This window comes from Mustela nigripes, chromosome 1, assembly GCF_022355385.1.
Source record: "Mustela nigripes isolate SB6536 chromosome 1, MUSNIG.SB6536, whole genome shotgun sequence".
In the NCBI taxonomy this organism is placed as follows: Eukaryota; Metazoa; Chordata; class Mammalia; order Carnivora; family Mustelidae; genus Mustela; species Mustela nigripes.
Window position 1 is genome coordinate 162,486,497 of NC_081557.1, and position 117,226 is coordinate 162,603,722.

Consider the following 117,226-nt stretch of genomic DNA (forward strand, 5'->3'; position numbering starts at 1 on the left):
TCAATTGAGAGGACCATGTGGTTCTTCTCTCTTCTCATATTAATTTGTTCTATCACACTGATTGATTTGCAAATGTTGAACCATCCTTGTAGCCCAGGAATGAATCCCACCTGGTCATGGTGGATAATTTTTTTAATGTGCTGTTGGATCCTATTTGCTAGGATCTTGTTGAGAATCTTAGCATCCATATTCATCAGTGATATTGGTCTGAAATTCTTCTTTTTGGTAGGGTCTTTGCCTGGTTTGGGGATCAGGGTAATGCTGGCTTCATAGAAAGAGTCTGGAAGTTTTTCCTTCTGCTTCAATTTTTTGAAACAGCTTCAGAAGAATAGGTGTTCTTTCTTCTTTGAAAGTTTGGCAGAATTCCCGAGGGAATCCTTCAGGTTCTGGGCTCTTGTTTTTTGTTTTTTGTTTGTTTTTTTTTTTTTTTTAAGATTTTATTTATTCATTTGACAGAGAGAGATCACAAGTAAGCAGAGAGGCAGGTAGAGAGAGAGGAAGGGAAGCAGGCTCCCTGCTGAGCAAAGAGCCCGATGCGGGACTCGATCCCAGGACCCTGAGATCATGACCTGAGCCGAAGGCAGAGGCTTTAACCCACTGAGCCACCCAGGCGCCCCTGGGCTCTTGTTTTTTGGGAGGTTTTTGATCACTGCTTCAATCTCGTTATTAGATATAGGTCTATTCAGGTTGTCAATTTCTTCCTGGTTCAATTTTGGGAGTTTATAGTTTTCCAGGAATGCATCTATTTCATTGAGGTTGCTTAGCTTATTGGCATATAGCTATTGATAATAACTTAGTCTCTTCAATAAATGGTGCTGGGAAAACTGGACAGCTATATATAGAAGAATGAAACTCTACCATTCTCTTACACCATACACAAAGATAAACTCAAAATGGATAAAATACTTCAACATGAGACAGGAATCCATCAGAATCCTAGAGGAGAACATAGGCAGTAATCTCTTTGATATCAGCCACAGCAGCTTCTTTCAAGATATGTCTCCAAAGGCAAAGGAAACAAAAGTGAAAATAAACTTTTGGGACTTCATCAAAATTAAAAGCTTCTGCACAGCAAAGGAAACAGTCAAGAAAACAAAGAGGCAACCCACGGAATGGGAGAAGATATTTGCAAATGACAGTACAGACAATAGGTTGATATTCAGGATCTATAAAGAACTCCTCTAACTCAACACACACAAAACAGATAGACATATCAAAAAATGGGCAGAAGATATGAACAGACACTTCTCCAATGAAGACATACAAATGGCTATCAGACACATGAAAAAATGTTCATCATCACTAGCCCTCACGGAGATTCAAATTAAAACCACGTTGAGATATCACATTACACCAGTTAGAATGGCCAAAATTATCAAGACAGAAAACAACATGTGTTGGAGGGGATGTGGAGAAAGGGGAACGCTCTTATACTGTTGGTGGGAATGCAAGTTGGTACAGCTACTTTGGAGAACAGTGTAGAGATTCCTCTAGAAATTAAATATAGAGCTTCCCTATGACCATGCAATTGCACTTCTGGGTATTTACCACAAAGATACAGATGTAGTGAAAAAAGGGCCATCTGTACTTCAATGTTTATAGCAGCAATGGCCATAGTCGCCAAACTGTGGAAAGAACCAAGATGCCCTTCAACAGACGAATGGATAAGGAAGATGTTGTCCATATACACTATGGAGTATTATGCCTCCATCAGAAAGGACGAATACCCAACTTTTGTAGCAACATGGACAGGACAGAGATTATGCTGAGTGAAATAAGTCAAACAGAGAGAGTCAATTGTCATATGGTTTCACTTATTTGTGGAGCATAACAAATAGCATGGAGGACAAGGGGAGTTAGAGAGGAAAAGGGAGTTGGGGGAAATTGTAAGGGGAGGTGAACCATGAGAGACTATGGACTCTGAAAAACAATCTGAGGGGTTTGAAGTGGCGGGAGGTGGGAGGTTGGGGGAACCAGGTGGTGGGTATTAGAGAGGGCATGAATTGCATGGAGCACTGGGTGTGGTGCAAAAACAATGAATACTGTTATGCTGAAAATTTAAAAAAAAAAGAGAGAGAAATAATGTTTCTTCTTTTTAGAATAGCTTTCCCCCTTTGTTTTAAGAACATATTCACTGACAAACCATGAGAGACTCTGAATTCTGGGAACCAGACTGAGGGTTACAGAGGGGAGGGATTGGGGGAGGAGTAATCAGGTGGTGGATATTAAGGAGGGCATGTGTAATGATGAGCACTGGGTGTTATATGCAACTGATGAATTGTTGAATACTACATCAAAACTAATGATTGAACATAACAACAAAAAAAAAATAAAAAATAAAGTCAAATTTCAGAGACACTTAAAAAAAAAGAACATATTCATTAAGAATACTGGAAAATACAAAAATGCAAAGAAGAAAACCCCTATTTGTCATTGTTCCACCATGCAATGATAGGTATTATCCATATTTGAGTACGTTTCCTCTGTGCTTTTTTATGCTTCTGTTTTGAGCTTCTGTTTGTATACAATTATTTTTTTATTCTGCTCTTTTTAGTTAATAATAGTAATACCACTTATCAATGTCAACACATATCTTTACAAATAATTTTAAAGGATCATACAATTTTCCGTTAAATGTGGATCTTTAAATTATTTATCTAGTCCCAGGTCATTAGGTATTTAGGTTGATGTAAGTTTTAGATTTTGTAAAATATATTACTGTGAACATCTTTGTGCCCAGAACAAACTCTTAATTTTGAATTTTACTTATAAAGGCTTTCTTCTCAGAAGGGAAATCACATTTAAAGACCTTAAAAAGAAAAGGACACTGCAATCAGATGCCATCAGAAATTTATAAGAATGCTGTTCAATGGCATTATTTTGCCAGTTATTGTTCTTTTTAAAAAAATATTGTATTCACTTATTTGAGAGAGAGAGAGCATGAGTGGTGTGGGGAGGGACAGAGGAGAAGCAACAGTGACCAGCATTATATATATGACTTCCTGTAAAACACGGCACCATGACCATATACATTTATTTTCTCTTCTCTTCTTCTCTTCTACTCAAAGCTTCATTAAAGAAGTTCAGTCTCTTAAGCATCTTATTCTTTCAGCTCAGGTCATGATCTCAGGGTTGTGAGATTGAACTTCAAGTGGGGCTCTGCCCTCAGTGAGGAGTCTGCTTGGGATTCTCTCTCTCTTCTTCTTCCTCTGCCCCTCCCGCCTCTAAAGAAATATGAAATAAGAACCACAGGAAGCAGTGACTCCGGGAGCTGGCCGAATAAAGGGAAAATATGCAGACTCTTTGCTGGGGGTTGAGGTTGTCAGATATATACAACTTCTTGGCAGGAGATAAGAGAATTATTTTCTTGAATAACTGAAGAGGAGGAGAATAGACCACCAAATAATAACATTTTGGGCTCCTAACACCAGGGCTGACATGTTGTCTGAAAAATTCAGACAGAAACTTAGAGAAAGGGTAGAAAATGTAAAAAGGAACTTAAGAGTCACATAATACACAGAAAAGAAATTGAATATATGTGTAATTGGAATTTACTTTTAACATGTGTGTAATGAGAGATACTAGGAATTTTCAAAATCCAACAAGAGACATCAAGCCACAGAGCCAGGAAGCAATAGACCGTAAGCAGGATAAATCCAAAGAAAATCATGTCTTGGCACATCATAGCAAAACTACTGAAAATCAAAGGCAACGAGGGAAATCTTTAAAATATTCTGGGGATGGGGGGAATCAATGTCAAAGGAACAACAACAAGGCTAACAGCTGGCTTTTAAACAGAAGTCCTAAAGACCAATAGCTATTAGAATGGTAACTTTAGGGGCGTCTGGGTGACTCAGTCACTTAGGCTCTGCCTTCAGCTCAGGTCACAGTCCTGGGGTCCTGGGATTGATTCCCACATCGGGCTTCCTGCTCAGTGGGGAGTCTGCTTCCCTCTCTCCCTCTGCCTCCCCCCCCCCCCCACTCATGCTCGCCCTCTCAAATAAATAAAGTTAAAAAAAAAAGTATAACTTTAAAGTCCTTTTTAGGAGTACCTCCATGAATCAGTCTTTACATCTTTTTCTTTTTTGTTTCAAAGTAACTTTTAAAAATTGAGATATAATTCTTATATCATAAAATTCTCCTTTTCAAAGTATACAGTTGAGTGGTTTTTAGTGTATTTGCAAAGTTGAACAACCATCTCCAGCATTTGATTTTTGTCATGCAAAAAGAAACCCTCAGTCACTCTGTATTCTCTTTTTGCCCTCATCCCTGGAAACCACTAATTCAATTTCTGTTTCTATGGATTTGCCTATTTTGGACATTTCATATAAATGGAGTCATACAATATGTAGCCTCTTCTGTTTGGTTTCTTTCACTTAACATAATGTTTTTGAGATTTCCCCATGTTGTAGCATGTATTAGTCTGCCATTCCTTTTTATGACTGAATACTGTTGTTACATGGATATAACACATTTTAAAAAATTCATTCATCAGTTGATTGACATTTGTGTGCTTTCCATTTTTGGGAAAATAAATGTATGGATTTACTTCTGGACTCTCAATTCTATTCCATTGATTTATATGCCTGCCTATAAACCAGTACCACAGAGTTGTGTATTTTTTGTGACAGCAGTTATTTATTTATTTGATTCTTGTCAGAACCTTCAAGAATACAAAGTTTATGTTTTCTGTTGTATCTTGAGAATCTAGAATAGTGTGTTGTGGGGTATGATAGGTAGCAATAAAGCAGGCTAATTCTATTGCATTTCTGCAGTAAAAATTATTATTGGAGATACAATTTACCATATCCATTACCTAACAAATACCTGGATATTGTAGATATGCTTTATGTGGTTCATAGCTGAAATGTGCATTTGTGTAATCTCATTGTGCTTTGTTACTCTGTACATATATACACGTAAAAACATATGCAAATATGTACATTGCTAATATTAATTGTTGAAAATTCTAGTAGAATTAAAATATGTGCCAGCAAAAATTAAAGCACTTGAATCAGGGTCAAAGTACCACCTCAAAGTAGGTCAGGCAATTTTCACAATACCTACAGCAAGGTAACTTATAAATTGTAGGCAGAGTTTATTATACAGTGCATTAGAAAAAATGATAAGCATACATAAAATATTATTTTTAAAGATTTATTTATTTTACAGAGAGAGAGTGGGAGAGAGTGAGCGGGCAAGCAGCAGGAGGGAAAGGGGAAGAGGAAGAGAAGCAGACGCTTCTCTGAGCCCAGAGCCAGTAATGACCCTAAGATCATGACCCAAACTGAAACCAAGAGCAGAGGCTCAACCAACTGAGCCCCCCAGGTGTCTCCATAAAATATTATTTAATAAATACTTTACATAGGATGAGGCTATTTTTCTTGAAACAATCTTAAACTTAGAGAAATTATAAGTACAGTACAAAAATTATTTTTTCTTCGACTGAGAGAAAATTGCCTATCTGATGTCCATCACCCCCTAATTCTTTAGAGTGTATTTCCTACAATGAAGATATTCTCCTCTGTAATTATACTACCATAAAAATCAGAAAATTAAAAAAGAAAATCACCATTGACACATTACTACCATCTGATCAGCAGACCCCATTTTAGGTTTTACCAGATGTTCAAACAACGTCCTTTAGAGTAAACGAATCCATTTCAGAATCATGAGGTTTTTTTTTTAATATTTTTTTTATTTATTTGACAGAGAGAGATCACAAGTAGGCAGAGAAGCAGGCAGAGAGAGAGGAGGAAGTACACTCCCTGCTGAACAGAGAGCCTGCTGCGGGGCGCGATCCCAGGATACCGGGACCATGACCCGAGCTGAAGGCAGATGGTTAACCCACTGAGCCACTGTGCCCCTCATGAGTTGTTTTTAATTTGTCATGTCTCTTTAGTTTCCTTTGTCCAAAATCAGTTTCTTAGTTCTTTTATTTTCCAGACTTTAACTTTTGATCATATTAAGGCATTTGTCTATATAATGTTCCTCAATTTTGGTTTGTCTGATGTCTTTTCACGATCAGATGCAAGTTATGCATCTTTAGAAGAGACATACATTGTCATTGAATCCTATCATGTGGAACACTATTTTGATTTGTTCCCTTGATGATAATGTTTGCTTTGATTACTTGATTAAGGAGGCAGCTGCTGGGCTTGTCAACTCTGAAGATACTTTTCCTCCTTTATAATTAACAAAATTTGTGGGAAAATATTTAAAATTGTGTAAAGATTCTATTCCTCACCAAACTGACAATTTATTCATTTATCATTTTATAGCAATAAATGATTTATGAATCATTATCTCTTACTATATTTAATGAGCTATAATTTATTACTTTACTATCATTATTTTGGTTCCTGTTAGTAGAGACTGATATTTAGAAGCCAGAATCTGGCACTAGGTATGATATTTGCTTTTGGGATGATGGTCTCAACCTCATTCAGTGGATAGAGCTAGGGAATGGGATGTGTCTTTATTTATATACAAATATATACTTACAATTAAGTGTATATTTATATCTATATCCATATTTCTATATGTTGAACATATTTCCATATGTTGAAAACCATAGCACACACCAATTCCTCCAATTTCATTCACTCCCACGGGGATTTTTTTTAGTGTTCCTCCTTTCCATGTTTGCGACTAACTTCTCTGACAGAGAGTGGACTAGCTTTGATTATTCTTAACATATTTATTTGTTGGATTCAGCATACACAACTAATCCTTATTGTTCTTCTTGACCTCCTGTGAATGCATTTTCTTTTTTTCATACTGAGTTCCAACACCCCACATCAGTCTTCTCCTTCACTGGTATGATTTCCTCACCCAACTCAGGCTGGGACACTCCACATCTGCCCCCTTTCCCTGTGGGCCTCCTCACAGCAGCTAAGCTTTGACTACCCATATTGGCCCACCCCTCTGGAGGGAAACCCACCTGATCCTCCATTAGGCTAAGGTGCCCTCCTGTGCAGTTACCATCCCCAATGTACTCAAGGGTTGACTTTCCTTGCCAGCCTATCCCTCTTCTGGGCATGTCCTTCTCACCTCGCTCTGGTCATGACACTCCAGGTGGGACCATCACAGAGAAGTCATTATCATCATGTGGGGCTCTGACACCCTACCCCTGACCATCTTCCTTGGAGCGACAGCACTTGAGCAAGATGAGAAGGGTCCCCAAAGAAAAGGTGCCTAGCCTGAGTGGGATGTATACAGTGTCAGGCTCTGGTACTTGACATCAAGCTGTCCCTCACGTGGACTCCTTCCACTTCCTGTTTAGGCTCAGACACTCTGTTCTGAGCTGCACTGGCTGCCATGCCTGAAGAAGGAGAAGACTCCTTCTTCACCTCTTTAAACTCTGACACCCTGTGTCAATTGGTTCCTCTCACCTTCCCATGGAAACTTTTCTCATACCTCCTGGTACTAAATACTGAGAGTATCTTGAAAAAAGAACTAATTAGAAGGGCTTGCTCCTTCAGATATCAATACTTATTATAAAGTTATATTAATTAGGGCAGTACAATATAGAACCAAGGGATAGTCAAGAAGACCAATATCACTTAATAGCATCAAGACACAAATACACTCACATATGGACCTTTGTGAGTCCATATGAAGATGGCAAACGGAGCAGAGGGAAAAAAGTTGACTTAAAAAAATGAAGCTTTTGGGGCGCCTGGGTGGCTCAGTGTGTTAAAGCCTCTGCCTTTGGCTCAGGTCATGATCCCAGGGTTCTGGGATTGAGCCCCGCATCGGGCTCTCTGCTCAGCGGGGAGCCTGCTTCCTCTTCTCTCTCTCTGCCTGCCTCTATGCCTACTTGTGATCTCTGCCTGCCAAATAAATAAATAAATAAATAATGAAGCTTTTGTGTCCTGTTTAAGAAATTGCTGTTTTCCACAGTGTCATGGAGATATATTCCAACGTTATCATCTAGAATCTGTATTATTTTTCCTTTCACATCTATATCTATAATCCCCAGAAACTGAATTTTTCTGGACTATCCAGGAAAAAGTAAGTAAGTAAGTAAGTAAGTAAGTAAATAAATAAATAAATAAATGTGGGCTCAACACAGAAGTCCCAAGGAAGTTAGACTTCTTGCATGGTGGTTTGGTACCAATGGAGAGTATTCCAAGAGGAATTAAAGTTGAAGCTGCAGTTGTCTTATGGTCTGACCTCAGAAACTCTAGTATTCACTTGATCCAAGAGTGTTCATCTGTGAGGAAGAATGAGGTTGCGATGATGCAAATCTTGAAGTGGAACCCTTGTTGCTTCAGAATGGAATAGAAAGGATTAGTCTCTTGGCCAGCAGATTGAAATTATAAGCCATTCATGTGAGATTTTGGAAGTAAGATTTCAGGAAAAGGTGCTTCTGGCTCTGTTTCCTAAGGAAGGTAGACACTGCCATGATGTTATTAGAGAGCAAGTTTAGTAATAGGGCAGCAGAGCCTTTGCTAACCAATCTCCCCAGACCCATCTCTGGGAAATGAGACTCTTGAGAAACTACTAGATTCTCAGTGGACCTTAACAGCAGACAGTGATAAAGTTGTAGTCACTTTCACTGACACAAATTAAAATTAAGGTATTTTGAAAAGCTAAAAAAAAAAGATAAGTAAATGTATGTACGTTCATATGTGGATATTTCATTCATTTATTTATTCTACAGATATCTATTGAATGCCATAGCAAAGACTGGCTAGACGCTGATCAAACTCATTTTATCCTATTTTAAGGCTACAATGACTACATTTTCTAATATCACTTGGAATATGATGTGGCCAGAGACTGACTTCTGGCCCGTGGAAGGGCTGGAGTGAAGTATGCCACTCTCAGGGTTGGCCTGTTGAATCTCATGCACAGGAATGTTCATGTGTCAGCCTATCCTCAAGAGATGATTCCAAGAATCTATGAGGTGGGTGGAGATAAAAGACAGGTCTGGAATATGTGATAACTAAGAGGGCAGGACTTCTCTTCTTCCCTAGATGATCTATAGCTGACTCTGACATAAAAGAGATACAAACTTTTTCCTTAAGCCTCTGAGTTTTGGGATTGTTATAACAGTTAACCTTCCTGATTAATAGTAATGCAATGCCTATTCTGTACCAGCCCTCATTCTGGACACAGTAGCAAACTAGCAAAAGAGATAAGGTTTCTGCTTTTACAGGACATGTTATAGAAGAGAAGGCAGACAATAAATAATAATCCTTTACATTCATATGGTACAGTTTACAAAGTATTTCATAGCACCAATTCATTTGATCTTCATAATATTTTACAGATGAAGAAACAAAGCTCAAAGATTTTCCATGCCTCACACAAGACAAAGTTAGCAACTAGATAGATGGAGTTCAGGTTTTTGACTCCAAGCCTATTGTTTATGCCATGTTTCTTCAATATAAGGGTACAACAGAACAAAGAAAGAGCTTTTGTCAGAAAAATCCATTATTAAATTTTATTTTAAAAATGACATATTATGTGGAAGTGTGAGAATCTTTATGGCTGTACTGGTTGTAAGAGCACAATGTGGAAAACAAAGTAAATGTCTGTCAGCGGGAGAATGCATATATTGTGGTATATTCAGAGAATAGAATACTCTATCATAGGGAACATAAACAACTGGGAGCAGTAAATTGTCCACAAAGATGAATCTCACAATCATAATGGAGAATGAAGGTAAGATGAAGACTAAAAATGGTATAATGCCACTATAAAATTTGAAGATACTCATGGGAACAATAAATACCAACTTTAGGATAATGCCTCCCCTGCAGGAGAGAGGGAGGCCATATGGGAGGGATACACTGAACACTTGAACTGTATTGGCCATTTCCATCTGAAGATGGGTGGTAGGTACAATGTTGTTCTGGATTATCTTCTATTTGCCCCTGTGTATCCATGTTCCACCCTTCCCAATCCAGCCCTGAAAGGCTGATTTACAGGGTCCACTGTAGATCAATGGGCTCTTTATCTTTTTTAGCCTTTAGAGGATTGGAAGGAGGGATGAGAATGAGGTCTAAGACTGACTTCAATGGAGCTTTGGGTTAGCTAGATCTCTTAGGCAAAGCTCTCAACTCCTGGTAGAGGCCATCTCCTCTGAACTTACTCTATGTTTTGGTATTTTCCCAGTTCCCCCACTCCTTCAAGCCTATGAATAGAAATGTTGCCCCATTGTTCTCTCTGTTTATTGCACTATTTTTGTTGTTTTTCCAAGACACTAACTAGCCTTGGTACATAGTATTTTTAGGAAATCCTTCACTCTTCTCAAATTATCCAGCTTGAGAGTATCATAGGCTTCTTGCTAGGTTCTAAATGATAACCTAGGTATTCTCTCTTTCTGTTTTTAAGCACACACACACACACACACACACAAAATCCTTTTTCTTTTTTGTATATATGAAATAATTTGTGTTTACAAAAAACTTAAGGAAAAACATTTGTTGAGCACTTATATGATAAGCATTGTGATAGGGTTAAGGATTGGGAATAGAGAGAAAAACAAGATATAAACCTTCATGTCACAAGAAAGTCGCAGCAGGAGAGACAGGTGAAAAATTATAGGCAATGAAGTATAATGGTTAAAAGCAAGGGATTTATAGTCAGACTTTCAGACTTGAGCTCAAGTCCAGGCTAAGCCACCTACTGGCTATGTGATCTTGGGCTAGAACCTTCCTCACAGGGTCATTGTGAACATTAAAAGTGAACCCATTAGCATCTATACTTACTATATGCTAAGCATAGATACATGCTGTGATCTATTTGTGCTTAGCATAAATTAAGTCTCCAATAAATACTACTTAAAATTATTGTTAATTGGAACAATAGTACTTTGTGTCTGGTTTAGAGGTAACACAGAGAAGGTATTGATTAGCTGGAGCTGAGGTCACTGAAGTTTAATGGGTGAAGTAATGTCTGAGCTGGATCTTGAAGAAACAGTAATTTCACCAAGAGATCAAGTAGGGAAAGGCAGTTGAGGCAGAGGAAACAGCATGTGTACGAACATGGAAAAATGAAATAGCATTGTGTGTTTAGGGAAACATGAGTGGTTTGTTATTGCTCGAGGATTGAGGCCAAGGCATGAAGAACAATGAGAGATGAGGCCAATGAGTTAAGCAAGGGCTTAATACACAAAAAGAACCTGGTTTGGGCTTGATCCTGCAGGTCATGTGCATCTAGAAAGAACTTTCAAAACTTTCTTTTATATTGAAATATTTTCAAACCTAGAGAAAAGTTACAAAAATTGTAAAAAGAATGCTGGTATACCCAAGGTCCCTACTTGTTAACAGTCTGCTACAAATGTCTTACCATTTGCTATTTCTCAGATATGAACATATAAATGTATGAATTATATATTCAATATATAATATATATGAATTACATATTTGTGTTATTCCGAAGCAATATTGTAACCATGATATAACTGTCAGAATCAGGGAATTCTTTTTTTTTTTTTTTAAAGATTTTATTTATTTATTTGTCATAGAGAGAGAAGCGAGAGCAAGCACAGGCAGACAGAGTGGCAGGCAGAGGCAGAGGGAGAAGCAGGCTCCCCGCCAAGCAAGGAGCCCAATGTGGGACTCGATCCCAGGACGCTGGGATCATGACCTGAGCCGAAGGCAGCCGCTTAACAAACTGAGCCACCCAGGCATCCCAGAATCAGGGAATTCTTAAGGATACAATACCATCTTTATATTTTCTTTATGGCAGAAACTTTTTTTTTTTTCATCCAAAATACAATCCAGTTGTCATATCTCTTTAGTCTCTTTTGATATGGAAGAGTTCCTCAAATCTTTCTGTCTTTGGGATGTTGACATTTTGAAGAGTACAGATCATTTATATTGTATATTGTTTCCTGTTTGGGTTTGAGTGATGTTTCCTCATGATTAGAATCAATTATGCATTGATTAAGAGTAATGCTTAAGAGCATTACTGTCAAGAATACCACAGAAAATAGATTATATTCTCAGTGTTTCATATCAGAAGGTGCACAGTCAATTTGTCTCATTACTGATGATTTTAACTTTGATAACACAGTTAAGAAAATATCTGCAAGGTTTCTCACTGTGAAGTTATTATTTTGCCTTTTTATTATTTTAAAGATTTATTTATTTGAGAGAGAGAGAGAAAGGGAGAGAGAGAGTGCACATGTGTGCACACATTCATGAGTGGGAGGAGAGCCAAAAGGAGAGGAGAGGGAGAGAGAGAATGTCAAGCAGACTCCCCATTGCAGGGCTCCATCTCATGATCCTAAGATCATGACCTGAGCTGAAATCAAGAGTAAGGAACTCAACTGACTGAGCCACCCAGGTGCCCTTATTTTCCCCTGTTAAATGATAAATATTTTGTAGGGATTTACACTGAGACTATGAAAATATTCTGTGCCTTAAGAACATTTTACCCAGTGAAAGTGTCGGTTTTTTTTTTTTTTTTTTTTTTTTTTAGCATCTGTTGATGATTCTGGCCTGAATAAATTACTGCTATAATGATTACCAAATAATGATTTTCTAACTCTGTTATTCTTTCCATTATTTATTTTTTTCTAGTTTTATTTTATTTAGTTAATTTAAATTTAAATAAATTTTATTTATTTATTGAGAAAGTGAGCAAGAGAGAGAGAGAACATGAGCAGGGTAACGGGCAGAGGAAAGGGGAGAAGCACTCTCCTGATGAGCAGAGAGCCTGATGCGGAATGCAACCCAGTGTGGGACCATGACCCTAGCCAAAAGCAGATGCTTAACTGACTGAGCCACCTAGGTAATCCTTTATTTTATTTATCTGAAGTGTAGTTGACACAAAATATTACATTAGTTTCATGTGCAAAACATAGTGATTTGACAACCCTATACAGTATGTGATGCTTAGCACAAGTGTAGCTACCGTCTGTCACCATACAGTGTTATTTCAATACCTTTGAGTATATACACTATGTTGTACCTTTCATCGTCATGACTTATTCATTCTATAACTGGAAGCCTGTACTTCCCATTCCCGTTCATCCATTTTGCCCACCCTCCCCTCTGGCAACCACAGTTTGTTCTCTTTATTCTTGCTTTTTGTTTCTTCATTTGTTTTGTTTTTAGATTCCACATGTAAGTGATCATACAGTATCAGTCTTTCTCTTATTTAACTTACCATAATATTTCCAAGACCATTTATGTTGTTACAAATGGCACAATCTCATTCTTTTTCATGGCTGAGTAATATTCCTTTTAAGATTCCTGTACCATCTCTTCTTTATCCATTCATCTACCAATGGACACTTGGGTTGCTTCTGTATTTTGTCTATTGTTAAGTAATGCTGAAATAAATATAGGGGTGGATATATCTTTTTGAATTACTGTTTTTGTTTTCTTTGTGTAAATACCCAGTAGGGGAATTCCTGGTATTTGCGGTATTTTTATTTTTAACTTTTGGAGGAAGCGCCACACAGTTTTCCACAGTGGCTGTGCCAATCTGCACTCCCATCACCAGTGTATGAGGGTTCTTCTTCTCCATATCTACGCCAAGACCTGTTACTTCTTGTCTTTTTTATTTCAGCCATTCTGACAGGTGTTAGGAGATATCTCATTGTGTGTGTTTTTTTTTTTTTTTTTTAAGATTTGGGGCGAGAGCGAGCACAGGCAGAGTGGCAGGCAGAGGCAGAGGAAGAAGCAGGCTCCCTGCCAAGCAAGGAGCTTGATGTGGGACTCGATCCCAGGACACTGGGATCGTGACCTGAGCCGAAGGCAGATGCTTAACCAACTGAGCCACCCAGGTGTCCCCTCATTGTGGTTTTGATTTGCATTCCCTTCATTAGTGATGTTGAGCTTCTTTTCATATGTCTGTTGGCCATCTGTATGTCTTTTTGGAAAAATGTCTTTTCAGATTCTCTGCCTATTTTTAAGTTTTTAAAGAAAATTTCATTTTATTTTATTTTTTAAAGATTTTATTTATTTATTAGATAGAGATCACAAGTAGGCAGAGAGAGGGGGGTGGGAAGCAGGCTCCCAGCCAAGCAGAGAGCCTGATGCAGGGCTCAATCCCAGGACCCTGTGTACATGACCTGAGCTGAAGGCAAAGGCTTAACCTACTGGGCCACCCAGGCACCCCTAAAGAAAATTTTAAAAAAGATTTTACTTATTTATTTGAGAGAGAACATAAGAGAGAGAGAGAGAGAGAGAGAGAGAGAGAGAAAGCGAGCACATGAGGATGAGCAGGCAGAGAGGGAGAAGCAGGCTCTCCGCTGAGCAGGGACCCCAACACAGGGCTCAATCTCAGGACCCTGAGATCACAACCTGAGCCAAAGGCAGCCGCTCATCCAACTGAGCCATTCAGTGCCCCCTGCCCATTTTTTTTAGTTGGATTTCTTTTTTTTGGTGTTGAGTTGTATAAGTTCTTTATATTTTAGATATTTACGCCTTATCAGGTGTATCGCTTGCCAATATCTTCTCTCATTCAGTAAGCTGCCTTTCTGTTTTGTTGATAATTCCTTTGGTGTGCAGAAGCTTTTTATATTGGCTTAGTCCTAATAGTTAATTTTTGCTTTTGTTTCCCTTGCCTGAGAGATATATCTATAAATATTTTGTAAAGGCTCATGTCCAAGAGATTGCTGCCTATGTTTTCTTTTATATTCAGGTCTCAGATTTTCGTCTTCAGTCCATATTGTGTTTATTTTTGTGTATGGTGTCAGAAAGTGGTCCAGGTTTATTCCTTTGCATGTGACTGTCCAGTTTCCCCAACACCACTTGTTGGAGAGATTGTTTTATCCCCATTGTATATTCTTACCTCCTTTGTCATAGATTAATTAACCATAATGGTATGGATTTATTTCTGGACTTTCTATCCTGTTCCCAATGATCTATTTTTGTGCCAGTACCATATGTCAATTTGATTACTATAGCTTAGTAATGTACCTTGAATTCTGGGATTGCGATATCTCCAGTTCTTTCTCAAGATTGCATTGACTATTCAAGGTCTTTTGTGGTTCTAGACAAATTTTAAGATTATTTTAGTTATGTGGAAAATGCTACTGGTATTTTGATAGGAATTGCCTTGAATCCATAGATTTCTTTGGGTAGTATGAACATTTCAATGATGTTAATTTTTCCAATTCATGAACACAGAATATAAAAATATCTTTCCATTTGTTTGTGTTGTCTTCAATTTCTTTCACCAATGTCTTACATTTTTCAGAGTATAGGTCTTTCACCTTCTTGGTTAAGTTTATTCCTAGGTATCTTTTTCTTTTTGGTGCAATTGTTAGATTGTTTTCTTAATTTCTCTTTCTGCTGGTTTGTTATTAGTGTATAGAAATGCTGCAGATTTCTGTAATTAATTTTGTATCTTACAATTTTATTGAATTAATCAGTACTAATAGTTTTTTGGTGGTCTTTGGGGTCTCCTGTATACGTAACATGTCATCTGAAAATAATGAAAGTTTTACTTCTTCCTTACCAATTTAGATGTCTTTTATGTCTTTTTATTGTCTGGTTGCTATAGCTAGGACTTCTAGTACTATGTCAAATAAAAGTGGTAAGCATGGACATCCTTGCTTTGTCCCTGATCTTAGAATAAAGCTCTCAATTTTCTTCCAATTGTATTGTAAATCTATTGTAAAGAATCTATTGTAAAGAAGGGCTTACTTTTGTCCCCCATTTGCTAGTTTATTTATGTATATTTATCAGTATGGGCTCATGGAATACTATTTTTCTTCAGTGTGTTATCATCTGATACTATGATTATTTATTCTAGTGCTCAAATTGTATTCAGTTTGGCCAGTGGGAGATGCTTCAAACTGTCTACTGTGTCCTTTCTACAGTCTCCGTAATTTTTGTGCTCTATCTCATGTGCTGGTAAAATGAGACTTTCCAGACTTGTACTTTCCATGCTCTGGTCCTGGAATGAGCCAGCTCTCCAAAGAGATCTGATTCCTTTTAGTGGAGATCAGTATTTAGAAACAAAGATCTGAAAATTAAGTGCTCATTGGCTATGGGTCCCCTTAGTGGTCAGAATCTCATATACATAAATACACACACATCCATATTACCTATCCATTAATCAAACCTTGAGTTCACATCAATATTTCTAATTCCAATACAACACCACATGATTCATCCTAGCCTTCATTGTTTTCCTACTTGTAACTCCCTCCTCAGACAGTGATAAACTTGGCTCTCATTATCCTTAATTTAGTTACTTACTTGCTATTTTACCTTTTATGTTCCAAGCCTCTTATCTCCTTGACTGTGCCTTACCTTTGGCCTTCATGGTCCATAGATGATCTTAGTACTGTTTCCTTGCCACAAACTCTGCAGGTTCTGGCCACCTTTTGACCCTGGCTCCAACTCGCCAAGTCCCAGATTAGTGAAGGATTTTAAGCAGGGAAAGGCATGATCAGATTTATCTCTGAGAACAATCAGCTTGATGGCAGGGTAGATTTGATGCATTAAAGGCAGTTAAGAAATCACTGTAATAGTCTGAGCAAAGGCTTAAAATGGCCTAAATTAAAGCTGCAGCCATAAGAATAGAGAGCACACATTAAAAAAAAATATATTTAGAGGATAAAATCTACAGGACTGATCAATTCATTTAATGGGGGGATAAGCAAGAGAAGGGGCCCAATTTTTAACTTGTGAGGCAAGTGGGTAGAGGATGTCACCAAGCAAGACAGGGGAGTAAGGAGAAAAAGCGGATGTAAAGGGCAAAAGTGGGTAAATAGAAGATAATTGTTTCTTTTTGGCCATGCTGGATTTGAGATGTCCATGGACATTAGAAATATAGTAGCTAGTTGGACGGATGGCTTTGGGCATGTGCTTAGACATGATCTCAAAAGTGTTCTCTGCCCGGAAGTCCCAGGAAACAAGTGCCTTCAAGGCCAAAGGACTCTTTATCATTTATCAGTGCCAAATTCTGAGATTCTCAAGTCCACTCTTTGTCCTCAAAGTGGGTTGGCTGAACTTTGCACACAGGAATTAAAACAAAAACAGGATGTCCAATGGGGACTTTGAGTTAAAATCTCAGAAGGAAGAGAGGAATAAAACTGGGACTCTGACATAATTTTGTAAAGATCTTCCATTTTGTCACTTTTTTATGCTTAAACAAGAGGGGTCTACATGATTATAAGAATAGTCAGAAGGATGGTCTTAGGAAGTTTATCTCACTGAACAGCTGGTTTTGTGGAAGGTGAGGAGGACCATGGAAGGAGAAGTTAATGGCAAGGCTAACTAATTATCACTTATGGGGTTCCTAAGCACTTCACAAAATCTACTCACTGCAATTATCATAAAACTCAATGGGTAGTTACACTGGCCGGTATTTTTCAGATATGGAAAATAAGGTTAAAAAGTTTCTCACGGAAACAGGACTAAGGAGGGAGAGTTGGAGGTAGAGGTTTCAACCCAGGTCTGCCTATCTTAATGCAACCTTCTGTGTTCTTAATTGTCCCACAGCATCGTTTCCTGAAGGTATGAGGATACAGCATCCTCCAGAACAAAGAGCCGGCAAAAGCAGAGACTTTTCAGGCTCTTCCTGGTTGAGAAGAACCCTGAGGGCCTTTTGGACTAGAATTATCAATAATTCCTGTTCCTCTATTTGATTAGCTTAATCTGAACACAACCCATCAGGGGACAACAAATTGGAATTCCTCCAGATTTGATGGAGAAAGATTGCAAGAGATCTAAACATACTACAAGATAGAAGGGGATGCTGTAAAACTCACAACCCATAAGACATGATGGTCTCAAAAACAGAAAGAGCTTTCATGTAGAAAAGGAATAGAATTTAGTGTTTCTCCTAAATCTAAGATTAATCCATGGCATAATATTATGTGAAAATGTAGAATAAAAATTTTTATCAATAACAGCAAATATGTAATCACTGAATATGCATGTGGATAAGGACCGAAGGTGATGTAGGAAAGACGTGTCAGGTAGACACTTAACCGACTGTGCCACACTGGCACCTCTTATATACACTTTTTAAAGGAAAACTTGACAAATCATATTATAAAAAATAAATAGTGACAACCCTTTGATGTAGTAGTTCCACTTTTAAGAATATATCTTTCAGGCACCTGGGTAGCTCACTCAGTTAAGCATTCCACTCTTGGTCTCAGCTTGGGCCATGGTCTGGGGTTGTGAGTTTGAGCCCCATGTTGGGCTCCATGCTAGGTGTAGAGCCTACTCAAAAAAAACCCCAAAAAACAAAAAACCAAAAAAACATATATCCTAAGTAAATAAGGATGTACACAAAGTTCTAGCTAAAAGGGTATTCACTGAGGGGCGCCTGGGTAGCTCAGTGGGTTAAGGCCTCTGCCTTCAGCTCAGGTCATGATCCCAGGGTCCTGGGATCGAGCCCCGTGTCGGGCTCTCTACTTGGCAGGGAGTCTGCTTCCTCCTTTCTCTGCCTACCTGTGATCTCTGTCAAATAAATAAATAAAATCTTAAAAAAAAAAATAAGAGAATATTTTACTGAAGCCTTGCTTATAATATGTAACAATTACAAATAACTTACATGCTTATTACTAGTGAACGTGGTTCAGTAAACTATCCATATAATAGAATATCATGCAGATGTTAAAATTATGTGGTAAATTTTATTTATTAAGTCAATAATTTAATGGTTTAATGATAATTAAATCAATAACAAAACATACTGTATTTAATGACAATAAAGGAGTTCAAAATGTAATAACTGAGGAAAGCAATTAACTAAAGATTCTGCATGGTTTTAAATTTTAAATTTTTTTAACAAAAAAATATTTTTGTTAAAAAATATATATACCTATACACATATGTAGCATATATATATATATATATATATATATGCATCTATACACACATATATTTAGTGGTTGATATCTTTTTGCTCAGGGCTTACTTTTTAAAGTGTTTTGGGGGGCACCGGTGGCTCAGTCCATTAAGTGCCTGTCTGCCTTCCGCTCAGGTTGTGATCCCAGGGTCCTGGGTTGAGTCCTGAATCCAGTTCCCTGCTCAGCAGAGAGCCTGCTTCTCTCCCTCTCCCTCTGCGCGCACCTCCCCACTCTCTCCTCTCAAATAAATAAAATCTTTTTAAAAAGGTGTTTGATTTTATTATTATTTGTACTGCTTACACATCAAAACTTATTAAAAATAAAAGTGACATGTTTTTCTCCTCTATTAAATGTGTTAAATTAAAAAATACAGATTAGATAACACGAAGGTCACAATACTTAGTTGATGATCAACAAGTATTAGTCCCTCTCCGTTCCCTAGTGACAGATATTCAAGCACAAGTTCGAAAATGGCAGATCTGGGATGTAGTTGAAGAGATCTGGGCAACAAGTTGCGTCACAAGAGCACTAAACCTCCTTTCAACCCCGATGATTCAAGATTAATACAATTCTTCCCTACTCACCTTTTAAATAACCGACTGGGATAACACCAAATTGTTTTATTGAATATCTAGTAGTTGCGGTGTTACTATTACTAGCATTGTACATTGTGAATGGGGGTGTGTACATGAAGAAAATCAGGCACGAGGGAGGGTTGATGCAAATCTCGGCCCATCTCCTGACAGCTCTCTGGCTCCCCTTTTTGTGAAAGACTGAATGGTGGTCCTTAGGCCTCAGAGCAGAGCAGTATCCGTGAGAAACGGAACTTTAAAAAATGAATTACTTTCCTTTTCCAAGAAGCTGCCGGGTGACCAACGCAGAGGAGCGGGGCGCCCTTTCCAACCTCTTGCGAGTGTGGGGGACATTCAAGACCCCGCGATCCAGTAAGGCAGGACCAGAGCGCTGTCTCTCTAGATACACGCGGCGCAAGACACGAGGGCCCCTTCCCGCCGGCAGCACCTGGCCTTCCCTGACCAGGGCCAGGGGTTCGCTCTCGCCCGGGACAAGCGTGAGACCACGCGGAGCCCGCGGAGGTCTCCGCCACGATCCCTCGCAGCCCCCACGTGCGCGCCTGGCGCCGGGAGGCGGGGGCCGCCGGCGGGGGCGGGGCGAACGCCGCGGGGCGGGGCGCCAGTTGCGCGCGCGGGGCAGGGGCGGGGCGCGCAGCGTGGTCTGGGCCGGCCCGGCGCTCCTCCTGCTTCCGCGCCCAGGCCCCGCGGGCCGAGCTCCTCCCCTGGCTCGGCCTCTGTCCCCTCCTCTGCCCTCTCTCCTCCTCCTCCTCCTCTTCCTCGGTGAGGCGCTCCTCGAGCAGCCAGGCAGCATGGCGGCCGTGGAGACGCGCGTGTGCGAGACGGACGGCTGCAGCAGCGAGGCCAAGCTCCAGTGTCCCACCTGCATCAAGCTGGGCATCCAGGGCTCGTACTTCTGCTCCCAGGTAGACGCCTGCTCCCCCGCGACGCCGCTGCGGCCGGCGGACTTCCTCCGCTCTCCGTCTGCCCTCGCGGCGGGTCGGGACGCGCTCCTCCTCTTTCACCCCCCGGGCGCGCCGGCCGCGCTCCCTCCTCCCCCAGCCACTGTCGCCGCCGCCCCCTCCCTCCTCCGGGGATCTTGGGCCCCTCGGACGCGGGCGCGGTCTGCCAGCGGCCATGTGGGCTGGGGGCGGAAGCGGACTTGTCCCGGGCAGCCCGGCGGTTCTAGGGCGCCGCGTTGAGGGGCGGCTTCCCGCAGCGCATCCTCTGTCCTTGCTGGGACTGTCAGGTGTGCGGGCTACCCGAGACAGATGGGGACGCCCCGGGGAGGGGGCAGCCTCAGCCGTGCGTATCCCCACAGCCGCAGCTCCCGGCAGCACTCTGGTCGTGGTCGTGGGGCGTCGCGGGGCCGGGTAGTCGGTCACTCTGGTCCCGGCGGGATTGGGGGTCGGAAGAGACCCGTTGGGGTTTTGAGGAGTGGGTTGCCTGGGGTCGCAGAAAAGGAGGAACGCTAGCTCCAGCCCCGCCTCTCTCCTTGTGTTTGACTACCGCGCTTTGACACTTCAGCAACTTTGGGCTTGGGGATAGATAGGGGTCTGTAATTCCTTCGTTTGTTTTGGCATCCAAATTTATTAATTTAGAAAACCGTAAGTTAGCGCTATGAGTCACGGTTCTCATTTACAGAATTTGCCACTGAGTGAAAAAGTCAGTTCCATTAAGGGTTATGCTTTAAGGCATGGTGTATTTTAATAAGTTTTGTGCAGTGGAGCAAACCCAGCACTGAATGGGGTCCTGACTGAAACGTGTGCTAGTGTTTATGTTTACTGAAAAGCACTCGTGTTCCGGTTGCATTTAGACACTCAGAGTCGGTAGGGCCACAGTGGTATGGCTCTTAGTTCCAGTCCAGGTCTGTTGAAGAGAGAGATGCGTGAAAGTTCATGTATTAAATTAGCAGCGTTCTGTGGGGAGAAGAGCATGAACAAAGAGTCTGAAGGCCTGGTCAGGGCTCTGCCTTTGCCAAGTACTGTGCAATCTTGAACTAGCTAAGTTACCTAACCTTTCTGAGCGCCACTCCTACCACTGTGCAGAGGGGAAGATGATACTCTTACTTACATATTTCTCAAGGTTGTTCTGGAGCTCAAATTATCCAGTGAATGTGAAATGCTGGTAAGACGTGAAGCATTATTTTCTTCTTTTAAAGGCTGTTTGAACACTGCCATATGAAAAATATAAATGATTTGGAATGAAAACAAGTAAGAATAGTATATACAAGTAATATGAATATTTTAAATATAAAGTATGTAAATATAAAGACATGTAAAATACAAGCAAAACCTTCAGGCCACACGACTTGTACATAAACTATTCTAAGAGATCCTGGCTATGTTGTATAGGTCTTGTTTTTAGATAGGATATGATCCTTGACCTTGTTAGTATCATTTGGAAAAAGTTGCACATGAGAAGTGTTGCTCTTTCTAAAAATAGCATTGGGACTACTCAGCATGCTAAACGTGGTATGAGTCTTTTTGTTTCTTTGAAATAATTTTCAAATTTTTAATTTGTTGAAGGCTATGTGGGACCTGGATTTAAAACAAAAAACCCAATAATTTGCTTTTGGAAATTGTGTACCATGAGTAGTACTTTACCTTCAGTTTAAAGTTAGGTTGCATTTTGTAATGCTGAATGAGTTAATACGTACAGACACTTACATGTTGAGATTTTGACTGTGAAACCATACTCATCAGGCATAGGTGATACTCTCTTAGGCATGGTATTATTCAGTAGAAAGAACATTGTCTCCTTAGGATTTGTGGAAAAATGCCAACATATTCGTGAAAACATGACATAAGCCTTCTCCTGTTCTGATCATCTTCAGTGGTCTGTCTTCTGTCTGCCTGCTTCTCTGATCCCCAGCCTGGCTGTCTGGCCAGCTTATGTGGGAACAATCTGAGAACAAAACTATAAGAGGCAATAACAGAGGTAAGCCTTTCCCAGTTACTTACTCACAACACCTTGATTTCCTATAGGTATTTTAGACAATCAGTAGTTATCTCATTTATTTTCTTATTTATCTGTTTTTTAATCACAAGGTGAGGTTTGTGAACAAGCTATCTTGTTCACTGCCCCCTGGTTTCTCAGTACAATCCTATGCATGCAGTAGGTGGGCATAGAATGTTTGCGTCAATGATAAATGCATCACAAGGCTGAATAAAGAGGTATATGCTACATTTGGATCATGACTCCATCATTTACTAGCTGCATGATTTTAGGCAAATAACTTGACTTTCTGTTTGATATTACATCCAGTGGGCCCATGGATAGTACAGGATTTTGGTGTAAATTCTAAGTGTATGTAAAACACTTCACTTCACACATTAGTAAATTTAATCAATGTTAGGTCTTCTTGTTTAAACATTTTTAAAAAACATTTATTTATTAGAGTACACACTTGCAGGGGGAGGGGTGTTGGGGGACAGGGAGAGAATCTCAAGCAGACTCCTCCCTCCTCAACTGAGGGGGGAACCCATCGCCCAGCCCAGTCTCAGGACACTGAAATCATCACCAGAGCCAAAATCAAGAGTTGGATGCCCAACCGACTGAGCCACCCAGGCACCTGTCAATGTTAAGGTCTTTGTAGTATTATGCTGTGTTTCATGCTTAAGGTACAAAAATATTTTTATCTAAGATGCTTAATTTATTTTTTGAGGTTTTTTTTTTTTTTTTTTTTTTTTTTTTTTGGTAATCTCTGCATCTAATGTGGGGCTCGAACTCACAACCCTGAGATCAGGAGTCGCATGCTTTTCTGACTTAGCCAGCTAGGGGCCCCTAAGATGTTTAATTTTAAGAAGAGCTTTGGCTCTTTATATGAATAAAATCCCTTTTACTTGAAAATTGAGCTTTTCTGATGTTTGATGGCATTTCCTTATAGAAGTGTTCATTCTTATTTAATAGTAGTTTACTAATTTTAATAGTAGTGTAATAGTTTATGCCTAGTTCCTAGGAGTCTGTAAAAATATTTTGAGGGTGGAGGCTGTGCTTTACATATTTTCATTTTCTCTACCTTGTACACTGAAGGCATTCAGGTTTTTTTTTTTAGGCGTTCAGTTTCTTAACGAAAAGAGGTCATTGGGCCTGACAAGGAAAGCAAAGAGCATTCAAGCCCTTAGTAAATAGCTCAGGGCAGATGCTACCTTGTCTGTAGTTCAAGGATCAGCTGAGGACCTGAGTGATTTGTAACCATTTATAAGATGTAAGAACTTTAAAGAGTAGAGTATGAGTGGAAGGAGACTGGGTTTATAGTCTGACCTGGAGTTAAATCTTTACTACCATGTCCTTGGCCAAGTTCTCTCTTAAATTTGTAGTAGAGGGCTAATGGTGTATTGATGGGAAGGTGAATAAGAGAGCATGCAAAATACTTGGCACAGTGTTCAGTGAGTGGTTTTATTATGCATGTAGTTTCATGTCTAATACTATTACACCTAGTCATAAGGAAGGTTTTTTGTTTTTTTTTGTTTTTTTAAGATTTTTAAAAATTTATTTGCCAGAGAGGGGGAGAGAGCATGCATGAGAGCGCACAAGCAGGGGGAGCAGCAGGCAGAGTGAGAAGCAGTCTCCCCTCAGAGCAAGGAGCCAGATGTAAGACTCAATCTCAGGACCCTGGGATTGTGACCTTAGCTGAAGGCAGATACTTAATCGACTGAGCCACCCAGATGTCCCAATTAGAAGGAAGGCTTAAAAATGTGTAAGGAGAAGTATCATTTGTTTATGAAAATTTTATTTTTGTTTTTTTAACTACAAAAACAATTTTTGTTTCTCCATAATAGCTTTTGAAAAATAAAATTATAAAAGATAGTATATTAGTAACACCCAAGGAAATCAAACAACTAGAAAAAATGTAATAAAAGCAATGAAATAAAATATAATGAAATGTAATAAAATGAAATGTAATAAATGAAATGTAATAAAAGCAATGAAAGATCTCTACACTAAAAACATACATATCATTGCTGAGAGAAATTAAAAGCTAGGAATGGAGGTACATATAGGTATACATATAGAGGTATATGCGCACACACACACACACAAACATATATGTACACCTATTTCATTTTTTTTAAAGATTTTTTATTTATTCATTTGACAGAGATCACAAGTAGGCAGAGAGGCAGGCAGAGAGAGAGAGGAGGAAGCAGGCTCCCTCCCGAAGGCAGAGGCTTTAACCCACTGAGCCACCCAGGCGCCCTTATACACCTGTTTTATTGTGCTTGCTTTATTGGGCTTTACGCATACTGTGGTTTTTACAGATTGGAGGTTTGGGACAATCCTGTTTCAAGCAAGTCTCTTAGCCCCATTTTTCTTTCTTTCTTTTCCATTTTTCTAATTGTTTCTGTCACATTTTAGTAATTCTCCCAGTATTTAGAACTTTTTCTTTTCTTTTTTTTTTTTTTAAGTATTTTAGTTTGAGAATAGTTGACACACAATGTTACCTTAGTTTTAGGTGTACAACATAGTGATTCAGTATGTCTCTACCTCCTGCTGTGCTCACCACAAGTGTACTACTGTTTGTCACTATACAACACTATTATAATATCATTGACTATATGTCCTATGCTGTGCTTTCTATTCCTGTGACTTGTTCTGAAACTGGAAGCCTCTGTCTCCCACTCCCCTTCACTCATTTTGCCTCCCCCCCCCCCCCGACTCCTGCTTCCATCGGCTTATGAACATTTTGAACACATTCTTGGAGTAGATTCTTTCAAAGGAACAGTAGCAAGGTAAGGTGATTTGGGTCTCCAGGAGGAAAGTGCGTAGCTGGGCATCTTGGGAGTTGGATTTGGAAACTGAGGAAGGGATTGCCCTTCCAACATGTAGCAACTTTGAAATGTCACTGTACCCTCTGAAACTCTTGTCCTTCCATAACAAAGTTCCTTCCTAATAATGCAGCATGTTTCTGGAACTCCTCTTCATCACTGATGGAGATACTACCATATTATACTTTGTATTTATAAAGATTATCTTTAAATTCCTCACATTATCTCATACCATCCCTAGGTACTGCTGTAAGTTAGGTGGTTGGGTACAACTGTCATAGCTTCTTATAAAGCTCATTGATTTTACAAAAGACCAATGTTGGTTTGAGGACATTGTGGTGGTCAGTGGAGATATCCTTTTATTGACATGCTTATATTATAAACAGTTATGCTGGGGTTTTGGCACGAGTTATGTTTATATTCCAGTAGAACTTTTAAAAAGCAAGTATCATTTGATTGGTAGGTAATCGAAAATTGAAGAAGTCTTTATTTAACTCAGTTTTTTTTTTTTTTTTTAAAGAGATTGAAGGGCTGGTAGAAGTAGGTGTGATCTTATATTGTTCATACAGTTTGTAGATAGAAATTTTAGTCATTTTTTGGGGGGTGAATCTTTTTCATACAAAATTTTTATTTTCTTATTTTTGTTTTTTTTTTAAGTTTTATTTATTTGTCAGAGAGGGAGAGAGAGAGAGAGAGCAAGCACAAGCAGGGGGAGTGGCAGGGAGAGGGAGAAGCAGGCTTCTTGCTTAGCAAGGAGGACTCTGGGATCATGACCTGAGCAGAAAGCAGATGCTTAACCATGCCACCCTGGCATCCCAACATACAAAATTTTTAGTTATTAGTAAATTTGGTAGGAGTTGATGTAATAGACACATATGCACATAGCTAAGCACATACTTAGCTCTAGATGTTAGAAGAGAGAAGCAATAGCATGGTAACTCCTGTACTAATAAGGAATTGTCCCCGGTATTGATAGCAAACCCATTTAGTAGATGTACTATAGTTAGGCATACTCCATAGAGCAACCATTATAAATCTCTGCATAGTAAAGTTTTAATGTAATGGAGTATAAATACAATTATTATCCTTCCTAGTTGATTGTGAACCTCTCCGGATCTCCTGTTTTAACATGAGGCATTTGCTTATTCATGCTTGGGCAGGTAGTACTCCTAGCTCAACAGTTATGTGTTTTTATTTCGATTTCTTTGATTGGTATCAGTCTTGTGTCTGACTTTGAATAAAGAGCAATTCAGCATATTCTGTAAGCTAGGTCTTTTTCGCTATGTGTTTGGCAGCTGTAGTTGAACCTGGTAGAAGGACCCTGTGATACTTCCCTTAAATTATACATCGCACACAAGTTCTCTTCTTGTAGCACTGTTCACAGTGGCTAAGTCGTGGAAACAACCAGAATGTCCATGGATGGGTGAATGGATAAATAATTTGTGGTATATACACACAGTAGAATACAACATAGCCTTAAAAAGAAGGAAATTCTGCAGTATGCCACATTGTGCTACCTAAAATAAGCCAGTTTCAGAAAGACACTGGATGATTGCACTTACATGAGGTATCTAAAACACTTGAGTTCATGGAATCGAAGAATGTAATGGTGGCTGCCAGGGACTGGGAGGAGGGAGAAATGGGGAGCGCTCATCAGTGGGCTCAGAGTTTGAGTCACACAAGATGAATAGGCTCTAGACATCTGCTATTCAGCATTGTACCTACAACAAGGAAAACTATATTGACACTTAAATTTGTTAAGAGGGTAGATTTCATGTTAAAGTGTTCTTACATTAAAAAAAGGTTCTGTTTTATTGCAAGGTTCTTTAGGGACTTCTAATGATACAACCGCTGTGCCATGTCTGATGGAAAGCATTCCTAAAATCCTGTCAGCTGGGGTCTGCTCATGTGGCATTATTTGGGTCAGGCTCAGACTTCTAGTGGTTAGGGTATAAAAGATAAATGAAATTGTGATGTTAGGACTTTCCTTATGGTCATAAAGTAAGAGGAAACAGACTTCTTCATATTATGAACCTGTATTTAATGATTCTACCTTGATAAAAGGTCAAAAGAGCAAACTTAGTGTCAGATTCTGAAGGCTACTTTATCTTTTTTGTCAAGCTGTGAGCTTAAATCATTGAGTAAAATAGGTAACTGTAGGTGCCATTACATAGAGCATGGCTTTTGTTTTTTTCCTCAAATGGGGCATGGCTTCTTGGGTTGGGGATTTATTTTATTCCTTATTATTTTCCTAATTGGCACTACTGATAGGTTTGACTATTTGAATACTGATAGCTTTGCATTGTTCACTACTAAATAAATGCAGAGAAATTTAAGTGCAGTTATTATGTGAATAATTTAGTATTGTTTTTGAATTGAGGTTTTATGTACCTTAAAGTCAGTTAGTTATTAATTTCTTTTACTCAGTTATTATTAGATTTTGAGTAGAATAAAAAACTAATAGTGAATCATTAATAGAATCTAAAACAAAAATGATACAATAAATGCTTCACACAAGAGGAACTACTTATCCCGAATTTTGTGTTTATCATTCATTTGCTTTTCCACATGTTTGATTCCTTAGATAATGCATTGTTTACTTTCGATGTTTTTGAAACGTTTATAAATGAAATCTCTGCTAGTATTGTTATGCAACTTGTTATCTTTAACATGGTTTTGAGATTCATTCATGTGTATAGCTCTAGTTCATTCATTTTTCATTGCTCTGTGGTATTCCAGTGAATCTATATATCATAGTTCATTCATTTCTTTGTTAATGGAAATTTGGGTTGTTCCAGGTTTTTGTTCTTGTATAGTGCTGCTTTAAATATTCTTTTTTATTTTTTTTAAAAGATTTTATTTATTTATTTGAGAGAGAGACAGTGAGAGAGAGCATGAAAGGGGCGAAGGTCAGAGGGAGTTCCCCATGGACCAGGGAGCCCGATGCGGAACTCGATCCCAGGACCCTGGGATCATGACCTGAGCTGAAGGCAGTCGCTTAACCAACTGAGCCACCCAGGTGCCCCTGCTTTAAATATTCTTAAGCCTAACTCCTGGTGCCTGTGTGCAAGAGTTTCTCCTGGGTATACACCCATCAGAAACATTCTTTAGTAATAGGATATATATGTGGTCAGCTTTGTTTTGGTGGTGCCAAATTGTTTTCCAACATGATTATACTTATACTTCTGTCATCAAAAGCTTTGTATTGTTCCATATCCTAGCTAAGACTTTAAATTAACAGACATTTTGATTTTTATCAAAGTGGTCTTTTATGTTATTTATGAATAACAACATCTGTTGGGCTATTTATATATTTGTAAACCTGTGAAAATCTAAGTGTCCTTGAGGGACTTAAGGTTACTTGTACAGACAGGAAGTACTTTAAAAAAAGATAAGTGATTGAATCAGGATGTTGTGCACCTGAAACTAATATTATATGTGAAGTTTGCTTTATTTAAGAAAAAAAATAAATCACGAGGTGGTGCTAAGGGAAAGAGACCAGGAGTTATTTTTCCCCTTACTTATTTTACAACTTTATTAAGTTTCCCTAGCTTTTTATTGTGAAGAATTTCAAACATACAGAAAAGTTTAAAGAAGAATATTAATAACTAATTGCAGTATATTCATCACCTAAATTAACATTTTGTCCTGTTTGCTTTATTTGTGTCTGCTTGTATGTGTATTGCATTTGTGTATTTGTTGAAACGTTTGAAAGTCACAGACAACATGACACCACACCTGTTAATTATTCAGCATGCCTCTTTTAATGACAAGGACATTCTTCTTTCTTGTTTACAATGCCATGATTACATTTAAGAAAATGGACAGGAATTCCCTAACATCATCTAATAGTCAATCCTATTCAGATTTCCCAGTTATCCCCTAGGCATCTTTAATAGTTGCATTTTTTGCTTTTTATTATATTTTGAAATTAAGATCTTATAGGAGCTCACAAGTAGCATTTGCTTGTCATGTCTGTCAGTCTCTTGATTTAGAAGAGTCCTCTCATCTTTATTTCATGATGCTGACTTTTTAAAAGAGATTAGTCAGTTGTCTTGTAGCACGTCACATATTCTTGATTATCTCATTATTTCCTCAACATCACATATTCTTGATTAACTCCTTATTTCCTTGTAGTGTCTTTAAGTTGTTCTTTTATCCACTGTATTTTCCTTCAGCCAAATATTAGGTCCAAAGGCCTAACTAGAATTTGTTGAGATTCACTTGAGAAGACTCCTAGGTGATCCTGCATGCCTTGTATTTTATCACATTAGGAGACACAGAATGCCTGGCTGTTCCACTCCAAAATTTGACATTTGGTTAGAGAGGTTGCTGCCAGATTACCACTGTAAACATGTATTTTTCACTTTGCAGTGACTGTGTAATCTGTAGGGTGATACTCTGGCATGATGAGACTATGCTTTTCTTCATGATCTTTCTCCAAGTGGTTTTAGTATCCATGATGGTCGTTGCCTGATAATTATTTCAGTAAGGGTTTGCACATAGTGATTCCCCTTCCAACCCCGTTCTGTCATTTACTGTCTGATTTTTTTTCCCCCTCTAAGGAGGTTCTTCCTCATCAACTGGTTAATAAAAACTGTGTTCTCCCTAAAAATGGTAAGATTCCTACTTAGAAGACATGTAATGGTAATATATTGGTCACTTCCAGGGATCACAAATGTTTGTTGTAGTTTCCCCATTTTTCAGTATAGGGTCCTTTGGATTTTTCCCCCCTCCATTCCCCTGCCCCGAGAGAGAGAAAGAGAGGCTTGCGAGTGCAGGGGGTAGGGGCAGAGGGAGAGGGAGAGAGAATCCCAACCAGACTCCATGCTCAGCTGGAAGTGGAGCTCAATCTCATGACCCTGAGATCACATCCCTAGGCAAAATCAAGAGTCAGGTACTTAACTGACTGAGCCACCCAGGTGCCCCTGCCTTCATTAAACATTAAAATAAGTTGCAATCCTTATTCTTTTGGATGTTCAAATTGTCTCATTTTGTCAGTGATAACCATTTTCAGAGTGGTTTCTATATCCTTTTGACCCTCCTGCATTAGTCTCTGATTGCTTCCTGGCCTTCTGGTGCAAGACAAATCAGATTTACCTTGTAATTTCCCTATCCCAGATCTGGAATCAGTCCTATCTCTAAGGAGCTGTTGTTTCTTTCTTTCTTTTTTTTTTTTTTAAAGATTTTATTTATTTATTTGACAGACAGAGATCTTGACAAGTAGGCAGAGAAGCAGTCAGAGAGAGAGGAAGGGAAGCAGGCCCCCTGCTGAGCAGAGAGCCCGATGAGGGACTCAATCCCAGGACCCTGAGATCATGACCTGAGCCGAAGGCAGCGGCTTGACCCACTGAGCCACCCAGGCACCTGGAGCTGTTGTTTCTGATAGGAAAGTCTGTAGAACTCTAGATGTTGGTGCTAAGTATATTTTATGCCCCTGGAGTGCCCTTGCCTGTAGGAGAAGGAGTAGTAACATCTTCAAGGAACTTTGCTGATGGCTCTATGAGGAACTCAGATAAAACCACTGTAGGGCAGTTTTTTCAAAGCAGCATACTAAATTGGTGAAAAATGGTATAGGTAAGGACAGGAAGGCCTCCTGAAGGAGGTGAGTTAAGAACTCGATTTTGATAAATTACAAAAATAACTAAAAGTGGAAGGGTAAATCAGAAAGTGCTCATTAGAGCATAGGAGAGGATATTCCAGGGGAAGGATAGCTTACAGAAGTAGAGAAGCCAGCTGAAACAGCGTGTTACAGTAAATAGAGTAGCTTTACTGTAGTGGAGGGTCTGAGTCCAGAGATATATAAGTAAATAAAGTCATTGATAGTAGGTATAGAGACTTTGCTGTTACATTAAGTATACTTTTTGAAAGTGTCAGTATCTCCTTTTGCTTTTCATTATAAAAAGCAGTACATAATCTTTTCATAAATATAATAGAAGTGTATGAAATGAAAGTCCATCATGATCAGAAAGAATCTAAGAGAATGTTTATAATTTGGTTCATTATCTTTCCAAACTTTTGTGTAGGTATTGCATAGAGGTTAAGAGCATGAATAGTGTCTCAAGAGGGTATGTATTTAGAACTTGGCTTTGTGGGGTGCTTGGGTGGCCCACTTGGTTAAGCAGCCAACTCTGAATTTTGGCTCAGGTTGTGATCCCAGGATCCTGGGATGGAGTCCCACATTGGGCTTTGTGCTCAATGGGGTGTCTACTTGAGGATTCTCTTTCTCTCCCTCTTTTGCTGTCCACACCTCCCCCCTACCCCTGGCCCGTGTGCTTGTGCAGGTGCACATGCTCTCTGTCTCTAAAATAAATAAATCTTCAGGGGCACCTAGGGGACTCAGACAGTTATGTGTTTGCCTTCTGTTCAGGTCATGAGCTGGGAATCCTGGGATTGAGCCCCACTTTGGGCTCCCTGGAGTCTGCTCACTTTCCCTCTGCTCTCCACCCCCTCTCCAATTTGTGCTTGCTCTCTCTCAAATAAATAAAAAACTTAAAAAGAAAAAAAAAAAAACCCTGCAAACCAAAACAAAGAAACCCTGGTTTTGTGTTTTTTAGACATGCTAAGTAACTTGTCTATGTCTCAGTTTTCTCATCTGTAAAATGGGATTGGTAATAGCATTGACCTCTTATAGTTGTTGTAGGATTAACAGCATTAATATATAGTAACTGCCTAAGTCAGAGTTTGGCATATAGTATGCACTCAAATGTTAGCTGTTTTTATTTTTTCAAAACAAAAATTGGATCATTGCTCTTACATATATCTATACAGTTTTATAGCTTAACTTTTTAAAAAAGTGTGTCTTTTTTATTGTGGTAAAAAAAGACTTTAGGACCTTAACCGTTTTTAAGTGTACAGTTTCAGTATTAAGTGTATTTACATTGTTGTGGAAGAGATCTCCTGAAATTTTTCCTTTTGCACAATTGAAACCCATTAAACAAGAATTCTCTTTTAGTCCCTTTTCCCAGCCTGATAACCACCATTCTGCTTTCTGTATCTATGAATTTGACTATTTTAGATACCTTATACTAGTGGAATCATATAGTATTTGTCTTTTTGTGACTGGCTTCTTTCCTTTTCTTTCCTAAGGTTTTATTTATTTATTTGACAGAGAGAGAGAGAGAGAGAGAGAGAGAGACCACGCACGCTCACAAGCAGGGGTGGGGAGTGGAACAGGGAGAAGCAGGCTCCCAGCTGAGCAGAGGCCCAACTCTGGCTTGATTCCAGGACCCAGGGATCATGATCGGAGCTGAAGTCTCCACTGATTAACTGCAGGTACCCCTGCAACTGGCTTATTTCACTTACCATAATGTCCTCAAGGTTCATCCATGGTATAGCATGTGACAGGATTTCCTTCCAATTTAAGGCTGCAGAGTATTCCATTGTATGTAGGTACCACATTTTGTTTATCTGTTCATCCTTTGATGGGCATTTGCGTTGCTCTCACCTCTTGGCTTTTGTGAACAATGCTGCTTAGGAACATGGTGCAGTTGTCTCTTTGGCCCTGCTTTCTGTTCTTTTGGCTATATATCCTGAAGATGGATTGCTGGATCATTAACTAGTTCTATTTTAATTTTTTGAGGAACCATCATACTGTTTTCCACAGTATCTGTGTTATTCCACTATGGTTTTACACAGTAGTTTATGGTCCCACCAACAGTGCGCAAGGATTCCAGCTTCTCTAGATCCCTGCCAATGCTTGTTTTTTAATTTTTATTTTATTTTTTTATTTTTTTAAAAGATTTTATTTATTTATTTGTCAGAGAGAGAGCGAGAGCGAGCACAGGCAGACAGAGTGGAAGGCAGAGTCAGAGGGAGAGGGAGAAGCAGGCTCCCTGCGGAGCAAGGAGCCTGATGTGGGACTCGATCCCAGGACGCTGGGATCATGACCTGAGCCGAAGGCAGCTGCTTAACCAACTGAGCCACCCAGGCGTCCCTAATTTTTATTTTTTTAAAAATAGCTATCCTTGTGGATATGAGGTGATCTCATATTGGGTTTTGATTTATATTTTTCTGATGACTAGTGGTATTTAGTATCTTTCAGCTGCTTGTGGCCTTTTATTTAATCATTCTTGGTGAAATGTCTATTGACATTTCTTAATCCAGTTATTTGATTTTTTTCTAGTTGTGTTGTAGGTTTCTTTGTATATTCTGAGTATTAACCGACTAATACATTCTGGATATTAACCATAATATTATCAGGTACATGACTTGTAGATCTCTTCTTCCATTCCATAGGTTACCTCTTCACTGTCAGTTGTGTCCTTTGATGAGCGAAAGTTTTAGTGTTTGGGGTGCCTGGGTGGTTAAGTGTCTGCCTGTGGCTTGCGTCATGATCCCAGGGTGTTGGGCTCAAGCCCCATGTTGGGCTCCCTGCTCAGTGAGGAGGCTGCTTCTCCCTCTCCCTCTGCCCCTCCTGCTCATGCTCTCTCTCTCTCTCTCTCTCTCATATAAATAAAAATCTTAAAAGTCTTTTTTTTTTTTTTAAGATTTTATTTATTTATTTGACAGACGGAGATCACAAGCAGGCAGAGAAGCAGGCAGAGAGAGAGGAGGAAGCAGGCTCCCTGCTGAGCAGAGAGCCCGAGAATCGGGGCTTAATCCCAGGACTCTGGGATCACGACCTGAGCTGAGGCAGAGGCTTAACCCACTGAGCCACCCAGGCGTCCCAAAAATCTTAAAAGTCTTAATGGTTTGATGTAGTCCCACTTTATTTTTGCTTTTGTTACCTGTTCTTTTTAGTCTCACATTCAAGAAATCATTTTATCTAATGTCATGAAATTTTCCCCCTGTGTCTTATGGTTTTGGGCCTTACATTTAGGTCTTTTAACTCATTTTGAATTTATTTTTGTATATAGTCTAAGATAAATGTCTAACTTCAGTCTTTTGCCTGTGGATATCTAGTTTTCCTAACACCATTTATTGAAGGCACTGTCCTTATTGAGTGGTCTTGGCACTCTACTAAGGTCATTTGTCTATGTATATAAGGGTTTATTTCTGGACTTACCTCTATTCCAGTAGTATGTGTATGTATCTTTATGGCAGTACCATACTCTTTTGCTTAGTGTGGCTTTGTAGTATGAGATCACGTAGTTTGAGATCAGGAAGTCTCAGTCTTCTAAGTGTGTTCATTTTAAAAGTAATTGTTTTGGCTATTTGGGGGCCTTTTAGATTACATGTGGGTTTTAGGATGATTTGTTGAATTTCTGCAAAATAAGTCTTTGGGATTTTGAGAGCAATTGTGTTGAATCTGTATGTTGCTTTGGGTAGTACTAACATTTTAACAATATTAAGTCTTTCACATGGCACTGCTTTCCACTTGGAGGTGATTTTAATTTCCTTTGGCAGTGTTTTGTAGTTTTGGGGGAATAAGTTTCTCACCTTCCTCACTTAGAAACATTGGTTTCTAAATGTTCTTTTTGATGACTTTTTTTTTTTTTTAAATTTTATTTATTCCTTTGACAGAGACAGATCAGAAGTAGGCAGAGAGGCAGGCAGAGAGAGGAGGAAGCAGGCTCCCCGCCGAGCAGAGAGCCCGATGCGGGACTCAATCCCAGGACCCTGAGATCATGACCTGAGCTGAAGGCAGAGGCCCCAACCCACTGAGCCACCCAGGAGCCCCTAAATGTTCTTTTTGATGCTATTATAAATGAAATTGTTTTCTTAATTTCCTTTTCAGATTGCTCATTGTTAGTGTATAGAAACACAGTTGTTGCATGTTGATTTTGTATCCTTCAGCTGTACTGCTTTTGTTTATTCTAACGGTTTTTCACTTAGGATCTTTAAGACATTTTCTACATATAAGATCATGGCATTTGTGAACTAAGATAAATTTGCTTTTCCTTCCTAGTTGGATGCCTTTTATTATTCTTGCTTAATTGCTCTGGCTAAGAATTCCAATACTATGTTGAATAGAAATTGTCAGAGTGGGCATCCTTGTATTGTTCCTGGTCTTAGAGGAAAAGTTTTCACTCTTTCACCATTGAGTGATGTTAGCTTTCCAGCTTTTATTATGTTGAGATAGTTTCTTCTGTTCTTAACAAGTGTTTTAATCTTGAAAGAGTGTAGAGTCTTGTCAGATGTTTCTCCTGCATCAATTGAGATGACCGTGATTTTTGTCCTTCATTCTGTTCACGTAGTGGTGATTTTTAAATGCTGTTTAAATTTTTTTGTATGTTGAACTATCCTTGACTTCCAGGAACCCATGTCATCATGGTGTATAATTTTTTAAATGTGTTGTTGAATGTGGTTTGCTACTATTTTGTTGAGGATTTTGCATTAGCATTTATCAGGGATGTTGGTCTGTAGTTTTGTTGTGGTGTCTTTTATCTGGCTTTGGTGTCAGGGTAGCACTGGCTTCATAGAATGATGCAGTGGGAATTTACCCTCTTTTTTTTTTTTTTTTTTGGTTAATTGAGTCCTCTCTTTTTTTCTTAGTTAATTTAGCTAAGGGTTCATCAGTTTTGTTGATGTTTAAAAAAAAATTAAACTCTTAGTTGGGTTGATTTCCCCTCACTGCTCGCCATTGGCCTCCCACTGTCATTGTTTTCCTGTATTATTAATCTCTTAATCTTGTACTCTTTATCATTTCCTTTCCTTCTGCTAGCTTTAGGTTTAGTTTATTCTTTTAGTTCCCTGAGGTGTAAAGTTAGTGTTGTTAATTTGAGATTTTTCTTCCTTTTTAATTTTTTATTATTTTTAAATTTATTTAATGTTCTTTAAATATTTTTTCATTTTTGAAGGCGGGGGCAGAGGGAGAGGGAGAGCGAGAATCTCAAGCAGACTCTGCACCGAGCACAGAGTGCAATGCAGGGCTCCATCTCCTGACCTGAGATCATGACCATAGCCGAAACTAAGAGTCTATAGCTTTAACGACTGAGCCACCCAGATCCCCCCTTTCTTCCTTTTTAATACATGAATTTATAGCTATAAACTTCCCTTTAACTGCATTCCATAAGCTTTTTTTAAAAAAGAGTTACCTCTTTCTTTCTTCCTTTCTTTCCCTTTCTTTCTTAACGTCTTATTTATTTACTTTACTTGACAGAGAGCACAAGCAGGGGGAGCAGCAGGAAGAGGGAGAGGGAGAAGCAGGCTCCCTGTGGAGCAAGGGGCCTAATGTGGGACTTGATCCCACGACCCTGGGATTATGACCTGAGCTGAAGGCAGATGCTCAATTGACTGAGCCACCCAAGCACCCTACTTCTTTATTTTAAAGAGAGAGCACAAGTGGGAAGGGCAGGGGGCGAGAGGAGAGAATCTGAAGTAGACTCTGAGCTGACCGTGAAGCCCAGCATGAGGCTGGATCTCACTATCCTAAGATCATGATCTGAGCTGAATCCAAGAGGTGGTCCAGGTAGGGAAACCAGTAGGAAGCTGTTTTGATAGTTTGTCAAATTAGTAGAGCCTAAAATAGGATGGGAGATATTGGAATTAACTAGATAAGAAGAATAAAATAGGAAATGACTTGTTCTAGCAGTGAAATGAAAACACAGATATCTTACCCCTATTGATACTTTTTTGCTGTCCAGTGATTCACAATCCTGGAAATAAGTAAGAATCACCAACATAGGGGCATCTGGGTGGCTCAGTCATTAGGTGTCTGCCTTCTGCCCGGGTCGTGGTCCCGGGGTCGTTGGATCGAGCCCCGCATCGGGCTCCCTGCTCGGTGGGGAGCCTGCTTCTTCCTCTCCCACTCCCACTATGACCCTCTCTGTCAAATAAATAAATAAAATCTTAAAAAAAAAAAAGAATCACCAACATAACCTGTCCTCAGAGATTCTGATTAAATTTGAGGTAGGAAACAGCATGAATATTTTTAAAGAAAATCTTTACAGATGATTCTAATATATAGCTAGGACGAGAACCACACTATCTCCTATCAGCTCCTAAACCTGGTAGACCTTTTCCTTGGTGCTAAAGAAAAATACCTTCTCTCGGGGTGAGAACTCAAGGTTTACAACTAGTTATAATAGGTAATCTATAGACAGTGCTTTGGTGCTGTTCAGCAGGTAGACAGTAAAGCAGTGGGACAAAGTGCTCTCACATAAGGACCAAATAAGCACATGTGACCTCTTAGGTTTGGGGGTGGGTTGGGGTGTGGTATGGGCACTATATGGAGAGGGTAGCATTTGAAATAGACCTGAAGGGGTAGATAAAGCTTCTGAGAACTGAGATGTAAAGGGGAGTATCAGCAGCAGATAGACCAGGTTGTGGCAAGGAAAAGAAAGTGTGTTTGGGGAACTCTGAGTCTAATTTAGTTGGGTCATTGGTACATTTTGCAGAGAAGAGGAGAGAAAGATTGCCCAGTTAAGCATTCACAAGTCTGAATGGGTAGTTAGTCACTTGTGGTTTCGGGCGGTCCTAGTCTGGTAATGAATGGGAGAAGAAAATTAGTGGGATTGTGGGTTAGGGAAAGAACGTTAGGAGATGTAGGGATATTCTTGATACCCTCTGTGATTTTGAAGGCTATGACCAGGTTGTTTCATGGCCTCAGCAAGTAAGAGGAAGTAAGAGGAAGGTAGGTGTCCTTATATAGGTGAGAGGTGTTTTTTTTTTTTTTTAAAGATTTTATTTATTTATTTATTTGACAGACAGAGATCACAAGTAGGCAGAGAGGCAAGCAGAGAGTGAGAGAGAGGAGGAAGCAGGCTCCCCGCAGAGCAGAGAGCCCGATGTGGGGCTCGATCCTAGGACCCTGGGATCATGACCTGAGCCGAAGGCAGAGGCTTTAACCCACTGAGCCACCCAGGCGCCCCTGAGAGGTGTTTTTTATGGATACTTTAGTTCCTTCATTTACTTGAACCCTTGTATATGTTGAAATACGAGTCTTTAGCTACTTAAGCTGTTCCGTGAGATAGCTCCCCCGTTTATTTAATGAGAATAATCCTATTAGTCCTCTTACTAAAAAGTTGGAATTTGATGTAAATTTCATGAACCAAATGTAAAGCACTCTGAGGAATGTAGAAACCTAGTTGGATAGCTACTTTTCTTTTTTTTTTTTTTTTAATATTTTATTTATTTATTTGACAGACAGAGATCACAAGTAGGCAGAGAGGCAGGCAGAGAGAGAAGTGGAAGCAGGCTCCCTGCTGAGCAGAGAGCCCGATGTGGGGCTCGATCCCAGGACACTGGGATCATGACCTGAGCCGAAAGCAGAGGCTTTAACCCACTGAGCCACCCAGGCGCCCCGGATAGCTACTTTTCAAGAAATGTGTGAAATTTCAAAATGTTAGTCAATGATGGCTATATTGAAAATACAGTTGGGAGAAAAATTAAGTGGGGGTAGAGTTGATCCCCAGTGCGTTGTAAGCTTCTTTTTAATACCAGGTAGTCTGGGGCACCTGGGTATCTTAGTCGGTTAAGCATCTGCCTTTGGCTCGGGTCAGGATCTCAGGGTCCTGGGATTGAGCTCAGCACCCTCTCAAATGAATAAATAAAATCGTAAAAAAAAAAAAAAAAAAAAAGAATAGCAAGTTGTCTGAAATATGTAAAGTGCGTTGTGTTTTTTCAGCGGGTATGTTCATAATCTTGTTGAAAGTGTCTTTGCTAAAGTAGAATCAAGCATGATTATTTTTAAATCTTGGTAATTATGACATAGCTTATTACTTCTCAGAATAGATATGAAAAAATAATTTTCTTTGAAAACTTAAGAGGTATTTAAATGCTGGTCTTTATATATTATCTTGGGTGTATTCTGCCCGTCACGAAGTGAGGATGAATTAGAAGGGTTTTGAAATGTGGTTCCTTTAAAAATTTTTTACTGCTTTTAGTTTGTCCCAAGTTTACCTGAGAAGCGAAACAACAGTAGCTCTCACAATGGAATAAATTAAGTGAATTGTAGAGGTAGTTATTGCTAAAGGGTTTGGAAGTGTCAGTTTCCACTGAGGGACAGATGGTATTTAAAATCAGTTATTATTATATTCTGTACTGTTGAAGAAAGGTGAGGTTTGAATGGAGGATAGGAGGGCATCTGATTATTTAAGCTTAATTGCTTTGAAAGCTACCTATAGAGTTGGGCACAAGTGGGAATGGTACCAGCTCCCTGCTCCTGTCTTAGAGCCACTCTTTTTTCTGTTTTAAATACTGAAGACTGCTCTAGATTTCTTTCTAACAAGAGTTCCTTGATCAAGAGGGGTAAAAAGAAAAACCTTTGGAACTTAACTTTGAACACTCCAGATGGCAAGTATTTGCAATTGGAAGCAAAAAGTCATTTAAAAAGTCTTTGTGTATTTAAAATTCAGGAAGATTTGATGATTGGGTTCTGGATGTGGTCCTGTTGTAAATAACATGGCCTTCTGAGTATAATATTGGAACAATCAAATAATGATAAGTGTGTAGACATACCCCTGTAAGGGGGTAAGTCACTGAATACAACAGGTGTTAGGATGGAAGTAAGATCAATGTGAAAGAAAGGGGCAGTCAGTCTAATTGTTTTAGTTCTTGATGCCAGTCTGTCAGGCCTACTTCATCAGAGGAGTGATGTCCCCCAGGGAAGAGACTAAACAAGGTGGGCTGTGTGTTTTGCCCCATGGGATATTCACTCGTGGGGTGGAGAGTAACTTGTTCAGTCACACTATTAGCAGAAAGTATAAATACATTGCCCTAATTGTGTATTAATTGGTATAATGTTTTAACTCAGGAAAAGAAAGCAACTAGTCTTTTAGATGGATTCTTCATGGAGCTAGAAAATGGCATTCAATTTAAAATACTGACGGTAGGAGATGAGCCTTAGTATATATGCACTTTGCATTATAGGGAATCTGATTTTGGTTCTTGGAAGGACGTGCTTTGAGTCACATATTCTGTAATCCTTATACCGTGTAATTTCTTTCAAAATTTTGTTCCAGTTTTACTGAGAAGTAATTGACTTAACTTTGTATAAGTTTAAGGCATATCAAGTTAAATGATTTGATATATGTAGATATTGCAACATGATTACCACAGTAAATTTAGTTAATATCCATTACCTCACTAGTTACAAATATTTATATCCTTGTGATGAGAACTTTTGGATTTTTGTTCCTAGCAACTTTCAGATACACAATACAGTATCATCATGTTATACATTACATCCTCAGAACTTACTTATCTTTATTTCAATGTTTTAAACAGATTATTTTTGTCATTTAATTCCATATCTCTAAGTAACATGATTATATTGCTATGTCCTGATGATTTGGCTTAGGCTTTCTCTCTAGGTTTCCTGGAGATGCAAGAAGAGTATTTAGTTGTTTTACCCCTTGCTTGCCATATGCTTATCTTCTGATTTATAAGTGATTTTGACAACAGTCATGTAGCCTGTTTCCCCTGTAAGTAGACGGGTGATCTTGGGCAAGTCCTTTATCATCTGTATGTTTCAGTTTTCTCACCTGTAAAAGGAGTATATAAGTAGTACCTACCTCATAGGGTTGTTAAGAGTTAGCATGTGTAAAGTAATTAGAATAGTGACACATAGTAGGCATTACATGTGTTACCCATTATTACTATATTGTGATTACTTTTTCTTTCCTATGCAGATCCTTTACTTAGCTCTTTGTGTACTTATTTTTAATTTACCCCAACCCTTTCTTTGGGTTTGTAAATCTCTTTGTAGTATATTTAAACAATTTGGTATTTTGTCAGTTTTCATGTTTCTGTAAGAAGTCTCTTTTGTGTCTTCTGATCTTTTCAACTTGGATTAGTAGGTCTCTATCTCTGTTGTATAGTTTTTTGCAGGGGAGGGGGTTGGTGGGTATTTATTTCATATCATTCTGGGATTTGCTTTTACTTTCTCTTATGTAGTATTCCCTGTTTCCTGCATTTTGCTAAAATATTTGCAGGAGATTTCTTGAAAAACAGTATTTTGAGAAAATAGTTTGTTTTCTAAGGTTATAAAACATTTGTATCTAATTTAAAACCACATCTAGGTGACAACTTTTTAATGCCCCCCTTTAGTTAGAAGTAATTTTGATATTATTTTATAGTTATAGAAATCAGTAATGGTGAAAGCTGTTGAATAGCAATTTTACATGGAATACCATAGTTTGGACCCAAAATAGTTATTTTCAAATGCAGTAGACTGTCACTCAGGAATGCTTTTTATATGTTGAACACTCACTTAATAGTAATTGATTTTTGACAACTCTTTCTATTGACCAAAGTTTTATAGATATCCTTCTATTTGACCAAAGTTTTATAGTAGAAACAGCCAGGTCTTAAAGCTACAAAACCACAATATGACAATATAGTTGCTAGTTATAGTATTTCTGGAACTTAACAGAACAGGTCTCCTTCTTGAAAGGACATTTTCCTGAACTTTCTAATGTTACTATGTTACAAAACAGGTCTGTATCTTCTTGAAAGGACATTTTCCTGAACTTTCTAATGTTACTGTGTTCTTTTGTTTTCCGTGAGTCTAGTAGGTCTTCTAGAGTAAGCCGACAGTTTTTTCGTTTTTTGTTGTCTTCATTTGAAAATGAAGAAGAAAGCACTTATAGCCTAACAGGAGGGTTTAAGAAACCATATTGTATAACATGCTGGCTGTGTTTGCTCATTTTTATTATTTAGAAGTAGCGTTTTACCAACATGAAGGATTAATAATCTAGTGGAGTGACTTACTGGCATTTAGTAACTTTTCACTGGTACAACTTAGAAGTTCTTGAGTTCATTCTGTTCATGTGAAGTTCTTTCTGGGAGCTTCTGGTCCATCAGGATGATTAACTTCTATTCAGTGTTGTTTGGATGCTGAGTATTTTTCTGTGTGTATGTTTTAATTCCATGAAAATCTCTGAGATATTTTATTACCATATCCTTTGTTGTTGTTGTTGTTAAAATAAAGGTAATACAATGTAGAGAATTTGAAGTGAGGTCTGCCTTCCCCCAAGTTTGTCTCAATCCTTTGGAGTAATCACTGTTAACAACAGGTTGCTCTGTATTCCAAGAAGTTCTCAAGGTACGTAATCCATTTCTTAATGAACATCTTTTCAACAGAATTCAATAAGAAACACTCTGTTTTCCTGTCTGTACTTGATAACATGGTATAACATGATAACTTGACATTAGAAACTATAGTTTCTAATAAAGAAATAATTTTGCTAAGAGAATTAGCATACTTATAATAATATAAGCTCTGTGGATAAAAACATCTAACATTGTAAAATGTTTATAAAATGGTAATATGATTCTGCTTGGGACCAGTCTCATATTTTTTCCTTTGATTTTGCCCTTTTGCCAATTCTTAGTATATACTGAGAAATTCTTCATATTCATATTTATATTTTTAAAAATCTTAAGCTAAAATATTTTATTTAGCCTTTTCTCTGAAATCTGTCCCCTTTACCTTGATCTCATCTGCTTCTTTCTCTTTCTCTTCTATGCTGCTAGATTGTTTTTGTTTCTCTTCACATTTACTGATTTACTATACAGAATACAACTCAGGGACAGCCAAATGGAAAATATGCACGGGGCACGGTGTTGCAGTGGGGGCAGTGGTGCAGACCGATATCTTACCCCTTTTATCTCTTTTACCAATTTGTCGCTTTCTCCTTGCCCTGCCCTGTGAGCCCTATAGCTGTGAAGAGAGTGGACTTTGGAACCAGAAAACCCTATATTTATAGTCCAGCTTTACCACTCAATAGCTGTTTGAACTGGCTCAAATTATTTTGACTTTAGTTTGTAGGAAAGGTTTAAATAACTTCTCCATCTGTAAAATGGGGGTATTAATATCCAGTTCCTAGGATTCATGTGACCTGTGAATGAGATGATGAGATGATGCATCCAAGATGCCCGACACAAGTAAGGCTGTCAACACATGGTGGTTCCCATTAATCAGTGTCGGACGGAGGCTCCACAGGCTTTTATTCTTAATGGAAGGTGATGTTCTGCCAACCCACCTTGATGGGAACCTTCCTCTAAGATATTTGCCGACTGGTCCTTTTTATTCATTAAGAAGATGGCAGAAGTATTTATATTTTTGAGACAGATTATCTGTAGGCCAGTTTTGATAAGGGTTGGCAGTAATAGTGAAGTGGCAGGTAGACAGGAACAGGAAGAAAGGGCAGTAAGGAAAACCTGAATTAAAATACCCAGCAATACACAGTGAGAGATATAAAATGCCTACAACTTTGCAAAACAAATATTACCAAGTTGTATTGCATAGTATAAAAAAGAATAACCCACCATAGTCAACTAGTTTGTTTCAGGGAGGTAGAAATCATGAAATAATAGGAAAAGCTATTAAAATAATAATACATTAAGCCATTATATCAAATAAAAAAAATTTCCTTTTGTAGATGCTAAAGATGCATTTGGTGATATTCACCATCAGTCCCTAATTAATTTTAGAATAGAAATAGGAAAAATTATTTCCTTAACATAAGAAAAAGTGTAAGATACCTCCAATTCTATTCTTTTTCAAAATTGAGCAGTTCTAGTTTGTTTGCCTTTTTATATAAATTTTAGAATCATACTTTATTATATCTAAAAAAAAAATCCCAGTTGAGATTGCTTAAAACTTACAAATGAATTTGGGGAGAATTGACATCTTTCTGACGTTTAGTTTTCCACTCCAGGCACACAAGATGTCTCTGTATTTATTTAGATCTTCTTTGATTTATCATGGTTTCGTAGTTTTCAGCATATAGTTGCTATACATGTTTTGTTACCTTTATGCTCTTTATTTAGTTTGGGGAGGAGTAATTGTAAATGGTATTGCTTTTGTGTCATGTTCCAATTATATATTGCCAGTATATAGAAAAACCGTTGACTTTTGTGTGTTGACCTTGTATTTGTGACTCTGCTAACCTGATATTTTAGTTCTGGGAGTTTTTTCCTTTGTATTTTTATATAGATACTTATGTCATCTTTGAATGGGGACAGTTTTCTTTCTTTGCTTTTTCTGTCTCTATGGCTTTTTTTTTTTCTTGCCTTTTTGAATTGCAAGACTTCCAGTGTAATGTTGAATTAGGAATGTTGAGAGTGGACATCCTTGTCTGGTTCCTGATCTTAGGGAGAAAGCATTTTGTCTTTCACAATTAAATATGGCATCTGTAGATTTCTGGTAGATGATTTTTTTTTTTTTAAAGATTTTTCATTTATTTGGAAGAGAGAGCAGAAAGAGTGAGAACATGAGTGGGAGGAGTGGAGAGGCAGAGGGAGAGGGAGAAGCAGGCTCCCCACAGGGAGCCCGATGTGGGGCTGGATCCCAAGCCCTGGGATCATGACCTGAGCCGAAGGCAGACGCTTTACTGGCTGAGCCACCCAGTGCTCCTTTATCTTGATCTTTATCAAGTTGAAATGCTCTCCTAATTTACTGGGAGTTTTTATTATGAATGGATGTTTACTTTTTCTTCCAACTGTATTGTGGATTTTTTTCTTTCACTTTCATCACTTTTGCTTCATGTACTTTAAAGCTCTGTTGTTAGACATGTATGATTTAGACTGTGATATATCATCTTAGTTGACCTGTTTTTTTTTTTTTTTTTAAATCATTATGTAATTTCCCTCTTTGCTGTCAGTAATTCGTTATGGTCACATTTGTCCCTGAGGCTCTGTTCGTTAAAAATAAATCTTTTCCATGTCCAATGGGATAATTTCTTTTGATCCTTTAGTTCACTGACTCTTTCCTCTGTCATCTCCATCATGCTCTTGAATCCACCCAGTTAGTGTTTTATTTTGGCTGCTGTATTTTTCACTTCTGAAATTTACGTGCGGTTTTTCTTTATGTCTATTTTTCATTGCAAAGATTTTCTCTTTTTCCACTGGTATTAAGAATCCCTCATTGGTTTTTGGAGCATTTTAATTTAGTAATACCTGCTTCTAGGTCTTTGTCAGTTAATGGCAATGTTCATGTCATTTTGGTATTGGTGTCTGTTGACTTACTTCCCTTGTGAGTTGAAATTTTTACGGTTCTTTATATGTCAAATAATTTTAGATTGTATCCTGGAGATTTTGAATATTGAGATTTTGAGACTTGTTTAAATCCTGTGGAGAATGTTGCTATTTTTGTTTTAGCAGGCTCCTGATGTGGGTTACATTCTGGCTGCGAGTTCTAACCTTTCTGACCCAGTGCTCGGTGTGAGACTTGGATGATAGACTTGTGATTAGTTCTGTTCTCACAAGCATCAGTGTATTGTATTATGAACAACTCTATGGGCTCCCTTTCTGGAACTTCTTCACAGTATTTTCTGGTTTCTTGGGAATTCTCTTTGCTTGTTCTCTGGCCAGAAATCTTTGGTTTAGTTACCTGCTTTGCTGCACAGTTTATGACTGTGTTTGTGTCTGGGGCCAAATGGCAGGAAGGCAGAGAGCAGAAAGTGGGGTTTGGCCCACCCTCTGTGGACTACAGCTTCACTGATTAGAGAAGGAAAATGCCTCTTCCTCAGAATTTTGGCTCCTACAGGCTTATGGGTGGCTACCTCCGGTGTGAGAGGATAAAGAGAGAGGAGAAGGTGGTATCTGTGCTCTTTGAGCATTGTTAATTCCCTGTTCTGGTCTTTGAGCCGGAATTAGAGCATTTTCTCTGTGAGCACTGTGTATTTGTGCCAGGTGGTCACTTCTCTGGTGCCGCTGAAGATACGCAGGGTCAGCTGGGATGCTGAACTCATCACCAGCTCAGTGGACCTTCAAATTTTGGTCTTCCCTAATTTGCCTGCTACTGTTTGCTTTTCAGAGTTCTTTTTTTTTTTTTTTTTTTTTTTTTAAAGATTTTATTTATTAATCTGACAGAGAGAAATCACAAGTAGACGGAGAGGCAGCCAGAGAGAGAGAGAGGGAAGCAGGCTCTCTGCTGAGCAGAGAGCCCGATGCGGGACTCGATCCCAGGACCCTGAGATCATGACCTGAGCCGAAGGCAGTGGCCTAACCCACTGAGCCACCCAGGCGCCCTGCTTTTCAGAGTTCTTAAATAACTGTCCCATGCATTCTGTTCAGGTTTTATGGTTGGACTAAATCTTCTGACTTTTGCCTCCTTTGCACTGTGGCTACTGGTGTCACTGATGAATGTTTTATTTTTTATATGTATTTTTAAAAAAGACTTGACTTTTTAAGGGTTGCCATTATGTCTGTGTAGCTTAGAATTCTGCCAGAGATTTGTCCCTGGTTGTACTCAGATGCCATGAGCCAGGAGGCTTGGTTCTCTCGGATGGTATGTGTGGTGGGAGCAGTTTCAAACTTCGGGTTACATGTCCTCTTTAACAGTGCAGCTTCTCTGGGCAGTCATGATGCTAGAAAGATATAGAGCTCACAGTAATGACTAGTTGCTTCATTGGCCATCAGTTTTCATAAGCCGAGACTTTGGGCCAGTATTGACACATGTTAAAGATAGATATTTAAGTGCTTCATTTTTCAAGTTTAAAATTTAAATTGCTTCAAAAATTAACAAAATTGATGATAATTAGAATTGAGCACTGCACAGTTGTTTTCCCTACATAATAGTTGAGGAAACCAGAACTTGAGAGATACTAAGTGTTGTACAGCATAAGTGACCAAGCTAGGATACAAGTCTGTCTGACTTCAGAGTCCATGATTTTTAGCCACTAGCCACTTTTGAAAAGGAGTGTTTTAGGAAATCTTGTGGGTTTTGAGTTGTCCCTACTTATAAACCCTTTAGGAATTAATGAAGTATCCTTAGTACTAAGTAGTTAATGTTAAAGTATTTTTTTTGTTTTGGTTTTTAGTATTAAAAAATTAGGTGAATATGCTAAATTTTTGGTAACATTTTTAAATGCTTCTTTAAAGAAATGATGTCTTCCCCCTCCCTTTCTTGTTTAAATTAGTATGTATCCCCTGCCCCCCATTTAAATTGGTATGTAAACTTCTGTATTCTCTAAATGAATCAGTTGGGAGAGAGATTTTTTTAACTTAAGGAAATGTGTGTCAGCTTCTGTGAGCATAAAAAAAGATCCTGGGTGATACAGAAGTGTTTTGTTCACATAACCTATTTAGAAAAGTTTTATAAATAGGTTATATCAGAGTGCCAACTATGTAAAGGCAGATTTTTTTTTTTTTAACGTAAGCTCTACACCCACCTTGGGGCTTGAAGTCATGACCCGAGATCAAGAGTTGCATGCTCTGCTGACTGAGCTAGATAGGTACCCACTAAAGGCAGATCTCATTTTGCAGTTTTGATATGCATGAATTTAGTTAGCATAGTTTAGTTAAGTGAAACCAGTCTCCCAGCAACATGAAGTAATTAAATGAAGTACATACTTTACAGAGAACTCTTTAGTCCCAGGATCATTGTGTAAGTCACAGGTGGGCACCTTGATCAGTGACCAATCCCTCCTTTCTTTCAGAACCTATCAGTGACTGGCCATTGTGCAACTCTCACTTGTTTCTCTTCCAGACAGCCAAGTCCGTGGTTGTGTTGCTTTGTTTGCCAGTGATGACTTCTGTGATATTTTACAAAAATGGATAATCGAAAGAGGGAATTTGCCAACAAAGATAGAAAGTACAGCAAAGAAATGGTAAATGATCACGCCGGAAGTGAAATCTAAATCCAGAAAGGGGTTTGTAGAAGAAATAGCTGACCACGGGAATGTTGGCATTGCTCACTGTTTTAGAAACTCTAGACGTGCAGCCAGAGCAACTCTGTGGGGCCAACTTGTTGGAATAAATGAGGAAAATGGTTGTGATGAAAAGAATAGCTGTGTTGCAGGGGAAATAATACCAACAAAACTTTAATGGAACTCTCAGAGCCATTGACCGTACAAATGATAAAATTTGGAAGCTGTTCCAAACCTAGAAAGGAGTAGGACAGTTTGCCAATCATAAAAAAGATGTTCACTCCATTTCATGAGTTATACAATGGGAAGAAAGCAAACATTCAAACTGGTCTTGGTAAGTTTTTAAATAAAGAAAGAAAATGCTCTGATTGTCAGTGGTACGGTGTACTAATAAACAAACATGAGTTTTATTTTCTCTCCCAATACTCTGTGTATTTATAACTGACAGATGTCGTAACAAAAAATTTTAAAGGTCCTGGAACAATTCTAATTTCCCATTGATTATGAAGATTACTTTGTACACTTATGGCCTGCATGGTCATTTTTATGGTTCTGCACTATTGTGCAAAGTAAGGACTGACTGCCTGTGTTAAAAATTGGTTGTTGGGGCACCTGGGTGGGTTGGTCGGTTAAGTGTCCAGCTCTTGGTTTCGGTTCAGGTCATGATCTTGGGGACCTAGGATGGAGCCCTCCCCCCTTTCTCTGGAAGCCAATTGGATTTTCTCTTATCACACTATTACAAAATTTCATATTGCATTCCTTGGGCAAGTTGAGTTTTATCTTTTGGGGGTCTTTTCAGTCTGGAAACTCCTGTCTTTCAGTTATGGGAAACTTTGAATTTATTTCTTTGATCTCCCCTCTCCCTTTTCTTTCTGAAACTTTTGTTACTCAGGTATTAAACTTGTTGGTTTTTTTAATATATATATATATATATATATATTTTTTTTTAAAGATTTAATTAATTTATTTATTTGACAGTGAAAGCAAGAGAGCACAAGCAGGCAGAGCAGCAGAGGGACAGGGAGCCCGATGCGGGGCTCGATCCCAGGACCCTGGGATCATGACTGGCATTTGAAGGCAGATGCCTAATGACTAAGCCACCCAGGCGCCCCCCCCTCTTTTAATAAGTAATCTTTTCACCCATTGTGGGGCTCGAACTTATAACCCTGAGATCAAGATTCCTATGCTCCACTGACTGAGTCAGCCAGGTGCCCCAGACATCATTGGTTTCAAATCCTTTTTTCAAAAACACCATCTGTTTTCAACTTTTTGTTGTTTTGCTTTACTTTGGGGGAGATTAACTTTGAGATAATCATTTCTACTGTCACAGGTTTTTAAGAACTTGTGGTCTCTTCCATAATTACTGAAAAGATGGAATCCTAGGCTAATGGAGCTGAAGAGTATCTGAAAGTCATCTTTTGATAACCCTGCTCCGTTCAGAAGTCTCTTCTCTATTCTTGACATATTTTCTTTTCATTTTTTGATGGTCTCCTGCCTTTTTTATATCCTGATTTTAATGATAGCAGGAAAAGGGTTAGCCAGGTTGAGGATGCAAACTGTGCTGTGCTTACCTAACAAGTGAAGTACCTTCGGGTTTTGGAAAGGAGGGTGTATGTGACAGAGCAAAAATCTGACCTTGATTTTTCTCAGGGAAGACTGTTTTTGCAGTGCTGCAGTCTTGGCTGTATCAGTACCTAGGAGATGTGTAAGCCACTTCAGCCGTACATCGTTCTCATTGACAGACATTCAGTTGATTTATTCTAAGCTGTTCTACTGAAAATGAATTCAGAATTGTATCCAGCGCACTTAGTATGCAGATGGTTTGCCTAGTATTAAGTGGACACTGGAGTCAAGGCCTGGAACTGAAGAACAGCACTGGTACACTAGGCATGCAGCCCTGGTGGCATTTTGCCTCTGGACCTGGCTGACTCTTAGACTGGAGTTCCAGGACGCACCCTGAATGCCTCTCTCCACTCCTTTCTTCCCCATTCCTGAACTTTTCCTTGTTGACAACCTTACTGCCATGAATATCTCTGCTATCAGGTAGTCTGGGCGAAGGAAAAACAAGTGAAACTCCAATCTGTCTCATCACCTTTGCCAGTCTTACCCATAATGATGAGTAGTTTGGAAAGGGGAAGAAGAGTAGGGTTCGAAATGGCTGACTGAAGTTTCTTAATAAGTCATGTGCCTTTGTTGATCCCATTTAAAAATCACTGTGCGTAATTGGGAGTTGACCTCATGAATAAGTACACGTAAGCAGAAAAAGCTTCAAGAAAACTGTAATTAGTCCTTCATCCCCAGTGCCCTAATTGGAGTCATTCTTTAGGTGTATGCCCTGGTGTCTTATTATTTACTGCCTTAGTTTCCTGTGGCTGCTGTAACAAACTGCCACTGATAGGAGTGCCTGAAACAACAGCAATGTATTCTTTCACAGTTGGAGAGGTAGGAAGTCCAAAGTCAGTTTCACTGAACCAAAATCAAGGCGATGGCAGGGCGGTGCTCCCTCCAGAGGCTCTACCACATGACTCCAATCTCTACCCTTCTGGACATATTACTTCCTTTTCTGTGTGTGTGAGCCTCTCGCTGCTTCCCTGTTCTAAGGACACTCATGATGATGGCATTTAGGGCCTACCAGGATAATCTCCCTATCACAAGACCCTTAATTGAATCATATATGCAAAAATACCCTTTTTCAAAATAAGGTGACATTTACAGTTTCCAGGAATTACAACCTGGTGTCTTTGGGTGGCCATTATTCAACCTGCTGTAGTTGTTACAGCCACCTTCATCCAGGGCCCCTTTCTCCCACCCCCACCCCATCCCCTGCCTTTTAGTCTTATGAAATAGGTGAGTGATTGATTTGTTTATGTCACTGTTCTTCAAGCTTTTGTTTCTCATAATCTAATGCAATTTCTAACCAATACATCTTCCAAAACTAAAGGTGTGGAGTTTGTTTTTTTTTTTTAAATGATGAGGAGTCTGGAGGTGTAGATATTTTGAGACTGGAACAGCAATTCCACAAAACCAGGGACCCTGGCTTCTTGGGGTGCACTCTTTACTTTGTGGATAGAAGACTGCTGCTTTACCTCAGCCAGCGTCTCTGGGTTTGAAACAGGGAAAGGGCAAAGAGAAAAATAGGTGCCTGTTTTCTAAAAAGCTTTCCAGAGGCCTCACCTGACAACTGGGCTCACATGTTGGCCAGACTAGGTCACGAGGCCACTTGTATCATCCAGGAGGCTGGGAACGTTTTTCCCAGGGTCCATTACAATTCTGCTGTTGCAGCGTTCCAGGAGAGGGGAGAAAGCTGTGGAGTAGGCAGCTTGCGGTCACTTCTGGCAGGTGATGGAAGGTTTATATTTCCATCTATAACCAGAAGAAGGCTTTGTGCATATGATCAGATTAATTTTTGTTCATTCTTTAACAAAAACCAAGAAAACCTGTTCAATGCCAGGCATAGTGATAAGCACTGGGATGTCAGGAGCTCCCATATTTTGATACTTGCTATGTGCTAGAAACTTTGTTAACTACTTTCCCATGAGTTATTTACAGAATCTCTTTTAATCTGCTATATTATCTTCCCTAGACGTATCAGCCCCACTTTATAGGTGGGCAGTTGAGGATCCATGAAAATGGTTAGTAGTTATCATTTCCTAGATTTAAAGATAAAAACTTATTTATTTTTTCAGATTTACTTATTTATTTTGAGAGGGAGCAAAGAGTGAGCACAAGTCGGGGGAGAGGCAGAGAGAGAGGGAGAGAGAGAATCTTAAGCAGGCTCCATGCCCAGTGTGGAGTCTCTGACGCAGGGCTCAAAATCCCATGACCCTGAGATCATGACCAGAGCTGAAACGGGGAGTTAGAGGCTCAATTGACTGAGCCACCCAGGTGCTCCCTTAAAGATAAAATTCTAGAGCTTATAATGGTAGAGTTTAATTGCATACATGTTTTCTAGTTCTGAGTTTGGTACTAAATAGATGCTTTGAATTGAATATAAACTCTCCACACGCACCCACACCTACTCATCCATACACAGAAGCAGTGAGAAAGCATGATCTTAGGTAATCCTGGGTTTGTGTTCTCATTCTGCCTGGTGTGATTCTGTTATGTGACAGACAAGTTATTTAGCTGTTTGTGCTTCAGTTTTGTCATGTGTAAAATGGGGATAATGCTTTCTGCCTTGCAGGATTTTTCTGAGGATGAAATGAGATACAGGTTTATAGTGCACATAGTAAATGGTAACTTATTTATTATGGCTGTCTTCATATTACAGTTTAATACTGATTTTACCTTTCTTTTCTTAGGCTGAATAGATGTAGTACTGAAGAAGTCACTTAATCCTGTTTCAGTTCTTGGGACTTTTCAGTTAATTACAGTACCTCTTATGGCAGAATCATAGATAAGTGTGTGTGTGTGTGTGTATGTGTTTCAACCAGTTTCCTGTAACTCCAGGGTGGAGAAAAACTGACCTTTTTGCCGGTTGTGAGGGTTTTTGCAGTTTGACGGCAGATAGGGATAACTATTTTCCCTCCTGTATTAGTTTCCTATAGCTGCCATCCCAAATTACCACAAACTTGGTAGCTTAAGACAACACAAACTTATTTTGTTTCTCAGGGCTAAAGTCAGGTGTTGGCAGGTTGGCAGCCTTTCTGGAGGCTTTGGGAACTGTTACTTACTCATTGTAGTTTCCAGAGGCTAGTGTCTTGGCTCATGGCCCCTTCCTCCATCTTCAATCCCAGCAATGTAACTTCTCTCCAACCTTGCCTCCATCATTCCTTCTTTGATGACTCATGCCTCCCTCTTACTTAAGGTCAGTTTATTAGCAACTTTAATTCTCCTTTACCTTAGTTGTAACCCAACACATTCACAGGTTCCGTGAATTAGGACATGGCCATTCCTGGCGGTGCGGTTATTCTGCCAACCACATCCCCCATCCTTCCCAAAAGATTGAGCTTAGTTTTAGCTTCAAAATTGAAAAAAAATCCTTGAATGTTGTGGATACCTTTTTATACATCTGAAGTCTTGGGGTTTAATGTTGCAATAGGAGGTAATAGGTATGACCTGGATTTTCTTAACCTAACAGCTGGTCTGCTGTGGAGGATACAGGGAGAGAAAAGGGGAAGTCGTGAAGATTCTGACCCTGGAGGAGCAAACTAACCCCTCAGCCTTTGGATGAACCTTGGGGGAGAGTACCTTTAGCATCACTGGTGTAATGTGGTTTGATTACTATATAGTCCTAGGGGTGCTTTCTGTTTTTTCTTAGCTTTTTAAAAAATCCATTACTTATTTTTTTATATTGCAAAGTCAAAACACTTGTAGGATTTTGTGAATTTTCTTTGTATTGATAATTATTTGTTTGAATAATTTTAAGTCCTTTGAAGGAAATACCATAAAAATGAAAGCATGCTTAAGATCTGTGTCTGGTTGAATTCATTTTTTTTTCTAATTTATTACTTGAGTTGATTATTTGAATTCAATTTATTACTTGAGTTCATTTTCCCAAGACAGTACTTCCTACTGGCATCTGAAATAGGTCACAAGAACTTTTTTTCTTAAGTGAAAAGTTGAGTCTTCCTGGTCATTGATCCATTCTGCTCAAAGTACTCACTGAAACTCCACTGTGTGCTAACTACTGTGATTGGCTCTCGGGATGTGGGGGTAATCTTGACATAGTCCCTTCCCTTCCTGAGCTTACAGGGTAGGGCTGTCAGCATGGAGAAAACAAAGAGGAGGGTATAGCTAGCCAGGAATCAAACTACTATAAATAATGGAAAAATCTGCAAAATTTTCCTTTTCCCCCCTATAGTATAGAGTTGATTAATTGGGTTATGGTTCTTTTCAAATATTTCAAAATAATTTGATGACATAAAATTGAAATATAACTGTGACTGCTATTTATAATATAGGCTAATGTTTCTACTTATTTGAAGTACTGTAAGTTTAGGTTCCTTTTTGAAGTGAATTTTTAAATAGGTATCACCATTTCTTAAGCCTTCCCAAATACTGGATGTAGTAAAGTCACAGATTTTGACTTGTGCAAAGTGTCTGGTGTCTATTTTTTACATACAGTATTCCTTAAAATGTCTCTGAAGGCCTGACACTAATTTTCATGTTTGCTCTTTCAGGAATGTTTTAAAGGAAGTTGGGCAACTCACAAGTTACTGCATAAGAAAGCAAGTAAGTAAAATCTTATATCTCTGTACTATTTGTCTTAGAAAATGACTTTTATGTAGAAGACTAGAAATATTCCAGTTCTGAAAGTGTATATTTGTATTTTTAAAATTTTTAAAATTTTTTTAAATTTAATTTTATTTTTTCAGTGTTCCAAGATTCATTGTTTATGCACCACACCCAATGCTCCATGCAATTCGTGCTCTCCTTAATACCCACCACCAGGTTCAACCACCCCCCCACGTGCCTCTCCTCCAAAACCCTCAGTTTGTTTCTAAGAGTCCACAGTCTCTCATGGTTCGTCTCCCCCTGATTTCCCCCAACTCACTTCTTCTCTCCATCTCCAGTGTCTTCCGTATTATTCCTTATGCTCCACAAATAAGAAAAAACATATAATAATTGACTTTCTCTTCTTGACTTATTCACTCACCATAATCTCTTCCAGTTCCATCCATGTTGATAAAAAAGTTGGGTATTCATCGTTTCTGATGGAGGCGTAATATTCCATTGCATATTTGGACCATATCTTCTTTATTTATTTGTCTGTTGAAGAACGTCTTGGCTCCTCCCACAGTTTGGCGATTGTGGCCATTGCTGCTATGAACATTGGGGTACAGTTGGTCCTTCTTTCTACTACATCTGTATCTTTGGGATAAATACCCAGTAGTGCAATTGCAGGGTCATAGGGTAACTCCTTTTTAATTTTTTGAGGCATCTCCACACTGTTTTCCAAAGTGGTTACACCAACTTGCATTCCCACCAGTAGTGTAAGAGTTCCCCTTTTTCCACATCTCCAACATTTGTTGTTTCCTGTCCTATTAATCTTTGCCATTCTGTTTTGATTTGAATCTCCCTGATGACTAATGATGATGAACATTTTTTCATGTGTCTGTTAGCCATTTGTATGTCTTCTTTTTTTTTTTTTTTAAAGATTTTATTTATTTATTAGGCAGAGAGGCAGGCAGAGAGAGAGGGGGAAGCAGGCTCCCCGTTGAGCAGAGAGCCCGATGTGGGGCTCCATCCCATGACCCTGGGATCATGACCTGAGCTGAAAGCAGAGGCCTCATTTGTATGTCTTCTTTGGAGAAGTGTCTGTTCATGTCTTCTGCCCATTTTTATATCAGTTTTTTGAGTGTTGAGTTTGAGTAGTTCTTTATATATCTTGGATATCAGCCCGTTATAGTGTCATTTACAAATAACTTCTCCCATTATGTGGGTTGCCTCTTTGTTTTGTTGACTGTTTCCTTTGCTGTGCAAAGCTTTTTATCTTGAGGAAGTCCCAAAAGTTCATTTTTGCTTTTGTTTCCTTTGTCTCCATGTGTCTTGAAAAAAGTCTTCCAGTTCTGAAAGTGTATATTTGAATTTCTGAAAGTGTAATCCCAAGAGTGAGAATTAGGACAAGTTTTAAAATTTTTTATTCTTTGTGGTTTGTAATCATGGAAATAAAATGTGGCTGAGCAGTCTTTTTGTTAATCTTGTATGTAACACAAAAACATGAGATGATTGTTAGGATAGATGGATCTTTCTTGAGCAGTACTTGAGAATGTCCCAATTTTCTGGCACCCGCTTTCCTTTGCTAGAAGTGTTTGAGTGTTATAGGCAGTGGTACTTGAGCTGTCTGGCTTTTAAATTTAGCCAGATCTCTTGTTTTTGTTTCATTTTCAAAATTTATTACTTTGTTTTTTTGGTGTATTAATACTCTTATTTGCAGCTGAATATTTGCAGCTGAATATTCGATTTTTCTTTTTTAAAGTTACTTTCTGAGACACCACAAAGTGAAACTCTTAGCTATTGCTGTCAGCCACATGGATCTATTACCAATTCACATGACTTTTCCTGCTTTGGCTACTCACTCATCCTTTAAATTCATTTCGTCAGTGGACTGCCTTAAGGGCTTAAGACAATTCGTTGCAGTTACCTGAAAATTGACCAGGGCTTTCTGGCCTTAAAACATTGCCATCTTGATGGATGAAGATTTGGCAGACAACTCATGGTTCTTGGTATAAAGTTTCTGTTTCTCGACCTATTGATCTTATTCTTTTTAATTCATCAAATTATGTATTTTTTTTTTTAAGGAATTTTTGCTGGTTTAATAAACATAGAGAGATTATTTTATATGTATCTATCTTAAAATCTCATTGAGGTCAGTTTAACCACCACTTGAAGGAAAGGGAAATAAAAATGTAAAGACAATCTGTGGTTCTGTAAAGTGAAGTCTACATTGAATGGAAATGCTAGGTTATTGTGGGAGGAAATGTGGTTAGAGATGAGAAAGAAGGATTGTGAATAAATGAGAGTTTAACAAAGCATAAATAACAGGATTCGTTACTTCAGATCAAAGTATAGAGTTTGGTTTAAATGCCATTTAACTTTATTCAGTAATACACTAAGTACTGTATTTCTAATGTGTTAGATATTTTTAGAGCTCTTTGACCAGTTATTAATATTTTATATCCAGGAAGTTAAAAAGTTTAGGGAAGTGAAGGGTTGAGGTGAAATAGTATGTTAGCAAAACAGCTTAGAATGGGTCTCGGGGCACCTGGGTGGCTCAGTGGGTTAAAGCCTCTGCCTTCAGCTCAGGTCATGATCTCAGGGTCTTGGGATTGAGCCCCACATTGGGCTCTCTGCTCAGCAGGGAACCTGCTTCCTCCTCTCTGCCTGCCTCTCTGCCTACTTGTCATCTCTGTCTGTCAAATAAATAAATAAAATCTTATAAAAAAAAAGAAAAAGAAAAAAAAAAAAAGAATGGGTCTCTACCCCAGGCGTTTCCAACATATTGAAGTATGCATCTTTCTGTCTTTCTTTCTTTTTAAGATTTTATTTATTTGAGAGAGAGAGAACGAGAATGAGTGGGGGAGGGGGCAGAGGGTGAGGGAGAAGCAGGCTCCTTGCTGGCAGGGAATCCTACATGGGGCAGGATCCCAGGATACTGGGATCATGACCTGAACCGAAGATGTACGCTTAACTGACTGAGCCACCCAGGTGCCCCACGTGTGTGTGTTTCTTTAATACTGGAGTCCTACAGGAATTGAAGAGCCATTACAACCTATACTCCAAGAGAATTCAACAGCTAATGTACCCTAAGTAAAAAGATCATAATTATTATGCTTTAGACCGAAACTATTTGCATTTTACTCATTGCTCTAGTGTTTACTATGGTGCCATCTTTTAAATGGTGCCCTCTTGGATCTTTGGGGATGGTTTTCTTAGTGGGTGAGCACTGTCTTGATCCCTTTGGGCTGTGCTGGATAGAGACAGCCCTCAGCTGGCCAGCCCTGTATCTTTCATATCCTATTAAATTGAACCTGACTACATCCACTGGGGAGGACAATCCTAGAGGAGGAAATGGTGTGGGGAGGGTTGGTATCTAGGGCTAAGAGGAGTATCTGGAAAGGGATCAGTAGAAAAGAATATTGGGCTGGCAAGGAACCAGGCATATTAGAACTAGGCATCTCTTATTCCAAGAAATAATAGTGAGAGAATATATAGCATGCAGTTCATTTTGTGAAGATGTTATACTCAGCCTTTTTCTTTTTAAGATTTCCTTTCTTTATTTGAGAGAAACAGATGTAGCGAGAGAGAGCAGGAGCAGGGAAAAGAAGGAGAAGCAGGCCTCTCGCCTAGCAGGGAGCCCGATGTGGGACTAGATCCTAGACCCTGGGAGCAGGACTTGAGCTGAAGGCAGATGCTTAACTGACTGAGCCATCCAGGCATCCCTCTTTTTCTTAAAACTATAATGTGTACTGATCTGTAATTAAATTCTTGATTTATATTTATATTGGTGCAGGATATTAGTCTGTCATTTGCTTTTAATATTTTTGCCTAGTTTTGGCATGAGAGTAATCCTGGACTCATGAAATGGAAGATGTTCCCTCCTCTTTTCTTTTCTAGAAGAGATTGTGTAGAATTGGTATTATTTCTTCTGTAAATATTTGGTAGAATTTACCAGTGAAGCCATCTGGACCTGGAGTTGTTTTGATTGCAGAAGCTAATCGGGCCTTAGGAACATTTCAAGTGTGAGTTAAAGAAATGACTCAAGGGCAGAATTTACTTTTCATGTGTCCTAGGGAAGAAGACCCGTTAGATTGCAGAGCCCTTAAAGGCACACAGTGTTGACTGTTGCTGGGCACATACTGCCAACATGTATCTCCTGTCAGAATGCACACAGTAGCATTGGCTTTCAGTCTTACCTGTAAAAGTTGTAAATGATAATACAGTAGGTTTTAGTTATTACTGTTTTTAGTTTATCACTGATAAAATCAGTATGTTTCTTTGTCACCTTTGCCTCCAATAAAAGGTAGGAGGAGCACTTTAGAAGTACCTTTTGAATTGCCAAAAGTATGATATGAAAACTCTATTTAAAAAAAAAAACCCAGGGGCACCCGGGTGGCTTAGTGGGTTAAGCCTCTCTGTCTTCGGCTCAGGTCATGATCCCAGAGTCCTAGGATTGATCCCCACATGAGGCTGTCTGCTCAGCAGGGAGCCTGTTTCCCCCTCTCTCTCTGCCTGCCTCTCTGCCTACTTGTGATCTCTGTCAAATAAATAAATAAAATCTTAAAAACAAAAACAAACCCCAAACCTTTTATTTTTTTTTTAAGATTTTATTTATTTATTTGTCAGAGAGAGAGTGAGCGAGCGAGCACAGGCAGACAGAATGGCAGGCAGAGGCAGAGGGAGAATCAGGCTCCCTGCCAGCAAGGAGCCCGATGTGGGACTCTGATCCCAGGACTCTGGGATCATGACCTGAGCTGAAGGCAGCTGTTTAATCAACTGAGCCACCCAGGCGTCCCCAAACCCCAAACCTTTAAGTAATTCTTTTTATTCTACTTCTCTATTGCTCCGAACCTAGTATGCTTGATTTTTGGATTGCAGACAGAAGGTGTTACGTAATCATTCAGAACTGGTTCCACCAAGCTTTGTGAGCATGGATTATGTTAAGCCTTACCTCCAAAGTGCTAAAATTATACGTTTGTTACAAGGATTAAATAAAGAAATCCACATCAAGTGCTTAGCATGTGTATAATGCCTAGTAAGTGCTCAACAATTGTTTAATAATTGTCTCTGCAAGAACTGATTCAGGATTTTGAGCAGAAGATCCTGTCCCAGGCAAAGCTGAGATGGGTGCAGTTCTGTATCCGCTGACTAGGAGGGGGCCGCCTGTGCAGGACCTTTTCAAGAGTGAAGCCTGCGTGTGCAGTGCTTTGGGTCACACCTTGTGCATACTGGTTACTCTTTGCCGCTACCTGTGGTGTACCTGGCTGGTCTTTTTGCATTGAAAAAAATTTTTTTTTTTAAGATTTTATTTATTTATTTGACAGACAGAGATCACAGGTAGAGAGGCAGGCAAAGAGAGAGAGAGAGGAGGAAGCAGGCTTCCTGCTGAGCAGAGAGCCCGACGCGGGGCTCGATCCCAGGACCCTGGGATCATGACCTGAGCCAAAGGCAGAGGCTTTAACCCACTGAGCCACCCAGGCACCCCCATTGAAATGTTTGAAAGACAGCTACAGAGGTTTATTTACACTGTCCTGTGTTTATAGTCTTTTGACAAAGACCAGTTAGTAAATAGTTTTGTTCCTAACCCCCCAGTACAATTCATGCTTACTAGGTAGACACTGTTAATGTGTCTAGCATTGAGGGTTAGAGCAAACTGATCCTAAAATGTAAACTAACTTACTTTTGAAGTGTCAATTTCCCTAAGTAAATTATACCTGGAGATTAGAAAAGAAATAGCCATCATTCAGTCTTAATTTATTTGGGTAACTTTGAGTTATATTATCTGTTGGAGGTCTGCTTCTTTTTTCTTTTTTTTTTTTTTAAAGATTTTATTTATTTATTTGAGAGAGACAGAGAGAGAATGCCCACAAGCAGGGGGGAGGGCAGAGGGAGAGGCAGGCTCCCTTACTGAGCAGGGAGCCCCATGCGGGACTCGATCCCAGGACACTGAGATCATGACCTGAGCTGAAGGCAGACGCTTAATGACTGAGCCACCCAGGCGTCCCTTGGAGGTCTGCTTTTAATTCTCTTTTGAAAATAGACTTTGGAAGGGCCTGAACACAGATCATCAGGAAGCTTTGAAAGATTGCACATCTCTTCTGCTCCTTCCACACTCCCTACAGTATGTCAGACCAAAAAGCCTACATCTTGTTTGCTGTTCTGTTCTAGGTTTCAGGTGAAAATTAATCTTGAAGTTTATATTTCAGACAAAGCACTTGATGTAACTGATAGCTGAAGCAGGCATCCATTTGCCTGCATTTTGAACTGTGTTCTGAAATGTTTGACCCTGGGGGTAATGAATGGAGTGTGTTTTTGTCCTGGGATGTGTAACAGTTTTCCTATTGACGTTCATGTCCTCCGGTGGCTTTCTTGAACTCCAGAGGGGAGAAAGATCTCAAAATCAGGAGCATGACAGAGCTTTTCTTTTCCTTTGCTCTTATTCTTATTTTCTAGTCTTACTCTTTTCCATTCCTTTCCTTTATATATAATACTATAATTGCATTCCAAAGTAATGTAACTACAACTACTTTGCATTTCTGACCTGTAAAAGTTGTAAATCATACAGTAGATTTTATTTTATTTTATTTTTTTTTTTAAAGATTTTTATTTATTTATTTGACAGAGAGAGATCACAAGTAGGCAGAGAGGCAGGCAGAGAGAGAGAGAGGAGGAAACAGGCTCCCCGCTGAGCAGAGAGCCCGACGCGGGACTCGATCCCAGGACCCCGAGATCATGACCCGAGCCGAAGGCAGCGGCCTAACCTACTGAGCCACCCAGGCGCCCCGTATACAGTAGATTTTAGATTGTCACAATTTTTAGTGATAATTACAAATACTTTGCATTTCCAAAGTAATGTGACTGGACTGGCTGTATTTTTGCAGTCTTATCCATTGTGCTTCAACCACCTTTCAATTCCAGGTTGACCACGGGCTCCGTGGAGAGGGCATTGCCCTGGGAGCCAGCATTTCAACGTGTCTCTGCTCCTGTGGGCCATACTGCCTCAGTTTCTTCCTCTATAAAATGAGGAGTCAGTTAGTGTCGATGGTCTTTTTGTTGTTGTTAACTTGAGTCATCATGCTGTATTTGTCATGCCTAGAACTTACTGATGTTAGCAAGTTTATACTTTTGGACCCCTTCACTCATTTCACCATTCTTCTTTAGCCTAACACTGTGTGAGTCTCTCTGTTCTCCCCAATTTTGGATATTTAGATTGTTTAAAGGGGGGAGTTTTTTTTTCCTTGCAGACCTTAGAAATTTTTGTTTGAAATCTTTGATTTGTTTTTTAAATTTTTTAAAAATCTGACTTTCAAAAGCTATGATAACTTAACAGTAAACAGGAGAGAAGACCAATGTGCATTGGGAGATGTTCAGGTTGATTTGATATAGGAGGGGTTTGAATTGCTGTTATGTAAAAGTCTTAGGTTACTTTTATTTTACTTGGTGGATGAGAGGTGCAGTCAGGGTGCTGGCATCAAACAACATTGAGGGTCTCTTCATATGCAAAGAAGTCACGTGCATTAACATTTTGTATTAATAGCTAACCTGGCAAGAGTGAGTGTGTGTGATTCTTAATTTTTCTACTGAGTTTTCAGTAATTTTCTATTGATTGTTCTCTCCTCTTATCTTTGACTTCCCTACTTTCTTCTAATTCTCCCTTTCTGAAAAAAGGCATATGATGACTATAAAATTTTCAAAACATTCTGAAGTACTAGTCTGAAAGCTACTTGTCAAATAAGTGGGAAATTTTTATTTTTTACTTTAAATTTGGTGTGGAACTATTTAGAGTCTGTTCTTTCAGTAGGAGCACAGAATCCATTTGTAACATCTGCTCTCAGTTGGGAAGTTTTGCTTAGGCTTAAGATTTTGTATTTTCAAAAAAAATGGGCTTCCTATAAATTGATACTGTGGAGAGAATACATTTAGCATACTCCTTTTCTTGGAAAAGGAGTTCTCTGAGCTATTCCAGTTTGATACTGTGTAAAATCTTGGAATATGTTTAGCTTGGGTCTTTTCTCCCAAGACCGTGAGATCTGGGGAGTCATAGGGTTGTGAACATAGCAAGAAAGCAGAAGCTTTGATGATTTCGGTTAGTGTGGAAGTTTGTTAGATTTTTATGCCTGGGCTCTGTGGCTTGGTTTCCAAACAAGTGATAGTTCAAGTATTCTTGTCCTCAATAGCTTGACAGCTGAAGTATTTCTCTTCTTTTCTTGTTTTCTTGTCTGCCTACCTCCTAGAAGATGAAAAGGCCAAGCGAGAAGTGTCTTCCTGGACTGTAGAAGGTGATATTAACACTGATCCATGGGCAGGCTATCGATATACTGGGAAACTCAGACCACATTACCCACTGGTGAGTAAATAAGGTAATAAAAATTTTACATTCTTTTTTTTTTTTTAAAGGTTTAATTTATTTATTTGAGAGAGAGAGAGAGAGAGAGGGAGAGGATAAGCAGGAGGTGAGCGAGAAGCATACTTCCCACTGAGCAGGGAGCCTGCTGTTGCTATCAGTCTCGATCCCAAGATCCTGAGATCATGAACTGAGCCAAAGTCAGACACTCAACTGACTGAGGTGCCCAAAATTTTACTTTCCTTTTAACAATTTTCAGAATTTTCAGTTTCCTAAAAATGATACATGTGTTTTGTATTACAGTTATTAATCACACAATCAGGATCAAATTTGCATTCTAGCTCTTTAGCTTTTATGATGTCGTACTTGGAATTTAGGATAATTGACAGTCATGGACAAAGCAGAAACAATTCTAAGTGAAAGGCTTAAAAAGGTTTTAATCTTAAAAAAATGAGGTAGAACAGGTATTTTCTGCCCCGCACAGTAATAGTGTATATTACTATTTTCTTAGTTTTTTTAAAGCAGGACATATATCCAACTTAATTTAGATACAGTTTTTCTGCCACTCCCACCCCTTCCTATGGTTCTTGGCAGGTGGACCTCAAGAATCTTAACATAGGAATTGACTTACATTGACATCTGTTTGCCATCCTTAAGTATTTAAAAACTCTTTTTACTGATGGTTTTCTTTTTATCAAAGGAGTGTATCTTTTATTTTTAAATTTGGAAAAATACAAAAAATATGAGAAAGTTTTTTTAATTCTACCTGCAGAGGTAATGGGAGCATATTGATGTAGATATACTTTGAGATATTATTTTATTACTGTTTTTGGTTTGCTAGTTTGTTTGAAGCAACAGGGGCATGTTGCTGTCCATGTCATCTTAAATCCTAACTTGTCTGCTCTCCTCCTTTTTTAAATATCCTCAGAAAGGGAGTGCAGTTAGCCACTAGGAAAGGAAGGCTTAGTCTTCATGAAATAGATACGATATTTAAGATGTCATTTAAAACTTGTTTTCCATTTATATTTATGAATGAACTTTTATCTTTAGTGTCTTTTCCCCTACTTTTTTTCTTTGTTAGTAAATTTTAATAATGAAAGTTACTTCCAGATTTGAATTGGTTTTAACTAACCTCTTTGATGCTTTTAGATGCCAACAAGGCCGGTGCCAAGCTATATTCAAAGACCAGATTATGCTGATCACCCTTTAGGTAAATTCTGTGCTGATTCTTCATTTTTTAATTTGTGGGCTTGGTGACTCTTGCAAAGGAAAGCAGGTGTTTGTTTGTTTTTTTTGTTTGTTTTGTTTTGTTTTGGGTTTTTTTGGATAGAAATTTTTCAGTGCTGGATTTCCAGTAAATATAAACATGTTTTTCTGAGACACACTAGAACATTTGCAACAATTAAAGTTTCTTTCCTTCCTTTAGAAATCTACCCAATTCTGAAAACATTGTTTATGTAGCTGCTAGTGGGTACATTTAACATAATGTATTTTGTGTTGTTCTGTCAACTTCTAAATTAAAAAATTGTTTTGATTTTACCATGCCCTCCTACCTTAATTATATACTATCTATTTAGATAAAAAACAGCTTGTGGAGGCCTTGATTAAATGCCTAACTAAAGACTCTGGGCTGTAGCAGTAATAGAAATAGTAGTCAGGATGATTGATTCTATAACTGGTACTTACTTTTCATGACTATGTGTCAGGCACCATGCTAAGTTCTTTACGTGTATTCCTTTCTCCATTTAATACTTCGACCACCCCTGAGTTGGGTTCCGTGATCTTCTCTGTTTTATAGATATTGATAGTGAGGCACCCAGAGAAGATAATGTAATTTGCAACACAGGTTAGTGGAGCGGTCTGATTGTAGGGCCTACACACATAGCTTCAGCTGGACTGTGTGACATTACTGATTTTTCATGTCTAAAATGTTGAGTATCATTCTTTTTCTGTGGTTTAATCTACTAAGCTAAGCTACCTTTGCTTTGCTTTGTTCTCTAAGAAGTGGAATGTGTATTAACTTCTTATGAATATAATTTTATTTTTTTTAAAGATTTATTTATTGATCTATCTTAGAGATAGAAAGAGAGAGAGTGCTTATAGGCAGTGGGAGGGGTAGAGGGAGAGGGAGAGAGAATCCACAAGCAGATTCCCCGGCTGAGCACAGAGCCCATTGTAGTGCTCAGGGTCAATGTCCTGAGATCTTGACCTGAGCCAAAAGCAAGAGTTGGCTGCTTAACAGACTGAGCCACCCAGGCCAGGCGTCCCATGAATATAATTTTAAAATTTCATTAAATTCCACAATTTCAGATGAATTGAAGGACAGGACAGTCTGAATGAAAGAACATTGTTAAGGATGTATAATTTCATTACTCTGTACTTAATATACTTGAGTATGGTTTTAATTTGTGTTTTAAAAAAAAAGACGAGGTAAATTCTAATAGGATAAAATGTTATACAGTGAAAATAAGTCCTATTCCCCATAGGTAACCAGTGTTAACAGTTTCTTGGGACACTTTCTAGGGATATTTTATGTGTATACGCATATAAATATCCCACCCCCACTTACACACAAAAGGGACAAACTGTATACACCTTTTCACTTTTTGCCTTGTGATATTCTCAATACTTCTTGGAAACATTCTGTATAAACCCATATAAACCCACCTCTTTCTTTTTAATGACTGAGGTATATTCCATTATGTGGATGCATCATAGTTGGGTAAACCAGGCCTCTTCTAATACATGGCTAGTTTATTTTCAGGTTTTTACTTCTTAAAATTTGACTGCAGTAACTGTTCTTATAATTACATCTTTGTGAATATGTGAGAGTATTTCTGTAGGTTAATTGGCTAAAGTGAGTGAGTAGAGCAAAGGATGCATGCATTTTTTAATTTTGAGAGTTATTAGAAATTTCAGAGCTTTTTGCCATTTGTTACTCTCATTAAAAACATATGGGGGTTTCTTTTCCTATATTCTCCCTTGTATTGACTCTTGCCAAGTTTTATGATTTGTGCTAATTGATACTGTAATTTATATTCTTAACTTGTAAGGTTGAGCATCTTTTTATATGTTAAAGGTCATTTTTATTTTTTTTCCTCTTGATCTGTCTGTTCATATTCCTAGGCTTCTCCCCCTTAGATTTGTAGTTTTTTCTATTCTGAGTTGTAAGTACTCTTTGTATATTAAGAAAAATAATCCCTTGATGTATATGCTATAAATGTTTTTTCCCAACTGAATATTTACATTTTTGTCTTTGTAACATTACATTTATGACAGACTTGAAACATTTTTCCATAATAAAATTTATCAGTGTTTTCTTTCAAGGTGTCTATGGCTTGATGAACCAGAAAGACCTTTCTGGTTCAGATATTATAAAAAATATTTTTCTTGTCTTTTTTTCCACTGTTTCGTGGTTTCACTCTTTTTGTGTATGATAAGATTTTTGATGCTTTTATCATTTATTATTAGGCGTTAAACAGGGATACAACTTAGTTTTTCTGTCAGAATATCTGGTTGTCATATCAGTAGTGTTTAAGCAAATCAGTTGTCTTTTAATTGATTGTAAAATGCAATCTATATCTTTATAATTAATTCTTACATGTTTGGGTTTGTTTTTGGTTTCTGATCTGTTTCATTGACTGTTTGTCTAATCATGTGCCATTGCCAAACTCTTTTTTTTTTTTTTTTTAAGATTTTATTTATTAGAGAGAGGGAGAGCAGAGGGAGCATTAGAGGGAGAAGCAGCCTCCTGCTGAACAGAGAGCCTGATGTGGGGCTTGATCCTAGGACCCTGAGATCATGCCCTGAGCCGAAGGCATGAACTCAATCCACCAAGCCACCCAGGCGCCCCACCAAACTCTTTTAATTATTATTGCTATATAATGTTTTAATACTTGGTAAGCCTTGTTATGCCACCTTTCCTCTTTTTTCATAATTTTCCCGAGATTCTTGCATGTTTGCTTTTCCATGTGAAATTTAGAATCCGTTTGTCTGGTTCCCAAAAATATCCTGTTGCCATTTTTCTTGGGATAGCATTAAATGTATAGATTAATATTGGAAGAATTCACACCTTTACAATATTGAGTTTTCCTACCCAAGAGTAGGGTGTTTTTCTCCATTGTCTCCTTCTATGTCTTTTAGTGATGTTTTCAATAGTTTTGGGGTTTTTTTGGTTGTTGTTATTATTTATTCCTAGATACATTATCTTGTTTAGTTATTCTTATGAAGAGTATCTTCTGTATTTTGTAGCAATGGTTTGTATGTGGGAAAGTTAATTGACTTTGATACATTAATCTAATATTCTGCCAGCTGCTGCATTCTTATTTGTAGTCATCAGATATTCCCTCGTTCTAGGGTCACATAATCATATCTAAAAGTGGTGAGGATTCTGTTCTTTTCTTTCTAGTTTTATACTTCTTATTCTTTCTTCTGTTTAATTACATTTGTTAGTGCCATCAGAACATTGTTAAATAATATTCCTGACAAGTGGGCATTCCATGACGATGGTTCTTAGCTTGAGATTTGTATTTGTCATGTTAAGGTGTTAGTTGGTCATGTTATCAGAATTATCTTTGAAGATGATCATTTATCTTTCCTCTCTTAATCTGTGGCTCTGATGAATTATATTAATAGATTTGTTACTATTGAACTATCCTTGCTTTCCACTGTGAATCTCATTTAAATCATGCTGTATTTTATGTTTTTTGGATTCTGTTTGATAAGACTTTATTTGGGATTTTTAAAAATCATTTATAAAAAAGCTTAGTTTATGGTTTATTATATTCCCTTTTGTCAAGTTTTGAAATAACCATTATATTGACTGTGACACTTTTCAAATGTATGAATAATTTGAACTAAGCTAGTTTTATTAGTTAAGATTCTTAGGGCAAAATTTTTCAAACGTTTTTGACTATGACCTAGGATGAGAAATGGATTTTATAACATGATTGTGTGTGTGTGTGTGTGTAAATTAACAAACATTCCACAACAGCTTTTACTCCTGTTCTATTTGATTTAGTCTAATATTTTCTGTTCCATGTATTTACTTTAAAAAAATGTTAGTTGCTACAGTTTGAAAAACACCAACTTAGGTTCTTGTTTAAAAAAATCAATGAGTATAATAATTCATCAGTTGTTGGTGTATAATTGCTTCATTAGTTGATGATCATGACAGCAATTTGTAAATTGTATAGTACTATTTAGTGTGAATCATTTACTGACCTTACCAGCGTATTGCCTGTCACGTGATAAGTATCCCACATTGACTGATCTCTGATCTGGGAGTTTATTCTTTATAATTCTTTCTGTTTGTTTAGCAAATTTTCTTTTCACGTTGGAAATACCTGAAATTTTTAAAAAATACCTGACCTGGATCCTCTAAAATGATGAGATACCATTGTGCAAAGTAATGAGACTTGATGATTATTGTTTTGTCAGGAAGACAACTATGCAAATAAATACTACATTTGTCCATTCATTTTGTTTTTTTCTTATTGATTCTCTTTTTCAGGAATGTCTGAATCTGAACAGGCTCTTAAAGGTACTTCTCAAATTAAATTACTCTCATCTGAAGATATAGAAGGGATGCGACTTGTATGTAGGGTAAGAGTTACTTTTTTCTCCATGTGGTAAACTATGTTTAAGTGGACATGGAGTAATTAGACATGAAGTCAATGACTTGTTGATGTATAAAGGTAGTAGTTGTTATATTGTTAGACTTTGGCTAGCCATACTTACTTTTTCTTAAACTAGTGTTAGCCTATAATTTTATGCAGCTATTGTTTTCTACATTGATAGCTTGGATAGCCTATTTGAAAAATAATATGGCAGGTAATCTAGCTTAGTTGGCAGTCAATTTTTTGACACTTTTTTTTTTTTTTAAAGAACCAGGTATTCGTGGTATTTTGGCAGTCAATTTTTTGACACTTTTTTTTTTAAAAGAACCAGATATTCATGGTATTTTGTCATTTTATTTTCGTGAGTCATCATAACAATAAGGTAAAGTTTAAGCCTTTATATAACTTTAAGTTAAAGCCTCCGTTAAAGCCATGAAATATAGTAGCCCACCCTTATCTGTGGTTTCGCTTTCCATGGTTTAAGTTATCCGTGGTCAACCATGGTCTTTGATCTTTTTTCTGATGTATTGTCAGAATACATTAGTACCCTAGTGCTACATCACAGTGCCTGTGTCATTCACTTCATTTTATCTCATCATGACAGCATTTTATCATCTCACATCATCCCAGAAGGGTGAGTACAGTATAGCAAGCTATTTTGAGAGAGGGAAATCAAATTCATTTAACTTTTATTAGAGTATATTGTTATAATTATTCTATTATTGTTATTAATCTCTCACTGTCATTTATAAATTAAATTTTATCATAGGTTTATATGTGTAGGAAGACATAGCATATGTTGGTTTTGGTACAGTCTGGTACTGGTTTCAGGTGTCACTAGAGATAATGGGAAGCTGCTGTAACTAGGAAGTATAAAAATGGGAGAAGACTTAACTTCCACTAGTTGATTATTGTTTAGATTCCTAGGATATGCATTTTCACATAGAAATTAGGCATGCTTACTTATTAAGCTAGTTAGCCCAATTTTATCTATATATTTATACACACACATCTGTTGATTGATGGACATTAGAAATGGAAATGGTTTTAAAAATGAAAATTCAAGATTATAATATTATACGATTCTCTCACAAAACCCAAGATAGTACAACATACAGATTCCTCTTTCTGTTTCATTTCTTCTTGAATGTATTAAATATTTTTTTTTACAGCTTGCTAGAGAAGTGTTGGACATTGCTGCTGGCATGATTAAACCCGGTGTGACTACTGAAGAAATAGATCATGCTGTACACTTAGTAAGAACTCTACTTATGAAAATGTTTTTCACATTATTAGATGCTTTAGGCTTCTAAAAATTAAGGAAACTTAAGTTCTAAATGTCAAAAGTAATGTCTAAATTAACATAGCTAATTTGAAAGCAGATTCTTGCTTTATTTCAATATAGAAAATATTTAAGTCTTTATTCCCATTTTTAAGTATCTATGATATTGATGTCAGAGGTGAGCTTGAAATATCTTGTTTCTGAAATCTCACATTTTATAATGTTTAGTTTAGTTTTTATAAAATGGTAATTTTACAGATTTATAGTGCTTTATTTTTTTAATGCTAGTGCTTTAAATAAACCATGCCACTACATACATTATGTATTCTGAAATAAAGAAGAATACAACTTCTGAAACTAGATTAGTAGAAAAATGTTCCCTTTCATATCTGTAATAACAAAGTAGTAAATAGATCAGTGTTTGTAGTAAATACAATAAAGGGTATCTTTTTTATAAAGATTGCCTATCCATCATGGAGAGACCTTAGTACATGAGTAGTAATGAATGCACACATTATATGAGTAGATTGTTCACAAGAGAAGAACAATAATTAGTTAATAAATCACAGGGAAAACTAATTAAACCTCCTCTGGTAATCAAACAAAAGCAAATCATGAAGACCTACTGAATTAGTTCAGTATTTTAAAGATGTTTATTTCCACTGCCTTTATGGAGATGAAGCTGGTACTTCTTTACATGGTGGTGCTACTGTAAACTGGGACAACCTTCTTGAAAGGAAATTTGACAGTGTGTTTTGAGCCATAAAAATGTTCATAGAATTATTTATTAATTAAGAGAGAGAAAGTGCACGCCCATGTGTGCAAATGAGGGAGGGACAGAGGGAGAGAGAATTCCAAGCAGCCTCCTTGCCCAGCACGGAGCCCAGCAGCGAGGCTCCATCTCGCTGAGATGCTGAGATCAGTACATGAGTCGAAATCAAGAGTCAGATGTTTACTGTCTGAGCCACCAGGCACCCCAGCTGGTAAAATTTTTTATTAAAAAAAAACCTACAAATTCCGATTTGGGGAAATTGTTCCATATATTATAAAATATGTAATATGCAGTAATAGCATTTTGTGCACTTTTGATAGCTCAGGTGCTCTTTATAAATGTGTGTGTGTGTGTATTTATTAGAGATTGAGCGTGTGTACAAGCTGGGGCAAGGGGCAGAGGAAGAGGGAGAAAGAGGCTCCCTGCTGAGCAAGGAGCCCGATTTGGGGCTTGATCCCAGGGCCCTGGGATCATGACCTGAGCAGAATGCAGGTGCCCAGCTGACTGAGCCACCCAGGTGCTCCCAGGTTCCCTTTTACATGCTGCTTTTACTAACTTATTTAATCTCTGCAACAGCTCCATGAAGTAGATATCACTGTTGTCTCCCTTTTATAGGAAAAGAAACTGAGGAAGGGGTTAATTAACTTGTCCAATGTTAGACACAACTCATAAGGGATGGAGTTGGCATTTTTCGTCAAGACAGTTTGCTGTGTAAACTATTATTTATATTGGCTGTGAGAAGTATAAGAGTATATCATTAAGTAAGGGAAAAGTGACATGAAAGTAGTTATTGGTTGTAACATTTTATGTAATTGAGGAAACTTAATTTAAATTTTCCAATAATAGTGGAATTGGCAGTAAAATTTTGGTGTATTTCACAAATCATATTATATGCAATTATTTAAAAATTACATCTGAAGACTGTGTGGCAGTATGGAAAGAGAAAGCATGTATGCTATAACTCCCACTGTGGAAAAATATCCAAGTAACATAAGATTCATTAAGGAAAACCCAACCATTTTCTTAGACATTCCTTTGTTGTTCGTAGTGATTAAAAATGTATCTGAAAGTACTTTATCATCTCTTAATTATGTTGGTATTCCTTTTTTGGTCACAGGGATATAGGGTTGTTGTATAAGATATTGTAATTACATTAAAAGTCCATGTTAATATTTTCTTTAGGAATTATCTTTTCATTTTAAATAATATATTTTTAATAAAAAGTAGTTAATTCTAAACTAGAATCTTCAGATACATAATATTTGTATTTGTAAGTATTCCACATTAATATGTGAATTTGCTTTTCTTTTGCAATTATTAGTAAACTGGATTGCATAAAGCCTGGTATATATTGTTTAAGATGACATTTACTACTATTTCTAAAATAAAATACTAAGTTCATTAGCAAAATTAGCATTAGCATCTGTGCAACATATTTTTTCACATTTTTCAAATTTTAAAACCTGGCTAATTGCAGTGCCTGGATGGCTCAGTCTGTTGAACATCTGACTCTTGATTTTGGCTCAGGTCCTGATTTCAGGGTCATGAACTTGAGCCCTACATTGGGCTGTGTGCCTGTGGAGTCTGCTTGAAATTCTCTTCTTCTCCCTCTGCCCCTTCCCCCACTTGGCACACTCTTACTCTCTCTATATAAATAAACACAATCTTTAAAAAAAATCTGGTTAATTGCATATTGATTAATTTTTTTCTTTTGCTCATTCCAAATTATTTTCTCTGTATTTTACTTTATTGTAGGCATGTATTGCAAGAAACTGTTATCCTTCTCCCCTGAATTATTATAATTTCCCAAAGTCTTGTTGTACTTCAGTGAATGAAGTGATCTGCCATGGGATTCCAGACAGACGGCCCTTGCAAGAAGGTGATATTGTTAATGGTAAGAAATATGTAAGTGTGACTTTTATCCCCATCAGTGAAACAACAGCAAGGTTTTGGACATCTGATAGTGACTTCATTTTGTTCACTTTGTTCCTGTCTTGACTTACCCTTTTTTCGTATTTAAATGTAAAAAAAATATTAAATATATGGTAACTTTTTTATGATTTTAAGATACTGCTTTTAAGATACTTCTAGTATATGTTTGGTACAGCATGAATTTCTTTAATGCCAGTTATCGTATGTGAATGACAAATAGGTGAAAGATGAGTGAAATGTGGAAGTAATGTTCATTCAACTGGGGTATTTTCCCCCTTTTCCTTTTAGTCCACTGATGATTTTGAAGAGATCAGGGCAGGTTTTCTTACAGATAAGAAGTTTTTAGTAACGTCTGAAAACCCTAAGAAAATAGCTAAAATCCTACAGAAGTACAGAAGACTTCCTTGATGTAAAAAGTTCAGAATGTGGCTCTGAGGACCACTGTGTTAAGCTATCTTGCAAGTGCAGAGGAAGGAGCTGCCAAGACATTTCCCTCTGGGATTAAAAGACATAGCGACAAAGAAGGCATCCCTAGATGGTATTTTTAATATTGATGAACTTGGTCTCTTTAGTAATCAGATATCTTCAAAGGCTTGTGTATCAGATTGGGAAGCGTGAGCCCAAGTGGTGAAGGCACTGGGGATGCAGTGCCCGTGATGTTGGCTGGGTGCAGTGCTAGAGACAACGGACACCTCTTATTCTGGTTATAACAGTCAAGGGTCTGTTTATGAAATGTTACAGGTGTTGAGGGGTCTGCCTGAACTCTTTTTTTTTGTACAAACCCTGTTACTTTTATTACATGCATAATGTGTGTGGTTTTTCAGGAATATATGTGTCATGTTAGCCAACACACTATATTGTGATCTTGTAGGTTGATTGAAAATTCATGGTTTAAAAATACTAATTTAATGTATACATTTAGTGTTTTATATACTAGTAGTCTGTCCTCTTAAATATGGGGACAATGGGAGGGATGAATATTCACAAATAAGGAGAAGGCAGATGAGTTTTTGAAAAAATAAATATAGAATAGCGTAAGCTTTTCTATTGATGTGCTTAGAGGAGGAAAAACTCGTTGAAGATGGTAATTGAAAGTATTTTGTTTAATGTCAAAATGTAGCATAACTCTCCATTTAATGCTATTAATGTGACTTATTAATCTTGCATGAACATGTCCTCAGTAGGTTTCTTCTACCCCCCATGATCTGATTACTGTTGTATGTATAGAAGCCCACCATCTGGCTTGTGCTGCATGACCACTCCGTTTTCTCCACAGTGAGTTTAGTTACAGGCAGGGGGTGTCTTTCAGGAAGTCACTGTAAATATCCCTTAGTGTCTGCTTGGAGAATGCAGTAATTGTCTTGCTCCTGAAACTGCTTGATGCTGCCATGTTGGAGAAGTGACTTCTATTTTGAAATAACAAATGTGGCCCTTTTATTTGTCTGTTGTTTTGCAGTGGACATCACTCTTTATCGCAATGGTTATCATGGGGACTTGAATGAGACGTTTTTTGTTGGAGATGTGGATGAGGGAGCGCGGAAGCTGGTGCAGACCACATATGAATGCCTGATGCAAGCCATCGATGCAGGTCAGTGTCTGGCACCCACAGGAGCTGCTCTGTGTTGATGGGCCTCACCTGGCTCTTTATTGCATTCCGTGTCCCTACCAGTTCTGCCTCTACCCTAACTTGAGTTTCTTAGGATTTTAGCAGTGATGGATTTATAGGTGATTTGGGAATCCTTGATGAGGTGGACCAGGACCAGATGATTGCTTGTCATCCTTTATCTCTTCTGTGATTTATTAGCCTTTTCTTTGGCTGATAAATGCAGAGGAATGTATAGTTCTTGAGTGCAGTTTTTTTTCCTTGTTAATTCTTTTACAGGTATTACGTTCTCATAAAAAAACAAGATGCTAGGTTATGAGAGAAAAATGAATGATCTTCCTTTATACTTACCTCTTTCCTTTTTATGTCTTTTTAAATCTACTTTAACATTTAGGTTTTTTCCTACTTCTAACATTTAATCTTTTTCTCCCCTGTGTATTAACAGACAGACCACATATACCTGTATGTATGTTTTGTTAGGTTAGATGGAGTTATAGTATTGGTAGTAGTATGTAATTTAATGTTTTCTTAATAGGATCTTTATGAATTTTCCAAATTAGCATATGTATCTGCATGCATAAATCTAATCCCTTCTTTTAATGGCTATATATTATATTCCATAGTGTAAACATTTCTACAGCTATTCCCCTACTAATTTGGTGTTTCCCAGGTATCTTGCTACTAGAGTGAATAATAACTTTTTTTTTTTTAATGAATGTATTTCTCTAGGCTCTTGCTCAGGCTGTCTTTTTCCATGCAAACAGCTCATACAGATATTTTTGTTGTTGTTGTTTATACTTTCTTGGGAGGAGAGGGAAGGAATGGCTTGTTCGGAATACTAGCAGACTGTTACTAAAAGGACAGTTTGCATGCAAACAACATTTTCAGTTGAAACCCACAACATTTTAGCTGTATTGTTTAGTATATTATCTGTACCACCCCTCACCCCTCTCCACCCCCTGCACAATAAACCTGATACATCATCAACAAAGTATTGGACATGACCAGGTTTTTTCACAAACACATAGTTCTCTCTAATGACATAAATTTGTTATTGTTTTGAGTCTATTTTAACATGCATGGGAGATGATGAGATTTTTACTAATAAATTTGGAGGAATGAGAAATGAAAACGTGATATTCTCAGGTGTCTGTGTATGAGAGGGTATGAGATTTCTTTTTACTTATTATTCATTGTGGATTATTTAAAATCCACAATGTTTAGTTTCTCATTTGTGGAAGTTGGAGTTGAAAATAACTTTTAAGGTTTCTGCCAGATTATGTGTTCAGTGTTTATGTCCTTTTTGCTTTTCTGTGAGTTGATTTAAGTAACCAGACAGTAAAAATGTTGTTTTATGAAGACTTGGGAATGAAACTTGCCAAGAAACTATCAGAAACCAAGGTCTTCATAACAGTAGCCAGGAAGGAACAAAATTTGCCTGATCTCTGGAAAGTGCTATTAATAATACCATGTGTATCATTCTTGCCCCCTATTTTCTGTTAACTTGGCAGCTGAGTGTGGTGCGGCACAGTAGAGAGCTTCACTCGTGTTGACATTCTCCTTCTAGGATAGGGCTTCTCAGCCTCTCCGTTACTGGTATTTGGGGTCTGAGAGTTCTTTGTTGTGGGGCCTGTCCTGTGCATCATAGGATGTTTAGCCACATTTCTGGTCTTTACCCGACGGACGCCAGTTGCATGGCCACTCCTACTTGTGACAGCCAGAAACGTCTCCGGATTTTAATGAGGTGCATCCTTGGTGTGAGAACTGCCTCGGGTTTGAGAACTGGGGAGGAATCTCTTCTCTTCTACTTGCTCATTATTTTTGAAAAGGGATTTTCTTTGTTGTATATTGTGCAAAATGAGTTAAAATTTTGCTTTCCCTCCCCCACGACTGGGACTGATAGGAAGTCTCAGATGGGAATGCAAGCAAATCATTATGAAAGTCAGCATGGTTCCTCAAAATTATTAACATATCACCCTCCCTATCCCCCCAAAAAGTCCAGCTGGAACATAGAGTTAAAAGCAAGTGTATATTAACTGAAATGATTACTAGATCTATTTTCCCAGAGATTTGCTTGGCTGGAGGAGATACATTGTATCTGAATCTCAGCTTGCAAATCAGGTAGGCAGAGTAGGAGACTGTATGGAGTCTGAGGACCCCCAGAACCATGGTTAGGTTCCCCAAGAGTCTTGACAGGGCCCAGCTCCTGGGGTCTCAGTGCTAGGGGAGAACCACTTCATTTGTTTTAATTTTGATTGAAACAGTGGTAAAAGTCATAAAAATTAAGCAGAGCAGGAAAATGTAATAGGAAGTATCTTTTTTCTTAAAGATTATATTTGAGAGTGGGGAGGGGCAAAGGCAGAGGGAGAAGCAGTCTCCCTGCTGAGCAAGGAGCCTGATATGGGGCTCTATCCCAGCACCCTGGGATCATTGCCTGAACTAGAGGCAGGGCTTCACTGATTGAGCCACACAGGCGCCCAAGAAGTATCTTTCTATACCATACCTGTCGGACTGTGTTCAGAGTTCAGAGGCAGCTCTGAATAATTTTAGGGTCACTTTTATGGGGATAAAGAAGCCCAGGAGAAGTAATTCTTTGAGAAATTGATCAGACTGAAACTGAGGACAAGTCAGGTTACTTTCTGGACATTTCTTTTTCTCCCAGTGCTCTCTCCTTTCTTACCTCTTCTGCTTACTTTAAAAGACTAGCACACTTGGGGCACCTGGGTGGCTCAGTCAGTTAAACATCCAACTCTCGAATTCATCCTGGGTCATGATCTCAGTGTCATGGGATTAAGCCCTGTGTTGGGCTCTCTGTACTGGGTGTGGAGCTTGCTTTAAGATTCTCTCTCTCCTGTGCCACCTCCTCTGCTGCACCCCCATCTCTCTCTCTCAAAAGAGTAGCACACTTGACCTTAGAGAAGGAGAGGAAGACATGCATGTTTTCCCTTCTTTTGTTTATTAAGAAAACAAAAGGTAAGTTTCCCCAAGCCCTTTGCACTGCACCCATGTCCTTTTCTACACCAAAGGATGTAGTACAGACAGGTGCTACTGGTTTGAATCTCAACTTCACCATTTACTGGTGGTACAGAGTCTCTGTCCCTTGGTTTCCTCATCTGAAAGTTTTGTACATAATTTGTTCACATGGAGGCATATAAAGGAGGCATGTAAAGCATTTAGAAAGGTTGCTGGCACATAGATAGTAGTTGCTCAGTAAATATTAGTTATTATTACTCTTCATCATGACTCTTCTTCTTCTTTTTTTTTTTTTTTTTTTTTTATTTTTTTTATTTTATGACTCTTCTTTTTTCCTTTCAGTGAAACCTGGTGTTCGATACAGAGAATTGGGAAACATTATTCAGAAGCATGCCCAAGCAAATGGGTTTTCAGTTGTTCGAAGCTATTGTGGGCATGGAATCCACAAGCTTTTTCATACAGCCCCCAATGTACCCCATTATGCCAGTAAGTACTCTCCAAACACTTGGTCTTTGCTAGCCATTTATTCAACTCATATTTATTTAGACATTCAACAGGACCTACTATTTTGTACTGACTTACCTATAAGCTGTTAGACATGGACCACCAAAATGTATACTTGCTCATACCTAGCATACATCTGTATCTTGCTCAAGTAACAGTCCAGTGTGTGTTCGCTGACTGTTGAGGGTGGTGGCAGGCAGTTACTCTGTGATCCAGGTCCTGTTATCTTCTATCTGTCACTTCAGGATACTCTTCTAATCTGTAGATACTGGGGAGGATGGGGAGTATGTTTGGTAGAAGGGGTATGTTTGGAAGGTTTTGATGAACCAGCCTGGAATTGGCATAAATCTCTTACATTGACTTTTCATTGGCAGGAATGTAGTCACAAGGCTGCACTAACTGCAGAGGAGGCTGGGAAATGGAATCTAGCTGAGTACTCAGAAGAAAAGTAAACTAGTTTTGGTGAACAGCTAATAGCCTCTGCCATGGGTCAAGCTATCATTATTCTGATTCCTTAAATGAAACTGGTTTGATTTGGTTTGATTTTGTATTATACGTCAGATACTACTATTTGTTGATATAAATACAGGGGAATAAACAGAGTACTTTTCCTCAAGTTGAGTGGTGTTGGGTAGACGAACAAAGGAAGTGTGGGACAATTGATGTCTTCCAGAAACCTTTCCTCTTGGAGTGCCAGGGTATGCAGGAATAAGTCTGCTATTTAGTGCTAAAAAGGAAAACTGTCCACACTATGTGACCTGAGAAGGAATTTTATTTTTTATATATTTTTTTTGAGAAGGAATTTTAATATGTATGTATGAGTCATTGCAGTGTAGACATTTGCACACAGCTTCCTGTGCTTCAGTTTTCTCGTCTTGAACAATAGGGAATGGCACCTCCCCGAGAAGGGTTCCTAGGAGTGAGACAGAGTATGTGGGGAGCCCTTAATGTTAACTTTTAGAACGATCATGATGAGGATGATGATATACATTATTTCATTTGATCTAACCACTCTGAATAATTTCTTAGCCTTATTTATTTATTTATAAAGTTCCACTGGGTGTGGAGCCTACCATGGGCTTAAACTTATGACCATGAAATCAAGACCTGAGCTGAGATCAAGAGTCAGATGCTTAACTGACTGAGCCACCCAGGCGCACCATTAACCCTAGTTTAAAGAGCAGACTGTGAAGGAAGAGAGAAAGAAAGAAAGAAAGATTGATTATTTGCTTAGGGAAGTAACTTTATTTATTCAGGGTCACACAGACTGGTAAATAAATTATAGGGCTAGGATTGGTACCTGGGTTCTTTCTAGAGACAGTCTTTATTTCTGTACTTTGTGCTGCCTGGTGAGGACTGGAGTAGTTGGAGGCAGGTCCTGTGAGAGAAATATGGAACCATTGAAATTTGTTTCAGTGGAGAAGATGAGGAAGAACATTCCAGGTATAGGGTATCATGAGTGGATGCTTGAGGTTGAGACTGAATAGAGACAAGATAAGCTGGGGCTGAGTATTTTGTGTTAAAAGCTAGCAGTAGGCAGTTCCAGACCGAGGATATTTGACTTCATTTGCAGGGATTTGCAGAAACATTTTTGAGCAGAATGACAAGGTGAAGTGCTATTTTAGGAGGACAGGTTTGACAGTGGTATCTAGAACGTATTGCAGGTGTGAGCGACTCAGGCTAGCCAGCCTGATGCACAGTAGCTGCAGTTGAGATGTGAAGCTGGAAAATCCTAGGTGTCAGTAGTTGTGAAGAAAAGGGAGATGAGTGAGAAGCCTCTCAGCGGGAGAAGCTGGGGAAGTAGTTTAGAGCACAGCATTTGATATATATCAACAAACATTTACTAGCAGACCACAGAGTTCTTATTTAAGCTGTGAATTGTGCTTGAAATAAAAATTAGCGACAGAAAGTAAGTTACTAACTTAATTCCTTCCTGGGAGGCCCTGTAATGGTCCAATGTGCATTCCATTAACAGAATGGAAGTAACTGCTGTGATTACAGTGATACAGGCGTAGGTTTGTGTATATGTGTGTAAAAAGAGCATGTGCAGGGGAAGGGGTGGAAAGAGTCCCTTTATTTACTGAATTGACAAACTCAGGTTTAGATATGGATTATATAAAGAGAGACTGAAGAAGATAGAATTTATGGGAGAAGGGGATATGGGTCAGTGATGATTGTGCCCGTAAAGCACATAAAACCATTTAATTAGTAAAAAAAAAATGATTCTAGAAAAAGAAGCAAGGACCAGGCATGTACTTGTTTCATAAATTTGAGACATTTATGAAAAGTCCAGTGTAAATTGGGTGTAAATTAGAGTAGGTTGTGATCACTTTAGGGAAGTGTAAAAGAAAACTGTCTTTGTAGAGAGGAGACCTTTTGAAATGTAAATGATCCCTGCTTTGGCTTGTAGATCCATATTCCTAACCGACTGAAGGTGAAACTAGGAAATTTTGTGTAACTTCCTTCCACCCTCTTTAATGTAAGAGAAGTCCTTGTTAGTTTAGATGATGTCCTTTAAGTCATCATGGTTGGGAAGTGATGATGATAATACCCTACATTTAGAATGTATTTTAAAGTAATTCTTTGAGGTAGATTGTAGAGCAGGTACAGATTTTTTAAAAAGTACTTAGTATAGTATCTGCAGTACTATAGTCAATCAGATAAGGTACATTTGCTGAATGAGGTATGTTGAGAAACTGAAACCATGAGTCAAGTTGAGTGGGAGTTGTAACTTTTCTAGAATAATGAGTCAGTGGCAGAAACAGGAGTGGAACTAGATTTCTCTGTATCAGCACTGTCTGCTCATAATGTATTATGAGGCACATATGTAATTTAAAACTTTCTTGCGGTCATATTAAAAAAGTAAAAAGAAATAGGTGAAACTAATTTAATGGTCTTTTTTATTTAATACATTGCATTCACAGTGGCAGTATTTTAACATTGGGTCAATGTAAAAATGATTGAGATTTGTTACATACTTTGTCTTTGAGATTGACTCGTTTTTTATACTTTGAGCCGATACCATTCTGACTGGCCTCTTTGCAAACACTCCTTGGCTTGGTGCACTGACTGCAGTGGGACAGCTTGGCTCCAGAGGCCTTTATCTTTTTCCTTTCTGTGACACCACGCTGACACTCTTGACATTAAAAAAATATACATATATCCAGGGATTATGACCAGTTCTTTATATGTAGTAAGTTGCAGTCACTGGGAAAGAAGGTTCATGGGATTAGAAATAGAAAGTCAAAATTATGTTTTGCCTCTCAGATTTTATGACTATTTACAAACTCCTGATTTTAAAATCGGCAGTAAGTGTATTTTGGCAATACCTAAGATAGTGGGGAGCAGCATAGTAGCTGTTCACAAGGAAGATGTGCAGGTAAAAACGTGTGGGTGAGTTGAGACCATACCCAGGAAGAATGGTGTTTAGTAAATGCAGTCTCCAGAGTGCATCTCCAGAAGTGTCCTTTCCTGAAGTCCCCCGTGGTGAGGGTAGCCTGAAAGCCAGTGCCTTTGCCATCTGGTGGTCAGGCAGAGCAAGTGCAGTCTCTCGTTTGCGGATGTTCATATCCGTTCTTGTTTTTGAATTTGAACTTTAACCTGGTTCTCCATTTTCGTCTGACATTGTCTCCAAAGGTCTGTCCCTATTATTACCTTTTAGCCTTTTTTGGAGGATGGCAGGTCTGGATACTGGAATTCATAGTTGTGTTTCTCATGATGGTCCTGAAAAATACTCTTCATATTCACGCACAATGTGTACTCTTACCAATGAGCTGTTCAGGAGCACACTGTTGAGATTCTGCTATGTTTTGAGAATTTTATTTTCTTTAATTTCAGAAAATAAAGCAGTTGGAGTGATGAAAGCGGGCCACGTATTTACAATTGAACCAATGATTTGTGAAGGTGAGAAAAAGGGTTGCTGAAATGTCTTTTAATTGTATATAACCAATTGTATTGGTTATTCATGATCAGATTAGTAGTCTGCTCTGTTTATTTTCTTTTTGGTTTATTTCCGCTTCTGTCCCATCTCAAGCTCAATTCAATATCATGTAGAGAACTGAGACTTGTAAGGGTTGTCAATAAAGCAATCCTTTCTGCCTGCTAATTCTGCTCTAGTAGATGCTCAAGTACTTGAATCCCAATCCCTTTCAATGAAAGACTCTATCAAGGGGGGTGTTGTTGACAGTCCCGAGTTTCCACCGTGTGGAGCTTGCATGGTGAGGGTCCAGGTGGAGGAAAGATGTAGTAGAGCCATTCACTTTGAGACAGACACGGGTATATGTTTAATTCTCCATGCGTGAGGTAGGTGCTGACCCCATTATGTAGAAGAGCAGACTGATCCTTGTCTAAAGTCACGAGCTAGTTGTGTGACAGAGTTTGTCTGACACTAACCTCAGGAGCTGTTCTGCCCCTTCAAGTTCTGTGCTTAGGCTGTAAAGGAAAGCACAGCCCAGACAAGCTTAGTGGTGACAGATCGGTGCCCTCACTGTCACTGGTCCCCATGGCAGGCTTGTGCTCATGATGAAGACCCAGTGGCATGATTAGGATTTCTCACCCAGAGGCTCATGTGTTCCCTTCATCTTTCTTCTCAGCCAGTTCTCTGCTGGGATTAGGGGTTGCAGTGAGACAGTGGTAGTGGGGTCCTTCTGTCCTGGGGCCTCACTGAAGGATACCTCCTTTCTGGATCCTTCCAGTCTTTTTTGTAACCTGATCTTGGGAGTGACATCCCATTATTTCTGCCAGATTGCAGTCACTTAGGAGTGAGTCACTGAATCCAGCTCAAAGGCTGCTTTATAACATGGTACTTTGCTGCCTTTTCTGTAAAGTGGAAATGACATTCTTGAACCTGCCAACTCCCCAGGGCTGCTCTAAGAATTGAGACGATTTATGGTAGCACAAAATACCTTGTGTATTTTAGAGAGCTATACAGATGTAAGGTATTGTTTTTGTCATCCTCATGGAATAACAATGAAGTTCTGATCACATGGAACCAATTGCAAGGGCAGTAAGTATGTTAGGCAAAGGCAAGGAGCTCAGAGGAAAGTGTTTTGTCATGCACCTGTTTTCATTAACTGGCATGTAGTTGGTGAGACACAATGTGATATTTCCAGGTATAAGCAAATAACTTTCCAAGGACTCTGGTCAGATAGTCATCAAATTATAATGCATATACTTCAGTGTAGCTCAGTGAGGTTAAATCCTACCTCTGGAGTGGAAAGTTTCAAATCCAAAGAGGAATTTGTATTTTCTCAGGATAATATCCAGGCATGTTTTACTTGACATTAGTGTAAAGAACCTGATTTAAACAAATCACAATAAAGTCAGAGGAGTATTGTATCTTAAATCAGAAGGTGAAAACGTTACTCATTACATCAGAAAATACCCAGTCACTTGTCTTTAGATGTTTGACAATGCCTGAGTTAACTTTCTTCAAGCTGCCTCATATTTTTTGTTTTTAGGCTGGGATTTAATATTGCAAAAGTAGGTTACTTCACTGCAGAGTTTATGTTCTGGGATTTTACTGAGTCACTGAGACCTAATCTTTGCTAAAGATTACTCAGAATGAGGGATGTATTGATTTTTTGACCTCTAATTTGGAGACACGGAAGTAAATCTCTATAAACACAGTTTTATAGCAATATCCAGAACTGCAGAACTTTCTCATTTTACTTCTGCCTCTCTCCCCTACTCTCCTTTTCTCCCCCCCGCCATTCTTTCATTGTCTTGGGGCTGTTTTCACTGTCCCTTAGTTTCCTTTCTCTAGTCTTACCCCCTCCCTAACCTCTTTTGCCTCACTCTAATTTCTTAACTTCCCTCACCAATCTCTTAGCCCTGTCTTCTGGTTAACAGGGGTGTATGGTCCACAGAAATTGCACAGTATAATCTGTTCTCACCATCTGTGTGCCTGCCATTTCAAAATAATATCAGGAATTAAGTGGTATAATAGAAGTATAAAAAGATTATATTCTTCACACTATGCATTGGCTGTAGTTTAGTCAGATGCCAAAGTTAAACCAGGAAAGAGCTAAGTTCATTAATTCAATTTTTAACTCATAGTTCTATAATGAGTGGTACCGGTATGTTTTCTAAAATGAAACCCAGTGCCTGTATTTTGGAAATACCATCTTGATTTGATATTTGGGAGGTATAAAAAACCTGAGATTATAACATATCCAAGGAAATTTAAAATATCATCATTACTTCATTGGACTCAGGACCAAAATCAAGTTGGAAGGACTAAAACAGTTGAAGTATAAATAGGAATCTTCATTATTATTACTGAAGTGTAGTTGATGTACAATGTTATGGTAGTCTCAGGCATCTGGTAAACATACTGATTGGACAGTACTGTATCAGTACCCATCGTGGTAAGTAAGTATAGTCACCATCTATCACCATATAGCATTACAATATTATTGACTGTATTTCTCGTGTGGTACTTTTCATCTCTATGATTTGCTTATTTTATAACTGGAAGCTTGTACCCCTTAATTCTCATTATCTATTTCCTGCCCTCCCCCACCACATACCGACCCTCTGGCAACACCAATTTGTTCTTTGTATTTAAGAGTCTGTTTGATTTAAAGTTCATTTGTTTTGTTTTTTAGGTTCCACATAAAAGTGAAATCATAGGGTTTTTTTCCCTTTGTCTGATTTATTTCATGTAGCATAATACCCTCTAGGTCTACACATGTTGCAGCAAATGGCACAATCTCATCCTTTTTTATGGCTGTGTAGTATTCAATCATGTATGTATACCATATCTTCTCCATCATCTATCAGCAGACGCTTGAGTTGCTTCCATGTCTTGGGTATTGTAAATAATGCTACAGTAAATGTAAGGGTGTATGTATCTTTTTGAATTACTGTTTTTATTTCTTTGGGTAAAGACCTAGTAATAAAATTACTGGATCGTATGTCATTCTAAATTTTTGAGGAAACTCTACACAAGTTTTCACAGAGGCTACACTAGTTTGCATTCCTACCAACAGTCCATAAGATTCCCTTTTCTCTGTTCCCTTACCAGCACATGTTTTTACCTTTTTGATTTTAGCCATTCTGACATGTGTGAGGTGTTATCTCATTGTGGTTTTGATTTACATTTCCCTGATGCCAAGTGATGAGAGGGAGGGAGAGCACGAGAGTGGGGGAGCTTCAGAGGGAGAAACACATTCTCCACTGGGCAGGGAGCCTGATGCGGGGCTTGATCTGGGGACTCCAGAATCATGACCTGAGCCGAAGGCAGATGTTCAACTGACTGAGTCACCCAGGCGCCCTTCTTCTGCCCATTTTTAATTGGATTATTTGTGTAGGGTTTTTGTTGTTTTAGTGTATAAATTCTTTTCTTTCTTTTTTTTTTTTTTTTTTAAAGATTTTATTTATTTATTCGACACAGAGAGAAAGAGAGGGAACACAAGCAGGGGGAGTGGAAGAGGGAGAAGCGGGCTTCCTGCTGTGCAGGGAGCCCAGTGTGGGGCTTGATCCCAGGACCCTAGGATCATGACTTGAGGCAAAAGGAGGCGCTGAATGACTGATCCACCCAGGCAACCCTGGTGTATAAAATCTTTATGTATTTTGGATATTAACCCCTTATTGGATATATCATTTGTGGATCCTTGTCCCATTCAGTAGGTTGCTTTTCTGTTTTGTGGATGTTGTTGTTTGCTGTGCAAAAGCTTTTTATTTTGGTGTAGCCCCAATAGTTTTTTTTTTTTTTAAGATTTATTTGTTTATTTGAGGGGGATGCAAGGAGAGGAGGAGAGGGAGAAGGAATCTCAAGCAGACTCCGTGCTGAGCGCAGAGCCCAAGCCAGGACCCAGTCTCATGACCCTGAGATCATGACCTGAGCCAAAACCCCAGAGTCGACACTTATCCCACTGAGCCACCTGGGGACCCTCCCCCCATAGTTTATTTTTGCTTTTGTTTCCCTCGTCTGAGGATACAATTCATAAATATGTTGATGAGGCTGATGGCTAAGAGATTATTGCCTATGTTTTCTTGAAGAAGTTCCGTGGTTTCAGGTCTCACATTCAAGTCTTTTATTCATTTTGAGTTTATTTTTGTGTGTGGTGTTAAGAACACGGTCCAGTTTCATTCTTTTGCATGTAGCTGTCCACCTTTTGTAAGTAGGTGTCCTATAGTGAATTTTATAATTGTTTCTTGATATCTCAGCATATGGGAGTACATGGAAATACACTTACCTCAAGAGTTTGTTGAGAAAACTGAGTGATAGAATTAAGAAACTGTTCTTGTTTGTATGTTTAAGGTGGATGGCAGGATGAAACCTGGCCAGATGGCTGGACCGCGGTGACAAGAGACGGGAAGCGGTCTGCTCAGTTCGAGCACACTCTGCTGGTCACAGACACGGGCTGTGAAATCCTGACGCGGCGACTCGACAGCACGCGGCCTCACTTCATGTCCCAGTTTTAATTCCTCCTGAGATGGCGCATCTCGATAATACCTTCTGGCTGTACTATGCATTTTATAGAGAGTACAGAATGGAAGAGGAAAATTTTTATTACTTGTTTTGTTTTGACTATAGATAAGGAAGGACAACACCTTTGGATGAGTGTCCTCCAGAACTTGTCTTGGGTCTGGAAAAGCTGAGAAGAATATAGGAGACATTCTCAACTCTTTTCAGTGCTCCCCTGTCCCTCCAGAAATCTCTGCACCCCTGTTTTCTCACTTGGCCTTTGAGCACTTTTTACTTAAACCTGCTTCTAGTTGCTTTTATCACTGCCACAACTGGGCCAGCAAGAGCCAGCTGTTCTCCAGGTGAATGTGGAAGATGAGAATCCTTGAAACTTTAGCAACATATGTTGTTCCAGATTTTTTTTTATTATATATGTATGGAAATATATATGTATACGTTTTAAATTCCATGTATGTAATTACCGAACACTATATGACCTGGGTTTGTGTTGATTCTGCTCTGACAGGGTGATATGCTGTCATAAGTGGACCCATAGTTTGCAGTGATTTATTTCCCAGTTGGGAATTGGCCTCCCTCTTCCCCATGCTGATTATTTACCCTTGTAATTGTGTGTAAGGAAGCACTCAGTGAGACTCTCTCTCCAATGTGGACTCTGTCAGTGAGCGGATGTGGCAAAATTCACTTTGGAAAAGGGTTGTCAGCTTTTTAAAAACCTAGTTTATGGCAAAAATAGCCATGCTTCAGATGCTAACCGACTGTTGCAGAGCATGAGAATTTTGTAAATGTTGCTATTTCAGACCTCTGTTTGGTCGAAATGGGAGGGAGAAAGCTCCCTTTCTTCCCCTCTGTTTTATTTCAAGGGCACACCTTGGAGATATTCAGAGAAGGGCGAAGGTTGCACTGTGGAGGTTGATGGGAAGAGACAGTTCTGAAATCTCTTTAGCAGAGTTAAGTCTGGTGGACTATTAGCTTCTGACATTTAGTAAACCTGGTACTGATGAAGAAAGGAACTTCTTTTTTGAGACTGGACTGTTGTTCCCTTGCGGTAGAGGTGCAGCTGTCCTTGGTGTTTTGAAAACACACTTTACCTTTACGTAGTTGGGAACCTCCTTAGAAATGACCTCAGCTGCCCAATATCTGTGTTCTTTTCAGTAGTTCAGTCCAATGGGAGTGTATCCAGTGAACACATATCAGGTCAAAGTTACTGTCATTGGAGCGTACTTGATTACTGGGTATCTGGTAACTTTCTTTAAGATAATTTGATACCACTGACATGTTAATAAAAGGACATCTTTCCCAGAGTGCCTCAGACCTTTATTGCTTTAAAAGAATTATGATAATGTTTTCATTACTTTTATTATTTTAATGATTTAGTGAAGTGACTGAATCTGGTATAGACTTTTGGGGGTATGTGTGTGAAGTTTTTTATCAAACTGTAATATTTGTGAATGGAATGCCTTGCAATATGAATGTTAATATAATGTGTAAAGGGAGATTAAAAGTTTGAGTGATTATCTCACTGTGTAGTCATTAACTTTGCTGCATTTGTTGGGGATTTCAGAGGGCAGTGATGGGAATAGGGTGGGTGATTTCATAATCTCAAATAAACTCCATGACCATTTGAGTTAAAAAGATCCCATTACTGTGTTTGTTTCAGCAGAGTCTATCAGCAGCATTTGAGATGCAGCCATATTTTTGAGAGCTAATTTTAAGATCGAGTGCTGAATATTTAGGGGAGCATCTTATGTACTGATTGTGAAATTAACAGTGAGGGCTTCTTTAATGTCTATCCTTAGAAAATAAGCTCAAGGGGAAAAGGTCTTGTTGGGATAGTTTTGAAAAGATAAACCAACACATTGGTGATGATGCTTTTTTCGGTTTGGGAGATTTCAAAACAATATGGACTCTAGTCTAAATGTAAATATCTAATATCATATTTCTTAGATTTAGATGAAAACATCAAGTTATATCATTCTGCCAACTTTTCACCAAAATAAGTCAGTAAATTTAAGTTTCCATTTTTTGGTGTTAACTTTTAAAATAATAAATATATATTTTTTCCTGCCATTCCTCCATCTTCCTTGGGATTATAATTTAGAAGCAGGGAAACATGTTTGCCTTTTATCTTCATTTTATGTTTTTTGCTGATAGAATGGATTAATGTACATTAGAACCCACACACTGACACTTCTATACCATTTGCCACAGGTCAAAATTAATAGGAAGAGGGTTAGGAATTGTTTGCTATCTTAGCTTGATTCCTTTGTCCTGTAACCACATTTGGCTTTTCTTTCTGTTAGGTGAAAATAGAAGGGCTTGGGCTTCACTTGGCTAAGGCCCCCCAAATCACCCTCCTGGTATCTGCTGTTACTTCTTAAAAAAAATTTTTTTTTTTACTTCCAGCCTTTTATTTTGAAAATTTTCAGATTTACATAAAAGTTAAAAGTATAGTACAATGAAATAATCCTAAATCCTTTCCCTGTGTCCAGTGCCCGTTACTTGGCTGCATCTCTCTCTTGAGGCACTTCTTTTGAAAGAAGTTGCTCCGTACTTCTTTCAGTACTATTGCAGCCTGTCTGTTACAAGGTAAGCACATTTCCTGTCTGATCATAAGACAATTATGGCACCCAAGGAATTTAACATTGATACAGAATTCTCTTAGAGTACACATTCAAACATGAGTCTCAATTTTTTGCTAGTGTTCTTTAAAGCTTTTCTTCTTCTGTGAAAATCCAGGATCCAAACCCATGGCATTTGGTTGTCCCATATCTGTAGTCTTCTTTATTATAGAACAAGCCTAACTTTTTGGGTGTTTTATGAAATTGACACTTAAGCCAGTTAGCTTGTAGAATTATGTATTTGTTTCTCATGAGTAGGTTCAGGATAAATATTTTGGCAGAAGAGTCAGCTGATGATATGCAGCATGTCTTTTTCTTGGTATCGCATCAGGAGACACAATGTTATTGTCACATTGCCAATATAAGTTCCGTCATTTGCCTTGTCCGTCTTTCCATTTTAAGGATATCTTTTCTTAAGCAAATAATCTGGGAGGAGATATTTGGAGGTCATTTTGGTATCCTGTTCACTCCATGGTTTTAACATTCATTGATAATCCTTGCTGGGGTACATTATTTTATTATACTGGGGACTGTAAGTTGAGATTTTCTAAGTCTAGCATTCCATCTACATTATTAGCTGTCACTCTTTTACAAGGAAGCATTTTTTTTTTTACCCTCCTACGCACTGTTTTTGAGTATCCATATGAGCTCGTCAATTCATAAAAATTCTGTAAACATCAGTTCTTATAAATCAGTTGCTGTAATTGGGCCAAATTTGGCCAGCAGAAGCAACTTTCAGCTTATTCATGTGTCATTTTGACCTGTGCCTACTGGTCGTTGCATACTTTCTTGCTTTTTAACATAGCAAGGTGTATGTTTATCATACAGTTTTCCTTTCCCTCAGTGGGACAGGCTGTTTCTCCAAGGAACCCTGCTTCCTTTTCATCGGAACTGCTATTTGGAATTCCAAGATCTGGGTACTACTGGTTGTCACTGTTTCCAGTCACTTTCAGGGAACTGAACCAGGAAATGCATTTAAAAAAAATAAATAAATCATGAGTTCATTCTGATACTTTTTTTTTTAATCTTTTTTTTTTTTAAGATTTTATTTATTTATCAGAGAGAGAGAGGGAGAAAGAGCGAGCACAGGCAGACAGAATGGCAGGCAAAGGCAGAGGGAGAAGCAGGCTCCCCACTGAGCAAGGAGCCCGATGTGGGACTCAATCCCAGGACGCTGGGATCATGACCTGAGCTGAAGGCAGCTGCTTAACCAACTGAGCCACCCAGGCATCCCCATTCTGATACTTTTAAATCTACCACTAATCTTCCTCACCTTTCCCTGTTTCATATTTGTATCTGCTTTATCCCATGGTGGGAACTTTGGTTCTCAATAACATTAATATTTACTTATTTGCTTGAGTCTAGAAGACATGTAAAATTTAGAATTACTCTATCAAAACCACTACCAACAATGAACCTAAGTACAAAATTTGTATTATTTTGTGATTTTTACTAACTTGGAACATGACTCACTGTGAGAGTACAGAGTATTGGTTTAAAAATTACATGAAGCAATTTTTTTCCTACTATATTCAAAATTTCCTAAACTGAGCTACTTTTTAAAAAAAATGTTTTTAATTAACCTATAATGTATTATTTGTTTCAGGGGTAGAGGTATGTGAATCATCAGTCTTACACAATTCATAGCACTCACTATAGCACATATTCTCCCCAATGTCCATGACCCAGCCACCCCATCCCTTCCATGCCCCTACCCTGCAGCAACCCTGTTTGTTTTCTGAGATTAAGAGTCTCTTACAGTTTTCCTTGGAGGAAAACATTAGTTTCCTCCCTTCATTCATTTTAAACAATGAATACAGTGAATGTTGGGGGTAAAACATATAGTAGGAGGAGTTGGGGGGGAATATTTTAGTGGTCTGGGAGTTAGAAATACTGGAACTGCTTGAGGTAGTGTGATACGATTCTGTCTACATTTGGTGTTTGACTTCTACCAAACTCTAGCTATAAGAGGAGCAAATTATACCTCTTTGTAATGTGGATATATGGCCCATTTTGCAGCAGAGAAGAAAATCTGGACATTGATGCCTTAGGAACAAATTGTTTCACAATGTAGGCTACATTATGCTAATATCCTAAAGGTTTTTAATGTGTTGTTGCATTTTAAAAATGAATGTGCAAGGAAAGGTTAGCTTAGCACAGGCTCTGGGGAGAAATTAGCTGGCTCTCCCATGTTTGAACTCTGAGCAGCAAGCAGCCTTTGGTGGCATCCTTCCCCCCTTCCTCTTCTTCCTTTTGGTGTTAAGTATGACAAAGAAGAATGGTGATGTGTATTTGGTTATTTTGAGAAAAAGGAAGCAGGAATAAGGTGGCCTTGGCTCCCTGTTACCATTTGCTTTTGGGGAACTGTGGATGAGCAAAAATAGAACTGTCAGTCTATGGCGATTCTGTGGTTATATTAAAAAATGTATCAAGGGACGTCTGGGTGGCTCAGTTGGTTGGACGACTGCCTTCGGCTCAGGTCATGATCCTGGAGTCCCGGGATCGAGTCCCGCATCGGACTCCCAGCTCCATGGGGAGTCTGCTTCTCTCTCTGACCTTCTCCTCGTTCATGCTCTCTCTCACTGTCTCTCTCTCAGGTAAATAAATAAAATCTTTAAAAAAAAAAAATGTATCAACCCTGGTATATCTTATTCAGATGTGCCAAAAAGTCAAGTCAGTAGAACACTTGAGGGAGGGCTTACTGGGAAATTACCAGTAATATGTTTGTTATAGCTTGAAGTATTTCATTAACTTTTTAAAAAATGGATGTTTAATCTTTTTACCATTGTAAAGTTTTCCGGAGAGTAATGGCTTACATCTCCTGAGTGCTTGGCCCTTTTACTGTTACCCTAAGAACAAACAGGCTAACACTTTCCAAAACCTGTAGATACATCTGTACTTTGGTGTCACGAGAAGAGCACAAGACCAACAGTCAGGACCCCAGGGCTCTGATTTCTCTAATTTTTTACTTGGTTGCCTGACTAGGACAAATCATCGTGCTTCTCTGTGGAGACCTCCAATTTGTGGAATGGTAATCATAACTTAGAAACTGTTTTATTCTATGGATAATATGGCTATAAATTTCACATTATTTCAATACCTGGGTCAGGGGTCAACAGAAAACGGTAGATTTTTTTTTTTTTAATCAAGATTCTATTTATTTTTGAGAGAGAGAGAGGGGAGCTAGTGGGGGGAAAGACAGAAGGAGCCTGATGTGGGGCTTTACCCCAGGGACCAAGACCTGAGCTGAAGGCAGATGCTTAAGTGACTGAGTCATCCAGGTGTCCCTCAGGGTAGAAAAAAACTTTATTAGTAAATCTGAGCCCTGAGTGATTCAGAGGAAACAAAATAGCTGAGGATAAGAACATTTAGTATGAAGATGTGTAATTTAGAGAAAGAGCAGTAGATATTTTAGAGCCCATTTTCACTGTTTATGTTGCTTCATATAGCCTGGTTTTGGTAGTCAAGGACATTTGAGTCCATTCTGAACTGGCGGTGGTTCTTTGGTACATTAGCACTCCTTTCTTGAAAAGAACATGTGCAAAATTTATCTCATAAGGAATTCTGGTATGATGTCCACCTTGATAAAAACCAGTCTGCTTAAAAGTCATCCCACCTGCTTTGTCTCAGAAAGAAAAGTTCTACCAAAGCAATTTGCATAATGGAGGACTTTGTTTGTCCCTGTTCGCTTCGTAATTACTTTTTTTTTTTTTTTTAAAGATTTTATTTATTTACTTGAGAGAGAGAAGGTGAGAGAGAGCATGAACGAGGAGAAGGTCAGAGAGAGAAGCAGACTCCCCATAGAGCTGGGAGTCCGATGCGGGACTTGATCCCGGGACTCCAGGATCATGACCTGAGCCGAAGGCAGTTGTCCAACCAACTGAGCCACCCAGACATCCCAGTAATTACTTCTTTAAAGACACAATTCCCTTAGTTCCATGCATTTATTATCAAAATATCTCTTTAAATATAATTTATAAAATGTTTTCCAAATGTGTTTGTAGTATACTTTTTCTAAATCTGATCTTGTGTATTAACTGAAATAAATTTGGCTGAATCCAGAGTTGGTCTTTTTCCCGGGTCACAAAGTGACTCTAGGCCCAAAGGGACTGTCAGTTACTTTAGGACTTTGATCATCAGTGTAACTGGCAGATTGGTAGCCAAGCAGAAAATGTTCTGAAGAATTCTGTGCATGGAAAATATGTTCCCTCTGTTTCCAAATCAACAAACGTTTTCAGAATTACCAGCTATGTATACTTTTGCATTCAAATGGGATAAATGGAAATAGCATTATGTTTATTTTTTGGAGCATTGTTTGTTTGTTTTAATTTGTACACACATTAACTGGTTCCCTGTGACTTGTTCTGGATATAATGAAGTTTTTTCCTGCCTCCATCCCCTAAAACCTCATCATTCTATATGTTCCTACTTTATAGGTTAGTTTTCTGCATGTAATAAAGAACTTATTCTAAGTCAGACATGTCTGTCTTTAGACATCTTACTCTAGTGAACATTAGTAGGGTTAAATAAAAAGAATAGCACAGCATGCTGAAAATGGATATGCAAATAAGATTTGAAAAATATTAGCTAGGTATGGTAAAAATTTTCAGTGAAAAAGATGCTTAGTTATTTTTATTTTTATTTTATTTTTTTGAGAGAAAGAGTGAGTGTGAGTGGGTGGGGAGGGCAGAGGAAGGGAGTCTCAGGCAGACTCCCTGCTGAATGTAGAGCCTGATGCGGGGGCCAATCCCAGGAGCCACGAGATCACAACCGAAACCAAGAGTTGGATGTTTAATTGACTGAGCGACCCAGGAACCCGTAAAATTAGTTGTTAATACTGTAAAATTTTAGGTACTTAAATTAAAAATACATTTTGCTAGCTTCCATGAAGTATATAATGGGTTAGCCATTTGTGTTAAAATTATATATCTGTCCAAGAAAGCAGTTTAAGATACTTAAAAAAAAAAAATTCTCAACAATACTTCTAAAGTGGTAGACTCCTAATTTTGGGCAACCAGGGTAGATTTGCTGACATGCACACAGTGAATAGATTTTAGCCATGTTTTATCTATACCTTCTTCTAAAGCCTATAACTTCCTAGATGCCACCTAAAAGGATATATTAAAAGGATCCTGAGAAAGCTTTCTAGTCCCATGATCCAAGAATCTTTATAATAAGGATCTTATAAACTTGATTGTTTCTACTAGTTCCTTGAATAGACAATTGTGCTCTCAGCCAGGAAATGCTCCTACTTCTTAAACTGAATTAGCTGGCTCGGGAGTATGTACTTAACTGTGACAGAAATAAAAAGTAAACTCTCTAATTGGCCAGCTACAAGAAATGGAGTTAATTATTTTATATTTAAAAATGGCTTTACTTTCTCACACTGGGGAACATAAAAATGCCATCTCATTTGTGTATACCTCATGTATTAGAAAAGCAATGGGGAAGAAAACTTTTTAAAGAATTATTAGCTCTCCATTATTACCCTACATGTCCATTTTCTTAGTGCAATTGCTCAAGGTAATAATATACTTGGTTTCTGGAAGTCTAGGCTATATCAAACCTGATTAAAAGCCTATTTCTGAAGCTTTGGTAGAAGCTAGTTTTAATTTCTTCTTTTGGTTTTCTCAGGGCAATAGTTTGGGACTATTGGGCCCCTAGTGTACTCTAGCCCTCTAGCTAAACTGAAAAGCTAGGTTGCACTGCCTACAAATGCACCAAAGATCCAAAAAGGAGAGGGCCTGACCATAATTGCCACTTTTCTACTTTTCAGTCAACTAGATGGTGCTCAGAAACACAACTTTTTTATAGGAGCAATTAAGCCACATTGATCGAAAGTATTAAAACAATAAAAAAAGCACATGGGTTCAATCCAACCAGAAGAGATTAATGTGCATGGCATATCCAATGTGTTGATACAAAGACAGTCTGCAATATGCTTTGTGTAGTCTGAAAGGATATATATCAATGCTCTTATATGTACTGAAACTTCTGGGAAGATAATATAAACTTAACAGCAGCCAACTACGTGTATTGTGGGAGGGGAGTGTTGCTCTTCTTATATAGTTTTCTCTATTTGAATTTTCTAACTCTTGGATACGTTGCTTTTATGTTTTATTTTTTTCTATGTCAATGGATTACCTGGATGGGAAGATTATGAATCATTTTTGCTTCTTTATATTGCTTAGGATAAAAAAACATAAATGTTACCTAAGAGCACCACAAAAAGACGGATATATTTGACTCTATTAAAAATAAATATAAGATATATTAAAGTAAGATATAAGATGGATGAAGGGTTGGCATCTATAGTAACTCCTAAAAATTACTCGGAAAAAGATAACTAATTCAACAGAAAAATGAGCAAAGTATGTGAATGAATACTTCACAAAAAAGAAAATACAAATGTATAATAGTACTTTAGTAACTGAGGGGAAAGCCAGCTAAAGCAACAAAATATCATGTCATGTCCATCTCACGTGCTAAAGTTTTCAGCCATTTTGAGGAACAATCTGGCAATTTCTAGTCAAGTTAAGATGCGCTAATCCAAGGATATATAGCTGACTCTTGAACAACACAGGGGTTAGGGCTGCTGACCCTCCACGCATTTGAAAATCCACATATTACGTCTTACTCCCCTAAAACTCGACTAACAGCTTACTTTCAACTGGAAGCCTTAAGAAACAGCTGATTAACATATTTCTTATAGAAGTCTTTTAAGTGGTATTCTTATAACAAAATAAACTAGAGAAAAATATTAAAGAGAAATACATTAGCAGTACCATAATGTAAAAAATCCATGTGTAAGTTATCTGTGCAGTTCAAACCCATGTTGTTCAAGGGTCAGCTATATGGCCTAAGTAACTAACACAATCAGCAGGATGTACAGTGGTTGTCACCAGTGTTAGCAAAACAGAAACAGCTCTGGAAGTTGCTTTATGCCATCATTTTAGACAGCAAGTAGATTATGTTATTTCATATAACTGAATACTATAGCACAGTATTAAAAACAGCATGGCATGATTCATCACACAATAATGAGTAAAAAATGAAAGCTGCAGAATGAGACAGTATTAGGTTTTCCATACCAAAGACTAGAAGGTTAATGCATATGTATAAAGTATAACAACATGCATGAAGAGTGAAAAACACCAAATTCTGGGGGGTGAAGAAAGGACGTGGGCAGGTATTTCACAAGAAACCTCTGGAGAGGAAAGGCAATATGATCTAGAATTGGAAAAATGTGAAATTCAGTATATATTTTTAATATGCTTGAAAGTTCATAGAGCTACCACCAACACACACATACCTTCTGCCCAGAAGGTAGTTTAATGAAGTTTAGTGCCCACTGTGGGCCAAATGCCATACTAGGAAATTGGGAGAGTAAGTCTGAACAAGGCATGGTATCTGTTCTCAAGAATGTACTCTCACAGAGGCTGACCTGGGTTCTGATTAACTTTGCCCCTGATGGTGAGGGAAATCTGTTCTTTAGTAAATGGGCCAGAGACTTAAAAGTTAAGCAAAAATTACTGAGGACAGAAGAAGGCAAGGTTCAGATACTCACCACTACCCTGTTTCCTCTAGCTTTCCTTTAAAGAATGAAGATAATGGGGACAGGAACCATAAGAATGAATTCAGCATAAAAGAGAGATGAAAACATCTACACATATGCAGAACTTATTTTTATTATGTTGGGATATTCCTTAATGAGCTGGCAATTATTCATGTGAAGGAGAGTTGAGAAATCAGATTTATGACTCTATTAGTCTTGTCCTTGATTAGAGATTTGTGAATTATACAAAAAATACTGCCTAAAGTAGGTTGCTCTAGAATTAACAGTAGAGAAGGCCTAGAAGGTCTAGAATGTCTAAGAGGCTGTGAACTTGGAAGATCTTCTCCCTGTTTGTCTGGCTGTTCCAGCTGGACCGCAAGACTTAGGTACAAGGATGAACTGCTGAATTTAAAGCTTTCTCTGTTGAATTTAAAGCTTTACAACAGTTCGAATGCTGTAAGAGAAGGAAACAATAAATAGGTTTTAAATGCTATCTTTTTTTTTTTTTAAACTTTTTTTTTTTTTTTTTTTTTAGATTTTTTATTTATTTATCAGAGAGAGAGAGAGGACGAGAGCAAGCACAGGCAGACAGAATGGCAGGCAGAGGCAGAGGGAGAAGCAGGCTCCCTGCCGAGCAAGGAGCCGGATGCGGGACTCGATCCCAGGATGCTGGGATCATGACCTGAGCCGAAGGCAGCTGCTTAACCAACTGAGCCACCCAGGCGTCCCTAAATGCTATCTTTGAAGACCACTAAAACTACTTTTTTTTAACCCTCCCTCCATAAACCCTAAATCATTACTACATTTTATAATATATACCCAAAAAGGAAGCTTACCTCTTTCCTGCATGCATCAGTTCAAAGGCTTCATTAATTTGGTTAAAAGACAGATTATGAGTCACAAATTCATCAACTTTTATCTTTTTGGACATATATTCAGACACCAACTTTGGGACACTTTCCACACTCTTCCATCCTAAAAGAAATCATACATCTATTAATTCTCCTAACAAATCTTTAGAGTATGCTTATTACTTAGTGGGTGACAGACATTTAAGAGAATAAATTTTATTATGAATTAAAAGGGAATGAAGACCTTCAAAATCAGCAGAGAGGAAGAAGAATTTAATGTTTGTCTTTAGTTAAGAAAATAGTAAATGACTTCTGAGTATTTTCCTTTTTCTGTATTAAGATTTACTAAAATCTCATTAAGTTTTTAGCAAATTGAGACAAAATTTTAAACTGCCTTGGACAGAACTCTGGATATTTCACAACAAATTTACTTAGGTCCACAAAAGAACGAGTTCTATAATCCTGAAATTCAAGGAAGAATAAAACTGATGTGATACATGACTTTATTCCTTTGGTTTTAAATTTAGCAATGAAATTAGGGATAGCATCTCACCCTAGAAAACTGTAAAACAAAACAAAAGTGGGAAATTTTTAGCTATTTAAGATTTTAAACAAAATCAGGGGCTTCAGTCTTTCACTTTTACTGAAAGATGCAATAAAACGACAAAGAAGCCTCTTCACCTTTTAAACTAGGGACACTTTGTAGCTTGTTTCAAACCACTTTTGAGCCTTTTCCAAATCTCCCTCTTTATATCTTCTACCAATTACTCTTTTCCTAAGAATTATGGGGCTTTTTCTTTGTCCTTTAAGAACAAAAAAGTGTGTGTGTGTGTATAATATTGACTGATTGTAGGCTCCATGCCCAACATGGGGCTTGAACCCCAAGATCAAGAGTCACATGTTCTTCCCACTGAGCCAGCCAGGCACCCCCTTCTTTCACCTTTAAAATCTCCTGGTAATGGAGACAAGTACAACCACCACTCTTCTCTAGACCAAAACTTCTATTTTCATCTGTGGGTCATATTTTAACAACACCATTGGGCCCCAGTGCTCCAGTTTATTTCCCAATCAGCATGTGCCAGGAGGATGAGGCTTCAGTTAGGGTTAGGATCAAACCCCAGGCTCAGTCTCCCAGGCTCAGAATGTCCTTTCAAATGCAGATAAGACCCTGGGAAGATGTGTGACCTTAAAAGTCTATTCTAAGATACTCAAGTGAGGCATATATCTAGTTGGAAAGGCAAGTTTAGTCAGTTTTATATATTTTTCTTAATAGAAATCCCTTATTTAAGACTTTATTATTTTTTTTTTTGAGAGACAGCAAGACAGAGAAAGAGAGGGAGCTCACCTGAGTCAGGAGAAGGGCAGAGGGAGAAAGATAATCTGCAAGCAGAACTGAGCTAAACCCAATGTGGGGCTTGATCTCACAACCCTGAGATCATGACCTGAGCTGAAACCAAGAGTCAGACGCTTAGCCGACTGCACCACCCAGGCGCCCCTTGACATCTTTTTATGATGAATTCTATAGTACAAAGACAGAAAACTTTGGCCAAACTCCTCATACTTTCCCGATCTTTTCCTCTGGGCTACAAACAAGTGGACATAATATGGACAATGGGGATCTTAAGAGACACTCTGTTAAATACAGATTAAAAACTCATGCTATGTGATTTTTCACTCCTAAAAGAATGGTAAGAATATGTGTGTGTGTATTAAAAACCTATAAAAACTTAAGATTTCATTCATTCATAATTGTTGGGATATAAAAGCATGATTTGTGCTTCTTAGCTGATCAACCATGAAAAAGATGGAAATGATTTTTCAGCATTCTACCAGTAGTTAGGCAACTGCAACCAACCATGTACTTTTTAGGATCACAAAAGGGAAAAATGATCAGTCTGGCAACTTTTCAATTCTATTATAAAGTTTGGTCTTAAATAGTATTTTCAGGGGCGCCTGGGTGGCTCAGTCGTTGAGCGTTTGCCCTCATCTCAGGTCAAGATCCCAGGGTCCTGGGACCGAGCCCTACATTGGGCTCCCTGCTCGGCAGGAAGCCTGCTTCTCCCTCTCCCACTCCCCCTGCTTGTGTTCCTGCTCTCGCTGTCTCTCTCTGTCAAATAAATAAATTTTTAAAAAACCCCAGTATTTTATTGCAGTATTGTATTGGTTACTGTTGAAGTCAGTACTATGTAGACAGAAGTATGATCACATCCAGCGACAGCTGCACTTGGGAAAGAGGAGTAGAAATGCCAACAATTAAGTCCAGAGTGTAACAGTGTGGCTGACACTGTTGTTTGTGTATCCTGGAACCAACTCCTCACTCCTGCCTGACCCCCAACTATTTCCTCATCAACAGGATACTGACTGTGTGTGCGGAATGTGATCTAGTGCTTCACAGGAAGGTGAGCATCTCCCCAGCCCTGGGGTGAGTATTGAATGAACGTGAAACCCTCCCATTACAGCAACTATGCAACAACTTGTGATGAGAAGGTAGTCTATGAAAATTCTTGTTAAAACAAAACAAATAAAAATCAGCTTGGGATTAAAATTATGCCAATGGAGATAACAACAGAGAAAACATGCTCATCCACTGAATTACCTCCAAAAGCAGTGCCTTTCCACGTGCGGCCTGTTACCAGCTGAAATGGGCGAGTGGAGATTTCTTCACCAGATGCAGCTACTCCAACTACGACGCTGACACCCCAGCCTTTGTGGCAGGCCTCCAGTGCTGCTCTCTGCAGGCAGAGATAGGACCAAATCACAGAGGTCAGTGCATCTGGCTGAGAATATCAGCAAAATAGCTTTGGTGGGAGAGAGTGGTACCTCAGAGCTTTTTAAGAAAATCACAACAAAATGATCATACTGAATATTTAGTAAATGTAATTTCATTCAACAGTATTTTTAAAAAAATTATTAACCTGGCTAAATATTAACACAAAATGAAAGAATTTAAAGCTTTTATTTGCTGTCTAGTTTTTTTTTTTTTTTTTTAAAGATTTGATTTATTTGACAGAGTGAGCAAGAGAGTGAGCAAGCAAGCACACACAAACAGGGGGAGCGGCAGGCAGAGGGAGGAGCAGGCTTTCCGCTGAGCAGGGAGCCTGACATGGGGCTCGTTCCCAGGACTGTGGGATCACAACCTGAGCCAAAGGCAGATGCTCAACAGACTGAGCCACCCAGGCGCCCCCTGCTGTCTAGTTTTAAAAATAAATCCTAGTTCAAAATTCTACAGACTTTAATAAAGGAAGCCGGTGGAGAATCGTGATACTCCTGCTGAGTATCAACTCTGTGTGAAGGAGGTGTCATTACTGTCTGCATTTTACACAAGAGGAAACTGAGCTTTAGAGAAGCTGTTGCTTGAGGTTAGTGAAGTGGATGTACAGCTAACCCTTGAACAACACACAGGGATTGGGGCACCCCTGCCTTGTGCAGTTGAAAATGCACACATAACTCCCCCAAAATTTAACTAATAGCCTACTGTTGACTGGAAGCCTTACTTATAATAATAATTCATAATATTCATAAAATATAAAATAATAATTTATAATAGTATAAACAGTCAATCAGCCAATATTTTGGGTATTTTATGTTCTATTCTTATAATAAAGCTAGAGAAAAAAAGGAATAAAGTGAAACATACCTACCATGACTTTTACATTACCAATGCACTCAAAGGAATAGTCCACACCCCCATCAGTCATTTCAATGAGCACTTCCTGGATGGGTTTACTGAAGTCCTGGGGGTTAATGCATTCCGAAGCTCCAAATTCCTTGGCCCTTGCAAATTTATCTTTATTGATGTCCACACCAATGATTCGGGATGCACCAGCCACCTTACAGCCCATGATGGCCGCCAATCCAACTCCTCCTAGGCCAAAGACAGCGCAAGTAGAGCCAGGCTCCACCTAATAGTAAAGACAGTCTATTAGGTACTCATTGTGCAAGTGTCAAGGAAATCACTAGGTTTCTTACATACCAGGCCAAGTTCACTATTTTAGCAAAGCTCTGTTTTATCAAATTAGAAAGCAGAAGCTAAAATCCAGGTCAATGTCTTACCTTGGCAGTGTTCACAGCAGCACCATAACCAGTTGAAATGCCACAACCCAGAAGGCAGACTTTATCCAAAGGTGCTAAAGGATCAATTTTAGCAACAGAGATATCAGCCACAACTGTATATTCAGAAAACGTGCTGGTTCCCATGTAATGTAAAATTGTCTTTCCTTTGCAAGTAAATCTGCTAGTACCATCTGGCATTAATCCTTTCCCCTGAGTAACTCTAAAGAAAATAAAAAAGGAAAAAAGCAGGGTAAAATCAGGTTTCCCAAAATGCACAGGAAAATCGATTTTAAATATGACAGAAATGTGTGCTATGATCCAAAGTCTAATTTAAAAAAAAAAATTTTTTTCAGAGAGAAAGAGAAGACAGCACAAACGTGCCAGAGAAAGCACGTGCACACGTAAGCAAAAGGGGCAGAGAGAAAGGGAGAACTCAAGCAGACTCTGTGCTTAGCACAGGAGCATGATGTGGGGCTCACTGGACGACCCTGAAATCATTACCTGAGCTGAAAACAAAAATCAGACACTTAACCAACTGTGTCACCCAGGTGATCCCTAAAGTCTAATTTCTATTGTATTTGTTAATAATTTAGCACCTTTCAGCAATGCCTTATTAAGGAAACTTAAGAAAGACATTTGCCAACATTCAATATCCTTCTGGATCTTACTGTTGGTATTGAAATAAATTTAACAGATACAACTTACGACAGATGAAATAATTTTAAAATTCTGTCATAAAACTGTGAGCAAATATAACTTCTGAAAGCACAGAGCCAAAGCCAGAATCTATACAAGGAGAGATTATGAGCAATTATGCAGATCAGGTGATGAAAATAGATAGCCACACTGGCTAATTTAGATCTTTCAGGAGGCTTGTTTTTTCAAAACGGTCCTCAAGGATTCAAGTTATCTTTTCTTTATTTTTATTTTTTTTGCCTTTGTAGTTGGTAACACTAATGAAGGATTAAAAAAAAAAAAAACCTCACAAAGGCCACCAGTATGATAAATGGTGTCAAAAGTTATTTTTGACATTCTAAATAGATAGGTAATGTAATGTCCTGCTTAGGAGTGCAGGCCCTAAAGTCAAACACAGTTGGGTTCAAATCCTGTGTGATCGTGGGCCAGTTAATTAACCTTTGTGCCTTAGTTTCCTCATTAGAAAATGGAGAAACAATTGTATTTTCCTTACAGATTGTTATAAAAATCAAATGAGCATTCATAAAGCATTAGTATTGTGCTTGGCACAGGGACAATACTAATAAATATTTAATAAATTAATTTAATAAATTATTTAATAAATATTTGTTGTTTTTAGTAAAAACAATGTACTATAATTTGATGTACATTCTTAAGCTAATCTTTTGGAATACACAGAATAAACAAATACATAGATGAAGAGAAAATGGATTGCCTCTAAACATAAGAGCAAATATATTCCCTTGGAGAGAAAAGTAAGACCAGAAACAAAAAACTATGTGACAAAGCTCCACCACAAATAACTTCTATCTTTAAGAGAACAACTTAAGTTTGTTTAGCCTTCCTTAATGTAAGAAATCACTTCTGTTCCAGAGGAGTTTCTTTAACAAAAGGGGACATGGGATACATTTTATGCTTTGAAAGGATTTGTCCCTCTAAAAGGTTACAGACAGCCACAAAAAGTCCATTATCCTTATTATACTTGATAGGTCCCAAGCTTTTAGACAGTGTTTGAAATTACCTTTCAAAACAAGATTTGTTTTGGTTCTAGCTTTGCCAAAACTAATTGGACTTTTGTTATAAAGTAAATGGAATCTCGTTCCCCAAAATATAAGCTAATTTTAACAATGGCACTAGAAAACAAATATGACACATGGATTTTCCATATATGACTCAATCTTCTAGGTCACGGACACAATTCCAATGTGTGTGTGGGGGTGTGTTTCCTCACACACAACACTGAACAATTCTTGGACACAGCAGGGTCCAAGACTTCAACTCAATTCTGACACCAGCTACCTGGAGAGCCATCAGGTTCCATAGATTAAGGACTCAGTCCTGTAAGACTGTCCCTACCCTCTGCTTCAAAAGCCAGTTGCAAGCTCCAGGTTGTTACAAGCCCCCCCCCCCTTTTTTTTTAAAGATTTTATTTGAGAGAGAAGAGAGTATGTGCAGGTGCATGCGTGCACATGACTTGGGGGAGGAGCAGAGGGAGAGGCAGAGAATCGCAGATTTGGTGCCAAGTGCAGATCCTGACACGGGACTCGACCCCACAACCCTGAGATCACGACCTGAGCTAAAACCAAGTGTAGGAGGCTCAACTGACTGAGCCACCCAGGTGCCCCATGGAACCTATGCTTCTGACCCATAGGCTACAGATTGGAGGTTCCAAAGACTTCCTCCTTAGGTTCTTTTAATTCTCCAGAGTAGCTCACAGAACTCATGGAAACACTTCTGTTATTAAAGGATATGATAAAGAATACGAATCAACAGCCAGATGAAGAGATGCATAGGACGTATGGGAAAAAACTGAGGAGTTCCCACATGCTTTCCAGGTATGTCACTCTCCCCAGTCTCCATGTGTTCACTAGCCCCAAAGCTCTCTGAACCATCCTTTTGGGGTTTATGGAAGCTTAATTATAGTTATGGTTGACACTGGCCATTGGCTGATTCAACCTCAGTAGCCCCTTTTCCTCTACCAAAGGCCAGGCCGTTCGTAGATTTCCTAACGGTTTTCCAAAGGTCATTTTTAATAATACGATAAAGACACCTTCATAGCCCACATCATAGGAAATTCCAAGGGTTTTAGTAGCTATGAGCCAGAAACCATGGCAGAATACAAAATACGTATGAGAATATAAATTTGGTCATCTAAATGAAATCACGGTATTACACTTAGCAATTCCAATCTTAGGAAAATACCCAAGAGAAAGTAGTGCATACATTCACTAAAAGATATGCACAAGAATGTTTACAGTGGCATGAGCCACGACAGCCCCAAATACTGAAGGAGCAACTTAAATGTCCATCAACAGAATGGCTAGAGATAAATGAATGAAATATGGCAGCGCAAACTGGATACATCTCACTGACATTCTGAATGAAAGAAACCAGAAAAAGAGCACACTGTATGAGATTCTATTTATATGAAGTCCTGTAGCAAATGAAATGAGAATAGTGGATAGTGGTTCCCTTTGAGGGAGGCAGGTACTGACGTGGAAGGGATACGAATGACTCCACAGGGTGCTGCAAGGGTTCTCGATCTTGATCTAGGTGGATATAGGTGTGTATATACATAACAATTCATGGAGCTGTACACTTAAGATTTATAGACTAAGTATTTTATTATATATGTTCTACCTCAAGAAGAAGAAAAAAAAAGGTGAATACATGGAGATCTTAAATTGCCTCAAAATAGAGTTAAGTGCTGCTACCTTACTACAATAAAATAACCACCTTTTTTCTGTGTAGTAAGGGGTTATGTTATCTCCCGTAGTCTTCCTAGTAACCTATGAGTTTTATTACTTGGATCTCATGGACAATAAAATGGCTCTTTAAATGGTTTCATTTAATTTCATAAGCATGTCCCTCCTTAATGTATATTCTGGCAAATTTAGCCTAGTGTTATGGAAGGAAAATGGGTTCAGAAAATTCTGTTTTATCTAACAGTTATTATATTGGGTAAACCGCTTAATTTCTGAGTCTTAATTTTCTCATCCATGAAAATGGGGATATGAACGATAAGGCTGCCATAAGGCTGAAATGAAATAATGCAGGTAGAGTATTCTGTATACAGTGCCACACAATTACTTATTATTTTAAGAAAAAAATCACAAAGATACTAACCTTATCTTCTGGCAAAGGTTTGTTTTAGGGTTTAGACAAAATTTGCATTCTCCACACTGTGGGATGTAAAGTGGGATGACAGTATCACCTGGGAAACAAATGCAAAGACACTCTCCTGAATAGGGAACCTCTGTTTCTAAATGGATACCTCAGCCCCTGTAAATTCCCACTCCTGTCAACTCGCATGGCTTTCCAAATTAACAACTTTCACTTAGAACATAACCTACGTAACATCACTCAGACACCACTGACTATACAAGAAGTACAAGTTTTCAAAATTTTGATTGAAATGGAGCTCTTAAAATTTTAACTGGAAAACAAGGTCATGGGCTTTGAAATACCGATTCACTGCTGAACCTTCAAAAATTCTTGCGTAATTGGTCAAAACTGGCTTTGGGGAAAAATAGTTTCAGAAGAACAGTAGTCTGCAAAATCCAAAAGAAAAAACACTCCAGTGTTTGAACTTCCCAGATAAGGAATAAAATCGTGCTTGACAAATGACTCAGGTGATAATCTGTTCTTGAAGAAACAATGCATAGCTTATTGGAAATATAATTTCCTTGCAGAAATTAGTTGAAATTATGAAATCAAGTGGTTCAAATATCCTCCTTACCTGCCTTCACCTTAGTAACTCCTTCACCAACACTTTCCACAATTCCGGCACCTTCGTGTCCTAGGATCACTGGAAAACTCCCTTCAGGATCAGCCCCACTCAGGGTATAGGCATCGGTGTGGCAAACTGCAGTGGCAATAATCTAACAGGATATTAAAGAGCATTTATGTGTGTTTGCATGCAATTCAGAGTGAGATACAGGTCAAAGGCAAGGCATTTTTAATACCGTATTTCACTGACTCTAAGACACATTTCTTTGATATTTTAACCTCTTTAAAAATCAGCATGTGCTTATAATCTATGGCCTCTTAACAATTAGAACTGACAGCATTTTTTAGTGATCCATAAAAGTAATGGTGTGTTTATACGCAAAGGAAACGGTTTTTCTGACTCCTTTCCAGCGCAGGCTAGCAAGAGCAGGTAAACATGGTGACTTTATGGGCCCTGTGCCTCCAGATATGGAGAGGAACATGACCTGTGTACAAAGCAGGTGGAGCCAACTTCACTGCTGGGATCCTCCTGACTGCTGACAATTGTGATTTCTAAGGAGATATGTCCTACTTCTGAAATATGACAGGCTACTTATTCTGAGCCCAAATTCAGAGCTTTTAGTGAAACTGACTCCCTTCTTAGCAACCACACACAATTTCTACTTAAATAATCCTTCATTCCTATCTTGCTGGTTTTTAAAAAGTAGCTTATCTTTCTAAGCACTAAAAGCACAAGAAAGAAATCTGGGAGGAGTGCCTAGGTGCTTCAGCTGGTAGAGCGTTTGCCTTTGACTCAGGTCATGATCCCAGGATCTTGGGATCGAATCCTGAGCCACACTCCATCCAGCCCCATATTGGGCTCCCTGCTCAGCGGGGAGTCTGCTTCTTTCTCTCTCTCTGCCACTCCTTCTGCTTGTGCACACACACACTCTCTCTCAAATAAATAAAATCTTAAAAAAAAAAAAAAAAGCGTGGAATGTTTGTGTTTATACTTCTTTGTTTCTCACCTATATACCTGCTATTTGTTAGTAGCTTCCTATTGCTCTACAGCTCATCTTAGTACATCCCAGGACACATTTTCTTTTTCAGTAGCAAAATCACAATCAGGTTAATTTCTGAACTTAAGGGAAAACGTCTAAGCCCTGTAAGATTTCAGATTCCTGGGTCCGAGATGAATAGGATCTTGAAAAGTTACTTGGCCCTAGGCTCCTCCACTTGGTATTTGATCCCTGGGAGCATGAGCGTTTGGAGGTGAGATGGGGAAGGTATACTCTAATTCAGAGCAAAAAAAAAAAAAAGAAGAAGCAAAAAAAGCTTACTTTTCTAGAATGTTAGTTTTACTCAGTGGTCACTACTTTAAAGTATTAATTTTGCATCAAAACAACACAGTAGAATGCTAAAAATATCCAGGTGACTGCCGTGTGCAACAGCCTTTTCTCCACGGGGATCTTCCTTTCTCTGCCACAGTAGAGGCTGAGTAGGACTAGACTGATCCCCTGAACCCTGGCCTTGCCTGCAAGGGTCAGTACATTTTAAAGCTCTCTAAGCAAGCGGATTTCACTTGGCTGTTGCTCCAGTTAAATCAGGAGCCTCTTTCCAAATATTATTTAAAACCTTTTCTAACAACTGAAGACCATTTCTACTTCTGTTTCCAAAGGTCTTCATACATTTTAAGTCATGGGATCAGGAGAAAAGGGAGCATCTTACAAATTCATCTTAAACACAGGCTACAGAAGGTAAGCAGCAATAATCCATTGATCCGTGGGGAAGGTTGCTGAGTTCAGCTCAACATCAAAGCAAAAAAGACAGAGAGGAGTGTTGCAAAAGCGAACTGGGTAAAGAAAGAGGAAGATGTTGTGATTCTAAGGTTGGATGACTTTTGATACCTTCTCCTTGACACTGGCCTTTGGGATTTATCCTCAGAGGATTCACCTACCCAGAGACCTAATTTTAAGTCTTCTCTTCCAGGGCCTTAGATGTATCATTACCTTAATTCGAACTTCATGAGCCTTTGGGGGTGCCACCTCTACATCCTCTATGGAGAGAGGCTTTCCTGCCTCCCAGGCAACAGCAGCCTTGCACTTGATAACCTGAAATGGGGAAAAATAGAGAGCATATTGTTTATCCTCCTGCACTAATAATGAACTACTTATTAGTTAATTTAGGTCCTGAGGAATGCTAATCTTAGGAAGTATATCACACACAAAAACTCTACACCCCGAAGTCATAGGGAGAACTATTTTGCATGTTGTTAGATTTCATATAAATAATGTTCATGGAAAAAATTTAATTGAGAAGACCACATGGTCAGATATAAAAGCCTCTTTTGGTAAAGAAGTTTTGTTAACCAAATACTTAATGCCTTCTACAATGCATAAGCAGGAGCACATCAAGAATACAGATTCCAGGGGCACCTGGGTGGCTCAGTGGGTTAAGTGTTTGCCTTGGGCACAGGTCAAGATCTCAGGGTCCTGGGACTGAGGTCCATGTCCAGCCCCTGGCTCAGCAGGGAATCTGCTTGCCCTTTTCCTTTCGCCCCTCACCCCCACTTGTGCTCTCTCCCTCACTCTGCTCTCTAATAAATAAATAAAATCTTAAAAAAAAAAAAAAAGAATACACATTCCAAGACAATCTGATTTAGTAGGTCTGGCATAGGATCCAAGGAATCTGAATGCTTAACATATACCCTAGAGGATTCCTCTATGGCTGGTTTAAGCTGACACTGGTTTAGTGCAAAACTGCAAAGTGGGAAGAAGCATAAGGAGTAACAGAAGGCAGGAACTTGAAAATACTACATCTACTCCTTTTAGCTGTTCTATACAAATACAGTAGCCACTTGCCATGTGTGTTACTGAGGAGCTGGAAAATGGCCAGTCTGAACTGATACAAACTGTAAGTGTAAAAGTTACCCAGATTATGAAGACTTAGTACAAATAAAGTAGAAGTATTTTAATATTAAAAAAAATTAATTATATATCATGATAGTAACTTGAATACAGTAGTTCTTCCTTATCTGTGGAATATACATTCTCAGACTCTCAGTGGATATCTGAAATTATTATGTTTTTCCTATACAAATATACCTGTGATAAAGTTTAATTTATTAATTAGGCACAGTAAGGGATTAACAATGATAATAAAGTAGAACAATTCTAATAAGTTATATGAATATGGTCTCTCAAAATATCTTATTGTACTGTTATGTTTCACCTTCTTGTGATGATATGAGACAATAAAATGCCTACATGAGGTGACACAGAGTGATGTAGGCACTGTGATGCAGTGTTAGGCTAGTAGTGACCTTCTGACAATAGGTCAGAAAGAAGATCACCTGCTTCTGGACTGTAGGTGACTTTGGGTAACTGAAATAGTGGATAAGGTAGGGCAGGGGGTGGTGTGGATTACTGTATAATGGATTAAATTTTTATCCAATTTTAATGTGGCAACTAGAAAAATAAAAATTACATATGGGACTTGTATTATATTTCTATAGCACAGCATTGCCTTAGAAATTCTAGTCAGTACACTCCTCCTTTACCAGAGAATCAAGTGTAATGAGGAGAGTTTAAACATTTTTTTTTAATTGAGGTATGGTTAACATTGAATATTATATTAGTTTCAGGTGTACAACATAGTGATTTGATGTTTATATACATAAGGAAATGATCACCACAGTAGGTCTAGCTATCATCTGTCACCATACAAAGTTATTGCAATATTTTCTTGACTTTATTCTTAACGGTGTACTTCACATTTCCATGACTTCTTTATTTTATAAGTGGAAGTTTGAACTTCTTAATCTTCCTCACCTATTTTACCTCCTCTCCAACCCTGCAGGAAAGTTTTGATTAGTTCACATAATGCTTATGAAATCTGTTGACAGAATAAAGGTTGCAAACTGCTGGGTTTACAGGAGACAGACTGGAAAGTCAACAATTCCAACAAGTATAAGTTAAAGGGAGAGGCATAAAGTGCTACAGAATGCACAAGGCGCAGAAAGAGTTAACTTTGGTTGGTGGGTTTGAAAAATCTTCACTTTTAACTAGGATACCAAAGGACGAGAAAGAGTTACAAATAGTGATAAAACACCTACAATTACAAAAAGCTATTGTGAGAAGTAACTGAAAACGAAGTCCCTAAAACAGTCCTTGGCATTGTGTAGCTTTGTAATAATAAATCAATACTTATTAGTAGCAGTAGAACAAAGCCTGGAGGAAAAGGAGAGTTGAACTATATGGAGAGATGAATGGCTTGGGTAAACTGGTGAGGCTGGAAATTACTGCTTTTAAAATTTAAGTGTAGATATTAAATCTGATGGTCAAAAAATTCAGACATTGTTTTAGAATCTGTTTCCAACTGAATGGATCATTAAAGCTCAGAACAAAGTCCTAAAGGTCAAATTTGGAATAGCCATGGATCCTAGAGAATTTAAGCAACATGATAATCTATACCTATAATCTAACACCTATAATCTAAGTTTTTATGCCCCTTTCCATCTCAGGAATGTTTGAAAGATTAACCTTTTCCTTTCAATGACGATTCTAAGCAGAAAAGGCTCCACCCCAAATCCACAGACAATTGCCCTACTTCAACAATTGAACTATCACAGGATTATAATTTCTCACCTTCTTCGAATCAAGGCACTTGGTAATAAGGATAAACAACTTGCCAATTTGTTAAGTCTAAAAGATTGTCTACAGTTTACCGTTTCTTCTCAACTTCAACATTTAAGGTCCTAAATCTTTCTAGAAAATTTCTAAAGTTTGCAAAACATTTAAACACCAAATCACTTTTAATTATTCATGGTATTCGTATATTTCTGCCTTTCTTTATCGTCTAATCCCTATTTCAGGAACCTAGAATAGTTCTTGCACAGGAACAGACTTGGACCGGAATCTTGTCTACCTTAAAGTGACCACTAAGCACGCCAAACCTTTAAGCCTCAATTTTTGGTCTGTAAAATGGAGACAATACCCCGCAGAAGTGTCACGGGAGGATTAAAAGGATATAAACTTCTGGTGCCTTAAATGCTCAAAAATGTTACTACCGAAAGGTCTCTAGCAGTCTTCCCCAAATACAGTCTTTTATGTTCAATTATGAATTACGATCATGAAACACAACTATTGTAAGGGTTAGACGCACGGGTTCTGCTACCAGCCAACTATGACCCCAGGCAAGTTAGTTATTTTAGCATTTGCAAAGCACAAGTGCTCCTAAATCACTTCTAGCAGGAAACCGACCACCCCCGCCCCCGCTCTCCGCTGCCCTAGAAGCAGCAACATCTTTTCAAGTAAGGAATCAAACAAAGATTCTTTCCCTTCCTTCCCGCAGAACCGCTCGCCCCAGGCACCGTTTCCGATCCGGCAGCTCGTGCCTGTCTACGGGCCGAGACCCGCGCTCCCCTCACAGTCAGCGGCCCGGTTCCACCTTACGCTTTCCCTCTAGCCCTTCCTTCCTTGGAGTCGGTCGCGCGACACGGGATGGCCTACCTGGCTCGCCATGGCCTCGGGCTCAGTCGGCTAGGGGCGGACATCCGGGGTGGGACCCACGGTACCGGGCACGGGGGGGGGGGGGGCGTGCGCCTGGCGCGGGGGGCGCGGCGTGGGCGGGCCGTGCTCCTGGCGTGGTCCCGCCTCCGCCTGCACCGGGGGCGGAGCGTGAATGCGGGACTTGCTAGGCCTTCTTTGGTCGCGAGGGGCGGGCCTTGAGCTGGGCGGGGCCTGGGCTGGGCGGGGCCTGCGCTGGACGCGGCAGATGGTCTAGGACGCGCCCACGTGGTTTCAGCTCTGAAGTTGGAGGGGTTGCGCGAGGCAGTTAGGCTGCCTGTGGAATTATCTGTGTCTGAAGGAGTTTTCCCCCGTCACTTTTAGCCCAGGCAGCGAGATAAGGCTTATGAAGGAGAGAGATGGAATGTGAGGAACCAGGAATTTAACTGGAAGCACGTGAGAAACAGGACGGCACCATTTTGTGCTCCTTCTACACACTACTTGCGCGCTGTGTCTTGAGATGACAACAGGAGTAAGATCCAGCCCTTCAAAGGACTCTTCAGTGGAGCGGGGAAACTGATCTGGGAGGACGATGGTAAAGGGGACGGACGCAAAGGACGCACCCATTCGGGAAACTTCCCAGGCTCTATTCCAGCTGTTCTTGAAGGGCGAATAGAAGTTTTGGCGGTTGGTAGGATGCGGGGAGAGAACTGTGTGAGGAGGGCACGAGTGAGTGTAAAGCCTCCGGAGCGTGGATGTATTTGATGTGGTGTGGTTTAGGAGTGGCCAGAGTGGAGAAAGAAGGTGGAGGATTTGCCAGTTTCTCTTAAACTCTGTTGTGAATGCTGAATTTTTTTTTTTTTAAATGGCTCTACCAGGCCACTCTCTTCCTCTGCTTCATGGTCTTTTTCGTGGCTCGTTTTGCTCAGTATGTATCTTCAGTGCTGGCGATCTAAAAAAAATTTCTGTCAAACGACTTTCCCTTCACTCCACTCTCATTTACATGGCTTTTAACTTATTTTTATGTAAGGACAGCTTCTAGGTTATGAATAAGGATGGCTGTGGTGAACTCCAGGCTAGGGCATACAACGGACTACTAGACATCTGTCTGTCTCCATTCGGGTATCGCCTAGTTATCTCAAAGTCGACTTCTTCAAGTCATTTTGTCATCTTTTCTTCTTAATCTTCCTTCTGTCTGTGTATGGCACCACCACCCTCCCCTCGCCTCCCTTTCCCCTCTCCCCCTTTCCCCTCCCCCCCTTTTCCCTTCCCCCCTACCCACTCCTCTCCTCTTTTAAAGATTTCATTAATTTATTTTTGGGAGAGAGAAGGAGAGAGAAAGAGAGAGCACCAGTGGGGGGGGGGGAGGGGCAAAGGGAGAAGCAGACTACCCACTGAGCAGGGAGCCTGATGCAGACTCAATCCCAGGACCCTGGGATCATGACCTGAGCCACAGGTAGATGCTTGACCTACTGAGCCACCCAGGCACCCCCACCTTCTTGCCCCAAGCCAGAAACCTGGAAACTGCACCTTCTCCCAGACACTCAGTGCCTCCATTCAAAATGTCACCAAACCCTAAATACCTCTTATATCTTGTGCCTTCTCCGCCCCTCCTCCATCCCCCTGAATTGGTCTCTCTCCATCCCCAACCCCTCACTGCTGCTGCCTTACTTTGTGCTGTCATCACCTCTTAAAGGGTTTCTGAAAAAGCCTCCCATCTGATGTCTTTGTTGTCAGGCCCCTGAGTCTAAGGCATTTCTGACTAATGACCCCTGAGACACACACCAATTCGTGCCATTTCTTTCACCTTTAATACCCTTTGTTTTCTTTTTTTTTTTTTTAAGATTTTATTTATTTATGTGACAGAGATCACAAGTAGGCACAGAGAGGCAGGCAGAGAGAGAGGGGGAAGCAGGCTCCCCGCTGAGCAGAAAGCCCGACGCGGGACTCGATCTCAGGACTCTGAGATCATGACCCGAGCCAAGGGCAGAGGCTCCAACCCACTGAGCCACCCAGGTACCCCACCTTTAATAACCTTTGAATCCTAGTTATCTCTATATGCTTATTTTCTGCTCTTCTACCACACAAGTCTCATTCCAATCTTATGGAACATTTGCATGTTCTTAAAAGGACTGTTCTCTTTCTTGATTCCAAGCCTTTGTATATAATAGAACTTTTGCCTGGGATGCAGTGAAAGAACGCTTTTAGCAAAGAGTTAATGTTCTTTTTCCTATATCCCAATATATCCCAACTATATCCCAATATAGTTATATTGTCTATTTTCTGGGAAGAGGCATTTGCATTTTTGTGATACCTTCCTAGTTTGCTAGTTTCTGGTCTGACATATAAGGGGATTGAAAGTTGTCCGTCCATCCTAACGAGTAAAAAGCTGAAACAAACTGAGAAATCAAAAACTCTTCTTAGATCTATCAGCGAATTGAGAACTCAGGGTAAACCAATGACCCCAGAATTGGAGTTAGACAAATACAGAAAATCACAACTTATTGGAGCAAAAATCCACCTCTGGGGGAACCAGTACTGGTATTGGAAAAGATGAATTGCTGGAAGCTTAGTGTGGATAAGTCTGAGAATTAACTCCAGAGAGATGTAGTCGTTTGCGGGGGTGGGGGTGTTCCCTCACACTTTTGTGACTTCAGGGAGTGTGCGGTGCTTGGCCTATAAGTGGGCTATCAGAATTGAAATAGGGTCTTGGACAAAGTGCTCAGTGGGAAAGAAGGGAAGAAAGTTTTGTTTTTGCTCCTTACTTGAACCTTGTGGAAATGAAAGCACAATAAATTTGTGGCAGGTAGTGAAAGCAGTGCTTATAGGAAAATTTATAGCTTTGAATGTATATGCTGGAAAAGAAGAGAGATAAAAATCAATTTGCTAACATTCTGCATTAGGAAAGTAGAAAAGGAAGAACATATTAAGTCCAAAGTAAGCGGAAGAAAAGAAATAATAAAATTTAGAGTAGAAATCAAAGAAATTGGAATCTGGAATCAGTTGAGAAACTCAACAAAAGCAAAAGCTGGTTCTTTAAATAGACTAATGAAATTGATAAGCCTTTAGCCAGACTAATTAAGAACGAAGAGAGAAACACAAATTACTAATATCAGAGATGAAAAAGGGACATTGGACTATCATGGACACCCAGAGGATAATAAAGTAATACTGTGAACAACTGTATAATTACAAAATTGTTAACCTAGATCAAATGGACAATTCCTTGAAAGACACAATCTGCTTAAAACTCACATAAGAAAAAATTGGTTATTAGAAAAGACATATCTATTAAAGAAATTGAATCAGTAATTAATAACCTTTCAAAATGGAAAACACCAGGTTCAGACGGGTTCACTAGTGAATTCTACCAACTGTTCAAGGGAAAGATTATGTCAATTATTTATAATCTTTTTCAGAAGACAGAAGCAGAGGAAGATAAATATTTGCTAATTAATTCTATGAGGCCAGCATTACCCTAATACCAAATTTAGACAAAATCATTACAAGAAAAGAAAACTACAGACCAATATCTCATAAACAGAGGTGCAAAAATTCTCAAGAAAATATTATTAGATTGGTTACTATAATTTATAAAAAGTATATGGCATGACCAAGTGGGATTTATTTGAGGTATGCAAGGCTCATTCAACATTTGAAAATCAGTTAACATAATCTGTCATATCAACAGGCTAAAGGAAGAAAAATCATGATCATATCAATAGATGCAGAAAAAGCATCTGATAAAATCTAACATCCACTTATGATAAAAACTCTCAGGAAACTAGGCATAGAAGAGAACTTCCTCAATTGATAAAGAACATCTACAACAAAACTACAAGTAAAAATATAATTAATGAAGAGAAACTAAAGGCTGTCTTGCTAAGATCAGGCACAAGGCAAGGATGTCTTTTCTCACCACTCCTTTTCAATATCATGCTGAAAGTCCTAGCTAATGCAATAGGACAAAATAAAATACAAGGTATAGTGATTGACAAGGAAGAGATAAAACTATTCACAATCGATATAATTGCCTATGTAGAAAATTTGAAGGAATCCACATAAGTCTCCTAGAACTGGTGATTATAACAAGTTTGTAGGGTACTAGGTAATAACCAAAAGTTAATTATTTTCCTATATACCAGCAATGAACAAATGGAATTTGAAAATAACAGAATACCATTTATGTTTGCTTATGAAAAAATGAAATACTGGGTATAAACCTAACAAAATATGTTCAATATCAATATGGGGAGAATTTGCAAAACTCTGTTGAAAGAGATCAAATAAGAACTAAATAAATGAAGAGATACTCTGTGTCCATGGAAAGACTCGATATTGTCAATATGACAGTTCTTTCCTACTTGGTCTATAGATTCAACACAATCCCAGTCAAAATCCCAGCAAATTATTTTGTAGATATCAGCAAACTTACTTTAAAGGTTATATGGAGAGGCAAAAGAGCCAGAATAAGTCAACATAGTGTTGAAGGAGAAGAGCAAAGTTGGAGGACTGACACTATCCAACTTCAACACTTACTATAAAGCTATAATAATTGGGACAGTAGGTTTTAAGTAAAAAATAGACAAATGGATTAATAAAACAGAATATAGAGTCTACAAATAGACCTGTGTGAATATAATGAATGATCTTTGACAATAGCAAAGAAAAATATGCAATATACAATACAGGAAATACAATATTTTATTTTTTTAAAGATAGAGAGGGAGAGTGCACACAAGCGGGGGAGTGGCAGGCAGAGAGAGAGGCAGGCTCCCCGCTGAGCAGGGAGCCTGATGTGGGACTCCATCCCAGGACCCTGGGATCATGACCTGAGCCAAAGGCAGGTGCCTAACCTGCTGAACCATTCAGGTGTCCCTAATACAGTCTTTCAAAAAATGGTGCAGAACAACTAGATATACACTGCAAAAAAAAAGAATCTAGACACAGACCTTCATCCCTCATAGAAATGAGCCCCAAATAGATCATAGACCTGAAAGTAAATGTAAAACTGTAAAACTTCTAGAAGATAGCATAGGAGAAAATCTAGATCACCTTAGGTATAGCAATGGTTTTTAAATATAACACCAAAGGTATGATCTATAAAAGGAATAATTGATAAGTTGGACTTCACTGAAATAAACCTATGCTCTGAAAGACAGTGTCAAGGGAATGGGACAAGCCGCAGACTAGGAGAAAACATTTACAAGGTTGTTTGATAAAGGATGGTCTTCCAAAATATACAAAGAACTCTTAAAACTCAACAATAAGAAAACTAATAATCCAACTTAAAAATGGGCCTCCTCATCAAAGAGGCCGTATGTATGGCAGGCAACTATGAAAAGGTATTTGACATTACATGTCATTAGGGAATTGCAAATTAAGACAATAATGTGCACTACTACACAACTGTTTGGCCAAAATCCAAAACAGAACACCAAATGTGACAGGAACTCTCATTCGTTATTGGTGGGGATGGAAAATGGTATGGCCACTTTGGAAGACATTTTGACAGTTTCTTATAAAACAACATATTCTTACCATACTATCCAACAGTCATATTCCTTGATATTTACCCAAATGATTTTGTTCATAATTTCCAAAACTGGTATATGAATATTTACAGCAGCTTTATTCATAATTGCCAAAACCTAGAAGCAACTGAATATCCTTTAGTAGGTGAATGGATAAATAAACTGTGGTTCATCTAGATAGTGTAATATTGTCAAATGCTGAAAAAGAATGAGCTATGAAGCTCTGAAAAGACTTGGAGGAATCTTCAGTGCATATTACTGAAAGAAAGAAGCCAGTCTGAAAAGTCTACATACTATATAATTCCAGCAATACAACTTTCTGAAACAGACAAAGCTATGGAGACAGTAATGGAGACAGTATGGGGTTGGGGGGAGGGAGGGATGAATAGGTGGAATAGAGAAGATTTTTAAGGCATTGAAATTATTCTGTATGATGATACTGTAATGGCGGATACATCATTACACATTTATCAAAACCCATGGAATGTACAACACCAAAAGTGAACTGTAACCTAGAGTCTGGACTTTGGGTGATAATGATGTGTCAGTGTTCATCAGTTGTAGCAAATGCACTAGTATTGTGGGACATGCCGATAGAGGGGCAGGTTGTGTCTGTGTGTGGAGGCGGCAGGTACATGGGCACTCTTTAGTTTTGCTGTGAATCCTAAAATTTCTAGAAATAAAGTATATTAAAAAATAGACAGGATTTACAAGTAAATGTGGAAGTCACATCTACTATGAGAAGGAAAAATTGATTCAAAGTGAAATCAGAGGCCCTCAGTTTCATTAAGGAATTTGCTAGTGTGGACTAGATGAAAAATAACCTGACCAGGTAGGAGATACAGGTGATGTTTTCCAAATACAAATCACAAAACAGGCATAGCAGCAAAAGATAGAAGTAATGGGGAACATCAACCTCCAGGCATCATTTAGTTAAATTCTTTTTTTTTTTTTTTAAAGATTTTATTTATTTATTTGACAGAGAGAAATCACAAGTAGACGGAGAGGCAGGCAGAGAGGGAGAGAGAGAGAGAAGCAGGCTCCCCTCTGAGCAGAGAGCCCGATGTGGGACTCGATCCTAGGACCCTGAGATCATGACCTGAGCCGAAGGCAGCAGCTTAACCCACTGAGCCACCCAGGCGCCCCGTTAAATTCTTGATCTATGTATCTTGCCTTCTGTTTCGTCTAGTAGAAGAGAGTAAACAATGATTTACACTGCTAACGTGTACTTAATTCTGACTCTCAATGGCATCTGGGTGGCTCAGTGCGTTAAGCCTCTGCCTTCGGCTCAGGTCATGATCTCAGGGTCCTGGGATCGAGTCCTGCATTGGGCTCTCTACTTGGCAGGGAGCCTGCTTCCTCCTCTCTCTCTGCCTGCCTCTCTGCCTACTTGTTACCTCTCTCTGTCAAATAAATAAATAAATTCTTTAAAAAATTCAGTTTATTTTGAACTGAAGGACTTGTTAGGTGAT

At 38.6% G+C, this 117,226-nt stretch overlaps 2 protein-coding genes across 4 annotated transcripts; one reads left to right on the forward strand and one right to left on the reverse strand.

The window, feature by feature from the left end:
• Nucleotides 1–20,000: 20,000 nt before the first annotated feature.
• Nucleotides 20,001–86,746, forward strand: METAP1 (methionyl aminopeptidase 1). Of its 2 annotated transcripts, none has more exons than XM_059376311.1 (11): nt 20,001–20,282; nt 53,731–53,782; nt 62,005–62,117; nt 63,264–63,324; nt 67,627–67,718; nt 68,905–68,988; nt 71,542–71,680; nt 73,175–73,306; nt 76,637–76,780; nt 80,636–80,701; nt 85,065–86,746. In XM_059376311.1, exons 1-11 carry the CDS (start codon nt 20,169–20,171, stop codon nt 85,226–85,228), a joined length of 1,161 nt encoding a protein of 386 aa, XP_059232294.1. In that variant the 5' UTR covers nt 20,001–20,168; the 3' UTR covers nt 85,229–86,746. The 2 variants fall into 2 exon arrangements, with proteins under 2 accessions (XP_059232294.1, XP_059232299.1); XM_059376316.1 differs by having other exon boundaries at nt 62,008–62,117.
• Nucleotides 86,747–87,696: 950 nt separating this feature from the next.
• ADH5 (alcohol dehydrogenase 5 (class III), chi polypeptide) lies at nt 87,697–110,328 on the reverse strand. 2 transcript variants are annotated; one of them, XM_059376339.1, is made up of 9 exons: nt 110,224–110,328; nt 106,723–106,824; nt 104,745–104,886; nt 104,132–104,219; nt 100,310–100,529; nt 99,898–100,158; nt 98,853–98,988; nt 96,242–96,380; nt 87,697–88,276 (listed from the first exon to the last, which is right to left on the reverse strand). In XM_059376339.1, the coding sequence occupies exons 1-9, from the start codon at nt 110,233–110,235 to the stop codon at nt 88,264–88,266; spliced, it is 1,113 nt and encodes a 370-aa protein (XP_059232322.1). In that variant the 5' UTR covers nt 110,236–110,328; the 3' UTR covers nt 87,697–88,263. The 2 variants fall into 2 exon arrangements, with proteins under 2 accessions (XP_059232322.1, XP_059232313.1); XM_059376330.1 differs by lacking the exon at nt 87,697–88,276 and adding an exon at nt 95,515–95,859.
• Nucleotides 110,329–117,226: the final 6,898 nt, after the last annotated feature.

Coding starts and splice junctions, on each gene's coding strand:
- ADH5 (XM_059376330.1), bottom strand. Junction 104,887..106,722: donor CTCATGAAGTTCGAATTAAG/GTAATGATACAT, acceptor ATATCCTGTTAG/ATTATTGCCACTGCAGTTTG. Junction 100,159..100,309: donor CTGCTGTGAACACTGCCAAG/GTAAGACATTGA, acceptor CTTTACTATTAG/GTGGAGCCTGGCTCTACTTG.
- METAP1 (XM_059376311.1), top strand. CDS start 20,169: ATGGCGGCCGTGGAGACGCGCGTGTGCGAGACGGACGGCTGCAGCAGC. Junction 62,118..63,263: donor TCAGACCACATTACCCACTG/GTGAGTAAATAA, acceptor TGATGCTTTTAG/ATGCCAACAAGGCCGGTGCC. Junction 67,719..68,904: donor GGATGCGACTTGTATGTAGG/GTAAGAGTTACT, acceptor TTTTTTTTACAG/CTTGCTAGAGAAGTGTTGGA.